This window comes from Schistocerca piceifrons, chromosome X (assembly GCF_021461385.2).
Source record: "Schistocerca piceifrons isolate TAMUIC-IGC-003096 chromosome X, iqSchPice1.1, whole genome shotgun sequence".
Classification (NCBI taxonomy): domain Eukaryota; kingdom Metazoa; phylum Arthropoda; class Insecta; order Orthoptera; family Acrididae; genus Schistocerca; species Schistocerca piceifrons.
This window is the reverse complement of record NC_060149.1, coordinates 808,454,631-808,598,809: the sequence shown is the minus strand read 5'-3', so window position 1 is coordinate 808,598,809 and position 144,179 is coordinate 808,454,631.

Here is a 144,179-nt window from a genome sequence, read left to right as displayed (position 1 = left end):
GTACCGTGATTCGTCACTCCACACAATGTTTTTCCACTGTCCAGTCGTCCAATGTTTACGCTCCTTAAACCAAGCGGGCCGTCGTTTGGCATTTACTGGCGTGATGTGTGGCTTATGAGCAGCCGCTCGACCATGAAATCCAAGTTGTCTCACCTCCCGCCTAACTGTTATAGTACCTGCAGTGGATTGTGATGCAGTTTGGAATTCCTGTGTGATGGTCTGGACAGATGTCTGCCTATTACACATTAAGACCCTCTTCAACTGTCAGCGGTCTCTGTCAGACAACAGACGAGGTCAGCATGTAGGCTTTTGTACTGTACGTGTCCCTTCAAATTTCCACTTCACTATCACATAGGAAACAGTGGACCTAGGCATGTTTAGGAGTGTGGAAATCTTACGTACAGACGTATGACACAAAAAATGGTTCAAATGGCTCTGAGCACTATGGGACTTAACATCTGAGGTCATCGGTCCCCTAGAACTTAGAACTACTTAAACCTAACTAACCTAAGGACATCACACACATCCATGCCCTAAGCAGGATTCTAAGCTGCGACCGTAGCGGTCGCGCGGTTCCAGACTATAGCGCCTAGGGCCGCTCGGCCACCACAGCCGGCTACATATGACACAAGTGACACCCAATCACCTGACCACCTTCGAAGTCCGTGAGTTTCGCATTCTGCTCTCTCACGATGTCTAATGACTACTGAGGTCGCTGATATGGAGTACCTGCCAGTAGGAGGCAGCACGATGCATCTAATATGAAAAACGTATGTTTTTGGGGGTGTCCGGATGCTTTTGATCTCATAGTGTATCTGTATGGTTTGAAAAGTGGCAATTGACTCTACATATCGGAAGTGTGAAGCCATCCACGTAAGCAATCCGCTAAAATTCTGTTACACGATAAATCACAATACTCTAAAGGCTGTATATTCAACTAAATATAGTAGTTAAGGATTGCAATTACGAATGACTTACACCGGAACGATCACATATATCATGTTGTGGAAAAAGCGAAGCAAACACTGCGACTTACTGGCAGAACACACTACGCCTGTCCAATCTCCTCTGGAGTGCTGCTGTGCAGTATGGGAATCGCACCAGATAGAATTGACGTTCAGCATATGGACAATGTTCAATGAAGGTCAATTCGTTTTGTATTATCGTGAAATAAGGGAGAAAGTTTAGTGAATATGATACGTCAGCTGGGGTGAAAATCACTAAAACAAACGCGTTTTTCGTTGCGGGAGATATTTTCACAAAGTTAGTTAGGTGTGGTTTTTTCCCGCACGCTGTTCGATAATGGACAGGTAGAGGAATAGCTTGCAGGTGGTTCGGTGAATCCCATGCCAGGAACTTAACTGTGAATTGCAGAGTAGTCATGTAGACGTAGATGAAAAACTTTATTTATGTAAAAATTAAACGGTAAAAGAGATAAAATTCCATAAATGTGGAAATTAAATGTCGCAGTGTATATTATGTATGTTATGTTGCAAGAAGTGCAAAAATGTGCAAAGTTTTTATTTCAGGTTCTGAAGTTCGCATAGTTAGATATTAACAATACACAGCACCACGGAAAATAAAATATAGTTGTACCACGAGGAAACCTTAGGGAGAAAATCAAACTAACACCATCAAAAACTAGAACTGTTTTTTTTTTTTTTTAAGAAAAAAAGAGAAACTAAATGACATTAAAAATAATACACAGCAGACCAGCAGTACCCCATGTGGAAATTATGAGGAGAAATATAGGGCAAATATAAATGCCATTACTTCCATGTGAAGAAAGTCTAGGAGAGAAAGGAACAACTTTCTCTACATTATATTACTAGAAGGCCACGAAATATTAGTGACTGCAGTATGCCCGCACATATAATAAGATGTAACGTAGCGGATTATTCGTCTAAGTTCGAGTCCTCATCTACGACCAGAAGCATAATACAAACAAGTGTGTGTGTGTGTGTGTTTGTGTGTGAGAGAGATTATCATTTCTCTCCTTGCTCTACGAACATCTACTTCGCAACTTATGATGACTGGTTTTGAAACATGCGGTGCTAATATAGTTCAAATACTGTGCAGATTAAGATATTGACATAGTGTGAAGATGTCGCTAACATAAAGACGAGACCGCCGTAGCAGTGAGGCTGTGTGACCAATCTAGCACATCCACTTCAAATATATTATGGATACTCTAACTTCTAAAGCTGACAGAATTACCTCCATTATCATTGTTTTTGTTTTATTTTTCAGTAGCGATACCATCGCCAAAGATATCTTTCGTTTACAACTAGCTGACTGCGCCAAGTTTTCAGCGTTTCACGATCAAACCGACAATTAAAGATCTCGTATCGAAAGGAACGGTGCAGCGCCAGTAAGCGAGCTGACGTTCCACTGCGGACCCTCCAATCACACAGCAGAGTTAACATCTCTGAGATGCGATGGCCAACACTATCACAGGCGGCTACCAATTGTTTCAACAAGTCGGCATATCTCACTGCGTTACCAGACGAATAAGGAAGAGGGCCTGTCATGGAAGATTATACTGTAATAGAAGCAGCTCTAGCTCTTCTTCGCTTCATTGTGAAAATGTGGCTACTATTAAAAATTCTACAGAATGTATACCACTTTCTTATGGACCCTGGGCCGAGAAGAAACTGAAAGTGAAAGGTACGTAAAGAAAATTGCATGTGCTGACGCACTGCTGCCATCGAAGCACAGTTGCATAATTAGAAAATACTGAAGGCTGTAGGAAATTTGGCTCATTAAAAATGATGATCGATATGAGAGTTCGTTCCATTATGCTACAGCCTGGGTTTTCCTCGTCACTTACAGATCTGACAATGAAAAATTTGCTGATAATTCAGTCGAAATAATTATCTGAAATGTCTATTGCATCTTTATATTCATTCGACTTTTACGGTCAGCCACTCCCAGTACTGATGAATATTTGCATCTAGCGCCATGTCCCAAATGTACAGTTCAAGTTCCTGGTAATTATTACGAAATTGCGTAAATGTGATGAAAACTGAATGTAAGGGAAGTTTTAGCCCATTGCTTTCGCCCACTGCAGTCTCCTATTTAGCGATGTGTAGACATGTTATAAGTGGAATGACCGGGTGTTATATATACCAATTTAATTTTTCGGGTTTTATATATAGGAATACCCCCCGCATAACGTTCAAGTGTTTAGGTTACAGTGTGAAATCATTATTACAGCGTATTTATCGCATTTAATATACTTATAAATCATATGGAAATTAGAAATTTTGAAAAAAAACACATCTCTTTGGAGGTTTTCCAGTCTTCCTTTTAAATCTGTATTTGTCGTGTGTTAGTTGTTTTTGACACAGAAATAAGGATGAATTTCACCAAATTATTGTTTACTCTTGTAATTTCGGTGTGGTAGTGTTTTTATTTTGTTGCGACTCGTCACACTCCATCCGTCAAGGCGAAATGATTTTGGGATTTTACAACAAATGATTGTGGTTACACTTGCTGTTAGTAAGCAACCATTATATACATTTCTTCCAACTGACACTGTATTGATACGTCCGCCTGTGTGTCCAGGTAGGGTTTGATCCCGTTTTGTGAAGATACCGAAATTCTTTTCCTTGGTGGAGAAGAGTGTTCAGCTGCCATTCTTGCCCTCACCCCACTCTGCTCGATACGCCAATGCTCTCCTCCCCAGCGAAAACAGTTGCATCATTTATAGGACAGTAAATTTCCACAGCTTATTTTATTTCCTCTTTTTGTCTGTCCATGTGTGCAATAAGTGGCCATCTTTAGCACACAAAATTATCTTGGTAAGCTTGCTCGCTGCTGTACTGTATTACCTTGACAGATGTCACCTCTTAAGATAAAGGTTATGTTTTAGACAGACACTGCAGCCTTACTAATGTACAGCAGATGTAGTTATGTGCTGGCTTGTGTCAGTGATTCTCCATTAGTGGAACTTTTAACAACAATAATTTGCAATCATTCATTTGTGAAGAAGATGCAACAATCCCACGCCTTGTTAGAAAGCAGAGTTTAGCACTGCTGATATCTACTAGAAGAATGGCAGTACCGTACTGAAGATGAATCAATGTTAATACTTCAAGAAATCACAGAGACAATAAAGCAGTTTTCAGTACCCATTTGACCAGAGGAAGCAGGAAAATTTAGGTAGACCTTAAAATCCCAGATTGCAGATGATGTTCAAGAGCCTCTAATTGGGCAAGATTTGGAAGGGAAATTGTCACTGTACAATACAAAGGAATCATCTTAGTATATGTCTTAGGTGATGTAGGGAATCCTCTGAAAATTTAAATCACTTTGACTGGAGAGGGATTTTACCTCAACTCTTCTCAAATGCCGGTTGTATATGTTACTAACTCTGTAACTGTGCTTGTGTATGCCTTATGAGATCATAGCTATAAGTATTGTTTGGATACCAGTATTTGTTCAGAAGAATTTTTGATAGTCCTTTGTATTATCTTTCTCCTAGTTTATTTCTAAAGTCTTCCCTTTTCCTCATGTAACTTGAAAAGTAGAGAAATGTTTATCATAATATTACCCATAGATCACTGTCATCTTAATGTTTTAACTCTAGTTCCAACGTTCTGCAATATTTACACGTCATTTACCACTTTATTCAGAAGTTTGCTCAGCAGTATATGACTATCCAGACAAATCACACACCATGAGTCAGGAAATGGTCTGTTTCCAGCGAAACAAGTATCCATGCAGGCAGTCTGATGTCATCCTCTCATCACAGACAGTCAAAATGGCAAGCATTGTTGCAGCTTTCCTCAGTGTCATAACAAAGAGAAGTGCATGCAATGACAACACTGTACATAAGAGTGTAACCACATGGCTCTGCATACAACATTATGATAGATGTTTCTGTGTGTGAAGACTCTGAGGAGACATTCCCAGACTGCATTCATCATCATCACATGGACTCTGAAACTTGTGTGGTGGTAGTGGTTGCCATTGGGCACAAACATGATCACCTCTAGTTCCTGTAGCTGGTAATTTTGACAGCAGTCATTAAATTTTTGACTTGTTAAGACTTGTCAATGTGCTCTATTTTTGATGCTTCAATGGCATTATTTTTCAACTGAGTAAAACAAAACTGCATGTTGCCCATTCTACCTCAATATGTAAGGTGGTTGACTGTTGCCATGGCCAGGATATGCTCTTAGATTTCTCACCCATTAAAATCATCTGGTTACCAGTTGCCAAGAGCTTGGCATGACACCACTTACCAGCCACTACAGTTAATGAATTGTGATACAGACCTGAAGCTGCATGGATCAGCATACCCTTACCTGTCATCCAGGATCAGTTCAACCTGATGCCCTGCTACATTAGAAACACTGTAGCTGCGAGATGTAACAGCTCTGTATAATAAATTGTGACCCTGTATTCCTCCAAAATACCAAGAAATTTAATCAAGTGTTCTTTGTTCTATCTTTACTGCAAACACACAGTAAGCATCCTGACCACCAGCATAATTTAAGCTCTTAACAGCTCTGTATTAGCAACTGCTACAGTATTTACACAGAGTTAAAGCTGCATGGAACAAGATACTCACATTTGTCATGCAGCATTATTTCAAATTGATATCCAGCCACATTAGAGAAGGTGTAGCTGTGAGGTAAATATTCAACATTCCCTTTTGTGTGTAAAATTTTATTTGGTGATGTTTTCATTTGGGGTACCTCCTGAGGCAAAAATAATTTTATCCTACTGATACATGTGTCATTACAGCTATAAGGAGAGGAATAAACTATTTCAATAATTTGTTCATTTTTTTCAATTTAGTTTGTAGTATTACATTTACAATACAAGCATGAATACCTGTATGACTATTAGTGTCCGACAACTGTGGGAACTGTTTCACTAGGAAGTCCAAAAGATTAGAAGAATTTTTAACTCTACCAGGTATAAATGTCATTGGGAGCGAATCTCACTGAAAGATGAAAATTACTTGATGAATTTGTGAAAATATAAAGTAGAATGATAACAGAGACTCAACTGTAGTTAAAGCAGGTGGGAAATTTTAGTTTTTTGGTGGGTACTGGTAAAATACTATCAATATGTAATGTAGATTACTTACACTTATGCATCATAGCCTAGAATATTGTTGAAGTGTGTGTGAGATAACAAATAGGACTAAGAAGGAATTATGCATACAAAGAAAAACAACACCAATTGTCACTGGTTTGTTTGACTCAAGGGAGAGTATCACAGAAATTTTGAAAAACCTGGAAGACTCTTGATGTCAACTATCTCTGTAAAACCTAGTTTCAAATTGTACAAAAACTGTGATAAACATAGGAACATACCTCATCCCACTACATATCTCTCTGATAGGGACTGGAAACATAAGATTACAATAATGACAATGCAGACAGGGTATTTAGGCAGTCATTCTTGCTGTGCTCCGTACATAAATTTATTGTGGCTCTAATATTTTTACATGTGTTTCATAACAGTTTGTACAGTGCGAAAGTGGACATTAACATAGATGCAGAACTCACTTTTTTGAAAACCTAAGAACTATATATTAGTTCATCAGATGCAGTTATCCTTGCGGCACCATGTATTAATTGTCTGTCAGATAAGGAATTCCATTGTGCGATACTGGATCTGCTTCTTGCTTAGGCCAGCTTCTGCCATCGGATAATGTTGGGACTTTGAACCAGTTGTTGCTCATGCTTTAATCATGGTACTATTCAATATGAAGAATGCAGATATGCTAATGTCTGTACTGCCATAAGAAAATATTACTCTCACTTTTCCTAAGTGAGATGGATGAAATGACTGTAGCAGATTTTCAGATCTTTCACATAAGACTTACATGTGCAAAATTTGAAACCTAGTAAAATCGATTTGTTTGTGATCTGCTTTGAGTAATGATATATGTTCTTAAGCTATGTTTTGTTACACAGAATTATACTGCGATGATATGTGATGTAGCATTTAATTATATCTGTATTCTTTACGTACATTTCACATGGCAATGAAAATTTTACAGAGCTTTTTAAGGCACAGCAGTGGCTTTCATCATGCTCACACATCACTGCACAAGTTACTGAAGTTTCTTCTTTATTAATTGTCACAACTGGCCTATTAATTGTTAGACAATTTGTATGCATTACTCTCACATTTTACTTCATGCCATTTTTCACTACATGTATATGGAATGAAGAACAGTTTTTATAAAGGAAAGTAGGAAAGCATATCTAAAAATAATGAATTTCACAATAAAAACAAATATCAGAGGTGTGCAGCGTCAACAATAGAATACCTTTTGACAGGAAAAATAAAAATCAAGTGGCTTTTTATTGTATTGTTGTATGATTTAGATATCTACTTTCTTCCAATAAGTGCTTTATATTTTAATATTTAAATATACCAATTTGTATTCCTAGTCCACCATAGTTCTAGTCTTTATTTTATGATACGCTGAATGTTGTCTTCTTCAATAACTCTGTAAAACTGTATACTGAGTTTGTCAGTAGTATTTTAAAAGAAAATGATAACTCATTACAGTTGACATTTATAATTTATATATCCAGTTACCAAGAAATGAACAACATTAATCATACATCAGTTTTGTTGTTCTTGTGGTCTTCAGTCCTGAGACTGGTTTGTTGCAGCTCTCCATGCTACTCTATCCTGTACAAGCTTCTTCATCTCCCAGTACGTACTGCAGCCTACATCATTCTGAATCTGCTTAGTGTATTCATCTCTAGGTACTCTCCCTCTATGATTTTTACCCTCCATGCTGCCCTCCAATAGTAAATTGGTGATCCCTTGATGCCTCAGAACACGTCCTACCAACCGATCCTTACTTCTAATCAAGTTGTGCCACAAACTCCTCTTCTCCCCAATTCTATTCAATACCTCCGCTTTTGTTATATGATCTACCCATCTAATCTTCAGCATTCTTCTGTAGCACCACATTTCAAAAGCTTCTATTCTCTTCTTGTCCAAACTAGTTACTGTCCATGTTTCACTTCCATACATGGCTACACTCCATAAAAATACTTTCAGGAATGATTTCCTGACACTTAAATCTATACTCGATGTTAACGAATTTCTCTTCTTCATAAACGCTTTCCTTGCCATTGCCAGTCTATATTTTAAATCCTCTCTACTTCAACCATCATGTTATTTTGCTCCCCAAATAGCAAAACTCCTTTACTACTTTAAGTGTCTCATTTCCTAATCTAATTCCCTCAGCATCACCCGATTTAATTCGACTACATTCCATTATCCTCGTTTAGCTTTTGTTGATGTTAATCTTATACCCTCCTTTCAAGACACTGTCCATTCCGTTCAACTTCTCTTCCAAGTCCTTTGCTGTCTCTGACAGAATTACAATGTCATCGGCAAACCTCAAAGTTTTTATTTCTTCTCCATGGATTTTGGTACCTACTCCTAATTTTTCTTTTGTTTCCTTTACTACTTGCTCAATAAACAGATTGAATAACATTGGGGAGAGGCTACAAGCCTGTCTCACTCCCTTCCCTACCACTGCTTCCCTTTCATGCCCCTCAACTCTTATCACTGCCATCTGGTTTCTGTAGAAATTGTAAACAGCCTTTCGCTCCCTGTATTTTACCCCTGCCACCTTCAGAATTTGAAAGAGAGTATTCCAGTCAACATTGTCAAAAGCTTTCTCTAAGTCTACAAATGTTAGAAATTTAGGTTTGCCTTTTCTTAATCTAGCTTCTAAGATAAGTCGTAGGGTCAGTATTGCCTCACATGTTCCAACATTTCTACGGAATCCAAACTGATCTTCCCCGAGGTCGGCTTCTACCAGTTTTTCCATTCATCTGTAAAGAATTCGCGTTAGTATTTTGCAGCTGTGACTTATTAAACTGATAGTTCGGTAATTTTCACATCTGTCAACACCTGCTTTCTTTGGGATTGGAATTATTATATTCTTCTTGAAGTCTGAGGGCATTTCGCCTGTCTCATACATTTTGCTCACCAGATGGTAGAGTTTTGTCAGGACTGGCTCTCCCAAGGCTGTCAGTAGCTGTAATGGAATGTTGTCTACTCCCGGGGCCTTGTTTCGACTTGGGTCCTTCAGTGCTCTGTCAAACTCTTCACGCAGTATCATATCTCCCATTTCATCTGCATCTACATCCTCTTCCATTTCCATAATATTGTCCTCAAGAACATCGCCCTTGTATAGACCCTCTATATACTCCTTCCACCTTTCTGCTTTCCCTTCTTTGCTTAGAACTGGGTTTCTATCTGAGCTCTTGATATTCATGCAAGTGATTCTCTTTTCTCCAAAGGTCTCTTTAATTTTCCTGTAGGCAGTATATATCTTACCCCTAGTGAGATAAGCCTCTACATCCTCACATTTGTCCTCTAGCCATGCCTGCTTAGCCATTTTGCACTTCCTGTCAATCTTATTTTTGAGATGTTTGTATTCCTTTTTGCCTGCTTCATTTACTGCATTTTTATATTTTCTTCTTTCATCAATTAAATTCAATACTTCTATTAGCATTTGTCTTTTTACCTACTTGATCCTCTGCTGCCTTCACTACTTCATCCCTCAAAGCTACCCATTCTTCTTCTACTGTATTTCTTTCCACCATTCTTGTCGATTGTTCCCTTATGTTCTCACTGAAACTCTCTACAACCTCTGCTTTAGTCAGTTTATCCAGGTCCCATCTCCTTAAATTCCCACCTTCTTGCAGTTTCTTCAGTTTTAATCTATAGTAACCAATAGATTGTGGTCAGAGTCGACATCTGCCCCTGGAAATGTCATACAGCTTAAAACCTGGTTCCTAAATCTCTGTCTTACCATTATATAGTATATCTGATACCTGTCAGTGTCTCCAGGCTTCTTCCATTTATACAATCTTCTTTTATGATTCTTGAACCAAATGTTAGTTATGATTAAGTTATGCTCTGTGCAAAATTCTACCAGGCGGCTTCCTCTTTCATTTCTTCCCCCAATCCATATTTACCTACTACATTTCCTTCTCTTCCTTTTCCTGCTATCGAATTCCAGTCACCCATGACTATTAAATTTTTGTCTCCATTCACTATCTGAATAATCTCTTTTCTCTCATCAACATTTCTTCAATTTCTTCGTCATCTGCAGAGCTAGTTGGCATATAAACTTGTACTACTGTAGTAGGTATGGGCTTTGTGTCTATCTTGGCCACAATAATGCGTTCACTATGCTGTTTGTAGTAGCTTACCCGCACTCCTATTTTTTTATTCATTATTAAACCTACTCCTGCATTACCCCTGTTTGTTTTAGTATTTATTCACCTGACCAAATGTCTTGTTCCTCCTGCCACCGTACTTTGCTAATTCTCACTATATCTAACTTTAACATATCCATTTCCCTTTTTAAATTTTTTAACCTACCTGCTTGATTAAGGGACCTGACATTCCATGCTCCGATCCGTAGAACACCAGTTTTCTTTCTCCTGAAAACGACGTCCTCTTGAGTAGTCCCCACCCAGAGATCCGAATAGGGGACTATTTTACCTCCAGAATATTGTACCCAAGAGGATGCCATCATCATTTAACCATACAGTAAAGCTGCAAGCCCTCATGAAAAATTATGACTGTAGTTTCCCCTTGCTTTCAGCCATTCACAGTACCAGCACAGCAAGGCCGTTTTACTTATTGTTACAAGGCCAGATCATTCAATCATCCAGCCTGTTTCCCCTACAATTACTGAAAAGGCTGCTGCCCCTCTTCAGGAACCACATGTTTTTCTGGTCGGTTTTGATGAGAACAAGCCTGCCACTGAGCTGTTCACAGTAGTTCACTGTCCTACCTTCCACTTCATAATTTATCCTCTTCACATTTTATACCCACTTGACGTGGCTGGAAGCCTGAGAAACCTTTACTAGCTACTGCCCATGCATTTAATTTCACCGATGGCTGTTTTGACTTTTCCGTACGCTGAATTAATCCTCCCGATGGTCATTTCTTTTTCGATTTTTTCACATGTTTCCTACAGCCATTCTCCTTGTCTTCCATGCACTTCCTATTTATTTAATTCCTTCTGTCTTTCACCGAACATTTCTTACTTCTTCCTTTTGTCAATCAACTAAAGTGTTTCTTTTTTTACTCTAGGTTTCTACCCACTTACCTCCCTTGTACAAATGTTTGCTCTTTTTAGACATACCCACTCATGTTTAACTGAATTACCTACTCTGGTAATTCTTAATGCAGAATCTACATCTATATTGAACTTCAAATGCGTCTCATCATGTCTCACCACTTCAGTATCCCATTTCCGCCCAGAATGAGTCGTGATTAATCTCTTAACTTCTACCTACTCTCCATCAGTTTTATAGTTCATGAAAGCTATTTCTTATAATCATAAGTATATAATATTAAGACAGTATAAAAATTATTGTGTGCCATGACACAAGAGGGTTATTTATTTATTTTCTAGGATTTGTTCACTGCTTGATAGTGGGCTTGCACACACAAATATGGAATAGATAGTTTACAAAGACATGGCTAATTACAAAGTTTGAGTGTCATACAGCAATATAAACATAGATTTGGAGTCAGTTTGAAATTATGTTGCACTAGGTTTCATTTGGAAATAAATACAGAATTTGAATGTAAACACACTATATGATCACAAAAAAATTATGTTCCTCTGGATACCAATGTTAAAAAAACATGACCAGACACATCTGTTGACTGTGTTCCTTAAAAGTATGTGATCTTAAATGGTAAGTTTTGGATGTTCTTTCAGTCAAAGCTTTATATGAGACTGTGTACATATGTTTACAGCTTTGTGAAATGATCCTGCCCCCTCCACTTAGAAGTTAGTTTTAAATTTCTCATGTTCATTGATTCACTTGGCTTGTGGAGTTAGGCTAATATGCATTTTCTTATCATTTATAAATGAGAATGGGTTGCTCTCAGATTTCTGTTCACTATTGTAGTCATAGGTCTACAGTTACTTTAACAATTATCAGTACTGTTTATTTATGAATGTGGGCATTAGATAATTCTGCAAGTGTCATAAGATTCATTTCTACAGTTTTGCTTTGCTGATACAGTTGGGAATGAGTAGTATACACAACATAGTATATTCTACCTAGTTTACTGCCACTGCAGTAGAGAATGAGCCACTAATGTGCAGTGTAAAATTGTTTGTGTATGCAGTAATATTTCGTCCTTATTGATGACATTAATCATGACTCCTGGTTTGGACATGTAGGATATAAATGGTTTCAATATCCTATTTATGTATTCAATGTGAACAGTAACCAAAAGTCAGTTTGAAACCACACAACTTCATGTATCATGTTATGGTTTTTTAAGTTCTAGGTCATTGCCTTGTTCTGACTTGATAAGCAGCTCAAATGTGAGAACTAAGAGTTTATTGTGAAAACAAGAGAAAATTATTACTGTATCATTTCACTTACACAGATCTTCCAAAAGGGTGAAAATGATCTTAATAAGCAGAAAATATTATCAATGCTTTGTATACCTCATATGATACATTACAACTATTCTCATACAGGTTTCATACCTTTTACACATGTTTTCATTGTCTCCAGACTGTACAAACTCAATAAATTTCAGACATCAGAAAACTTGTAGTGTATTTCATATCCTGAGCTGCATAAATACCTTATACGTTTCTTGTGATATTATGAAATAAGGGGTGATCAGGAAGTTTCTGTTCTAATGCTATGCAGTCTGGAATTGATATGCCATTCAGGCAAAACCACCCTGAGGACTGAGGCAATCATCCTACCAGTGCACCATGCTGAATATACCTGTTTGGTAAAACACCATGTCATGCTGTGTGGATAAGTCTGTAACTGCCTGCTACACGTCCTCATCTGGCAGGAACCACTGAACCCTTCTAGGCCTTTATTAAGGGGCCACGGGTATTATAATCACATGGGGAGAGGACAGAACTATAGGGCAAGTGCACGTGTTCCACACTTAAGTAGGAGCAACTTCTGCATTATCACATTTGAAATATAGGGATGTGTGTTTAAATGAAGCAGCATCATGTAATTTGGTGCAGCATTCCACAATAGTGGTTTTCCACAGACATGCTGCCCCATACACATTCGTTATCCTCTGATGGATGTCTTCTGGTGTTTGTCCTTTGGCAGCTAAGAAAAGAATAACAACTAATTGGAAATACTTGGACACATTTGGTAATAATGTAACCGCAGTTCATATTTCTGCATTTACTGCATGCACATCAGAAAGAAACACTAATCCCTTGCCTACATTTTGTACTCATATATCTACATCATAGTCTTGCTATGTTGCATATACCCTAGAGCAATGCCCTCAAATGGAAACTTTTTGATTACCCCTTATATCTTTCAATAATTGTTTTAGATTCAAGAAACCAACAAATAACCACTAGTCAAAAGTGAAATACCTGCAAGGATTTTTTCAGTATACCACACAAGTGTGACAAATAGAGCTACGGTGGTTTTGTTAATAGATAAAACAGTCCACAAAGTAAGAAATGTGTATTTCTTTTTGCCCAATTCTAGTGAGCATGTCTTACCATCTTGTAAACATAGCCCTGTGCTCAAATGGACTGCATGTTGGTTTGTCAGTTAAGAATGAAGTGGGTAAACAGAATAATTTTATTTGATTATCACAGATTAATACTAGTTCTATAGTCTCACAAATGGTTGTAGTAGTAGAGATATTTCAGAGAACATCTTATTTATATAGATACTGAAAATATAAAGAAACAGCGTATGAATGACAACCATGGAGACCAATATAATTGTGATAATCAAGATACACCGTGGGTTCAGTAACAAGAACATATTATCAGGTGAAACATTGTGGAAATACAGACTATCCAATACATCAATAATAGTCCCACCAATTTAACTCTAACACCTATCTACTGCACTCTGAGAGATGTGGGCTACTCAACCAGACACCAATTCTGTCATACAGCAGTGCTGCACTTTTACAGAAAAGGCAATGGGAACTTGAGGTATGGAGTGGCCTGGGGTCAGAACACTGCTCTCTCCACTGTTGTCAGCTTTCCACACCTTGAATTGTTCCACAGCAATACCCATAATTGAACCTGAGTCCTTCACATCACACACACACACACACACACACACACACACACACACACACACACACACACACACACACACACACACACATGCTCACACTGCCCCATCAGTTGCAGATGCAGACTTATAACTCCACTATCACAATGGATTATTGCTACATGAAATGTGAAAGGAGAACTGGGTAAGGTTCTTTTGTTTTTTAATAACTTAGTGGTCTGATCCAGGCCTTTTTCATATTCTTAATACAACCATTATCTCTGACAGTATTCTTTGTCATATTCAAAGTGGCATGATGTACAGCGGTGTAGATTCCATTTCAAAAGTTGCATCTGAGCAAACTGGACAAACTGATTTACAGGTCAGAAATGTCAGAGACATTTTGCATCCAGTAGATCCCTCATCTAAAGAATGATTGTTCATTTCAAACCAAACTTCTGATTAAAAGTTGCATACCAATGCTGTATGTTGCACTGGCCAACGCCAATGGGAGGGGTTAGCAACTGACCCCACAACCATCACACATTCTCTATCTAGTATAAATCACATTACTTATGTATTTCCACAATTTTGGCAGATTGGAAGATTAAAATGTTGATTATTATTACTGGGAAAGAGTTTCTGGTACATTTTTAGTAAAAATTAAATAGCTTTTTTACATTTATTTGTACTAATTTCACACTTACAAGGATTACTCAGATTCACATCCAGAACACTTTACAATATGAACTACTTCTTCTTTCTTGGTGTATGCAGGGCAGATATACTTCCTGCAAGAAGTGCAAGCCTTCATGTACTTACTGTCTTTGCTTCTGGAGCATAAGTAACAGCGTCCTTTCTTTGACAGATTATTCACAGCTACACGTGTTACTTTCTGTCGCAGATCTGTAACGTTGTTTCCTCTGCTCACAGCACCTTGATTTTGATTACACTCATACCCAAAACTTGATAACGCTGTAGTGTATTTTGAGTGTATGCCTACAGCATTTCAAGTGTGTCTTTTCATGTTGATGTCACAAAGTTCACGAGCAAGATCTTTCAGGTACTTCTTTCATCCAGAACTCTTTGCCGGGTAATTCTTTGTCCATTCCTTGTGTGTATCTTGAAATACACACATGAATTGTATGCTGTAATGTCAATCAAGTTGAAAAACACCACCATTCACCATCGACGCAGCTGTACATTCTTACACGCTTATCGAATGTATCCACTCCTGACTTTGTACAATTGTAGAATAGGATGATGTCTGGCTTCTCTTCCGTAACATTCATATCATGATGTTGGGTTGACAAGACTGTAACAACCTTTCCTTTCTTAGGCACGTATCTGACTAAAGTGTCATCATCACTAAAGGCAAATCAGATTGTTCCCGGTGTAGCTTTTTTAGAGAAACAGGACGGAGTTTGTCACTTTGAATAGTACAAACTGTAGTTGTTTTCTCTTTCAAAAGATCAGATGCAAGTGGAACAGTAGTGAACTTTCTGTCCATGGTAACATTTCTTCCAGATTGATTCAAGTTAGACATTTCAGTCAATCTTCTAGCTATTTCAGGGCCACTGTTATGGTTCTTTTCATTAGCATGCTTCCCAGCATAGGGATATGCAGCAAAGCAGTATTTCATATTTGAATCACATAACAGGTTCACCTCTATTCCACATTTTCCTGGTTTTGTTGGAATATATATCCTTGTGGTTATTCCTGATATGCGGAGCGGCAGCAATCATTAAATAACACACCAACATACATTAATACAACTTTATTATGCGAGAATATTTACATCTTATACAGTCGGCAGCACAAAACAGAATGGAAAGCAATATGGCAGCGCACAAGAAGTCCGCATGGGTCAGAGAGCCTGCTATGGCAGAGATATATCACTCGTAGAGTCGATAGTCGCCACAGAGACCCCCCCTTGCAGTGCGGAGGACAGTGGTGCGTCAAGTCCTGTGCCAGCCCGGTGGGGGTGGGACACTTGATGGTCACAAAAGCACTTGTCCATGGTGAAATGACACACACAACACTTGGGAGTAGGTGTAGCAAGCTCGATTCAAGCTAGGACATAATCACTCTGCCAACGGGGTGGAACCACGGGTCGTCCGGCCTGTGATGTAGGCTGCAAGGGGGTATGAAGGGGGGGAGGGGTGGTGGGCCTGTCCAAATCATGATGGGATTCCTGGGAAGGAGGGCAGGTGTCATGTACATCGGGGTCACTTGCAGAGTGCTCCTGCTAGGTCCACGCAGGTTTCACCCTGTGGAGTGAAACAGTTACTGGTTTGACGTTGTTAAGTATTGACAATGTGGAAGGGCCTAGGGACAGGACTTTAACCGGACCAGTGTATGGAGGCTGGAGGGTTGTCCGTACTGTGTCGTCACATAACATGATAAATTCACATGTGGCCAGTTCCTTATGCATGAACACAGGAGGCCTACAGTGGGCAGAGGGCAAAGGAGGTTTGATGAGTGCTATGGGCCCTCGGACACACTCGATGAGTGCTGGGAGCTCGGAAGAGCGTCTCCTCAACGAATTCGGCTGGTAAAACCAGAGGCACCCCGTAAAGGATCTCGGCGAGGGAGGCTTACAAGTCCTCTTTGTATGCGGTGCGGAGGCCTGGCAAAACCCAGGGGAGAGCGTCAGACCACTGGCCACCGTGGCCCATAGGTGCGGCTTTAAGGGTGCGGTGCCAGCGCTCTACAAGTCCATTGGCCTGGGGGTGATAAGCGATTGTGTGAAACTTTGCGACGCCACAGTATGAACAGAGGGAGGCGAACAGCTGCGATTCAAACTGCCTACCTTGGTCGGTGATCAGTGAGGTAGGGCTTCCGAATCGTGAAATCCAAGTGGCAACGAAGGCCCGAGCCACAGACTCAGCCGAAATATCTTCCAAAGGAACTGCCTCGACCCATCTAGTGACCCTATGAATAACGGACAGGATATATTGAAAGCCCTTGGAGGGAGGGAGGGGACCTACAATATCAATATGGGCATGTCGTAGACGTCCTTTAGGTATGTCGAAAGTGCCTGTCGGAGGAAGTGCATGGCAGCCCACTTTAGCTCTCTGACACGGTATGCAGGTGCGAGCCCACATCCTACAATCATGTTTAACAAGGGACCAGACGTACCTTTCCGTGACCAATCTGGTGGAGGCTTTGATGCCTGGGTGAGCTATGTTGTGGAGTGCATCAAAAACAGAGCGGCGGAGAGCTGCGGGTACAAGAGGGTGGGGGCTAACAGTGGAAACATCGCACCAGACCGGTTCTGTGGTGCCGGGGAATGCACGTTGGTCCAGTTTTAGGGAAGAGGTTGTGTCTTGTTGCAAGGCACGAATATCGGGGTCTTCGGTTTGCCGGCGGGCCAGGTCAGTAAGGTCAAGTGGGGTAGTGATGATGTTGACACAAGACAGGTAGTCAGCGACTATATTGTCAGTGCCTCGGATATATTGTGCATCAGTGGAATATTGGGATATGAAATCCATATGGGGGGAGATCGCTTGAGAGGTTACGAATTGCATCTGCCAAGGGCCTGTGATCTGTATAAATCGTGAACAGGTGACACTCGACATCGGCTCTGAAATATTTGACCACCGCATACAGGGCGAGGAGTGCATGGTCGAAAGCGGACCATTTGGACTGGGATTTGGTTAATTTCTTGGAGAAGAAACGGAGGGGTTGGGGGGTATCCAATACATGTTGCCGAAGGACCGCACCAATTGCAGTGTCACTCGCATCAGCTGTAATAGAAATGGGTGCGTCAGGAGCAGGGTGAGCGAGTGTGACAGCTTTAGAGAGGGCGGTTTTGAGATTTTTGAATGAATCGGCCATCTCCAGTGTCCAAACGAGTTTGCGTTTGCCTTTAGTATCCTTACCCACCAGAGCGTCAGTGAGAGGGATCTTGATAGATGCAGCATGGGGCAGGTGGCGCCTGTTGTAGTTCACCATGCCTAGAAAACGGCGAAGTTCAGCGAAGTCCTCTGCTGAAGGGAGGCTAAGTATGAGTTCAATTCGAGAGGAGGTAGGGCGGACGCCCTCGGCTGTGACTGTGTGACCTAAGAAGGCGACCTCACGACTGCTAAGCTGAGACTTCTCGTGGTCGATCTCCACTGCATTAGCAGCGAGCAGTGCAAGGACTCTGGAAAGATGGAGAGTGTGTTCCTCGGTTGAGGGAGAGAAAATCAGTATATTGTCTAAGTAGGCATAGGCGAAAGGGAGGTCAAACAACAGTGCGTCGATGAAGTGTTGCCATGTCTGTGCGGCGTTTTTGAGACCATATGGCATGGAACAGTACTCAAAGAGGCCAAATGGAGTGATTATGGCTGTCTTGGGGATGTCATCAGGGAACATGGGAATCTGATGACATGCTTTGCTACAATCGAGAATGGAGAAGATTTGGGAACCATGCAACATCTGGGTGAAACCTTGAATGTGGGGGATAGGGTTGTTATCGATGGTAGTGCATGCATTAAGAGCACGGTAGTCACCACAGAGGCGGAAAGTACCGTCGTCCTTCTTTGGCACGAGATGGATTGGTGACGACCAGTTACTATCAGATTGACGGAGAATGTTGGAATCCAAAACATCTTTAACAATGTCTTTAGCACGGCGAAGTTTCTACGTGTTTAGGCGGCGCGCCTTATGCCACACAGGGGTCCTTCAGTTCTGTTTATTCTGTGGCACGTGCCATTGGCAATTGCACGCAAAAATGTGAGAGAAGCAGAGGGGGTAGGGGCAGGGGGTGTAGTGGCAGGAGGGGTAGGGTCGGGGGGGGTTGGGGATGGGGGCGTAGTGGCAGGGTGGGTAGGGGCAAGAGGGGTAGGGGCAGAGGCTGGCCGAACCGGTTATGGGATCACAGATGCAGAACAGTGACCAGGCTGAGGAGGCCTGTCCACGATTGCAAGAGTGGGTATGCAGAGTTGTAGAAGCTGCTGTTGTGTCTGCAACAGTTGTGATAGACTTCGTCAATGCGAACACGCAGGTCTACATTCTGAACGCGCAACGCATCGACTTCTGAACACTCGCGCAAGAAAGCTGAGAGAGCAGAAGAAAGGTTTGCAGCAAGTGACATACACTCTGAAAGGGCAGAGTGTGAACAGTCAGTAGAAACTTCGAGCTGAGGGGGGGAATGTTGTGACGCACCAGGAACACTCAAACCGGAGATGTGAGTCAGACAGCCAACTTGCAGATTAGTGGAGAGGGCATAGTGATGAAGAAAATCGAGGCCCACTACAGGTGCATCAACTTCCGCGACGTAAAATGTCCAGGGGAAAACCTGATCTGGGGCAAATTTAAGCAGGAGATGTGAGGAACCTAGCACCGGAATCGGGGAATTGTTAGCAGCTATCAGTGGTGGTGCAGATAAGGGATCTATGTTAGGGGAAAGGAAGGGCGAGGTAACACTAATGTCGACTCCAGTGTCCACTAGAAAACGAAGTTCAGTGTAGGTGTCATTGACGAAGAGGTGCAAAGCAGATGACAGTGCAGCAGGTGTCGGACGAGATGCCAGTAGGCGCCGTGAGGCAGTGCGGCGGGACGTGGCGCCTAGACGTGCCCGCCATAAGTGTTTGGGAAAGCGCACGGGGTTTGCAGTTGTGAGCCACTTCGCCAAAGTTAGCGTGGAACCAGCAATAAGAAGAGCCAGCTTGTGGTGCAGAAGCGGTGGGGTGGGCAACTGCGTGGCCGGAGTGTACTCAGGTGCTGGCTTGGCCGTCTCCGGTGACCTTTGGGGCGGCAACGTAAAAGTAGGTAGTGCAGTCGGGAGACCACGGGGAGGCTGGGCCGTTGCTTGCGCTGACAGCGAGGTGCGTGTCTTGCCGCGGCCGAATGTAGGCTTGGCTTCTCTTACCGCATAATCCATGGGGACGGCAGATGCCGGACTCAAATGCTGGAGGTACCGGTGTTGAATGATGCTATAGGCACGGTCGGCGATGCGCAGGCATGCTTCAAGGGGCTCAGAGACGTGGGACAATAGCTGCAGGTGTAGCTCAGAAGTAAGTTTAAGCAACCAAATTGTCCAACGTGCGACGTCTGGTAGAAAGTCTGTGTCCACAAGGGCACGTAAGTGGCGCCGCAGCTGTGATGGCGTACAGTCATCGATGTGTTCCTCATGGATAATGCGTTGGATCGACTCAACAGGAGGACGGGATAAGCATTCAACGATACAAGCTTTAGCAAATTCGTACTTATTCTACACGGGAGGCGAAAGCAGCAGGTCACTAATAAGACTAATAAGACTAAGAAGGCACACAAATCAGGCTCCATCGTCTAGGACGCCGTGAATGTCCCACATTTTATCCACTAATGCAAACCATGTCTTAGGGTTCTTCGTTTGTAGGTCTGGCAGTTTTGGGAATCAGCTAGGCGTGAGGTACTGAGGAATGGTCGGTGCAGCGAACACACTACTTGGAGGTGCAGACGGTGTAGCAGTGTAGAGTGGTGCCAAATCGGGATTGTAGGCACCAGGAGACTGGCACACAGTATCTGTACTGATCTGGTTATTAGCAACAAAACCACACTATTTACATGCAGCAGGAGTGCAAGAAGAGAATTCAGTCTTGACATGTGAGTTCAGTTGCATAGTGTAGGCAGGTACAGTTGCTGGGGCCCCGGCTGGTGGGGCATGGTTGGGTGCGGAAGACTCTCCAGTACCGTGGAAACAGGTGCAGTTCGGACTGGTGAGCACGCGACCGGTGTTTGCCAACGAAAGAACCCGGCGCGTAAGTCGATGAAACGTTGTGGACCGGCGCGGGTGGGGCGGCTGGTGCCGCCGCGGGCGCGGGCGGTAGGCATGCGGGAGCTGTTAACTACGGGTTCGGGAGTGTAGCGGGCGCCGTTGAAACTGACACGGCAGAGACGTACGAAACCGTCGGGAAAACGTGCGGAAGACAAACAGGAGCCGGGATGGCGCGCGGGAGACGCGGGTGCATCATACATCTACATCTACATCTACATGTACATTTATACTCCTCAAGCCACCCAACGGTGTGTGGCGAAGGGCACTTTACGTGTCACTGTCATTACCTCCCTTTTCTGTTCCAGTCGCGTATGGTTCGCGGGAAGAACGACTGTCTGAAAGCCTCCATGCGCGCTCGAATCTCTCTAATTTTACATTCGTGATCTCCTCGGGAGGTATAAGTAGGGGGAAGCAATATATTCGATACCTCATCCAGAAACGCACCCTCTCGAAACCTGGCGAGCAAGCTACAAGGCGATGCAGAGCGCCTCTCTTGCAGAGTCTGCTACTTGAGTTTGCTAAACATCTCCGTAACGCTATCACGCTTACCAAATAACCCTGTGACGAAACGCGCCGCTCTTCTTTGGATCTTCTCTATCTTCTCTTGCAACCCGATCTGGTACGGATCCCACACTGATGAGCAATACTGAAGTATAGGTCGAACGAGTGTTTTGTAAGCCACCTCCTTTGTTGATGGACTACATTTTCTAAGGACTCTCCCAATGAATCTCAACCTGGTACCGGCCTTACCAACAATTAATTTTATGTGATCATTCCTTTATTTTATGTGATCATTCCACTTCAAATCGTTCCGCACACATACTCCCAGATATTTTACAGAAGTAACTGCTACCAGTGTTTGTTCCACTATCATATAATCATACAATAAAGGATCCTTCTTTCTATGTATTCGCAATACATTATATTTATCTATGTTAATGGTCAGTTGCCACTCCCTGCACCAAGTGGCTATCCGCTGCAGATCTTCCTGCGTTTCGCTACAATTTTCTAATGCTCCAACTTCTCTCTATACTACAGCATCATCCGCGAAAAGCCGCATGGAACTTCCAAGACTGTCTGCTGGGTCATTTATATATATTGTGAAAAGCAATGGTCCCATAACACTCCCCTGTGGCACGCCAGAGGTTACCTTAACGTCTGTAGACGTCTCTCCATTGATAACAACATGCTATGTTCTGTTTGCTAAAAACTCTACAATCCAGCCACACAGCTGGTCTGATATTCCGTAGGCTCTTACTTTGTTTATCAGGCGACAGTGCGGAACTGTATCGAATGCCTTCCGGAAGTCAAGGAAAATAGCATCCAAATGGGAGCCTGTATCTAATATTTTCTGGGTCTCATGAACAAATAAAGTGAGTTGGGTCTCACACGATCACTGTTTCCGGAATCCATGTTCTTTCCTACAGAGTAGATTCTGGGTTTCCAAAAACGAAACGATACACAAGCAAAAAACATGTTCTAAAATTCTACAACAGATCGACGTCAGATATATAGGTCTATATAGTTTTGCGCATCTGCTCGACGACCCTTCTTGATGACTGGAACTACCTGTGCTCTTTTCCAATCATTTTGAACCTTCCATTCCTCTAGAGACTTGCGGTACACGGCTGTTAGAAGGGGGGCAAGTTCTTTCGCATGCTCTGTGTAGAATCGAATTGGTATCCCGTCAGGTCCAGTGGACTTTCCTCTGTTGAGTGATTCCAGTTGCTTTCCTATTCCTCGGACACTTATTTTGATGTCAGCCATTTTTTCGTTTGTGCGAGGATTTAGAGAAGGAACTGAGCAGTTGTAAGATGTCCGTGGAGAGTTGCGTAGTCTGCGGCTGTAGAGCAGGCATCATGTATTGGTGCAGCAGATGAGCGGGAACGGCAGGCGCTGGCAGTGCTGGGGTGTCGATAAGCAGAATGCAGTCCGACGGTCGTGAGGCAGCCGTAGGCGCGGGAACATGCTGCAGCGGCCAACCGGGAACCGTTGAGTTCATCTTGGGGCCACGTAGGTTAAAATCCGGTTGACAGCAGAGTTCGCTTTGGCACTGAAACTGCGGCGTGATTTCCGGAATGGATTCGTTTTCCACTTTGAAAAACTGCGTCTGAGAAGTCGCATCACAGGGACTGAACGGTTGTTGAAACATTGTTCGTAGCACAAGACAAATCACTGTTAATAGCACACGCGAATTGAACTAAAACAGATTGGGGTCACCAATGTGGTTATTCCTGATATGCGGAGCGGCGGCGATCATTAAATAAGACACCAACTTACATTAATACAACTTTATTATGTGAAAATGTTTACAACATCTTATACATTCAGCATCACACAATAGAATGGAAAGCAATATGGCGGCGCACAATAAGTCCGCATGGGTCAGAGAGCCTGCTGTGGCAGAGATATATCACTCGTAGAGTCGATAGTTGCCACAGCCTGAATGGGCATCCCCCATGGAAGGTCAAAAGTTCTTCATCCACTGTGACTAACTATTGTGTTACATACATCCCTGATAGGAGAAAATTTTACAGTCTGTTTTCTAGCTGCTCAAGGTAGAATATCATCAAAACGCAAGCACTTCAGTAAGCGCCTCAGTCTATACTCCAAAAATGAAGCTCGGTACATCGGAAAGTTTTCTTTACTAAATATATCACATAACTGTCCTTGTTCTGTCAATGGACTCCACAGTTCAATAGAATTCCAATTGCTCACACAGTTTCTTCCCTTTCAAATGCTTTCGAATTTTTTATGAAAATATCTTCAGATTATTCCCTAAGATTTCGAAGCTTTTGATTGGTACACATCAAAATGTTATCAAGGATGTTATCATCGAAGTACATGAGAAAAGTTTTACTGGTGTATCACGTTTTATCCCTGGCTTAGTTCCTTTTGGGGTTCTCATTACATTAGCAACAGACCTCCTCCTTTGATTTATGTAAGGGCTTCTCTTCCATATCATATTTGACGGGACCACCATGTCTTTTTCAAGTTGATCAATTTGTGCTTTTGGCCTGGGTTGTCTTCTTGTTGGTTGAATATCTATAAAAATATGAAAACATAACCGAACACTAGCAAACTAAACACTCTACCGAGACACACATCCTCCAAAATATCTGCAAAAAGTAATAAAAATCAATATTTACGCTGTTCACTTTCATCCGATTCGCTGCTGTGAGAAACTACTTGATCTGGAATTTCCATGACTACATCTTCGGTTTCGCTGCTTGAGCTTTCGGATAGTTCACCACTTAACTCATTGTCTGACCTCTCAAGCAAATTTCTAATTTTGTCATCTGTCAATTTCATCTTCTTGTACATTCTGTCAAATGCCACAAAGATATTACCTTCCACTCACCACACTGTTACCGGTTGACAATGAGTGGTGATTGTTGACCTGCTACACCTTCAGTTATAACAATTATAATTACGATAAATGTCATGTATTTATTAAATAAACTACTAAACACCACAGGGAGTTTTAGCCTAAAAACTTCGTTGGCGTCAGTTACAGACATTCCCCCCCCCCCCCCCCCCCCCACCCCAAATTGGTATGCAACTGTTAATGATCGCTTATTTAGTGATTCTATGGTGTGCAGGATATATCCAGGTTTTGATTATATTACTACATTCTAACACAGTTGCATCTAAAATTATACTTGTCATTTCCTAGTACACGTGTCTAACTAAAAGAAATTTACAAGGATTTTTTATATTTTGCCAAATGCTCTTGCTTTACAATTAGAGTTGCAATCTACCAAAACTACAGTTTTGTAGTTTTGGTACAGTACATAAATGATGTAATAAAGGGTAGGATTACTGACAGTATTGGTAGCATTGGCAGGGAAAGAAACATAAATGAATGTGTGGAAGAGAAACTGGGAGTTGATGACTTCTCTTTATTTTGCACATAATCAGAACTGCATATCATTCAGTGTTAGTCCACTGAGTATTTTATATCCGCAGAAAACATAAATTTTGTTTTATAGGTAATAAAAATTAGTTGATCATGTAACTTCTTTGCTTTTATGTAACCAAAGCAATCACTTTTGATGTAAGTACAGTTTACATGTATAAACATAAAGGAATGATATAATTATTGTAGTTATATTGTACTCAGTAGAATGTTCTTCACCATGATCAAAGGCAAGAGTTTTCTGTTATTACTGAGAAGTGTGAATGTTGTTGATGAATATCAACTTGATCAAGTGTTGGAAAAATGTTTAATATGGTTCTCTTTTGTGTTTCTTTTTCTAAGTTTATATTTTTTCAGAAATTGCATTTCCTATCATTATATGATAAATCTGTATTTTTTCAAATTTTTACAATCACATCTCTCTGTTTCTCACTACATATCAACAATTTTTGGATAAAACCAGAATTAAACATTGACAATTTCAGTTTTGCTTTAAATACAGTTTGTTTGTAAGTAGACAGGAGGATAACTATGGAGAACAAAAATGTTGCATAGGTTATGTGGCCCTTTGTGTGTCCTCACTCAGTTTCTAGAGGTTCACTGCTTTCAGTTCCTAGGGAAACTAGCAATGGATTGATCACATATGCAAACAAAGTGATCAAAATCAAATGATGCCCAATGCATATACAACATATCTAACATGCAGTGTAAATGTTTATTACATTAAGTGACCAAAGCTACTAGGAAAACTACCATAGTCTATATTTACTTATGATAGTCCACGGTAGCTTATGACTGTTTTATAACTCTATTTACCATATTTTTACTTTACAAGAGGATGTTATAGTTTAAAATAATTTTATAGTTTAATCATCACTGACAAAAACAAAAATGGATCAAGTCAATATCAGTTTGAAGAAGCTCGGAATGTGTACTGTGTACTGACTAGTAACAAGTTTAACCCAAGCCATTTTTAATAATATCTGAAAGCTGTTATGCCATTAATTATATGTACAACGTACGTTTCTCCACCCCAGGACTCAGGTCCTGGGTATGCCCTTTGGCAAAACCTACCTCCCATTAACCTGGAATTGATTGTGTCCATCCCACCCATCAAATAAACAAGTTTATCATAACAAATTTTTATGCCCATTCCATCTGCTTGTATTGTGAAATGTTCACCCCTTTGAATGCACACATTTTCCAACTAATTATACTCTATTCCTGTAACAAATTTCATATTAATACTCCCACCTTGTATTACAAAAGCAAGTTAAATTTCCTTTCTTCACTTGAAGGTGCTCTTGTCTAATCTCATTATCAATCAACTCTGCACTGCAGACCTATTCCTCTGCAAAAGACTGGTGACTAACCTAGGGGGTAAAGGTTCCTTAACTAAAGAATCCAAATGAGATAATACACCAGAAATATTGTCTGCCAATTACCTGTATGTTTATTATTACTTACTCTGCAACTCTTTTGTCTGATGTTTGGAAGATGTGCTGTGTATATGATTTTTTTGTTAAGAGAATTCTCAAATCTAGTACAATTTTTCAGAGGAATACTGAACGTGATTTGACAAAAGAAGAAAATATGCAGACAGTACATTGAAGAATCAAGACTCCTGATTAATTAATAAATAGAGCCTATACTCAAGATGGTGAACAGAAGAACCTGCGTAGAAGTTAAAGAAAATATAATGTGAATTTCCTTAAATCTATAAAATATTAGAAACAAAATGTTCATTGTGAAATAGTTTAAAGAGGTATTTCCTTTCACATCAGAATACTTAGTGTTTCGTGATATGTAAAATATCTTAAAAATATTATCCACGTTTTTTGAATAACATATGAGGAAATGGGTTGACAAACCATTCAAACAAACACTTTCATATTGTAGCATACTCCCATGCATATTTTATATGCATGTTTTTTTTTTTTTTTTTTTTTGGGGGGGGGGGGGGGGGACCGTACTGAAGTATATATGGGATGAGGGATACGATCTTACATATGTATGACTCAATACATGCGATCACACAAAAAGAATCTTTTCAATCAATACATTTTACAACACATAAAAGTACTTCTTTACAGTTTATTTCTAGTGTAGTGAATATACTTAAAGTGTAGGCTACCAGTAAAAGGTTTGTCATCTCATCATTATTTTATTTTTGAACAAAGATGGTACATTGAAGTAAAAGAAAGAAATACTTATTTATTGCACACTGCAGCTTTCTGTTACACAATCTATGAAATATGTAAGGAAAGATACAAAAATTTCCAAAATGGTGAAGATTTTATTTACATTCTTTTATTTAAATTTAGTATTTAGTATTTAGTTCTTAATATCCTGAATGCAGCAGTGTACTTAGTTTCATTGAAAATATGTTATTTAAAGAGAGATCATGAAATTGTGATCTAGACAAAGTAGACATTATGTCAGATTTCTGGATGTACAAAAGTTACTTTGATTAATTTTTACATACCTCAGTTTATCATTCTGTTATCAACTTGCAAAAGAAAAAAATATATTGACTAAAAAGCTATGAAGGAAAGAAAGTTTCAAATTCTAGTGCCTTTGATAATAAATTTGAAAATAATTTAAATAAGAATTTCTTCTTTGATTTTTTAAAAATTACTTATACTGGATGGCTCTGCTTGGTGAAAGAGGAACATTATTTCTCCTTCCAGTCACAACCCAATACCTACCACCCATGCAGTGTGAAACCGAAGCACAATGAAGACTGAGATAAAATTTGAGTACAATATTTATTGCAGACTCACATGCTAACACACAGTATGCTGTACTTTATTTATGAATAATATTTTATAAAATTAATTTATCTGTAGCATACAGTTTAATTTCCTTGTGCAGAATACTGTAATAAATGATGTTTTGAATTACATGACTGTATTACAAGAACATATAATAGCATAAGGGAGTAAGTGCTTCACTGTAAATCGAAAGTCTGGTGCTCTATATCCAGTCAGTCCTATAATTTTTTGTCACTTATAATTTGTTTCACCTAGGCAATGATTTGATAAAAGCAACTTGCATAATGGTTTCAAGACTATTTTAAATTGTAGGGCCCCTTATAGAAGAGTAGTAAACTTATTTCAACAGTCATGACTAGTGAAACAGTGCAATCTTATAGCTGAGCTAGCTTTAAAATTTTAATGGCATTGTATCTCCACTCACTCTCACATAATATAGTTTACCCAATAACAACAAAGAATTGGCAAATGAAGAACATGATGACATATACAGAAAAATCCAGAATGCTATTACACATCATACATAAATTTAACAACATAGCTTCATATGGCTTTCCTTTAAGCCATACCAAAACACTCTATTGACAATGGCTCTTAAACCTTAAGATATCTATAACTGTATAACTGTGAACTGTAAAAGAATACAGCCCAGACAGTGACATATATCACATCCAGTCTCTGATTATATTATTTCATTCTAACATAATTACTCAGAGGAATAACAAAACTAACTGCCAGTGGGCATTGAAATAAAGCAGTGTGCAAAGTTGAAAATTTTTGCCAGATTGGGATTCAAACCTGAATTTTTCAGTTTCTTGCAAACAGTCCCCTTGAAACCCTCTGCCATCCAGACAATGTCACTGACAGATCCAAATTTCCGATTTAGCCACTGATGTAGTGTCCCTGCCTATTTGCCTCACTGCTCACAGTGATCACTGATTTCCATAGCAATTCAGGCTTGTTTGTGCAACTGCTCTGAAAAGATCATTGGGCCATCTCATCCTAGATGTGTATCCGGTGTTTGTTCTTTCAGACATGTGTAAAAGAACTGATACCACATATCTTTATCCAGGGCAATACAGCCCAATGATCCTTTCAGTGTGGGTACACAAACAAAATTGGATTTTTGATGTGTCCAAAAGAGAAGACACCTCATATTCAGGGTGTTTAAAAAGTGATAGTCAATATTCAGAGATATGACAGGAATGATCATTCGAAACAAAAAAAGTCAAGTAAAAATGGGCCCAAACGCATACCTTAAGAGCTATCTATGAGCAATTCTTGATCTTCGACACTGTGAAACAAATCTCTTCTACTGCAAGCTCTTTGCTTTCTGTGGTAGTATGGATCAAAACAAGAAAAAAAGTCCAGTAAATATGTGCCCTAAAATGCTTACCTTAAGAGCTATGAGCATTTATTCATTTTCGCTCTTTGCAACACAACTCTTCTAATGAACAAGAACTCATGACTTTTAAGGTACGCATTTTAGAGCACATATGCATTTTTTTCTTGTTTTGGTCCATACTACCACTTCCCAATACAAGGAAAGCAAAGAGCTAGCGGTAATAGATTTGTTTCGCAGTGTCGAAGATGAAGAATTGCTCGTAGCTCTTAAGGTATGCATTTTAGACACTATGTTTTGCTGACTTTTTTGTTTCTAATGATCATTCCTGTCATATTCCTGAATATTGACCAGCAGTTTTGAAACACCCTGTATACAACTAGCATAAGACAGACCGATGATACTTTCAGTGCACATGCACAGGCAACTCTGAACAACTATGGGAATCAGTGATCACTGTGAGTAGTGAAGGTAATGGGCAGGGGCACTACATCAGCAGTGTGTGGCTAAGTTGGAAATCTGGGTCAGTTAGGGATTGTGTCCAGAGAAATCTGGGCTCAAGTCCCAGTCCTGCTCAAATTTTCAATTTTCTCCATTGATTTATATCAATGCCTACTAACAGTTAATGTTGTTACTCCTTTTATTGATTGTCATATAAGGCTTCTGCATGAAATATGGCATCTGTTCTTTCACACATGTCCAAAAGAGCAGACACGACATATATAAATTCTAACAAAGTTGCATCTAAAATTATGCTTGTCATTTACTGGTACAGCTGTCTAACTTAAAGAAATTTATCAGGTATTTCTTGAATTTTGACATGTGATATTGCTTTACAATATGTTTCCTTCATTCCCTTTACAAGAAATCATTGTGGTTTTGAATAATTTTACAGTCTAATCAGCGCCAGACGCACAAATGTATTAACACAATATTAGTTTGAAGAAGTCCAGAATGTGTAAAGTGTACTGCCTTGTAACAAATGTAACCCAAGCCATTTTAATGATATATGAAAACTAGTGGGTCGTTCATCATATGTACAACATGTGTTTCCCCACCCGAGAGTTCAGAAGATCTTGGGTATGCTCTGTAACTCCCACTACTCTGGAATTGACCATGATAGTCCCACCCATCAATAAACCAATTTAAAAGTGGCTTGAGTTACAATTGTTACTAGTCAGTACACATTACACCTTCTGGCATTATTCAAACTGATACTTAGTTGATACATTTGTATGTTTGGCATGCAAGATGTGAATTCATTTTGTGAAGGCCTTTTTTCTGGGAGAGGGCAAAGGCTGCTGCCCTTCTATGTTCCTCACTGAATAAACCCTTAGTTTTCCCTAAAACTTGTGGAAGTAATTGGGTGCGGGTCATTTGTGTGTGTTAATGAAGTGTTGAAGACTGTAATTTGGGACATTTTAAAGCGTTTTTTTTTTTCTTACTTGCTGTAAGGAAAGGGGGAATGGTTCCTTGAATTTTTGGCTTAAATTTTCATTATATACAAGGCTCTATAAGGTACAGTAGATTTGTACTCGGATTTAGAAAGGCTGAACTTTGTACCAGTATCTGGAATGAGAAATCATGATGTCATTGGTGATATGATGATAACTGGGTGATGAAGATACTAAGAAAATGTGGACAACAAATGTGGTACATGGTTCTTAGGGTTGCATACAGCTTTTGCTGTATATGTGTCAGGGGTGGATTCTAGGTCCTCTTTAGGTTCATCTGCTGTGATATCTGCATCAACCTGCTTAATTTATGTGGTGAGGATTAGTAGGATTTGATGTTTGTGCTTGTTAGGGATGTGGAGAATTAAGAGACAGAACGAAATGTTTTTGCACATAATTTATGATAGGAGAAAGTAGAAATAAGGACTTAAGGAAGTTCTGGATTATAGAATCTTTTAGGAGCATAGGGTTGGATGTGTTTAGGTTGGGGGCATATTTTCTTATTTCAGAATATGGGAGTTTGGGGTTTAGGAATATAGTATCAGGTCAGAATCATATAAAAGGGTGGTTTGTGATGTACTACAACGAAATTTCATGTATTTATATACATGCATTTTACACAGCAGCTTAGAGCAATGTCATTCTTGGGGTTATATTTGGGATAAGGTTGTGTGTGGTTGTTGACTGGGCTGTTGTGCGGGTTTTGCTGCAGTGGGATGTCTCATGTGAAGTGTGGTCAGTGTCATAAGATGATGATGATGATGTTAGTTCAGTTAAGTTTGATACTGATAAGACTAGTACTACCGCATGTGACTTTTTATGCTGTGCCCTGGTGCAGTTTTATTGTTGCAGGAGTCCAGTTAATACAAACAAAATGTTTGGGTGTTACAACTGAAGAAGTCACTGTAAGAAGGAAGTCAGAAGAAAAACTGTGAAAAAAAGACAGGTATAATGTGTATGGGGTGAGGGATATATGGAGTGCAACATGGGAACATATAGATGACTATTGCTGTTGTGATAGTCACTTAGTAGAAACACTGCTGATAGTGATAATGAAAATGATGCAGCTGAAATTGACCATTTAAGTGTCTGAGTGAGTTTGTTAAGGCTGAAGCCATGCCATTTAGGATAGCAGATTTTATGCAATTGACTGTACTAGAGCATGCTAAAATTAATGCCTTCAGATTTTTTATGTGAAAACTCCTAAAGATTTTTAAATAAAACAAATGTTATTAACATTGTACATCATTATTCTACATGGCTACATATTTGCAGCCCTCTGCCAGTAGTAGGCTCTGAATTGTAGCATGTAACATCATGGTGTGTAACGTAACTATGTCAGTACATGGTAACAGCATGCTGTAATTGAGTTTAGAATTTGAAGACTTTTTCCACACTTGGAGCACCCTGTCCTTCAGCAGGACAACACCACACTATACATGAGCACTGCAATATCTCCAACAGCCTGACATCTTGGGTTCACTGTTATCAATCATTCTCTATAGAGTTCTGACTTGGCCCCATCCAATTTTCATGTTGTTGTTGTTGTGGTCCTCAGTCAAAAGACTGGTTTGATGCAGCTGTCCATGCTACTCCAACCTGTGCAAGCCTCATCATCTTCAATGTCTCCAATGTCTCTAAATCTGATTACTGTAGTCATGCTTCCAGAACTGAAAAGAACACTTTCAAGGACTTCACTTTGATAGTAACAAACTGGTACAAGCAGAGGACATGTTGTGGCTCTGTCAACAGAGTGAAACATTCTACAGTGATGGTATCAACAAACTGGTCTCTTGTTGGGAGAAATGTGTTCATTTCCAGGGTAACTATGTTTGGAAAGAAGTACCTATACAGATGTTATGAATAATGGTGTAGAATGTTAACAACATTTGTTTTATTTAAACAAACTTTAAGAGTTTTTAGATAATAAATTCAGGGCAATACATTTCAGCACACCCTTGAAATAAAAACAATGGCATTGAAGGTAATTGAGATAACTGTGGTAACACTGGTGATATCACAATAGAAAGCTCAGATCTTTATTTGTGTTAAAAAAAAAAAGAAACAGTTATGTATGTGGAACCTAACTGAATCGTGAACAGAAATTTAGAGTAGCTCAAAATTTAGTATTGCATTATTAGATGACAGGGCTCTACTGAGAGTATTTAGTGTGGAGCAGAAGGCAAGGGTTGTCACAGTCCCACCATCATACCACGAATTGAGGCCAGATCACGATTCTGAATAGGAAAGAAGAGGAATGATGGGGAGACCTGATGCAAGGAAAGTTAGAAAAGACAAGGAATGACATATTTCAGGGTGGAGTTCATTGTCTGGGAAAGGAAGACTGTTGAATATGTCTTGGGAGAGAATACAGAGAGTCTTTAGTTGTAGAGTTGAAGGGAAGTGATGCTGTAGACTCAGCATGAATGGTTATTAGAGGTGAAATGATGGTATTACCATTCATGATAAGTATGCTGAGGTTCAAATCATGGGCATACAGAAGGGGGCAGGATGGGTTTAGTGTTCAGACTACCTCTGAAATATTCTAAGCATATGGCACAGGCATCTACACATTCATCTACATTTATACTCCACAAGCCACCCAACGATGTGTGGCGGAGAGCTCCTTACATGCCAGTCATTACTTCCCTTTCCTGTTCCAGTTGCGTATGGGAAGAACGACTGCCAGAAAGCCACAGTGCATGCTCGAATCTCTCCAATTTTACATTCGTGATCTCTTCTCGATGTATAAGTAGGGGGAAGAAACATATTCGATAACTCATCCAAAAAAGCACCCTCACAAAACCTAAACAGGAAGCTACACCGCAATGCAGAGCGCTCCTCTTGCAGAGTCTGCCACATGAGTTTGCTAAACATATCCGTAACACTATCACTCTTTCCAAATAACCCTGTGATGAAACACGCCACTATTCTTTGAATATTCTCTATCTACTCTGTCAACACGACCTGGTACTGATCCCACAATGATGAGCAATACTCAAGTATAGGTCGAACGACTGTTTTGTAAGCCACCTCCTTTGTTGATGGACTACATTTTCTAAGGACTATCCCAATGAATATCAACCTGGCACCCACCTTACCAACAATTAATTTTATATGATCATTCCACTTCAAATCGTTCCATACGCATACTCCCAGATATTTTACAGAAGTGACTGCTACCAGCGTTTGTTGCGATATCATATAATCATACAATAAAGGATCCTTCTTTCTATGTATTCACAATACATTACATTTGTCTATGTTAAGGGTCAGTGGCCACTCCCTGCACCAAGTGCCTATCCACTGCAGATTATATGCATTTTGCTGCAATTTTCTAACTTCTCTGTATACTACAGCATCATCCACAAAAAGCCACATGGAACTTCTGATGCTATCTTCTAGGTCATTTATATATATTGTGAAAAGCAATAGTCCCATAGCACTCCCCTGCGGCACGCCAAAGGGTACTTTGACATCTGTAGATGTCTCTCCATTGAGAACAACATGCTGTGTTCTATTTGCTAAAAACTCTTCAATCCAGCCACACAGCTGGTCTGATATTCCGTACTTTGTTTACCAGGTGACAGTGTGGAACTATATCGAACACCTTCCAGAAGTCAAGGAAAATGACATCTACCTGGGAGCCTGTATCTAATATTTTCTGCGTCTCCTGAACAAATTAAGCCAGTTGGGTCTCACACGATCGCTGTTTTCGGAATCCATGTTCATTTCTACAGAGTAGATTCTGGGTTTCCAGAAATGACATGATACGTGAGCAGAAATCATATTCTAAAATTCTACAACAGATCTATATCAGAGATATAGGCCTATAGTTTTCGCGTCTGCTTGACGACCCTTCTTGAAAACTGGAACTACCTGTGCTCTTTTCCAATCACCTACATTGGCCTATGTGCAGATTGGCATATTGAATCCCTGGTTCCCTTGTGTTCCCATACTTATTGTATTTTGCACAGCTTCTAATACATTCCTTACACAGTTAGTTCCTTACAGCCATGATATTCCCTGAACTGACGCATAGGGTGGCTCATTCTGGAGAAGCTGTTTAAAGGAAAAGTACCATAAATTTTTCTGTAACATTGATTAAAAAAGGGTTCATTCTGTCAGGTCTGAGTGAAGCTATTAAATAAAAGAAGTTCTTGGTTAAAATGCTTCTGATGTAGTGTTACTTTAGTAATATGCATTCTACTACGAAGTCTGCCCTAACACATAGTTCCTGATGTGAAAGTGTATACTTGCTCATATTTTTTACTATTCTGTTCATTCTCTCTCTAGTGTAGAACTGGTGACCTGCTGTCCAAAGTATCATAAATATTATGAGTTAGTAAACAGTAAGAAACTTCACATTATGCCCATCAGTTTACTATTCTCACACAATAATGAACAGTTAACAAATACTCAGTAATCTGAAGTTCCTGAAATGTGACTACATATCACGCATGCCATGTGGAATTCTGAGGCCCATCGGAAGAATGTCACAGTTTTTGCAAAAATCCAGAAACTTCAGAAACATAATTTACAACAGACCTTATCAGTTTCCAAACCACTAATTATCTGAGCAAGAGCAAATTACAACAGTTTTACAAAATTAATTGTGCACAGAACTACAGGTCATCACAATACTAAACCTCAGTCATGACTCTTTGAGATGAGTGAACGCAAATTTCTCCTGCTTCCAAAGAAGACTGGTTTCCTCTCTGAAAGGTTGTAATAAATTAGGGGCAGTCAAATGAAAGCAAGACAAATGGTAAACAGTAAGTAAACTGTTTATTGTCATATTTCAAATGTAATTGCAATAACCGTTAATACAGTTACCCCAGTGGGAGGCGAGATTGTCAACGCCTTCCTGGTAAAATATTTTTCGAAGTCTATAGAACTGTGATAGTACCCGGGTGTGCACCGCTTCAAACAAATGGCTCCGAGCACTATGGGACTTAACTTCTGAGGTCATCAGTCCCCTAGAACTTAGAACTACATAAACCTAACTAAACTAATGACATCACACACATCCATGCCCAAGGCAGGATTCGAACCCGCGACCATAGCGGTTCCAGACTGAAGCGCCTAGAACCGCTCGGCCACTCCGGTTGGCGCGCTTATTCATCTGAAGCAAATTGACAGGCATGAATGTCTTTCTTCAGTGCTTCAAAAATACAGAAATCGCATGGGGAGAGATTGGAACTGAATGGAGGATGGGCAGGCCACAAGTTACCAAAGTTGTTTTGACTACACTACAGGAGTTTCATTGGGATGCTCTTACACATTCTCCATTCAGTCTCTATCTCTCCCCGTGTGGTTTGCATATTTTTGGAGGCCTGAAGAAACACATTTCTGCCCTTCAATTTTCTTTGGATGAAGACGTGTGCAGACGGTTACTGTCATGGTTCTGTCGGCAACCAAAAACATTTCTCCATAAGAGCACTTACCATCTTGTCTCATGGTGAGATAAATGTATTAACAGCTACTTCTGAAATAACAAACAGTTTCCTTATTTTTATTCCATCTGTTCCGTTTTCATTTGATTGCTTTTCTAGATAGCACAATTATTTTTTTGCTTAACGAATTTGCAACTCTGAATTTCATCTACTGGTATGTATCTCCCCAACTTTATGTTTTTCAAAAAGGAAATAAACTGGAAACAACCCCAGCTTTACCTGTCTTGAGGATAGAAGTAAATATGTTGTTCCCAGACTTCTTAAAATGGTTATTTTCCAGTAAGTATTTCATCTATGTAGTCTATATGACACATTGTAAGATTACACTACTGGTATGTTTTTCACATGCTCATCCATCTATTTTTGACAAGAGTCATACTGTCACATAAGAGATGTGTGAGAAAAGTAATGAGACTGATTATACGGTGAGCGATCTGGCAATGCTGTGTTGTTCTGCTTCTGTAGATCGGTGTATATGTCCCTTCCACATACTCAGTCCCGGTTTCAGCTCCATACAGCCTTCATGTGATTTTTGAGAGTGCTATCAGTGAAACTGCGTTTTTATTTTGTGTTACAAAACTGGAACAGCGGACTTTAGAGCAACATTATACGATGAAGTTTTGTGTTAAACTTGGGAAATCCTTGAGTGTGAGCTTTGGAAAGTTGAAACAGCCCTATGGAGAACATTCCTTATAAAGAGCACATGTTTTTCGCTGGCACAAATCATTCTGGAAGGCTGAGAACGCATTGAAAATGAACTTCGCTCAGGGAGATCTTCAACTCCAAAAACCGACAAAAACATCCATCTTGTGTGTGCTCTTATGAGATCAGACCGACTTTTAACAATAAGGATGATAGGTGACCTGTTAAATTCAAGTACTTTCACCATACTTAAATTTTTGACCAAAGTTTGACACGTGAGACAGATTTGTGCCAAAATGGTCCCGAAAAACCTCACAACTGAGCAGAAGGACTGTCGAAGAAATGTGTTCGTTGATCTTCTTGAGAGGACTGCCAATGACAACGAATGCTACAGTCTTGTCATACACAATTACACTCTGATGCACCACTGCAGGCTTACTGTAGCCCTTGGACCTTCACACTGATGATGAAATACAGAAATTGAAACGGGATTGAGTATACAAATATTACAATGCCAGCTTATGTCTACGGGGTGTAATGCTTCAAACAGTCTCTGCTTGAACCTTACCTGGGAGTCCAGTAGTTGTTTCTGGTGCACCACTGCAGGTTTACTGTAACCCTTGGACCTTCACATTGACGATGAAACACAGAAATATCACCAGGATTGAGTACAAAAAGGCACAATGCTGACTTCTGTCCAGGGGGAGTAACGCTTCAAACAGAGTGTCCTTTGAATCTTTCCTGGGAGTCCAGTATTAGATTCTGATGCATCACTGCTGCTTTACTGTAAACCTTCTACCTTCATACTGACGATGAAACACAGAAATTCCATCGGAACTGAATACAAAATATCACACTGCCGACTTCTGTCCAGGGGGAGTAATGCTTCGAACAGAATGTGCTTTTTCCTGGGAGTACAATAGTAGATTTCGATGTACCACTGCATGATTACTGTTACCCTAGGACCTTCACATTGATGATGAAACACAGAAATTGCATTGGGATTGAATACAAAAAGAACAATCCTGAATTCCATCCAGAGTGAGTAACGCTTCAAACAGTATGTGCTTTGGATCTTTCCTGGGAGTCCAGTATTAGATTACGATGCACCATTGCTCCACTAATGTAACCCTTGTCCCTTCACATTGACGATGAATCATAGATATTGCATCAGGATTGAATATAAAATGCACAATGCTGACTTCCGTCCAGAGTGAGTAATGCTTTAAATAGTCTGTGCTTTGAACCTTTCCTGGGAGTCCAGTAGTACAAAATGGTTCAAATGGCTCTGAGCACTATGCGACTTAACTTCTGAGGTCATCAGTCGCCTAGAACTTAGAACTAATTAAACCTAACTACCCTAAGGACATCACACACATCCATGCCCGAGGCAGGATTCAAACCTGCGACTGTAGTGGTCGCTCGGCTCCAGACTGTAGCGCCTAGAACTGCACTGCCACTCCGGCTGGCTCCAGTAGTACATTCCAATGCACCACTGCAGGCTTACTGTAAACCTTGGACCTTCACATTGACGATGAAATACAGAAATTGCATTGGGAATGAATACAAAAGGCACATTGAAAACTTTATTCCAGGAGGAGTCACATTTCAAACAGTCCATGATTTGAACTATTCCTGGGAGCCCAGTAGTAGATTCCGACGCACCACTGTAGGCTTACTGTAACCCTTGGACCTTAACAATGACGATGAAACACGGAAATTGTATCTAGATTGAATTCAAAAGGCACAGTGCCGACTTCCGTCCAGAGTGAGTAACGCTACAAACAGTATGTGCTTGAACCTTTCCTGGTAGTCCAGTAATAGATTCCGATGCACCATTGCAACATTACTGTAACTCTTGGACCTTCACATTGACGATGAAACACAGAAATTGTATCGTGATTGAATACAAAATGCACAATACACACTTGTGTCCAGAGAGGGGGGGGGGGGGGGGGGGGGAGTGGGGAGGGGGGAATTCTAAATTCAACACATTAATCTGTCAAAGTAGTAAATTAATTAATATTAATCAATATAATAAAAAATATTTCAACCATATGGTCCTTTCGTATTAATATGGATTAATAATCTTAGGATAGAAACTGACCTGGCTCACGCCGGGGTAATGCTTCAAACAGTCTGTGTGAAAAACTATCCTGGAAGACCAGTATTAGATTGTGATTCACCACGACATGTTTATTGTAACCCTTAAACCTTCACATTGACAATGAAACACAGAAATGGCATCGGGATTGAGTATAAAATGCACAATGACTACTTCTGTCCAGGGGAAATAACGATTCATACAGTCTGTGATATGAAACTTTCCTGGGGGCCAGCATTACATTCTGATGCACCACAGCAGGCTTACTGTATCCCTTGGACGCTCACACTGACGATGTAACACAGAAATTGCATCCGGATTGAATGCAAAAGGCTCAATGCCGACTTCTGTCCAGGGGGAGTAACGTTTCAAACAGACTGTGCTTTTTCCTGGGGGTACAATACTAGATTTCTGTGCGCCACTGCAGGTTAATGCTTGCCCTTTGACCTTCACATTGATGGTGAAACACACAAATTGCATCGCGATTGAATACAAAAGGCACAATGCCGGCTTCTGTAAATGGGGAGTAACGCTCCAAGCAGTCTGTGCTTTGAACCTTTCCTGGGAGTCCAGTAGTAGATTCTGATGCACCACTGCAGGTTTACTATAACCCACGGACCTTCTTACTGATGATAAATCACAGAGATAGCATTGTGAATGTATAGAAAAAGCACAACGCCGACTTCTGTCCAGGGGGATAGATGCTTCAAATAGTAGGTGCTTTGAACCTTTCCTGTGAGTCCTGTGAGTGTATTAGAATCTGATGCACCTCTGCAGCTTTACTGTAACCCTTGGAATTTCACATTGACGATGAAACACAAAAATTGCATTAGGGTTGAATACAAAAGGCACAATACACACTTGTGTCCAGGGGGAGTAACTCTTCAAACAGTCTGTGTTAAAAACTTTCCTGGTAGACCAGTATTAGATTATGATTAACCACGACATGTTTACTGTAACCCTTGGGCCTTCATATTGACTTTGAAACACGGAAATTGCATCGGGATTGAATACAAAATGCACAATGACGACTTCTCTCCAGGTGGAGTAACGCTTCATACAGTCTGTGATATGAAAATTTCCTGGTAGACCAGTATTAGATTCCGATGCACCACAGCAGGTTTACTGTGTCCCTTGGACTTTCATACTGATGATGTAACACATAAATTTCATCGAAATTGAATGCAAAAGGCACAATGCCGACTTCTGTCCAGGGGGAGTAACGCTCCAAAAAGTCTGTGCTTTTTCCTGGGAGTACAATAGTGGATTCCTGGGCACCACCGCAGGTTTACTGTAACCCTTGGACGTTCACACTGACGATGAAACAAAGATATTGGATCTGGATTGAATACAAAAGGCACAACGCACACATGTGTCCAGGGGGGTATAGTTTCTAACAGACTTTGCCTTTTCCTCGGAGTACTATAGTAGATTTCGATGCACCACTGCAGCTTTACTGTTACCCTTGGACACTCACATTGATGATGAAAGACACAAACTGCATCTGGATTTAATACAAAAGGCACAATGACAACTTTTGTCCAGGGGGAGTAACGCTTCAAACAGTCTGTGCTTTGAGCCATACCTGGGAGTCCAGTAGTAGATTCCAATGCACCACTGCAGGCTTACTGTAACCGTTGGACCTTCACATTGACGATGAAACAGAGAAATTGCATCGGGATTGCATAGTAAAGGCACAATGGTACCTTCTGTCCAGGGGGAGTAACGCCTCAAACAGTCTGTGTTTTGAACCTTACCAGGGAGTCTAGTAGTAGATTCTGATGCACCACTTCAGGTTTACCATAACTCTTGGACCTTCGTATTGATGATTAAAGACGTTTTATTGTTCAATCACAATGAACTGTAAGAGAAATTAAGTTTTTATGGGATAGCTTGTTCAGCACATGCCAGGTTTAGTTCCTACTTATGAATCAGGATGAAGAATGTTACACTAGGCCATGTGAGTGATACAAAGAGGGACACAGGTTTCCAGCATGCTGGGTTGTCGAAGGGCCAGCAACTTGTGATACCATTTCAATATGACAAACAGCTAAAGTTGCACAATGCTCTTTTTGTTACTCGATGGTGACCAGTTTCAGGTTTTTATTGATAACCCATTCTTAGATCATCCATCCAAGCACAACAAATATTATTCCTCACAGCAAGAAATCATGACAGTTATTAGCAAAGTTGAGTACAGTGCAAATGATCATGAAACGTATCCAGTTTTGTGATCACTTTCATTGTACTACTGTGCATACTGATTGTAATGGATTTTTGGTGTGTGGAGTAACATTTATTCTGATTGGATGGATGATTTGAGGATGAGATATGAATAAAAACTCAAAACTAGACATGATCAAGTAATAGAAAGAGATATTTTCCAACTTTTGTTACTTGTCATTTTGAAATTGCAAAGAGGGACACCATATCACCTTCATGGGGAGAAATTACACTGATTAATCCAAAGAGTTATATTATGGGCCCATTGCTGTTTATGTCTAATGTTAGTGATCGATCAGTTTCTCCTAGGATAACTCTCCACTTAGGGAAAAAGTATTCACTACACAAAACGAAGTAATTAGAATTAATTATGGCGTCAACACATATAAATCTTCCAGGAATCTGTTAAGCAATATGGAATATTAAACACATCCTTGCAGCACATTTATTCACTCATTAAATTCATTTTCAACACATTGTAGTTTGAAAGTAACAGAGATATTCGCCAATACAACACTAGAATAAAAAGTGATCTGCACTTAACTTTGGTGAATCTAACTGTGCCACAGAAAGGAATGCAATTATCAGCTATAAAACTCTTTGATATTCTATCCAAAGATATAAAATATCTGACAGATAGCATAAGTGTTCTCAGATATACAGGGTGGTCCAATGATAGTGACCGGGCCAAATATCGCACGAAATAAGCATCAAATGAAAAAACTACAAAGAACTAAACTCATCTACCTTGAAGAGGGAAACCAGATGGAGCTATGGTTGGCCCGCTAGATGGTGCCACCATAGGTCAAATGGATGTCAACTGCATTTTTTTAAAATAGGAACCCTCATTTTTATTACATATGCATGTAGTACGTAAAGAAATATGAATGTTTTAGTGGTATTCATTTCTAGAATAGAAGTAGAGGAAACAATTTCAGTTTATATTGACACTTGATATACCTGTTGTTATGACGTAAGTGGTGAAATAGTTTTATGACAGCATATTTCAAACATTTCTGAGCTGTTGTAAGCTTTAGCTGTCAGTAATAAAGTTGTACTCTTTCTTTTGGTGATGCAGATCTGAGTGTTAATATTCATTTCAAACAGTGATGGATTACTTAAGACAGATGTCATTAGTGAATATATGTTAGGAGAGATACCAAGTAAATGGCAGTTTGTGATGATGGCATATTATATTCACCATTTGCATTTGTGTAATAAACACTTTTATTCTTAAAATATAGCTCTGTGTGTCATGAGTGCAAAAAATCAAAGGTTGTTTATTAAAATACATGGCCAATGCACTTTGTTAATTTGGAAACAGTATACACTTCCTGACAAAATGTGTAAACCACCCAGAATGCTAGAAAAAAACAAAATGAAACTTCATGGATTGATACAGTATGTATTTTAGCTATTACAATATCAATTCAAATTGGTATGGAACTTGGCAGTATGAGCCCACTAATCAGTATGACGTCATATCTCTTCTGGCCTGCATGCATGCATTGACTATCTTTGGAATAATGCCATAAAAATTGTTATATCATCTCCCGAGGCAAGCTGGACAACAGTCGTAACTAGCCTTTGGTATCTTTGATACTGGAACTGGGTTGGAACTGATGTCCACGCTGTTCCCACACTTGTTCTGTTGGGGGAGATCTGGAATCTTGCTGGCCAAAAGAGCAGCCTACCTCAGCATCATGGAGGCAGTTCATAGAGGCATGTACCATGTCTGAGTGATGAGTGTTCTGTTGAAAATTGGCACCACAATAGTGTTGCCTAATAAGTAACATATGAAGAGGCACTAAGTTCTTGATGAAATATTGTGACATCAGAATTCCTTCACTGACTACCAGCTGTAATCAAAAGTCATACCTAATGGCTCCCCAGACAGTGATGCCAGGAATTACACTGCTGTGGCTCTATAAAACATTGAGAGAATGTGACCTCTCTCCAGGTTGCCACCATATTCACTAACAGTGATCATGTAGGTTAGTGGAGAACCACAATTCATTGTTGAACACAATGCAATGCCATTCATCAGTGCTCCAGTCTTCCTGCACACAGCATCATTCCCAATGCAAATGTTTGTGTTGCGATGATTACTGACGGCCTAAAAATGGGACAGTAATTGCCTAGTCCAGCTGCTACTAGTCTCTGATCAATGGTGCAGGATAACACAGGATGGTGCAGGTAGGCCCTTGCTTGTTCTCAAATGGCAGGTGCAAATGTGACAGGGTTATAATGTTATTCACGTACAATATGGCGATACACCCTTGTGGTGGTTAAATGTGGTTGACAGGAACCTTGATGACGAGTATGCACTCCCTTACAATCCTATGCAGTCCAACAATGGCCCATTGCCACAGCCAAATGCCCCAAAAATCTGGATAATGTTCAGCTTACTGTGCTGGCTGTAAGAGAACCCACAATGAGATCACATTCTAACTCCGTCAGGTGCTAATAATTCTGTCTTATGTAAGTGGCATCTCCATGTCCTTCACAGTAATAACTAAACATCTGATGCTGTTCACTCCACATATATATCCTAGCAGCCGAGGTAACAACACTGAATCTGACAAAACTAATGCACTCTGTTGGCCTTTCTGCCTGTTACAGAGAACTACAACTCTAATCACTTACATAACTGCCAATGGTGTTTGCGCACATGAAATTACATTTATATTTGACCATATCCTCTGGGTGCTTCACTTTTGTTTGATCAGACTGGGTATTTGGTCAACTGCCACTTTATTTATTTCAAGCTGAATTGAGATCTGTGTTACTGTGGTCACATCACTGGATTCATATTTAGTAGAGGTGCAGTTCATATGCCAGCCATTCTAAGCTAGTTTAGGTTTATCTAACTTACTTTCAGGGTGTGTCAAGATATTCCTTTCAGTGAGGCAAATGCTCATTCCTCCTTTCTTTTTGTCCTGCCTAGCATGCATGTCCAATGACTTTTATGTTGTTAGACATTAACCTATAGTGATCTTTTTTATTTGTTGCTGTTTTTTGTTGTATTATTAGAACTTGCAAAATAAATCATCTTGCTTGGAACTTCAATGTTACCATTCACAGCCCAGTTTATAAATTTAATTTGTGGAAACAATGTTACTGTGGTCTTACAATAAAATATTCTTAATGTAATTCAGTAGCAATTCTCTGGCAAATTATTTCTACATAGTTTGTCAGGGAAGAAGCGACAGTAAACTAAACATCATTCAGGTAGTTGTCTGACTGGAAATAGTCACTATGATTCACAGTAAAATCAAGAAGAAAGATGATTTAAAAGTGTATTGAGCCTCAAATGTTGTCTACCATAATTATTACACTGCTTATCAGCCTCCTGTTCTGTGAAATAGAGCTTAAAAACTTAATGCCTATTTCTATAACTTATCCTCCTTTGGCCCCCCCCCCCCCCCATGAACCATGGTCCTTGCCGTTGGAGGGGAGGCTTGCGTGCCTCAGCGATACAGATAGCCGTACTGTAGGTGCAACCACAACGGAGGGGTATCTGTTGAGAGGCCAGACAAACGTGTGGTTCCTGAAGAGGGGCAGCAGCCTTTTCAGTAGTTGCAAGGTCAACAGTGTGGATGATTGACTGACCTGCCCTTGTAACAATAACCAAAACGGCCTTGCTGTGCTGGTACTGCGAACGGCTGAAAGCAAGGGGAAACTACAGCCGTAATTTTTCCCGAGGGCATGCAGCTTTACTGTATGATTAAATGATGATGGCGTTCTCTTGGGTAAAATATTCCGGAGGTAAAATAGTCCCCCATTCGGATCTCCGGGCGGGGACTACTCAAGAGGATGTCGTTATCAGGAGAAAGAAAACTGGCGTTCTACGGATCGGAGCGTGGAATGTCAGATCCCTTAATCGGGCAGGTAGGTTAGAAAATTTAAAAAGGGAAATGGATAGGTTGAAGTTAGATATAGTGGGAATTAGTGAAGTTCGGTGGCAGAAGGAACAAGACTTCTGGTCAGGTGACTACAGGGTTATAAACACAAAATCAAATAGGGGTAATGCAGGAGTAGGTTTAATAATGAATAGGAAAATAGGAATGCTGGTAAGCAACTACAAACAGCATAGTGAATGCATTATTGTGGCCAAGATAGATATGAAGCCCACACCTACTACAGTAGTACAAGTTTATATGCCAACTAGCTCTGCAGATGATGAAGAAATTGAAGAAATGTATGATGAAATAAAAGAAATTATTCAGATTGTGAAGGGAGACGAAAATTTAAAAGTCATGGGTGACTGGAATTCGAGTGTAGGAAAAGGGAGAGAAGGAAACATAGTAGGTGAATATGGATTGGGGCTAAGAAATGAAAGAGGAAGCCGCCTGATAGAATTTTGCACAGAGCACAACATAATCATAGCGAACACTTGGTTTAAGAATCATGAAAGAAGGTTGTATACATGGAAGAACCCTGGAGATACTAAAAGGTATCAGATAGATTATATAATGGTAAGACAGAGATTTAGGAACCAGGTTTTAAATTGTAAGACATTTCCAGGGGCAGATGTCGACTCTGACCACAATCTATTGGTTATAACCTGTAGATTAAAACTGAAGAAACTGCAAAATGGTGGGAATTTAAGGAGATGGGACCTGGATAAGCTGAAAGAACCAGAGGTTGTACAGAGTTTCAGGGAGAGCATAAGGGAACAATTGACGGGAATGGGGGCAAGAAATACAGTAGAAGAAGAATGGGTAGCTTTGAGGGATGAAGTAGCGAAGGCAGCAGAGGATCAAGTAGGTAAAAAGACTAGGGCTAGTAGAAATCCTTGGGTAACAGAAGAAATATTGAATTTAATTGATGAAAGGAGAAAATATAAAAATGCAATAAATGAAGCAGGCAAAAAGGAATACAAACGTCTCAAAAATGAGATCGACAGGAAGTGCAAAAAAGCCAAGCAGGGATGGCTAGAGGACAGATGTAAGGATGTAGAGGCCTATCTCACTAGGGGTAAGATAGATACTGCATACAGGAAAATTAAAGAGACCTTTGGAGATAAGAGAACGACTTGTATGAATATCAAGAGCTCAGATGGAAACCCAGTTCTAAGCAAAGAAGGGAAAGCAGAAAGGTGGAAGGAGTATATAGAGGGTCTATACAAGGGCGATGTACTTGAGGACAATATTATGGAAATGGAAGAGGATGTAGATGAAGATGAAATGGGAGTTACGATACTGCGTGAAGAGTTTGACAGAGCACTGAAAGACCTGAGTCGAAACAAGGCCCCCGGAGTAGACCACATTCCATTGGAACTACTGATGGCCCTGGGAGAGCCAGTCCTCACAAAACTCTACCATCTGGTGGGCAAGATGTATGAAATGGGCGAAATACCCTCAGACTTCAAGAAGAATATAATAATTCCAATCCCAAAGAAAGCAGGTGTTGACAGATGTGAAAATTACCGAACTATCAGTTTAATAAGTCACAGCTGTAAAATACTAACATGAATTCTTTACAGATGAATGGAAAAACTAGTAGAAGCCGACCTTGGGGAAGATCAGTTCGGATTCCGTAGAAACACTGGAACACGTGCGGCAATACCGACCTTACGACTTATCTTAGAAGAAAGATTAAGGAAAGGCAAACCTACATTTCTAACATTTGTAGACTTAGAGAAAGCTTTTGACAATGTTGACTGGAATACTCTCTTTCAAATTCTAAAGGTGGCAGGGGTAAAATACAGGGAGCGAAAGGCTATTTACAATTTGTACAGAAACCAGATGGCAGTTATAAGAGTCGAGGGACATGAAAGGGAAGCAGTGGTTGGGAAGGGAGTAAGACAGGGTTTTAGCCTCGCCCCGATGTTGTTCAATCTGTATATTGAGCAAGCAGTAAAGGAAACAAAAGAAAAATTCGGAGTAGGTATTAAAATCCATGGAGAAGAAATAAAAACATTGAGGTTCGCCGATGACATTGTAATTCTGTCAGAGACAGCAAAGGACTTGGAAGAGCAGTTGAATGGAATGGACAGTGTCTTGAAAGGAGGATATAAGATGAACATCAACAAAAGCAAAACAAGGATAATGGAATGTAGTCTAATTAAGTCGGGTGATGCTGAGGGAATTAGATTAGGAAATGAGGCACTTAAAGTAGTAAAGGAGTTTTGCTATTTGGGGAGCAAAATAACTGATGATGGTCGAAGTAGAGAGGGAGCGAAAGGCTATTTACAATTTGTACAGAAACCAGATGGCAGTTATAAGAGTCAAGGGACATGAAAGGGAAGCAGTGGTTGGGAAGGGAGTAAGACAGGGTTTTAGCCTCGCCCCGATGTTGTTCAATCTGTATATTGAGCAAGCAGTAAAGGAAACAAAAGAAAAATTCGGAGTAGGAATTAGATTAGGAAATGAGGCACTTAAAGTAGTAAAGGAGTTTTGCTATTTGGGGAGCAAAATAACTGATGATGGTCGAAGTAGAGAGGATATAAAATGTAGGCTGGCAATGGCAAGGAATGCGTTTCTGAAGAAGAGAAATTTGTTAACATCCAGTATTGATTTAAGTGTCAGGAAGTCATTTCTGAAAGTATTCGTATGGAGTGTAGCCATGTATGGAAGTGAAACATGGACGATAAATAGTTTGGACAAGAAGAGAATAGAAGCTTTTGAAATGTGGTGCTACAGAAGAATGTTGAAGATTAGATGGGTAGATCACGTAACTAATGAGGAAGTATTGAATAGGATTGGGGAGAAGAGAAGTTTGTGGCACAACTTGACCAGAAGAAGGGATCGGTTGGTAGGACATGTTCTAAGGCATCAAGGGATCACCAATTTAGTATTGGAGGGCAGCGTGGAGGGTAGAAATCATAGAGGGAGTCCAAGAGATGAATACACTAAGCAGATTCAGAAGGATGTAGGTTGCAGTAGATACTGGGAGATGAAAAAGCTTGCACAGGATAGAGTAGCATGGAGAGCTGCATCAAACTAGTCTCAGGACTGAAGACCACAACAACAACAACATCCTCCTTTAGCTTGCCTTAGCCAAATTCCTTCTTAAGCTATGCTAGTTTGAATAAACTAGGAAACCTTAATAACCAAAAATTTTTCAACATTAGGTTCTAAATATTGTGAACACCCATTCCTACTTTTGCTCACCAGGGAATAGGAGCACTTGTTTGAAAATGGAAGAGCACATATTCAGTTAGCTTTTGTAAGTGGATTTAAATAAAAAATAAGACAAAACCTTAGAATTTATTGGAAAAATAATACACGGTTCCATAATCACATGAGCTTATTTATGTCAGAATTACGTAAAACAGATTTAAGAGATAGTTGTTCACACAGAAATAACACGTGTACCATCTTCATTCACTATTCACTGCACCACAAAATTTGTGATTCCAGTTGAAACACAAATAACACATAAGCCATTGTTCTCCACTGAAATTGACAGAAAACTTCTTATGGCAAAGTGCACAGATAGCATCCACAGAATCGTCATCAAGGTCCAGATTGATATCATCTTTGGTGTCTACTTGTGAAGGTTCGCTAGCCACATCATTGTCAGATCTAGAGATTTTATACTTTCTTTTAAATTTCCTCTTAGTGTTGGTGGTCTGGTACTGAGTGCCATGGGTTTATTATCCACACCAGATGGCATTTAACTCAATGACCACTAGAGGTCTCTGCAGCAGTCGCACCGTAAGCCGTATCTGTGCGTGTTCCTGGCCCGACTCTAATGTGAGTGCACCACTGTCGAGCCCGTGGTCCCAGCGGCCAATATCAACATAACCTGTTGTGTATTTAGGTGGCTTCCTTTCTCTTAGTGAGGCAGCCTGGTATATGCCTTGAGTCGGTTGATATCTCGCTTACAGACATCATGTTAATGTTGCGTGTGCTTACGTCCCATTTACGAGTGGGCATTGCTTTGATTTTGTGAGTTTATCTCTTGTGACCCCATTGCTTACTACTTTGTTCTTGATCTTGGTGTCTTGCTTGGTTGTCTGTCATTGTGTTTGTCCTTCCATTCCCATTCGTACATCTTCTTTGTTCCTGGGCCATTCCCGTTCTGTCCTGCTGCGTTTTTGTTAGCAGCAACCCCGCAACCGTTCCTGTCACAGTACAACAGGTGCATTACTCTTTCATGTTGATCCATATCTTGAAGCATCATTTGAACTGTTTGTGCCTTTAGAAGCATAAAAGAATTCCAACTTTTTCTTATAAGAAAAACTAGTCAACACCGTACTCTCAGGATCTTTTATTTTTGAGACACTGGTTGAAATTTTGGTACAGCTTTTACATCTTTGGGAAAGTTTATAGGATATAGCGATGGCATCAAATGTGGAATGTGACATGATTTGAGGCTGATCTTCACAAATAGACTGAAACTGGCTCTCAGTGCAATGTGATACAGGCCTAAGTCCTAGATCAACTGTGACGGTATTTGCAAGTAGTTAAGGCCCACATTGATCTTCAGAAATAGGCTTTGGTTGGTTATCATTCAGTTCATGAATACAGTCAGCTTCAGTAAATACTGAGTCATTATAAGGACAGATACCAGTGACATGAAAACCACTCAGTGCATTAATCACGATTGCTGCTCTAACGCATGCTTTGCCCATGAGTTCAGCTACTTCACACTTTGTCACGATTCTACCCTAATTACAGTAAATCCACCTCTCAATTTGTTGAATATAAAGTTTTAAATGGTTTCATGAAAGCAATATCTAGAGGCTGCATCCTATCCATACCATGAGGTGTATTGCAGACGTGGGCAAAATCTTGGAATGAAAACCATATTGGAATGACATACTAGCGGGCGCCTGACATACCAGTGTTCAGATATCCCCTCTCTGCCAATGACTGTTTGTAAATTGCCAATATTCTTTTCACACAAATAAATTTCACATTTTTGCTTTGGGCAGTTGTGATTCCAGTTTTGTGCACGTTACATGTTCTGGTAGTGTTGAACTTGATTTTAGCAGCTCAGCTTTTAGACTACAGAAAAATGGCTTCACATTGTATTGAGTAAAGCCCAAGTTTCTAGCTCTTGTCAATGATTGTGGTGTTCCTGCTTTTAATTGGGAACAACTTCTCCTAAAAAATAAGTTCATCCACCTTTAATCTGGCATATTTGCTGGTTTAGAAGAGAGGTGAGGCAGATTGTTCTTTCAGGCAAGCTCAAACACCATCTGCTTTAAGTCCTTACGTGTCAAACCAAAATCATCCTTTTCTGCTTTTGTATAGTACTGGATCAGATCTTTCTCTGCCTCACATGTCAGCACAGGTTTACTTCAAAGTGTCTGCCCCCATTAGCTGAGTGGTCAACGCAGCGAAATGCCATTAAAAAGGGGCCTTGGTTTGATTCCCAGCTGGGGCAGGAGATTTTTCTCTGCTCAGGGACTGGGTGTTATGTTGTCCTCATCATCATTTCATCCCCATCCCCAACGCACAAGTCGCCCAATGTGGCACTGAATGAAATAAATACTTGCCCTCAGCGGCCAAACTTCCCTGAATGGTAGACTCCTCTCCCACAATGCTATATACTCATTTCCATTTTTCCTTCCAGGTTTCCATGTCAAAACTGTAGTTTCCTTTTCAGTTTGTCCTTTTGCACATCTTTCAACGTACTCTCATATTGTTGATTTGGGTATTTCATACATCTTCGATGCTCTCAAGATTCCCATTTCTTTTTTTCTGGACAGCCAGACAGAAGTAACTATGAGATTGATTGGTCAAAAAATTAAAACAAGTCCTTCTCATATTGCCTAGTGGTAGTATCAGTAGCCATTTGATGGGTGATTTTGGGAACACAGTTCATTCAACACAAATATACTCATGAGATCTCTTCAAAACACCTTTCCTGATTTTTAATAATATGACTGGAATCCTTATGTAATATACTTTCCAGTGGTTTAAACAAAATGTAAACACTTACCTAGTAGTTTCCTTGATTTATTGCAGTCAGTAAAAGTGTTGGACACAGCCTCAAATATTATAGATGCCATACTGTTTCCTCCATCACTCTTAGGAAGCTTGAAACTAGCACTGGCTATTGCAAGATTGCAGAAACTCAAAGTTATCACAGAAACCCACAGTTGACATGAGTAGGAGCTTCAAAATACAAGTAGGTGATAGTGGTGTAGGGGCAATATCATTTAACACCAGACTGTTACAGGTATCTTATTCATACTGTAAATGAAACACAACTGTCAGTATTTCATGAAATTATATAAATTGTATGAGATAATTATTTATCCATTATATGTGTGTGTGTTGCAGCCTAACTAAGTACTCCTAAACAGTGAAAGGCCACACATTGTACAGTAATTCATCCTATACTTGAAACTCAATACTCATCCTTAACACATAACATAACTTCTCTTTTGACAGATATAGAAATAAAACTGCAAGAAATGGCCTCCATTGACGTAAATGTAAATTTTCAAAATGGCTACAGTATATTCACATATCACTGTTACTTGTAGAGCTATTTATCATTTACTGTTAAATAAAAATTTGTGAAAAGTGCATTGTCATAATGGATGGAAGGGACTGAAATGAACATTATGCTATAGATTATGTAAACCACCATAAATCAGCAGTTATGGCTACATGATTATACATCCTGCTTCACTTATAGCATTCATATACTGTGAAGCCTTCACATATTGCAATCAAGACCTTTAAATATTGTAGTACAAATGAAAGACAACTTTGATATCGTCCTACTGAAGAGAATCTCCCTCCACAGTTTGGTACATAACTGTATTCAAAACAATGTTCAATCAAAATAATAACAGATGTTTCACTTTTTTTACATAGCTCAATAATTCTATGCCTAATATAGTTTATTAGTATTACCAAAAAGATTTCCCACAACCCAGGTGGTGTGCTAATTTTTATTTTCTTACAAAATATATGTGGAACTGTTGATGCAAATAATTGTTGTTCTTTAAACAGTGGAGTATCCATGATGGAATGTAATAATACTCTGAAAAAGATAGTCAGTACTCACCTTACAGTGGAGATGCTTAGCCGCAGATAGGCACAGCAAAAAGACTCTCAGAAAGTGAGCATTCGGCCGATTAGGCCTTCAATGGAATTGGACAACATGCACACACAAACTCATGCACCACATTAAGATGACCCATGAAGTTTCAAACAGGCACAACAGAAAACCTGTTACACATTACAGTTGTTGGCCAAAGCATTCTTCAGCAATGTAATCACATACAACCACACTCACACAAGCAAGCACACCACATACACACATGGCCACTACCACCATAGCTCAGACCAAATTCACATCTATGGTGTACATATACATACTGAAATGACAAATGAAAATTTGTACTAAGGTCGGGATTCGAACCTGGGTCTCCTCCTCACTATGCAGATGTACTTACCGCTATGCCACACTGGTACAGTGCCTTCGCACAGCTGCTCACCCAACCCTGGCCCCTGGCGTGCCTTCCTCCTCAGTCTCAGTTCCGTATCATGCCTCAGCCCATTTAATATTCCCCCTAAAATAGGAACACCAAGCTGGTTGTGGAGTGAATTAGGATTGAGGAGGGAGGCTTGCAGGTTTGCCCAAGCAGTTGGGTAAACTCACTGTGCCGAGGTGGTGAAGTGGTAGTAGTCTGCCTAGTGAGCAGGTGACCTGGGTTTGAATCCCAGCCTTGGTACAAGTGAATTACAATATTTGTAAAGTAGGAAAGAAAATTATAGTTAGGTGCCTGATTTTTCAAATGAACCAGTATGTGCAGTGTGGCTCTTAATTGTCATTTTATTCTGTCCAGCCTGCTTAGCCTGATACAGAAAATTTCTGGCGGGATGTGTTGAGGAGGGGGTGGGGGGGGGGGGGGGTGGGAGGGGGGGGGGGGGTGTGGGGGGGAAGGAAAGAGAAGGAGAGATAAGAAATGCAAAAGCATAGTATCCTATAAAAACACAATCAATGAGTCACAACTGAAATCACTCACGTATATAAGGGAATGCTGATTGTTTACAGAGAAGGACGGCATTAATTGTGCCAGGTAGTTTTGACTTACAAGAGAGAATCACAAAAAACTTCTTAAAATTAAACTTAAAACAGTTTTGGTCAGAATAGAACATTTATTAAAAGACTACAACTGATTACAGTTAAAAGTGACTGAAAGAAAGACAGTCTGACGACCATATACACTGATATGTAAGTACAAGTCAGATATAGAAGGAAATATACCTTGTACCTATTTTATTGTATCTGAAGGTGATTGCTATTTGTCTGAAACTGGTTGAAATTTGTTAGAAAATGTTCGGTTATGATCAAAACTGTCTTAACGTGCTCCATGAAGATCACTGTTCTATTCTCCATTAAAATGTTTTCTAAAATTACATAATGGAAATGCTGTAAAACCTGACTTGACAGATGCCTGAAGATAGACATCAACTACCCTATAAAAGCCTACTTATCATGTTTCAGGCAAAAGTATTAAGTGAAAAATGTAGAGAGATAGTTCTGGGCCTGTGTATTGTTCCTGTGGGGCTCTATAGCCAAAATGAGACTTATTACAGAGCAGACAGACACATATGTGAAAGGAATGGTATCAGATCCTAATACAGGGCATACTTGGAGTACCCTCTGGTATGTACTTCACAGTATTTTGCGGAGTGAGATAACAGATGTATACATAGATCTCTTTATTTTAAAAACAGTTGTGCACATTTAGTCTCATGCTTTCAGCTGCATTGTGTTTCAAAAAGATATTCCTGAGCCCATACTGTGAGAAGCTAACTACACTGAGGTGACAAAAGTCACAGGATACCTCCGAATATTGTGTTGGACCTCCTTCTGCCCTGCATAGTGCAGCAACTCAACATGACATAGAACTCAACAACTCATAGGAAGTCCCCTGCAGAAATATTGAGCCATACTGCCTCTATAGCCATCCATAATTGTGACAATGTAGCCTGTGCAGGACTTTATACGTAGTCTGACCTCTCAATGATGTCCCATAAATCTTTGATGGCATTAATGTTGAGGCATTGGAGTGGCCAAACCATTTGCTCAAATTGTCCAGAATGTTCTTGAAACCATTTGTGAACAATTGTTGCCCAATGACATGGTGCATTGTTACCCACAAAAATTTGACCACAAATGGAAAAATAGACCTCCAAGTAGCCAAACATAACCATTTCCAGTGAATGATCAGTTCAGTTGTACCAGAGGATCCAATCCATTCCATGTAAACACAGCCCACAGAATTATCGAGTCACCTCCAGCTTGCACAGTGCCTTATTGACAACTTGGATCCATGGTTTCCGTGGGATCTATGCCACACTCAAACACTACCCTCAGCCCTTACCAACTGAAACTGGGACTCATCTGATCAGATCGTAGTTCTCCAATAATCTGATGTGGTCACGAGCCGAGGAGAGGCACTGCAGGTGATGTCATGCTGTTAACAAAGGCACTCGAGTTGGTCATCTGTCACCTTAACCCATGAATGCCAAATTTTGCTGCACTGTCCTAACAGATAAGTTTGTTGTACAACCCACAAACATTTCTGCAGTTATTTCACACATTGTTGCCTGTCTGCTACCACTGACAGCTATAAGTAAACAATGCTGTTCTCAATCGTTAGGTAAAGGCCTTGTCACCTTAAAGATGGGCTTGCAGTTGCTGAATTTTGTATGGTTTCACGTGTAAACATCAATGCAACACATGCCAGATGGACATTGGGGGCATGTTGAGCTGTTGAGGTACAAGGCGAACTGATTTCTATGAACTCCTTGTGAAACTATCGTGGATGTGTTCATATCTGTCTCAGACACTTGGTGATGTCCAGTGATTTACCGTTACTCAAACAGTTTGTTCCTTGGAATTGTTCATGCCATCATCTAATGCTCTGTACTGTAGGAGGATCCCCACCATACCTAATATGAAAGTCCCGCTAAACCATTATTATTGACCAGCACTGCACAAATCATAGAACAGAAAACCCTTTCTGTTGTCCTGACACCATTTTTACAAGAACTGGAGGGGGGGGGGGGGGGGGGTGCATGAACTATGAAAGACTCGAGAATTTGCTCCTTTCAATGGTCTGTTGTTCATGTTTACATCTCAAATAACATAACAGTCACGTTTTTTTTTTTAATCGGATTATTCTTTTTGACTCACCCTGTGTAATTTAAAACATATGAAAGCCAAAGTTTGCTTGCAGATCTGAAAATGAAACTTGTGTTACTTTGGTTCCTGGAGAAGATATATGTCTTTCACACGACGGAAACAAAGCAATGTGAATCATAGTATGAAATGCATATTATACTACATTTAACATCAACAGGGTACTGATAGTCAAGTGTTTTATGTCAGAGGATGGTGCTATAATTATTGAAACTAGTCATATGTTAATAAAAATGCTTTGTATTTGAGGTAGTACCTTTTTAATTAATATCAATATTGCTGTCACTACATGCCAGTGATGATACAATTTCAAAATCTTACAACTTTGACAGTGTGGTATTTTATGTAATATGGAACTATAGCCTGCACCCACCATTAACATTATTTCACTTAGCACCTTGACTTTGAACAAAACTCTGGAGACTATAGCTATACAGGCATGTAAATAATTCAAATGCTGCTTCTTTCATTTGTTCCAATATGTTCTCTCTCTCTCTCTCTCTCTATCTCTCTCTCTCTTTCTCTCTCTCTCTCTCTCTCTCTCTCTCTCTCTCTCTCTCTCTCTCTCTCTCCCCTGTCCCCACCACCCCCCTCCCCCTCATCTATCACTCAGAGGAGCACCTTTCCCGTTCTGCTTTGCCTTCCTTACTATCCTGCAGTTCGCTGGCTCTACTTGTGTGCTAATGAACCATGTCGGGTTTGGTGTTGGCACCAGTTAAAGTCAGTTTGTGAATGGGCCTGTTCATCCAGCTGGAATGTTCTCTGCTTCTGGTCAAATTCCCATCCCATCTCTATAGGCTAGCAACAAAAGAGAAGCCTCTGTTAAATGCAGCCTGTCATTCCCTAGGCTTATTTGTCATTTTCAAGGTGCTTGGTTGTCATTCTAATTTATTCTCTGAAAGTTTCCTGAGAAATTTAGAAATTAGTATATGTAAAAATATAAATGTTTTTACCAAACTATTTTTTGTTCGGGTGTGTGGGGGTTTATGACCTTATGATATTGTCTCACTTGGATCTGCAGCAACTAGACAATAGGAGAACGTTTGCCAAAGGTTTGCTACACAAACTGAAAATCCATTGTTTGTATAGTCCAACTTGATTACAGAGAAGGAAAATTTCTAAAGATATAAAGCAGCTAATTCTCAAAATTCATTATTGTGGATAGATTAAAATCCGCATGGTACAGTGACACTAGATACCAACAGTAGTTTAAATTTAATGTGTGGATTGGAAATTTTCCAAATTTCTAACTGGCAGTATTACAGGTACTGTGTACAGTATTGCAGAAACTTCAAGAAAGAACTAAAAGCCACAACATAAGGCATACACATGACATAGTTGCTATAACAAGACACATGTATTTTATTTTATGACACCAACAAAAGGCATAGATATAGTGCATAGCAGAGAGAGTAATACAAACCTTTCACTTGAACATGTAGTGCATGTGAACATCAATATGCTTTGACCTCTTGTGAAATTCAGAATTTTTGGTCAGTTTAATAGCTCTTGCATTATCAGCAAGAAGAACTGGAACACCCTCCAGTGGTGAAATTTCTTCATAGAGCTTAGATACCCATATTCCCCCTCTTCCCCTTTCTTTGGTAGCCACATACTTTGGCTATGTTGTTGATAGTGATATGCAGCCACTCCACTAACTGCGTGTCGGGTTGCTGTATCACTGGCATAATCAGCATCAGTATATATCTCCAGCCTTCTGTTTGCATGGTTAGCATCATATTTTACACCCAATGAACTTGAACTTTTTATATACTTTAGGATTCTTTTTACCACAGCCGAGTGATTTTGTCAAGGATTCTCTAAAAATTTTGACACATAGCTCACTGCAAATGCTATATCGGGCCTTGTACCAACAGATAAATACATAAGACAGCCAACTGTTTCTTGATATGGAGCATTAGTTGGTTTATCACTGGTTAACTCATTTGGCTGCAGATACTGCTAAATTGGAGTTGTCACAGGATTTCCCTCTGTCATGTTAAACCATCGAAGAATATCTTTAGCATAACTTTCTTGATTAATCTCTATTGATCCATTATCATGACATACAACATTAATATTTCTGAAATACCCTACTGGCTCAACAGTAATTTTAAACTCATGTTGAATTTCTCTTAGGAAAACTTCCATATCCTTCTTCTTACTTGCAGATATTAATCCATCATCAACATAAAGAACTACCATCAACTTGTCATTGCAGTTTTCTCAATAGAACAAACACAGGTCTGCCTTACTTTCCACAAGCCCAAGATTTATTAGGATGTCCTTGAATTGTTGGTTCCTGCACCTTGTAGATTGTTTTAGTCCATATAAACTTTTATGAAGTTTGGATACCCTATATGGTCCATCACTTAATCCCTCAGGCTGCTCCATATATATTTCTTCTTTCAAGAAGTCATTCAAAAAAGCAGATTTTACATTGGATTGTGCCAACTGAAGTTGCTCACTACCAGAAACACTCAAAATTGCTCTAATTGTATTGTATCTAGCAACAGGACTGAATGTTTCATTATAGTCAATTTTACCATCAGCCCTATGCTTAATGCTATAAACCAAATGGTTTGTAATGGGATTATGATCTGGTGGCAGAGGTTCCGAAGTCCATGTAGCATTTTCTTTCAATTAAGTCATTTCTTCCTCCATAGCTTTTCTCCAGTGCTCATGGTCATCAGAATTAATAGCCTCTGTATAATTCCTTCTCTCATTTATTTCAGCCAGCATAATATCAATAAGGCGCTGCAGTTTCTTCAGTTGTTGCTTATTTCTCAATTCTCATTCACTAGAACTTTCTTTTGTAGGTTTCTTAAACACGCTTGCCTCTTCATGATTCTTCAATCCTTCATTGCCTGCTTCACTTGGGAGTAACACCATTGTCCTACCAGTTTTCTCAGGTTCAGAAACAACATCCTTACTCCAAAAATGGTTCAAATGGCTCTGACCACTACGGGACTTAACATCTGAGGTCATCAGTCCCCTAGAACTTAGAACTACCTAAACCTAACTAACCTAAGGACATCACACATATCCATGCCCAAGGCAGGATTCGAACCTGGGGCCGTAGCGGTCATGTGGATCCAGACTGAAACGACTAGGACCACACGGCCACAACGGCCGACATCCTTACACCGAATAATCCATCTTTCTGAGTGAATCCGCACTCAAAAGCCATCAATGCCATCAGAATAACCAACAAAGTTTCCTGGTTTTCCCTTTGGATCCCATTTCTTTAGCTTTTCCTTCGGAATATTAACAAAACACTTCATTCCACAAATATGAAGTTTATTTAGGTGTATCATCTTTCCATTGAATACACCATAAGGTGTTTTGCCATCCACATGACTTGTACGAGTTTTGTTTAATACATAAACAGTTGTTTTTACTGCTTCTGTCCACAAAAACTAAGACAGGCCCTGAGCTTGCAACACGGTTCAAGGAAGTTCCACAACTGTTCTGTTACTGCGCTCAGCACCTCTATTCTGCTCTGGAGTATAAGTATTTGTGATGATGGGTTGTATGCCATTTAATTTCATCAAATCTTTAACCTCAGTATTATCAAATTCTTGTCCACCATCACATTGAAATGCTTTTGGGAGTTGCCCACAAAAATTCTTCACAATACTCACCATTTCTGCAATCTTCTCTGCAGTCCCAGATTTCTGCTTGAGAAAACATATCACATGTAATCTTGAAAAGTCACAAGTGAAGCAAAGAAAATATTCTGCTCCTACCAGCAATTTACACTCCATAGGTCCACACAGATCAGCATGAATCACTTCTCCAGGTTGTGTGGCATGCTGCTGTCGTAACTGAAAATTGCTGCAAATGTTTTAGTGTTTGTTGATCTTCAGATCTTGCCCTCCACAACTGTCACAGACTTTCATAACTGTCAGGCAGTGTGTCAAGTAGTCGAACCATTAATGATGATTCATCAGGTTTTGCATTGAAAGTTTTCAAAACGAGTGACATGTGTCACCACGTCACCACCTGAACTCACGTAAAAATTGAGGAATTCTGACTGAACAGAATATGCAGCTTGCTTTGTCTTCTGTTCAAACATGGCATGTAGCTTGTCCCGTGCACTCTCACATGCAATCAACAATGCCATGAGAATTGCTTCCACAGTTCTAACAGTAATCTGATTCAGTGCACGAGCAGCTTTGTCCCATGTTTTTAGCACAGCATTAAACGCATCTATTTGTGCCAATGTTGCATCCACTGGCAAAGACAATACACACATCGCATGCACCGTCTGACGCATGTAACAAATTTCGTACTGCGAACTTCCAAATAGTCCAATTTTCAGCCGCACATAGCTTCTCTATACCATGAAAATCCATTGCAGTCCTGTAAGACAGTCCAGATTTACAACCACAAAAATTCCACAAGAGAAACATGCAACAATTTTTCACGTATATACAATACTAGCCATGCGTAGCACACAACAAATGCTAACACGTTTCTCACATCACGAAATGTAAAATTATAATACCTAATTCCTTTCTTGAATTGTGTACTGGGCCCATAACTTATTGCAGAAATTTCAGGAAAGAACTAAAGGACATTACAAAAAGCATACACACGACGTAGTTGCTATAAAAAGACACATGTATTGTATTTTATGACACCTACCAAAGACATATATATAGTACACAGCTGAGAGATTAATATAATCAATTCACTTCAACAAAAGAAAGTTCTAGTGAAAGAGAATTGAGAAATAGGCAACAACTTAAGAAGCCAGAGCACCTAACTGAAATTATGCTGGCTGAAGTAAATGAGCCAAAAAAATTATACAAAGTCTATTAATTCTGTAGACCATGAACACTGGAGAAGAGCAATGAAGTCATTTCTTCCTCCACTGCTCTTCTCCAGCGTTCATGGTCTACAAAATTAATAGCCTGTGTATAATTCTTTGACTCATTTATTTCAGCCAGCATAACTTCAATAAGGCACTCTGGTTTATCAGTTGTTGCCTATTTCTCAATTCTTGTGTTTTTAAAAATAAAATATAGAACAAGTGCTTTGTGTATGAGAAAGCTCCAATATTGTTTCATGTTTCAGGTACACAGGAAGGTATCTTCACTTACTGGTGGATTAGTAGGGGTCAATCAGTTCAACGGCAAACTGATTCCCCTTGATGTCATTTCTTTGTAATGTCTGTTGAAATGTGGTTTAATGTTATGTAAAGAAACTGTATTAATTAACTAAATGAGTTTGTCATAAGGACAATGTCATTTCATTGAATGATGATTATTATATCACTGTGTGGAGTATCAGTAGTTTGCTATAATCAGAACATTCAACATTTCAAATTGTAACTCTTAAATATAATTATGTGATATATAGTTGTTCATCCAATGCTTATGAAATTTTTCTATGGCTTCTTTGTCAGGAAGCTGATTGAGGTTTACATTGAAATCAGAATAACATTCCTTCAGCTATTCCTATCTTCATCACTTGTTGTTACCCCTCATTGCCTTGTAAAATTTAAAAGAGAACTGTGTATAATATACATTTTCTTCACAGGGTAAGAAATGGTAAAAGAAAGTTGAGTTCCTGATACTGTTAAGATAGCTAATTCTTTTCTATGGGAGGATATCACAATAAATTACAAACAGACCCCCACCCACCCTCTTACACACACTCACACACACACACACACATACACACACACACACACACACACACACACACATACATACATGCATACATACAAAAATACATACATACATAATCTGTAATGTATAAGAAATGCTACACAGAATTTTTTACCAATATTAGTGAACCCTTGTAAAGATACAAGGAACAACTGCTAATTCTGTGTCTGTGTATAGTTATACATATGAGTGCCAGAAGAGAATTATAATGATACTGTGTACCATATCCCACATTCGTACTGTACCTTACAGAGTGCTGAGTAGAAAACCATGTTACCATGAACTGTGAAGACTGGTCTTAGATTTTGATCCCTGTACTGAATATGAGTTAGGTATTGTGTTATACTCAATGAATAATATGTCAGTTGTTTTCAAATGACCATTTTTCAGAGATGATTGCAGCTCTGATTACTAGAAATTCTGATGCTGTGAGACTTTCGTCATCATCCTTTGCTGTGCATAGCTGAGGGCACCACAAGGTCCACTTTAGTTTATAGTCTTTCAGACATAAGTAATCCTGCAAAGTGATTAAAAAAATAATACAGAGTGATTGTGAGCATTTTTCTTAGTAATTGTAAATCTGATCATTATGCAAGTAATTGGTTACATTATATCCATGTGTTTGTGTCACTATGCACTTTCCCAGTCTAAGAGAAGCAACAGTTTGTATGTGAACTATAATGTTTTGTATATATCTGTGGAGTAAAAGGAACTGTTTACAGTTCCATACTACTCAATTAGTCACAGCATTATCATCAGTAATGTAACCAGCTCTGTTGTACATCTCACTGCAGAATTGGTACAATTCACTATCTGCATGGCACTGTGATTCAGTGTTATGTGTGCAATGAATGAGATGAAAAGAACTCATTCTGCATTTAGTGAAGATACTTGTTGTTATGACATAAATCCAGTGCCAGCATGCCTGTCTGAAATGACAGAGAAGAGAAGGCTCTGAGAATAGGTCAGCCAATCGCAGGCTGACTGACCTCCGTCCCGGACGACAATGCGACAGCAGACAGGCATGCAATCAGCAATACTGCTCCCCCTGCCAGTTTGCTGACTTTCCAGACTGTTGTAACTGACAACTCGAAAGTTTTTACAACACCACTTTTGTTTACGTGAGTCTACATGAAAATGACTGAATAACATTGAAAAGTGACATTCACAAAGCCAGTAAGAATTTCCTACTAGAGGCAACAAAAGATAACTTCGAAGTTTCCCACAAGAGTCTGCGGTAACAAACATACAGTTAATTCCAAGTCCTATTCTGATGGCAAAGACATAGTCTTCCGTGGAGACATGCTTGAGGCTGGTATTCAGCACTAACTGTTGTCCGGTGCTGGTTCTAGCCTTTAAATAGTATTGACCAGCCAATCAGATGTTGGTGTAGTAATACTTGCTGCAGGTCATCTGGAACTCCCTCTGCAGGATGTAGTTTGTGGAATGTCTGTTTCCAAAACAGCCAATGTTTACCATTGCTTACGCCTTGGGAATAGACAACTTCAGTCCTGTGTGGTGTTAGGTATGTTGCCGAGCCGCATGGGCTACCTTGGTGACAGCGTAGGTCCCTCCCACATTCGAAGATCTGGAGCGGCATGGGCGACTGTGGGGGAGAGAGCACCAATGTAGCCTGGTGCCATAGGCTGATTGGCAGCTAAGTCATCCTGAAGAAGGCGGTGAAAACCGACTGCTGCTGAGTAGGGCGCCGCCTTCCACATGATGCGAAGGGAACGTCGAAGCGGTGGCAGTTGCAAGGCGACGGTGGGCTGGCCAAGTGGCATGGGAACGTCCGTGTTGTCCAATCAGGGCGGTGCCAAAGAGGGGCCGAGAAGTGAATCCCGGGGATGGTCCCGAGGTTGCCCCAGGTCCAGAGGAGGCAGATGCAGTGTGGGGCTAGCAGCTGGCTGTTGGCCATTTCCTCAAAGATCCCCCACTAACTGAGGAGAGGGCAGCAACGTAGACCTCACGGAAGAGGCCGGCAATGGGAGAGAGAGAGAAGCCGGCAACTGTGGTTGCAGCTGGTCGGGGAAACGAGGACGGAATTAATAGTGGTGACACAAAACCAACCTGTCGTCCAGACAGACATCGAATAGTTGTCGATTACGGGGCCAGAGAATGACCCCTGGCAGCCAGTGGGGCCGGGGCCCCAAACCACGCGCCCGCACCTTGGAGCCGGATGAATATCTGGAAGTGCCGGGTCGGGTGCGACGCAGGAGGAGGGTCCGTATTTGGTGACTATGAAGCAGTTTGGCTGGACTCTTGTCACTCACCGGCGTGGTCCTGTAGGAACTGAGAAATAATGTAAGAGCATCTTCTGGAGAACGGTTCTCCGTGTACTTCTGCATCTGAGTTTTAAAGGTGCAAAAAATGGGCTCTGCCCTGCCATTGAGACTCTGGGACCGCAGGGGTGTTGGTACGAGGACTCGTGGATTGGTGTCATGTTCCACATGGAGGAGCACCGCGTTGATGGCTACCAGTTGATGGTGGATGGAGAAAAAGAATCGGAGGTCAGTCTGGGCACGAGGCGGAGAAAGCATCGGGCAGCCGCAAAGAATATAGTGGTGCACCATTTGCAGGAGCGAATCTGCATCCGGCGCGGCAGCCACCTGCGCAGCTGTGACAAGGAATGCCGCCAACACCACCTGTATGTCTTCATTGACCTGAAAAATTTGGATGTCCAATTAATCGAATACCGAATCCTGGCTGGAGGGGAGCCGAGACAAGGCATAGATGATGGCATGCTGGGCAGTGGGCGGATATGGATGGTGTACCTAAAAAGTGAAAGGAATAGGGCCCATCGCTGCAGATAGTGGGAACTCTTCGTGGGAAACTGGGCTGCTGGTGAAAATAAGGCCACGAGGGACTTATTGTCAGTGATTAAATGAAAAGACGTACCATAAAGTTACAGGAGGAATTTGGTACAGGCAAACAGGATGGCGATGGCCCCCCCCCCCCTCAATCTGGGAATATTTGCTTTGGAACTCGGTAAGGGATTTAGGTATGTACGCCACTGGGCGTTGCGATACATCCAGTAGATGGTGCAAAAAGACAGCCCCAATACCTTAGTCTGCGGTGTCCATAGCTAAGAGAAGAGAAAGAGAGGGTGCATACAGCATGAGACACTCCGCCAAGTGCAATCCCTGCTTTAAGGTTCGGAAAACTGATACAACCTGGGGACCAATGAAAAGGCATGGTCTTTCGGCATAGGCGATAGAGGGGGGCCGCAATGTGGGCAGTGGAGGGAATGAACTTTCGATAGTACACAATTTTACCCAGGATAGACCGCAATTGGTGGACATCGCTAGCACAAGGAAGGGCCTCTATAGTGGCAATGTGGGAGGAGGTAGGAGATGTGCCATTTCAGGAAATGATGTGAGCCAGGTAGGAGATAGCAGGTTGAAAAAAGGAGCATTTAACAAAGTTGCATTTTAGGCCCGCAGTCCACAGCCGGAGGAACAATTGTCACAGATGACTGTGATATTCATCCGCAGTACAGCTGGTGAAGATGATGTCATTGAGGTAGTTGATACATCTCGGCGCATCCTGCAAGAGCTGTTCCAAGTAAAGCTGAAAGATGGCCGAAGCACTAGTGATGCCGTACATGAGGCAGTTCAACCAGAACAGCCCAAACGGTGTGTTGACAATGGCCAAGTGAGTAGAGGACTCACCAAAAGGTATTTGGAGGTAGGCCTTGGCAAGATTGATCTTCGAAAAAAATTGCAACCTAGCGTGCTTGGAGAACAGGTCCTTGGGACGGGGAAGGGGATAATCTTCAACCTGTAGCTGAGGGTTTAGCATAGCCTTGAAGTCACCACAAACCCAAAGACGGCCATCTGGTCTCTTGAGGACGACCAAGGGTGTCGCCCAGGAACTGTAACGGACCGGAGTGACGACTTCCTCCTTGGTGAGACAGTACAGTACCTGTTTAAGAGGATACTGGAGCGCAAGGGAAACATGCTGAGTCCGGAAGTACTTTGGGCGGGTCGACGGTTTCAACTGGAGCAACACCTGAAAATCTTGAGCACAGCCGACTCCCGGCAAGAAGAGGTCCTGGGATTCCATGCACTAGGTATCGACTGCCAGGAACGGAACCTCGGAAGACACCAGATGAACACTGTCGTCGATGAGAAAGCCAAAGGCACGAAAGGCATTCAACCCAAAGAGGTCCACTGTGGCTGCATTGTTGACCACAAGGAAGGTAACTTCCCGGTGAACCGATTTATACAGGACGGAAACCGTGAACAGACTCAAGAGAGCGATCACTTGCTTATTATAAGTAAGGAGGCACTGAGGTGTGGGCACCAGAGGGGGGTGCCCAGTCTTCGCATAAGAGGAATAGTTGATCAGTGAGACCACTACTCCGGTATCCACCTGCATCTGCAGCGGCCGACCGTTGACCTGAACGTTGATCATCAGCATGGAAGATCCCGAAGACTGCACCTGGTTGACGTCCATGGGTAGCGGTCCCCAACAGTCATTGGCCGGAGGAGGAGGAGGATGCTGCCGAGAGTGGCAGACCGTACCGACATGTCTGTTACGGGTACACATTGTACAATATGCTCACCTGTCAGGGCAGTCTTCCCGTGCATGGTCCTTAAAGTATCCTGGGCGGACGGAAGCTGGAGGGGCCTTTGGTGCTGGGGCCTCTGTGCGTGGGGGCCTCTGTGTACCAACGGTCCGCACCGGACCCGGGGAGCCAGCCGAGGGTGCGAAGTCCTGGACAGGCCGCTGCCCTGCCAATGCTGTGCTGAACCTGGAGGCCAGCGCCAGTCATCAGAACGGATGGCAGCAACGTCTTCGACCTCCTCCAATGGTGCAACGGATTCCGAGACGTCGTGGTCTCAGAGGGATGCCACTTCCGCTCGGGATTCTAAACACTTTTCGGCTGCTGTAGAGACTTCGTACTTGAATGCCAAGTCAATGATCTAGTCCAGAGTAGGATCGTCGAGTCTGAGGGCGTCGTGTTGGAAAGTCTCGTCAGGGGCGGCCTGTATGTGGTGGTCGCGTACCATCTCGTCTGCGTAGGACTCTTTGGAGACCTGTGTGGTGAATTGACAATTCCGGCTGAGACCTTGTAGTTCCGCTGCCCACTGGCGATAAGATTGTCCTGCCTTCTTGCGACACTGGTAGAATTCGGCCTGGGCAGCCAACATGTCGAACCCTCACCGGTAGTAAGCCGCAAGAACCTCACAAATCTGTGAGAAAGTCAAAGAATCCTGGGGTCGAGATTTTAGTTTCGTCAAGAGGACATACACTTTTGACTCGTCCCAGGACAAAAAGTAGGAACGACGAGCAGCCTCTTGGAGAAACTGGTGGATGTGAAAATGCTGCAGGAGCCGCTTCTCGTATGTTTCCCAGTCTTCAGTATCCTCGTTGAAAGTGGGAAACGGAGGGGGATGCGGAACCGGTTGGTTTTTCCAGAGATCCTTAAAGAAACGTTCCTGTGTATCCTGCGATTTCTGGCAAAACTGTTGAAAACCTTGCAGTAAGCCGTGCACACTTTGGATCAGCTGCTGAAGCACTATTTTCGCCATTATGAACACACACACAGGCACAAACTCGTCGCCACTTGTGTTGTAACTGACAATTCGAAAGTTCTTACAACACAACTTTTATTTGCGTGAGTCTACATGGAAATGACTGAATAACATCCAAAAGTCACAATCACAAAGCCAGTAAGAATTTCCTACTAGAGGCAACAAAAGATAACTTCGAAGTTTCCCACAAGAGTCCACGGTAACAAACTTACAGTTAATTCCAAGTCCTATTTCGATGTGCGAAGACGTAGTCTTTCGTGGAGACGTCCTTGAGGTCGGTATTCGGCTTTAACTGACGTCCGGTGCTGGTTCTAGCCTTTAAATAATGTTGGCCAACCACTCAGATGTTGATGTAGTACCACTTCCTGCAGGCCATCTAGAACTCCCTCTGCAGTATGTAGGACGTGGAATGTCTGTTTCCAAAACAGCTGAGGTTTACCATTGCTCACGCCTTGGGCATAAACAACCTCGGTCCTGTGTGGTGTTAGATGTGTTGCCGGCCCGCAGAGGATGGATATAAAGTTTATTAGAAAGAGGATGGATATAAAATTAATTACTTATGTAAATAAAGTGTGAAAAACTTTTAACAAAACCGAATTTCACAGGAAGAACAATATTTTGTTGTGTCCTGAGAGGGCGTAAGACCGACATTCACTGCGTGACACCGAGGAACTTACCCCACCCCACTTCACCAACATGCATAAGCAATTCATTAATACTTTATATATATATACACACACACACACACACACACACACACACACACACACACATATATATATATATATATATATATATATATATATATATATATATATATATATATATATATACACTCCTGGAAATGGAAAAAAGAACACATTGACACCGGTGTGTCAGACCCACCATACTTGCTCCGGACACTGCGAGAGGGCTGTACAAGCAATGATCACACGCACGGCACAGCGGACACACCAGGAACCGCGGTGTTGGCCGTCGAATGGCGCTAGCTGCGCAGCATTTGTGCACCGCCACCGTCAGTGTCAGCCAGTTTGCCGTGGCATACGGAGCTCCATCGCAGTCTTTAACACTGGTAGCATGCCGCGACAGCGTGGACGTGAACCGTATGTGCAGTTGACGGACTTTGAGCGAGGGCGTACAGTGGGCATGCGGGAGGCCGGGTGCACGTACCGCCGAATTGCTCAACACGTGGGGCGTGAGGTCTCCACAGTACATCGATGTTGTCGCCAGTGGTCGGCGGAAGGTGCACGTGCCCGTCGACCTGGGACCGGACCGCAGCGACGCACGGATGCATGCCAAGACCGTAGGATCCTACGCAGTGCCGTAGGGGACCGCACCGCCACTTACCAGCAAATTAGGGACACTGTTGCTCCTGGGGTATCGGCGAGGACCATTCGCAACCGTCTCCATGAAGCTGGGCTACGGTCCCGCACACCGTTAGGCCGTCTTCTGCTCACGCCCCAACATCGTGCAGCCCGCCTCCAGTGGTGTCGCGACAGGCGTGAATGAAGGGACGAATGGAGACGTGTCGTCTTCAGCGATGAGAGTCGCTTCTGCCTTGGTGCCAATGATGGTCGTATGCGTGTTTGGCGCCGTGCAGGTGAGCGCCACAATCAGGACTGCATACGACCGAGGCACACAGGGCCAACACCCGGCATCATGGTGTGGGGAGCGATCTCCTACACTGGCCGTACACCACTGGTGATCGTCGAGGGGACACTGAATAGTGCACGGTACATCCAAACCGTCATCGAACCCATCGTTCTACCATTCCTAGACCGGCAAGGGAACTTGCTGTTCCAACAGGACAATGCACGTCCGCATGTATCCCGTGCCACCCAACGTGCTCTAGAAGGTGTAAGTCAACTACCCTGGCCAGCAAGATCTCCGGATCTGTCCCCCATTGAGCATGTTTGGGACTGGATGAAGCGTCGTCTCACGCGGTCTGCACGTCCAGCACGAACGCTGGTCCAACTGAGGCGCCAGGTGGAAATGGCATGGCAAGCCGTTCCACAGGACTACATCCAGCATCTCTACGATCGTCTCCATGGGAGAATAGCAGCCTGCATTGCTGCGAAAGGTGGATATACACTGTACTAGTGCCGACATTGTGCATGCTCTGTTGCCTGTGTCCGTGTGCCTGTGGTTCTGTCAGTGTGACCATGTGATGTATCTGACCCCAGTAATGTGTCAATAAAGTTTCCCCTTCCTGGGACAATGAATTCACGGTGTTCTTATTTCAATTTCCAGGAGTGTGTATATATATTTGAATTACAAAATACTAATAATAAAAAAAAAATTGCATGGCGCAAGATTCGATCGGGCGATTTTCGGATTACGAACCCGAGCGCTTACCGCTGCGCCACGAAGCTGCAGAAAATTACTAATCGTCGAGAGTATTTCACTGCAACGGTTTCTTTTAACTGTCGATTTTCTCGACAACGGCTGAGAAGTGCATCTTGGTGCTTTGCCACATTACACCTCTGGCCATGAGCTTTTATTATGCGCAGTATGAATCGAATCTGAATTTCACAATTGGCGGCCTCCCCTTGTTAGTCTCCCTCCACGATTTTTAACCTCCACGCTGCCCTCCAATGCTAAATTTGCGATCCCTTGATGCCTCAGAACATGTCCTACCAACCGGTCCCTTCTTCTTGTCAAGTTGTGCCACAAACTCCTCTTCTCCCCAATTCTCTTCAATACCTCCTCATTAGTTATGTTATCTACCCATCTAATCTTCGGCATCCTTCTGTAGCCCCACATTTCGAAAGCTTCTATTCTCTTCTTGTCCAAACTATTTATTGTCCATGTTTCACTTCCATACATGGCTACACTCCATACAAATACTTTCAGTCAGAAACGACTTCCTGACACTTAAATCTATACTCGATGTTAACAAATTTCACTTCTTCAGAAACACTTTCCTTGCCATTGCCAGTCTACATCTTATATCCTCTATACTTCGACCATCATCAGTTATTTTGCTCCCCAAATAGCAAAACTCCTTTACTACTTTAAGTGTCTCATTCCTAATCTAATTCCCTCACAATCACCCGATTTAATTCTACTACATTCCATTACCCTCGTTTTGCTTTTTTTGTTGTTCATCTTATATCCTCCTTTCAAGACACTGTCCATTCCGTTCAGCTGCTCTTCCAAGTCCTTTGCTGTCTCTGACAGAATTACAATGTCATCGGCGAACCTCAAATGTTTTTATTTCTTCTCCATGGATTTTAATACCTACTCCGAATTTTTCTTTTGTTTCCTTTACTGCTTGCTCAATATACAGATTGAATAACATCGGGGAGAGGCTACAACCCTGTCTCACCCCCCTCCCAACCACTGCTTCCCTTTCATGTCCCTCCACTCTTATTACTGCCATCTGGTTTCTGTTCAAATTGTAAATAGCCTTTCGCTCCCTGTATTTTAACCCTGTCACCCTTAAAATTTGAAAGAGAGTATTCCAGTCAACATTGTCAAAAGCTTTCTCTAAGTCTACTAATGCTAGAAACGTAGGTTTGCCTTTCCTTAGTCTTTCTTCTAAGATAAGTCGTAAGGTCAGTATTGCCTCACGTGTTCTAAGATTTCTACGGAATCCAAACTGATCTTCCCCGAGGTCGGCTTCTACCAGTTTCCCATTCGTCTGTAAAGAATTCGTGTTAGTACTTTGCAGCTGTGACTTATTAAACTGATAGCTCGATAATTTTCACATCTGTCAACACCTGCTTTCTTTGGGATTGGAATTATTATATTCTTCTTGAAGACTGAAGGTATTTCACCTGTCTCATACATCTTGATATTCATACAAGTGGTTCTCTTTATTCCAAAGGTCTCTTTAATTTTCCTGTAGGCAGTGTCTATCTTATTCCTAGTGAGGTTAGCCTCTACATCCTTACATTTGTCCTCTAGCCATCCCTGCTTAGCCATTTTGCACTTCCTGTCGATCTCATTTTTGAGACGTTTGTATTCCGTTTGCCTGCTTCATTTACTGCATTTTTATATTTTCTCCTTTCATCAATTAAATTCAATATTTCTTCTGTTACCCAAGGATTTCTACTAGCCCTCGTCTCTTTACCTACTTGATCCTCTGCTGCCTTGACTACTTCATCCCTCAAAGCTACCCATTCTTCTTCTACTGTATTTCTTTCCCCCATTCCTGTCAATTGTTCCCTTATGCTCTCCCTGAAACTCTGTACAACCTCTGGTTCTTTCAGTTTATCCAGGTCCCATCTCCTTAAATTCCCACCTTTTTGCAGTTTCTTCAGTTTTATTTTACAGTTCATAACCAATAGATTGTGGTCAGAATCCACATCTGCCCCTGGAAATGTCTTACAATTTAAAACCTGGTTCCTAAATCTCTGTCTTACCATTATATAATCTATCTGATACCTTTTAGTATCTCCAGGATTCTTCCATGTGTACAACCTTCTTCTATGATTCTTGAACCAAACTACTTTCATTCTCTGATGAATCTTCTTTGGGGTGATTGCACGTTGCTTAAATAGCATTGACCGACCGTCTGCGCAGGGTTCCGTACCTTACACTGTAACAGTACTACCGTTCAATGCTAAGGCTTCTAGCCATCTGGAGCGGTAGAGAAGAGGCTACGGAACAAGCCGGTACCTGCCGCATACCAATGCTGCCAACTGCTGAACAGTTAAGAAGGTGGAGGCATTACTTTTCAGTCAACTCTCTTCTTCTGCTATGGATTGACAAGTCCTGCTCCTGACCCCGACTGACACAGAGATAGCGTCCCTGACGTCTACCCATCTGTGCTCCCCCTCCAGTCGACGGGTCGCCTTGCAATCGATACCACCCTTCCGGAACGTTCCATGAAGGCTCATTCATTCGTGACCATCATTAGGCTAACGCATCACTTCTTGCTGCTAGCACGTAATATTGCTCAATGTCTCCTGTAAGTTTTCCCCTTGTGCTGGTGCCTGTGCCGTCCTAGTGTCAGGCACCTGTTTTTGCTACAAACCTCGTGATGCTCCAGGGTCCGGTCCTTGCCAGAGAACAAGCTTTGCATAGCGGCTTCCTGCGTGTCAGACAAATATTTCACTGGCCTCTCGCTCAGCAACGGTTTCTAAACTTTCATTCTGGCTAAATCTATATACTTCCCTCTTAGTTATTTTACTATTCTTAAGACTCTGTTGCTACTCTAATACAGTTATTTTTGCCTTGAAAATGCCGCATCATCTTCGTCTATGTGCCAAATAGTATCTTTCTGGTCTCCCCAATAAAGTATAATATAACCCATTTAGTTCTGGGTGTCTCATGCCGGGCTAACTGCTCAAATAAACCCCCTGTCTCTGTAATTTTTCCAACATGCCATGGTGTTGTCTTTTGAACGTTCTCACACTCCTCAACGTTCACCTTTGCCTGGTGCAACCAATGGAGGCAATGCGCTACTTCTCTATCAGCCAATGCTTGCGTCTACCCGAAATTTTCGTGTAGTTCCTCCAATTGAAAATAACTTTCAATTCTTGCCACTGACTGTCCAGCTTCTTATTGCGTCCTCTTTGCACGCTTTCATCATACAACAACATCCAGTCATGCCTTCTAAATTCTTTTGGGTTCTGCGTCCGGTCATAATTAACCTTATTCTTCTCCTTGCTTTCCTGGGTCGCCTCGTGGGCAGTTTGATGCAGCAGGTGCATCCGTTGTCGCACCTCAGTGACGTAATCCTCGTAGGTATGAACTATGTTTGCTGCTTTTCTCAGTAACCACCCCAAAAAAATTCGAAAAGTGTGTACCCAGTTGTACGGAGCGGAGTTGTGTGGCACACAAATGCCACAAAAGAAATTCAGTGGTCCCAATCGTCCTGATCTCGGCTAATGCAGTGCCGTAACATTTCAGTTAGCGTACGATGCGAACGCTCCAGTGAACCATTTGTCTGCAGATGGTAAGCTTTCGTCTGTATTTTATCTATTCTCAATAGTTTACATAAACGCTTCATAGTATAGCTTATAAAATCACTCCCCAAGTCACTAAGTAAAGCTGCAAACCTCAGAATTATGTTATCAGCCAACTTATGCGCGATCGCGCGATCGTGTCAGCGGCTTGGCAGTCAATTGGCCCGGCTATAACAAATTTTGTGATTACCGCTCTGGGTTAGTCGTGAAGGAACTACAATGTTAATATCGCATCTTTCAAAAATAAACTCTGGGGTTGGTGTTAATTCCATTGGCTACTTCGTCTTTATCTGCGTTATTTTGTTTTTGTGGCTAATCTTGCACTTCTTTATGAAATTCTCTATATCTGCCTTCATCCCAGGCCAAGTACAGTATTGTTTTACTGCTCATATGTCCTCCTCATCCCCTCTTTTCCGCCGATAGTGAATATGTGCATTTGCCTTAGCACTGCCAGCTTTTCTTCGGTACTCGCTTGATTCCAGTGTTTCTTCTCCTACGTCACTGGCATGGAGGTAAGAATAAGGGGAGATGGCGCTACGTATTCCAGCCGTACTACGTATTGAAGCCATGGGGGCGTGGCTCGCTGCCATGACACTCTGAGCAAAACATTGCCAGTGTGCTATAGCGCTGCGTGTATTTCAGTCGCTAATTGCACCATATACGCATGTAACGTCATCAGATTGGTTGTTTCAAAGTTTTTGTTTAAAATAAAATCTCGTAAAGGCGAAATTCCGCGTTTCTTCTGATTAAAAATAGTTTTTAATGTAATATTACGAATAGCTAGCCTTAAATGTAAACGATACAATTTTGTTAATTCAGTAATAAACGTGTATCACAAACTAAATAATAGAAACTGAAAACTAAGTTAGCTATACCCTCCCTCCAAAGCCCCATAAATACATCTTGTTTGTAATACGTACTGGGACATTTCAGTTACGTTACGCTACTGGGAAACACTGTTCATTACCACCAATATTTACTGAAATACGGTACATAGAATAGCAAATCTACACAGTGTCCTGTTTAGGCCTATACTTTACGCCAGTTAATGTAGTGTTAGCTTTTAATTTGGTACATGATGAAGACAAAGCGAGTTACTCAACACTTGGATTATCGACGATACGTATGTATTATACTGAAACGTGAACTTGAAAACTAAGAATTTAATTCCTTGAATTAACATACCTTTTGCAAATGTTTTGGGTGTGTAGGGAAAACTGATGGTACAGCATTTTCTCGGAGGCTTACTGTCTATGTCCTCTTCTCGGAAATGCTGAGAACATGTAGTGCTCCATTTAGACGCACGCCAATTCTTCCTCCTCACGGCATTCTCCCACAGAGCTTTCCGACTTTCATTTTTAGGAAATCTAAAATCATACAGGAGAAAAACACGCTATAGTACAAGTACCGATGTAGCACACGTTCATTCACAATGCAGTTGTAAAATCACACTTAACGAGACAACTTACACATGAAATGTTATTCCCTTCGATTTCGCATCACAATCAGAACGATTCGTACATCCGAACACCACACAAATCACCATAATAGCGCAAAATCCTTCCAAAAGCGAGCGACAAGCCTATGCACACAAGCTTACAGCAGCAATGTTTTGGTCGGATTGAGATGGCTACCCTCGGCTTCACATAGCTTCACAGCTGTGACGTCACGGCGTCTCCCTCTATTCTTACCTCCATGGTCACTGGCTTGTTCTTCAGTGCTCTGTGTCGGAGCCGTTATCTCTGCTCCAGCTGACTCGGCTTGCGTCTCCACGGACGTGGCCTCGGCCGGCTTATCTTTACACTTGTCATTGTTCCTGGCTGGCTCCACAGTACTCTGTTTCTGTTGTGCGTCCCCACCTAACACGCTACGGATACAGGAAAGCGCATTGGCTACTCGATTCTGTTTACCTTCTTTGTACAGTACCTGGTAGTCATACTACTCTAGCGTTAGTCGGAGTTTTAACAATCTAAACGACGGATCAGATATACTACCCAACCACCCCAGTGGTTTATGCTCCATGATTATCTTAAATCAACGTCCGAATAAGTATGCCCGAAAATATTTGACAGCCCATACTATTGTCAGAAACTCACACTCTACTGTACTGTACTGAACTGTATTGTAATAATCGAGAGGTCGGTTCGTGCACAAGATCCTGCACAGGTATCACTTCCGTGTTTATGTACGGCTAAAAAGGCAATGTAGATCAATATTTCTGCAGGGGGCTTCCAACGACTTGCTGAGTCTACGCCATGATGAGTGGATCCACTACGCTTTTCGAAAGGAGGTCTCACACAATATTCGGAAATATCCCACGACCTTCGTCACTCAGTGTAGCCAGTGAGGCTAGAAAATAAACACCAATCTGCAGGGGATAGGCAAAATAATGTGAACACCTGTACTTACTTGGGAATGGTTTATTAACAAGGGATTGGACCACATTTGCCCGTAGTACAGCTATGATCCTTCTTGTAATACTGGGATATAATGATTAATCTCCAGCGGAATGTTATGCCACTCTTTGATCAGAACCTCTTCTAACTCTCTGCGCTCAAATGCCGCCCACAAGTGTTCGATAATGTTCAAGTTCGGGAACTGTGCTGGCTTGGGAAGACTCTGCAGTTCAGTTGCATGCTCCTCACACCACGATTGTACTGCCCTGGCTGTGTGAATGGGTGCATTATAGTCCTGAAAAATAGCATCATTGTTGGGGAACAACATCTGAATCATGGGATGCACCTAATCACCTAAAATGTTCATATAATCGTTGGCTGTAACAGGGCCTTTCAGAATAATGATAGGACCAGTAGAACACCATGATATGGCTGCTCACACCATCACACTTCCACCACCATGCTTAAACGTTGGAATCGAGCAACCAGGATTGTAGGCTTCTTTAGGCGTTCTGTAGACATAAACCCATTCCGATGTTGGAAACAACGAAAATGCTGACTCGTCAGACCATACGATGTGTTTCTACTGATCAGCCATTCAGTATTTGTGCTCCTGACGCCCTACTTTACGCTTCTTTGCGTTGGTTGTCGTCACTAATGGTTTCGGTATAGCAGCTCATCAATGAATATTCACTTAATGAAGTTCTCGGCAGAAAGCGTTCATAGTATGGGGTCTCGAGGAAGGCTATTGAGCTCTACAGTCACTTTAGTCGCCATAGTTTTGTGTTGTGACACAATTCTTGTTAGAGAACAATGACCTCTGTCGTTTAGTTTGATTTGCGCCCACTATTACGTTTACACGATGATGTCTTTCCATGTTTTGTGTAGGCTGTCATGCCGTTTGACACAGTTGCCTTTGAAACATTCAATAATTTCGTTGTCTTGGGTGCTGCTGCCCCAGCTGCTCAGACCCCCACAATCTACCCTCTTCCGTGATTTCCCTAAATCGCTCCAGGCAAATGCCGGGATGGTTCCTCTGAAAGGGCACGGCCGACTTCCTTCCCAATCCTTCCCTAATCCGATGAGACCGATGACCACGCTGTCTGGTCTCCTTCCCCAAACCAACCAACCAATCTACCCTCTTTGGAACTCTGTTAGGTCTTTCATTGCACGTCGATCTCGGCCTCTGAATGCAAATACGAAGTATGCACTATTCGTAAACAACCTGCACTGATGTCTAGGCCGTACCGAACGCGCACAGTCCAGTGTGCCACGTGCCTTACCTGTGTTGTTGACCGTCAAACAAAACCATCTAATTACTACCACTGTTCACAATATTTTGCCCATACCCTGTAGACCCAAGTCTACTGTGCCCACTCGCACACTTTCACCGGCAAAGACGACTACCAGTATTGTGATTAGCTAGCAGCTACGAGGAAAACTGTCCATAGTCGGGAACTTCTTTCTCATCGCCAGCGGAGCCCCTTAAAGTGCGTCACCTGATTATGGCTCTCCGGGGGCTGGCCAGGCTAGTCGAAGAAATCTCTGAGCAAAGATAGGTGAGCGTCATAATTATTGATATGCACACTCGCATGGATCATTATTCGTCGTCTTATAATGTTGCTAATATTAAATACTGATAGTATCAATATCGCATTAGAGTAAATGAGCAAGAAAAATTTCGCTTTAAAAATCATTTTATCTGCAATGGGAAATAAACCGACGCTATCCGTCGTCGCTTGGCATCACATGGAAGATGTGATAAGCAGAATTTTTTGTGCTGATTCCAGCTACACATTGCCAAAATGAAATAGCAGATATCACCCAAAGCACTGTAGAAAATGTGTCTGACAACTGCTGTCTGCTATTGACATTATTATGTCGTATTAACGAACTCAACTATTTCCCAAAACAGGGAAACATAGCACCACAGAGAAATGTAACTTGACAACACCAACACTTTCACATAAATAGCCCTACTCTAAATACGACCTAATCCTTACTATGTAATTAGCTTCTTCAGCAAATATTGAGGTACCCAAAAACTTCACAATTTCATTGATATGTGATAGATATCATGTAAATTGATGGTGGATGGGGAAGAACGGAAAGAAAGGGTGAGGAGCCACTGACGTCACCTGTATCAGGACTTCATGCGGAATCAGTAGCAACGAATGAAGACATGTGCCAGATCAGGATTTGAACCTGCGCTCTCTTGGTTATGAGGTTGTTGCATTAACCACTGCACCAACCAGACACACTGTTTACCACAATTGCATGGACTGTCTCGCCATGCCTCCCATCTGACCAAAACACCCGCCCATGTCTGAAAGAACTGACACCATGCGGAATATGCCGCTATGATACATACTATGTAAACTGAAGGTAGAGGGAGAGGAAAGGAAAGGAAAGGGAAGGAACTATTGATGTCAGGTGCATCGGGAGTTCATGCAGAATCAGCAGCGACAAGTGAAAATGTGTGTCACACCGAGATTCGATCAGGGATCTACTGTTTACTAGGAAGTTGCATTAACCACTGCACCACCTGTACACAGTGTTTCTGGGAACTGGGCGAACTATCTTGCCCCCCTCCCCCTCCACGCGGCTGACCCACACTGCCACCAGAACAAGCCTGTCAGGAGTCACTGTTCGTGTCCTCCACACTCTCTATCTCTACTTTGAGATTTCTGCATGACAAATGTAATTGTGCATCCACACTGAAGATGTGGATTCATTCTCCGTTGTGGTAAATAAGTTAAACGAATGTATGGTGTCTATTCTTTTGGCATCTGTATAATTGATTCACCTTGATGGGCAACCAATTCACCACATTCAGAGCAGATGCACAATTATGTTCAAGCTTCTGCAGGAATCTCAAGGTAATGAGCATGGAGGATATGATGGGGACTGTCGATAAGTGGCACTAGATGTGTGTGTGGGTTAGCTATGAGATATTGTGAGATAATCATGCAGCTGCAATAAACACTGTGATAAACACTTTTTCCAGGTGTTCAGCGACAACCAATAGTAGACGTCTCCTCCAAATGATCAGGGCTACCTTCGTGGACCACTGGCTTAGATCCCTCGACATTGTACAGCATGGGCTGTACGTAAATGTTTACCACGCCTCACGCATCCCCCATGTGGCACAAGTGTTCCTGGTCCCGATTACCCTCACACGTCATAAGTTGATGGCGATGGGATCCTTTGTCTGTATCAAGATGTTATTTAAAGTTCAGTATTCCTCCTTGCCCTACCACAGGAGCATGGTGGAGTGGGCTTATTCCATGTGTCAGACAGAGTTATGGCACTTTTTGTTAACTCCCGACTGAAAGTCTGGCATCGCTGCCTGACGAGCCTGACGTTACTACTTTTGCATGTATGCACACTGGTCTCCATGTCAGCCCCAGTCATGTTATCAAACATTCCACCCCCTTTTCTCACTTTCGGCACTTCATTCTTGAATTAAGTTACACCCTACACTCCTTACCCCTTTTACATATACTCCGGACAAAGACTGTAGACGACACATTACAAATTTGTCGATCCCCCAACTTCATTGAACACGTTTCCCCAGATCACATGGTGTCGTGTGTGGTAAGCGCAACATGCTGGTTATATTGATATCAGCGTCCAGTCCACCTGGTATATCACCGTCAATGGCAAACAGGTCAACCAGTTTGGCCGGCCGAAGTGGCCGAGCGGTTAAAGCCGCTACAGTCTGGAACCGCACGACCGCTACGGTCGCAGGTTCGAATCCTGCCTCAGGCATGGATGTGTGTGATGTCCTTAGATTAGTTAGGTTTAAGTAGTTCTAAGTTCTAGGGGACTTATGACCACAGCAGTTGAGTCCCATAGTGCTCAGAGCCATTTGAACCATTTTTGTCAACCAGTTTCATTTGCACCACATCCGCCTCACTGCACACCCACCTGCGTTTACTGTGGTGTGGAGGACACAGACGCTCCTCAGTTCTCATGTGGTCCATTGTCTGACGTCTGGAGGCTCGTGCAGCATATCATAGCTTTCCTTACCCAACAGACACCTGCTCAGATCATTTTCCTGATGGTTTTATTCCTGGATGTGATTCACTACTCTGCACCATCTCCAAAAACTATTGCTGTGAATTGGATACACAGCCATTCGGTCCACTACCTTTTTGGCCCCGACGAGAAATCAGAACTAGGTTACTGGACGTACCTTAACGATCGACACTGTACACTTGTTTACAACCCCAGATACAAGCAGTTCTTTTCCAGTTTTCTAGAGAGCGCTTTTCATGACCCGCCTTCCAGCTGAAGCGTCCAAGCCGTGAGATGTTGATACCTTTTTCCCGACATGATGTTCTGAAGCCACTACAAACAGAATCTCCATTAAATTTTCGAGAAGACACATGTGGAAGTTCCGCCAATCAGAAGGCGTTAGTGACACCTGGAATGCTGCTACATAGACTAATGTAAGATAAAAAATTTAAAAATAAAAAAATAGTAAATAAGTAAAAGAAAATAAAAATATATATACAGGGTTTTCCATTAATCGTGATCGGTCCAAATATCTCCTGAAATAAGTGTCAAACGAAACAACTACACAGACGAAACTTGTCTAACTTGAAGGGGGAAACCAGATGCACTATCGTTGGCATACTGGATGGCGCTGCCATAGGTCAAACGGATATCAACTGCGTTTGTTTAAATAGGAACCCCCATTGTTTTATTACATATTCGTGTAGTATGTAAAGAAATATGAATGTTTTAGTTGGACGACTTTTTTCGCTTTGTGATAGATGGTGCTGTAACAGTCACAAACATATGGCTGACAATTTTAGACGAACAGTTGAGAACAGGTAGGTTTTTTAAATTAAAATACATAACGTAGGTACGTTAGAACATTTTAGTTCGGTTGTTCCAATGTGATACATGTACCTTTGTGAACTTATCATTTCTGAGAATGCATGCTGTTACAGCGTAATTACATATAAATACCACATTAATGCAATAAGTCTTCAAAATGATGTCCATCAACCTCAATCCATTTGGAAATACGTGTAACGACATTCCTCTCAACAGCGAGTAGTTCGCCTTCCGTAATTTTCTCACATGCATTGACAATGCGCTGACCCATGTTGTCAGGCGTTAACAGTGGATCACGATAGCAAATACCCTTCAACTTTCCCCACAGAAAGAAATCCGGGGACGTCATATCTGGTGAACGTGCGGGCCATGGTATGGTGCTTCGACGACCAATTGACCTGTCATGAAATATGTTAATCAATACCACTTCAACCGCACGCGAGCTATGTGCCGGACATCCATCATGTTGGAAGTACATCGTCATTCTGTCATGTAGTGAAACATCTTGTAGTAACATCGGTAGAACATTATATAGGAAATCAGCATACATTGCACCATTTTGATTGCCATCGATAAAATAGGGGCCAATTATCCTTCCTCCCATAATGCCACACCATACATTAACCCGCCAAGGTCACTAATGTTCCACTTGTCACAGCCATCGTGGATTTTCCGTTGCCCAGTAGTGAGTATTATGCCGATTTACATTACCGCTGTTGGTGAATGACGCTTCGTCGCTAAATAGAACGCGTGCAAAAAATCTGTCATCGTCCCCTAATTTCTCTTGTGCCCAGTTGCAGAACTGTACACGACGCTCAAAGTCGTTACCATGCAATTCCTGGTGCATAGAAATATGGTACGGGTGCAATCGATGTTGATGTAGCGTTCTCAACACCGACGTTTTTGAGAGTCCCGATTCTCGCGCAGTTTGTCTGCTACTCATGTGCGGATTAGCAAAATGGCTCTGAGCACTATGGGACTTAACTTCTGAGGTCATCAGTTCCCTAGAACGTAGAACTACTTAAACCTAACTAACCTAAGGACACCACACACATCCATGCCTGAAGCAGGATTCGAACCTGCGACAGTAGCGGTTGCGCGGTTCCAGACTGTAGCGCCTAGAACCGCTCGGCCACCTCGGCCGTCGCGGATTAGCCACAACAGCAGCCAAAACACCTAATTTGGGCATCATAATTTATTGCAGGTCGTGATTGGCGTTTCACATGTGGCTGAACACTTCCTGTTTCAAAAAATGGTTCAAATGGCTCTGAGCATTATGGGACTTAACTTCTGGGGTCATCAGTCCCCTAGAACGTAGAACTACTTAAACCTAACTAACCTAAGGACATCACACCCATCCATGCCCGGGGCGGGATTCGAACCTGCGACCGTAGCGGTCGCGCGGTTCCAGACTGAAGCGCCTAGAACCGCTCGGCACTTCCTGTTTCCTTAAATAACGTAACTACCCGGCGAACGGTCCGGACACTTGGATGAAGTCGTCCAGGATACTGAGCAGTATACATGGCACACGCCCGTTGGGCATTTTGTTCACAATAGCCATACATCAACACGATATCGACCTCTTCTGCAATTGGTAAACGGTCCATTTCAACGCAGGTAATGTATCACGAAGCAAATACCGTCCACACTGGCAGAATGTACTTATACGTTTGTGACTATTACAATGCCATCTATCACAAAGGGAAAAAAGTGGTCCAACTAAAACATTCATAATTCTTTATGTACTACACGAATATGTAATTAAAATGGGGGTTCCTATTTTAATAAAAAAACGCAGTTCATATCCGTTCGACCTAGGGCAGCGCCATCTAGCGGGCCAACCATAGCGCCATCTGGCTTTCCCCTTCAAGCTAGACGAGTTTCGTTCTTTGTAGTTTTTTTGTTTGACGCTTATTTCGTGAGATATTTGGCCCAGTCACTATCAATGGACCACCCTGTATATAAACGCAAAGAAAACAAAAAAATAACATAAAAATGCAATAAAATAAACTAAGCGAAAACAAGCCCATACACAACTACTTTCATTTTCATCGCTACTCTCTATGTTCATCCCCCTTACTTTCTTCTTTTCCTACACCCTTCTAGTAATAGGTTAGTTGTTTTGGGATAGGCCTAGATAGGCGTCAACGCCTGAAGAGGTGCTTTTTTTTTTTGTTAGGACACAAGTGGCGATGGCAAGTAGATTTTTTTGTAGTTTTCCCTTTCTTGTCTAGGGGCGAAAAAGAAAGCAAAAAAGAAGGTGTCCCAGTTGTTACCACAACAGCCTAGTATGCAGGAAATCCCTTGTCGAATCCCAGTCTGGCACACATTTTCGCTCATTGCCGCTGATTCCACATAAAGTCCCAATTCAGCTGACATCAATAGTGCCTTTCCTTTTCTTTCTTTCTACTCCCTCCACCTTCAGTTTACATAATATTTGTCACAGCTGCGGATTCCACTTAGGGCCTGTCATCTTTGTCATTTCTGAATGAACAGACACCATGTGTTCATATAACTGATTCGTATCCATCACCTTCAGTGCAGATACACAATTATGCTCAACCTTCTGCAGGAATCTCAAAATAGCGAGCATGGAGGACATGGACGGGGACTGTATATAGGTGGCACTGGGTGGGAGTGTGGTTTGGCCAGAAGGTGTGCCGAGATAGTCTGTGCAGCTGTGATAAACACTGTGTGTGGGGGGTGCAGTTGTTAATGCACCTGCCTAATAAGCAGGACATTCCATGTTGAATTTTTCAGCACACATTTTCGCTCATCGCCTCTGATTCCACATAAATTCCCAATGCAGCTGACATCAATAGTTCCTCATTTTCCTTTTTGTTCTCCTCCCTTTACCTTCAATTTACATACTGTGTTTTACAGCTGCAGATCCCGCTTGGTGTCTGTCCTTTTCAATGTGATCGAAAGAATGGACACTATGCATTCATCATTCATATAACTGACTCACTTGATGCGTAATGAATCTTCTACCTTCAGTGTGGATGCACAATTACATTCAGCCTTCTGCGGAAATCTAAGAGTAGTGAGCATGGATGACATGGAGGAGGACTGCAGTTAGGCGGCACTCCATGGCAGTGTGGGTCAGCCGGTATGTGTGCTGAGACAGCCACGCAATCGCGCTGAACAATGTGTCTGGGTGGCGCAATTTCTAAAGCAAGTGCCTAGTAAGCAATAGATCCTGCGTTTGAGTCTTGGTTTGGCACACATTTTCTTTCATCACTGCTGATTCCGCATAAAGCCCTAATGCACCTGACACCAATAGTTCCTTTCCTTTCTCTTCTACATAATGTGTATCACAGCTATGTGGTGTCTGTTCTTTCAGACATGTCCAAAGGAACAGACACCACTCATTTATATAAACGTCATACATATCCGTAACGAAAAACGTGACGCTAAATGACAGATTACGTACCGATAATTCTAATTTTCGGTTGCGGGATAAAATTTGCGCCGTATCATTACTGGATGGTGAATTGTGTCTTGTTTCATGAATTACGGCTACAGTGCTATATGAGACACTTGATTCATATTCTTGTGGGACAATTGTGCATGAACTCAGGCTGAATGGCCATGGAAGCAAGCTGTGTAGACAAAACAGCTGCTTCAGGAAGATGGCTACAATTACTATGTTACCGGTACATCAAAAGAGAGATGGGTCTGCACTAATAAAACAATTAATTGCTCCATGTTCGGAAGATGTGCTGAAGCCGCAACCCTCTTCCTTTTTTAATGAAATCGCTCAGGTTGGCATTGAGAACTTTATTGCATCCACTACCGGTTTCGTATTTTGCATCGGCCCGTTCTTAAGTTCTTCGGAAAAATTTTGTGCAGTGCGGCAACGTGGACGCAATAGTTTCCAACAGCAACTGGAGTGGTTTTCATTAAGTGAATAAGAAAACTGTATTTTCTTTCGAGTCCAACGATCGCGCAAAATGTTTTTACTTTTCTGACCCTTTACTATCGCAGACTGCTGTCAACTGTTTCAAAATTCCAACCGACATTCACCACTCCAGTGGTAGGCCTTAGGTACTCGTGCTGGGACAGGTGCTGCTTACGTAACGTAGAATGATGTTTATGGAAATAACTATGTACGCAATGGCTTTGTTTGTCACTGCTTGGGGAGTTTTCTTTTCGTGCAGAAGATTTAAAATCGTTCTCCAATATTTCTTGGGTCAGCCAAGGGACCAAAAGCCTCAATAAGACACACATCCAAATGAAGAAGAAAAAAGGGAATGAGTTTGTCTTTTACTACTATGCTATGCAAGGTACGTAGGTCTATAAAAAACCGCACAATTCACACAGTCCTGTCAGTAAAGCATTCTCTGCTGTACGTCTCACCAACATTCAAGTGCTCTTCCTGTTTGAAATAGGGCCAGGTAAGTTCACCTAGTTGCAGAAGCGTCAATGATATGTATTTATGGGATTTCTGTTTACTGCATATGTTTATGTGTAGTCTCATCATGTATTCATCATGATCTTGGAAGCAGTTTATGACTCTAACATTCATGAGTCAAAGTTGGAATCCGTGAATTCATACAAATACTTGGGTGTAACTCTTTGTAGGTACATGAAATTAAACGATCACATAAGCTTAGTCATGGGTGAAGCAGGTGGCAGACTTTTGGTTATTGGTAGAATATTAGGGAAATGCAGTAAGTCTACACAGGAAACTCTAATAGCTTATAAAGTACTCGTGCAACCCATCATAGAATATTACTCATGTGTATGGAACCTGTGTACCAAACAGGACTAACAGGCGGTAATGAACGTATAGAGATGATGGCAGCAGGAATGGTCACAGATTTGCTTTATCTCTGGACGAATGTCACAGAGATGTTGAAAGAACTGAACTGGCAGATCCTTGAGGATTGACATCAAGTAGCCCACAGAAGTCTGCTCACAAAGTTTTGAGAAGAGGCTTTAAATGATGGCATGAAGAATATACCACAATCCCTTGCTTATCACTTCTGTAGTGATCGTGAGGACAAACTTATTGATTAAGTACGGCAGACACAGTTGCATTTCAAGAGTCATTTTTCCCACACTACATGTGTGAGTGGAACAGTCAAAAGCCCTAGTAACTGGTGTTGGTATGATGGGACATACCCTCTGCCATGCAGTTAGCAGTGGCTTCCAGAGTATAAAATTAGATTTTAGTACCTTACAATTCCGCTGCCCATACATAGGTGCAAATTTTAATCTAACTACAGATATTTAATGCTATACCTCACCAGGCTCACAGCCAGTTAGATGCAGTGCATCAAAAGCAGAAGAGAACATCATGCAGATGTTTTTACACTTATTTGTTTAATTGTTCAGTAATATAAAAAAATTTATTTTCATTACTGTCTCTGACATGGAACTTAATACTATTTGACCGTGCCAATGGCCACTTCTTGTCATAACAGTACTGATTCCAACACACCAGGATCCTGCTGCCATTATTATTTAAAGTTATGATTTACTTTAACTGCCTTGAAAAGTTTTAATTTATTATTGGCATCCAATATCTGTTACGATATTTCGTCCCTTATTTACTCTCCAAGCAGTGTGTGAGCTTTACAGAGGTAGCCAATGGAGTTAGAGCAAATATGGATCATCCAGATCAATATATGAGGTATTTTTAGATCATGAGAGACTACCTTCAGTGAGGGGATAAATGGCATATAAAGTTTTCTCTCACCACATACTACCACCACTCATCCTGTCCCAACTGGCCACTGCGGCCGAGCAGTTCTAAGCGCTTCAGTCCGGAACCGTGCTGCTGCTAAGGTCACAGGTCCGAATCCTGCCTCGGGCATGGATATGTGTGATGTCCTTAGGTTAGTTAGGTTTAGGTAGTTCTAAGTTTAGGGAACTGATGGCCTCATATGTTAAATCCTATAGTGCTCAGAACCATTTGAACTATTTTTGAACCATCCAGTCCCAAACACTTACAAACAAACACACATATTCATTTCTGTTTAAGAAATATGCTTTTACGTGATAACTCCCTGGCAGACACCATCTCTAATATGCAGCACCATACCATGCAGAATTCTAACTCTCCATTTTAGGAATCTGATATGTGTCATTTACTTCAAAACATTGCTAAAATCATCTTCAACAGCGTTTCAGCTAACACTGAGAAGCTAATTTAGCATCCCACTGTCATTGAGTTAATTAGAAAAGGAGTCATAGCTTATTTGTAGAAGCGTGGAGAAAGGGAACAACTATAGCTTAGATGAAGGATTTCTCAGTGTGAGATACTGACATAGATGTTTCCCCTAAGTTTAGCAACAGTTACGTGTTCTGTCATGTTTTAACCACTGGTTGTGGGGAAATGAATGCTAGAAATGCGATCTTATGCCACTCAAAGCTGATAGAAAACCAGATTCTGTCTAATTTGTGTCTTCATAATTGATTTTATAGGCCTAATGGTAATGATAAAGGGTACTTTCAACAATAATGGTAGTGGGAATGAGAGAATTCTAACCAATTTTAGCTATAAGTAGCCTGTAATAAAACCCCATTCTTATCTACTATTGAACAAGTGCACTTCTGACCTAGTGTAGGTGCTGCTCAAGCAAGTAATGCAATGTGTTGATGACACTGCCCAAGGAAATGTTCAGAATCTCTGTCAGTTTATTTACTGATCAACAGTTTTAACTTATTTATTTTTGAGGAGACAGATTAATTAAACCCTGTGAATGGAGTTTTCACTGCAGTTGTGTTACATTCATGCTGCTACACACTCCTTAAGTAGTCCTTCCTGAATAAACTATTGCTGTGACACAGTTATGTGCCTTTTACGTTTGGGTATGACATTGTCCTTTAATAGGTGTAGATTTCAACACTTCACTGTACGAATTATGACGTCTGAATATCTTCCTAACGATAAATGTCCCTCTTTATCCAGCCAAGGGCAGATTATGAAAGAAACGAATGAATATATGCATCAGTTCAAAATTTAATTGAAATAATTTTATGTTCACGTCCCCCACTGATGTGTAATGTGAGGAGCTTTAGGATGTTATAGGCATATTCAGCAAAAATTAGTAGTAGAATTTACTGAAACTGATTTTTTTATAGATTGATTATTGGTCACATTTTCATGCATCTAGTACTGGAGATGATTTTTTTTCTGCAGGGAAACAAAAGTATCACCATTAAAACAACCTTTTTTCCCATTTCATCTATCCATTGTCAGCCTCATCTGGATACATTGTACACTCTCCATTAACCTGGTAGAAGCTTCATTATAATTTTCTTAGCAACTTTTCTAATGAAGGATGTTAAAGTAAGTAAAAACTGCTTTACATCTTTTAATATGAACATGACTAATTTGAGAGTGTAGAAATTGCTGCAGATTCTTAAAAACTTTCACAAGTACATAGGTTTTCATCATTTCTTTTAACTGTGACTGACCTAAGAAAACCAACTTTATGTGTCAACTTAAAGTAAGTTATTTTGTTTTTATTAGTACTCCAAATTGAGAGTCATTTTTATGAAGTGTTCAGTTGAAGTGCGTCCTATGATGGAAGTTACTTTTACAGTAATGGATTTTGTTAGGCACCCATTTTGTAAGTAAATTGACATTACTGACATGTACTGGTCAGTCAGAACATTATGACCACCTACCTAAAAGCCGGTATGTCCACCTTTGGCACTGATAACAACAATGATGCATTGTGGTACAGAATCAACGAGGCCTTGCTAGATCGTTGGAGGGAGCTGACACCATGTCTGCACATGCAAGTCACCTAATTCCCATAAATTACTGGGAGGGGTTGGGGCGATGTCCTCCGATGCCACGTTCAATCATATCCTGGATGTGTTTGTTCGGGCTCAGATCTGGCAAGTTGGGGTGCCAGCATGCTAACTGGAAATCGCTATGTGTTCCTCAGACAACTCTGTCACACTCCTAGCATTGTGACATGACACATTATCTTGCTGGAAGATGCCACTGCTGTCAGGAAAGATGATCCTCATCAAGCAGTGTGCATGGTCCGCAACCAGTGTATGTTAATCCTTGGCCATCATGGACCCATGGATGCCCACGTGAATGTTCCCCGGAGCATAATGGAGCTGTCACCGCCCTGTCTTGATCCTGCAATACAGCTGTCAAGAAGCTGTTACCCTGGAAGATGACTGATTTGCACCCTCCCTTTGGCATGATGAAGAAGGTATCAGGATTCATCAGCATCAGAACTTGTGGCACCCCACCATCCAGTACCAACGATCCCTTATCTATTTCAGTTTCAGTTGTCGATATCATGATGTTAACATTGGCACATCTATGTGTCGTTGGCTGCCAACTCCCATCATTAGGAGTGTCCGGTCCACTGTGTGTTCAGACACACTTGTATTCTGCCCAGTATTAAAGTCTGATGTTAGTTCCTCCACAGTCCACCATGTGCCCTATTTTACCAGTATGCCCAGCCTATGACATCTGACACCTGTAATGAGGGGTGGTCGCACAACTGCACAGTGTCTGGACGTGGTTTTACCTTAGTTTTGCCACGTGTTGAAGACACATACCACAGCACCCCTCAAACACCTGGCAAGTCATGCAGTTTCTGAAATGCTCATGCTGAGCTTCCAGGCTATCACAATCTGCCCTTAGTCAAACTCAGACACATGGTGTGCCTTACTCATTCTGAACATGGTCAGCACACTCACTGATACTACATGCACTGTGTGTATGTGTGACTAGTAGTCTTTCCTTGCACATCACTCTGCTGTCACCTGGAAGGGTTTATATAGATAGTGGGTTATTGGTCATAATGTTCTGGCTAATCAGTGTTAAGGAATTATGTAAACATTACTCTAGTGCACCATTTGCACTCAATACTTGATTTAAAAAAAAAAAAGGTTTTTAACTGCAGCAGTATAATGAAAGTATTTTATGACTAGCGTTTCCCCTGTGGCCTTGACCATATACGCATTTTACACATATATTGCATACATTTCTTCCACCTCTCTTCCCATCCCTAACTCTTCCTCCTCCTGTCCTTGTGTCCACCTCATTCTCGCTTCCTGCTCACTCTGTCCTTACCTATTCTCTCCTGCTATCTCTCTCTGTCCATCTCCTTCTCTATTCATTTCAACATTCCCCCATGTGTGCCCATCCGCATGTATGGCTCCTGTACAACAGGTCAAAAAAGCAGGTCGATACTACTCCCACAACACACCTCTCACGTGTGAGTGAGACAGCCTACATATCTGGGGCTTGGGAAACCTTTTCTTGCCTTGACTGATAGGCTATCATGAAAATTATGTTGATAACACAGGCCAAAATTACCCCTACACAACATGCATGTCTTGCAGGGTAGCCTGTAAGGCACAGTCTAAAAAATAGTAGATTAGACTGAAAAACATTCCTGGAGAATCGCTGTTATTCATCTTCTGGTCTGGTTGGACCAGATCTGTAGCATTATCAGTCTCTTGAGTGAGCTGACAAGAATAGTCCAAGGTGTTACATAAGGAGCAAGCATGAGGGAGAATCACAGCAGAAGGATCACCTATCTCCTAGCTCATATGGAATTCTTCAAATTTACCCTTATTTTCATGGAATTGGAAATCAAATTATTTGATGGTAATAATAGTAGCTCATGTACCACTCCCTTTTCTCCACTACACACACACACATATATATATATATATATATATATATATATATATATATATATATATATAAAAGATGTAAACATTTTCTTTTCCTACAGCGTTGTATTACATTCTTGAGTAACACTTAATTTAACAACATCTGAGAACTCTATGTTCTGTTAGATTATAAATGTTGTCAGGCCAAATTTCCAAAACATACCCACCGTACATTATGGCATAGACCTACACACAAAACCCGTGATTTCCAGTGCCTATCAGGCTACTCTGGACACTGTAATATTTCTCATGATGGCACACCTGGAGCTCTGTTGTTGTTCTGGGATGAACCTTAGATACCCCTCAAGCAACTAGATCAAGAACTGAGAGAAAAATTTAGGAATTCCATTAATGTACAAAAGCTTTTATGTGAAATTTTCATGTTGTATGAATACTGTAAATCGAATTCAAAACTGGAAAGGGAAGTAGTATATTCATGAGCAAGAAAATTGAACGGATATTTGTAAGAGATATTACTTTCTGCTGCTAGAATTTAACACAAAGAAAAAGTGAGACTAACTTTTAATTAATGCTCCAGGGTGGAAATCTTTCTACTACTCACGCTGAAAAATTCTGCAGCTGCAAATTCACAGAATCATACTTATTTCATCTTTTTAACTGACAGGGAGTTTCTCTTCAACATTGCTGTAATAACAATAAAATTAATGAAATATGAGCAGTAAGCACATCATGTAAAAAATATGTAGCTGTACATTCATATCACAACTTCTGAGCATATCGTGGGTAGTAGATAAGAGTATGTGTTAGATCAGTGAATATTGTGTTGTAGATTTAGGTGACTAAAGTCATGGGATAGTGATATGGAAATGTAAAGATGGCAGTAAAATCGTGTAGACATGGTATGAAAGGGCAGTATATTGGTGGAGCTGTCATATGTACTCAGGCAATTCATATGAAAGGGTTTCCAACATGATTATGGCTGAATGACTGGATTTAAGAGACTGAACATAGAGCAGTAGTTGGAGCTGGACTCATAGGATATTCCATTTCACAAATCATTATGGACTTCAATATTCCAAGATCCACAGTGTCAAGCGTTTGCTGGCTATACCAAAATATCAGGCATCACCTTTCACAACAGACAATGCAATTTTCAATGGCCTTCACTTAATGACTGAGAGCAGTGGCATTTGGGTAGAGTGTCAGTGCTAACCAGACAAGCAACACTGCATTTAAAAATAATAAAAAACAAAAAAACAAAAAAAAAAACGCAGAAATCAATGTGGAATATATGACGAGCGTATCTGTTAGGACAGTGTGGTGAAATTTGCTATTATTGGGCTGTGGGAGAGATGACAAATGCGAATACCTTTGCTGAGATTACTAAATCACCTACAGTGCCTCTTCTAAGCTCTTAATCATATCGTTTGGACACTAGGTGGCTGGAAAACCAAGGCTTGGTCAGATGAGTCCCAATTTCACTTTTTAAGAGCTGATGGTAGGGATTGAGTGTGTCACAGACTCCACACAGCCATGGACCAAAGTTGTCAACAAGGCACTGTGCAAGCTGTTGGCGGTTCCATAATGGTGTGGGCTGGGTGTGCATGGAACAGACTGGGTCCTCTGATACAACTAAACCAGTTATTGAATGTAAATGGTTTTGTTTGGCTATTTGGAGATCATTTGCAGCCATTTATGGACTTCATGTTCCCAAACAATGATAAAACTTTTATGGATGAAAATGCACCATGTCACTGGGCCCCAGTTGTTTGTGATTCATTTGAAGAACATTCTGGATATTTGACCAAATGATTTATCCACCCAGACTGCCTGACATGAATCCTGTAAAACATTTATGGGACATAATTGAGAGGTCAGTTGATGTACAAAAATCCTGCATCAGCAACTCTTTCACAATTAAGAATGGGTATAGAGGCAGGATGGCTCAGTATTTCTGCATGCAACTTCCAATGACTTGTTGAATACCTATCGTCAGTGCTGGCAATTTTCTGGAGGGAAGATTGTGTTCTTGTCATGAAACACCTACTGAAAAAAAAATTAGAGACTAAGCCCCTGTGACAGACCACAGAACAACTTTACTGCCACAGTAAAGATCATGATGAGAAGAAAAAAGAAATTAGTGCTCATATTTAAGCAAACACACAGTCATATCTCCCTTGTTCGATTTGTGAGTGGGATAGGAAAGGGAATTATTGTTTGTGGTACAAGGTACCTTCCACCGTAGTGGATTGTGAAATAAAAGTAGATGTAGAAGGTTAGAAAGTAAACGCAGGTCACTATGACCTGATGATGAAGATCTCCTACAGATGAATTAATCTGATGTTGGGGCCTGGGTGAACTGCCTTCCTTTTTTGCCTTCAGCACCCAAATCTGTCTCTCTTCCTGGAGTTTGCTATAACATATGGTTTTATTTTGGTTTTGAATGCCAGAAGACAAAATAATGTATTTCTGACAACTTATACACTCGAGTAAAATGTTAGAGAAGAAAGAGACAAAATATATTAGGGAATTGTGTTTGTGTTTAATTTCATGATTCAGAAAACTGTTTTATTTCAGAAACTGATTTCTTTATTAACTCTATATTTTGCTGAAGATAAATGCACAAACACCTAAATGTTGGATGTTAATGTGTCTTTTAACTCACTTAAATGTATCAAAGGAAACAACCTCATCAACCTTAGGATCCAACAAATATGATCAAAGTGCAAGTAAATACTTATTCTGTCTAATATTATGGGATACCCAAAAAGAAAAACTGGAATTATTTTTTAGAAACTATATATTTTCAAATTGTGTACAAAATAACCTGATCCCCTTCAAAATACTTTCCATTATAACTAATACTTTTCTCCCACTGCCACTTCCAATGTTCGAAACATTTTTTGTAGTCATCTTTAGAAATGGCTGACAGCTCCTACCTCCTTTTTTTGACTTCTTTAATGTTGTCAGATTGGTGTCCTTTCATGCACCTTTATATGCTTGGAAATAAGAAAAAGTCGAAGAGAGCCAAGTCAGGCAAGTAAAGTGCATGCCATTTTTACCCAAAAACTGTCTAACAGAGATGGCTGTGTGTGCAGGTGCATTGTTGTGCTCGAAGAACCTGTCTTCCACAAATCAAGTCTTTTTTGACAAACACTGTTGTGTTTAAAACTTCGAAGTAAAGCTTTAATTGATGGTCTGACCTGATGGTATAAACTATCATTGATTTGGGCAGTTGATTGATGTTCAGAAAAAGGTTTAACATCAATTGACATGTCGCCGGTTTTAAATTGAGCAAGCTACTTGCACGCTTGAGTTTTTCCCATAGCTTCATCTTGGTAAGCTGTTTTCAACATTAAAACACTTTCAGCAACATATTTACCAAGTAGAAAATAAAATTTCATAGCTACATGTTGTTCACTTAAACTTGTCGTCATAATTGTGAAACAAGAACAAAACGGTACCAGCAAAAACAATCACTGCAGATGAACAGAACAAGCCAAATGACAACACAGGTAGTACTGAACTGACAATAAGTTCCACTATACATGACTAGTGGCAGAAATACATACTACACAAGGTCCACCCACAGAAATGTTATTCTGATATTTAAGGGATCCCCTCGTATACCCATGAGTGTGAGCACTCATTTGCATGACATGGTGTGAAACTCCCACTGTGCAAGAATGATAGCAGTAGTACTGTAATACAGAATTTTCTCTAGTTAAATGTTCACTACCAAATCCTAATTCTTGTCAAAATTTATAAAGGAAAGCTACTTGATTACTTTTTCTCCTTGAACTCTCTTAAAATTTCACAAATTATTAGAAATATAGGTTTTTTGTTGTGTAGCCCTTACTGTCTGATACCAGAAATGCCCATATCCTTTCCTAGAATGTGGTTAATCTGTTACTGAACACATGAACAAATCTAATTTACAGTTGCCATCCATACCATCAGTGTGGCTGTTTCATTTGGTGAGTGTTTTCTCACTGTATTAATCATATTTTTCTGATCCATTGTGTATTGTATACATAATTCAGGTTTGTGGCTGCAGTTATTTGATTAGCTCAGAGTGAACTTTCTCAGACAGGTTAATGTACATCATTGTTGGGCATATTTTATAAGAAATGTTCTGGTTAGGAATGGCTCCAGTGACATAACATGAGTGTTCACTCAGAGTATCTTTTAGATGGGTATTGAAGAAGTATTTTGTAGTTATTTGCATGTTGTGGGAGTATATTGGTGACCATTTCCAATTATGTAGAAAGAGAAGTAGGTTTGTATAGTCGAAATATTGCTATATGCTCATCATTTACGTAAGTCAATCTTTACTTGAGTCTCAGTTATATGTGGTATAGGAGAAGATTCAAGGTGAAAAATGAGTTTAATGTCTATTTCAGTCTTTCATTAGCTGCCGGCACATTTAATTCACAAAGGACTCTCTCAGATAATTTTAGGGCTGTGCATTTCCCTCCTTCTGTCCTAGAGTAGGCAAATTTGCTTATAATAAGTGCTGCCGGTACTTTTGATCCTACATTTATATTTAAGAATGCTGCCAATTTTTTTCCCAAAAGTGTTTACTGGTTCCTCATACCAAACTTCATATGAGAGAGTAAATGTGTTGAGAGGCTGCTGTTAGTCTGCCCTATCTTCTTAAATGGTTTTATATACGAGGTAAAGTATGGAAACTGGCTAAAAATCATAGCTAGAATAGCCCATAAACCCCATTATTAATCTATGAGGTGGATTCGACATTTAGCTGATGTGCCTTCCTGTGTCCTGGAAGTGAGTGCTTTAACATGCTCATTTATCTGGACAGGTTACAGTGCTTGAAGTTATGAAAACACTTTCTTATTTCGCACAACATAGTTTACTACTATCACTATCTGAAATCAAATTAGTAACAAAATTTTAAGATTTCATTTAATTTGTAGAATACTGACAATATTTTAGACATTGTCCATTAATTCAGGATCCTTAACTATTTACAATAATGCAGTAGTTTGCCAAATTTGTTGAAGTAATAATTGCCACTTTAAGATTAATATCATAATAATATGTTAAAATAGAAGAAAACTGTTTTTTTCTGGTTCTTCTGATACAGAATAATAAACTGCATGTGGCAAGTGTATTGTATCGTCTTCATGATAAAATTCTACAGCAATTTGACACTATTGTTTGCAATGTTTTCAGATGCAGTTTTCTTCTCTCTTGTGTAAAGTTTCTTCTGTTTACTGATTAATGGACAGTCTAAGTATAAACCACTATGCAACAGAGCCCAGGCAAAACAAATTATTAAATGTAATGAGAAGAAAATTTTTAGTTGAGTTCAGTTGCATAGTGTATAAATTGTCACAACTTGCTATGTGAACATTATATATTTTTCCAACTGTAAGGGCTTCACATTGCCCACATGTTCCCACTGAACAAATCACTACTCTACTCTTTAAGTGCTGAGACTGAGGATCCATTAGTGCTTTACGTGGAGTGATACGTAAAACATCAGAGTCTCTTCTTGTTAGCACTACAGCACCACGAACTATACAGCTGCTAGATCTGTTGAGCAAGGAAGCCATTGGGAAAGGAAACATTGATAAGGAAAAGTATGTACATAAAGGAGTCACTAAGTGACACACAAGCACAATGGGAAAACTGCTGAAATATTAAGCTTTCAGACTGAGTCCATCTTCTGAAATAAAAGCCAGGAACACTACCACAGGATTAGGGGAAGGCACAGACTGGGGAGGAGGAGGGATTGCAAGGAAAGGTTGGGGAAAGACACTTTGCTACCTGTAGGAGAGTGCAGGGATGTGGTGGGGACAGGATAGGGCTGCTAGCGTTTTGTGGCTGTGCTTTGTCAGGGGTGGGGGAGAGTGAGAGGGAAGAGTACGGAGAGAAATAGGGAAGGGGAAAAGACTGGAAGCTGCATTGGTGGATTAGGAAGCATGTGCAGTATTGGAGTGGAAGCGGAGAAGCTAATTGCTAGGTTTAGGACAGGAACTACTGGAGACTGAGGCCAGGGAGTTTACGTGGAAAAGGGAAATGTTTTAGGGAGAGGTTATGCTGCACAGTTCCAAAAAGCTGGAGTAGGTGGAAATAATTCAGATGGTGCCAGCTGTGAAGTAGTCATTAAAGTAAAGAACATCATAGTGAGCAGAATACTGAGCAACTAATTGATACAGCTGCACCTTAGCCACGGATTGGCAGTGGCCATTCATGCAGACAACTTGGTAATTTCACGCCCATGCATATAGCCGCAGAGTGATTGCAGCATAGTTTGTAGATGACATGGGTGCTTTTACAAGTAGTCCTTACTTTTATGATGCAGAAGATGCCTGTGACAGGACTGGAGTAGGTTGTAGTGGGAGGATTTATGGGATAGGTTTTGCATTTAGGTCTATTGCAGGGATATGATGCTTGATGCAAGGGTTTGGGACAAGGGACGGAGTAGGGATGGGCAGAGATATTGCGTAGGGTTGGCAGGCAGCAGGATACCACTGTGGAAGGTGTGGTGAGTATAGCAGGTAGGATATTTCTCCTTTCCAGTCATGGCTAGAGGTATTCAGAACACTGGTGGAGAATGTGATTGACTTGCTCCAGCCTCTAGTGGTATTCAGCTTCGAGGCTAGCTCTCCATTATGGTCAGACAGTGGATATTTTTTTTCTTCATAATTACAGTCTATTACCTGAAAAACTAAAATAGGGCACACAAATCACATAGCAATATATTTATTAACTATGTATTTCTAGTACTTAATTCTTTTAGTTCCACAACTATGTCTGCTAATAAAAAAACTACAAAAAAATCTTTTAATGAGTTACCCAGTAACTAATACTTCTTTAAACCCTACTGAATCTGTTGTCTGTCAGTTAATTTATTTTGATGTGCTTAAGTTCTAGATGGTTATTTCCACTATGGGATCCATCCTCTTATACAGTAGATATGTGTGAGATGTTATGTAAGTGGAGAGCCGACGTATGGGAGATCTGTTTCTGGGCGAGGTTGAGAGATTAATTTCAGTCTGTGAAGACCTCAGTGAGATTCTTGGCATATTTGGAGAGGGACTGTATGACACTAAAAATGTGATGACCATTGGTACTGAAGCTGTATGGAAGGGACTTCTTGGTATGAAATGGATGTCAGCTGTCAGAATGGAGGTATTGTTTATCTGATGGAGACAGAAGTACTGATGTATCCTTGAGGTGAAGGTCAACATCAAGGAAGTTGGCATGTTGCATTGAGGAGGACCAGGTGAATGGACTGGAGAAGTGGTGTTGAGATTCTGGAAGCATGTGAACAGAGTTTTTTCACCCTTGGTCCAGATCACAAAAATGTCATCAGTTAATCTGAACCAGGTGATTGTTTATAGATTCTGGGTGGTTAGGAAGCACTCCTCTTGATAGCCTGTGACTAGGTTGGCATAGGATGCTTACTGGTGGTTCCCCATTGCTGTACAATAGGTTCATTTATAGTTGATCCCTTCAAAGGAGTAATAATTGTGGATGAGAATAAAATTGATCACAGTGACCGGAAAGGAGATTGTAGGTTTGGAGTTGGTTTGGCATTGGCAAAGTCAATGTTCAGTGGTAGCAGGACCATTGTCATTGGGGATGTTAGTGTAGAGGGAGGTGGCATTGATGGAGATGAGCAGGGCTCTGAGTGGTAAAGGAAAAGGAACTGTGCAGAGTCGGCAGTGGATGTGGTTGGTTTCTTTTATATTAGAGGGTAGGTTACAGGTTATAGGCTGCATGTAGTGCTGCACAAGAGGAGAGGTGCACTCTGTGTGGCAGTAGGGCATCCTGAGTGGTTGGGTTTATCGGCTTCAGAAAGCATGTAGAAGATAGCAGTGTGGGGAGTGGTGGTGTTGAGGAGAAAGACAGACTCAAGGGAGAGCCTCTGGGATGGACTTAAGGACATGAGGAGGGACTAGTGATCATGTTGTATTTCTGGAATAGACTCTTTGTGGCAGGGTTTTTAGGTGGGTATAGCAGACAGCTGGTGGAACCCCTTTGCTGGGTACTCCCTGCAGTTCGTAACCAGAGTGGTGGAGCTTTTGTTGGCTGGCAGGAACATAAGCTTGGGATCAGATTTAAAGTGATGAAGTGACGTTGTTGCTGTGGATATAATGTTGGTTTCCTTGATGAGGGATATGGCTAATGTTGCCTCACCATACTCTTACTAATAAAGTCTTGATGTACTAGATATTTCAGTCTCATAGTGAGTGTGGGCCCTATATGTTCCTTGGATGCTTGTCATGCCAAAGTTACCATAAAAATAGTAAGGTACAGCAAGATATGCAGTCAAGTTTGTCATTTCTAGAAGGATTTCAGCAGTGTAGTTTGACATTTTCTTCTGTTTTATAATTTAAAAAATGTAATAAGATTATTCTTGGTGTGCAGTCACAAACAATGAATGACTGAGAAAGCACTGGAGCAGCAGAGGCTACAGTGTTCAATAGTTCTTCAGTTGCACCTGTTTACTTGGAGCCTCAGATATAATTTACACATCATCATGGCAAATGATAACTGGAGACTATTATCCTCATAAAAATGCTAAGTGTTAATGAGGTAAACTGCTGTGCACAAGGAAAAAAGGTAATTGTGGAAAGCAAAATAACTGACAAAAGATTAAAACAAGCCTGTTGCAAAAAAATGTGGTTTACCATACTTAACATTTCATTCAGGATAGTGTATCATGAGAAATGCACAGAGTAAGGGCACTGTGAGATATACTTCACAAGGAACTCCTGTTAGTAAAGGTTAAGGTACATTTACTTCTGTTTATGTTTTAACAACCCAACAGGACCATTATACAAGTGTAGTATCCACATTTGAGGATATGTCAAAGGGCTGTCATCTGAACTATAGAACTATTCAAATATAATGTGATTAGAAGGATGTAGCACTACACCCTAAATGACGTCATCATGTTACAAAATATGAAAAGAATCTGAGATGGTGTTTTGGTATGTCTGGTAAAAAAATGAGAAAAAAATGTTTGTTTCACACACAACGCACCTTACTTCTGGAGTTAGTCTCCTTTGACAGATATATGTTTGGTCCAATGATCTTCCAGCATTTTCATTCCATAATAAAAATATGTTTTGTCAAAATCTACAAATTACTCGTTGACGGCAACTATCACTTCTTCAGCTGATGACAATTCCTTCCTAGCAGGCCAAAGTGGCAAATCAGGGAATAGGAAGAAGTCACTTGTGGTCAAGTCTGGTGAACAGGGGGGATGAGAAACCAATTCAAAGCCCAATTCATGCACTTGCACCATTGTTACCACTGATGTGTTGGATGGTGCATTATCCTGGTTAAACACCACTAACGTGCATGCCACCTTGTTTTTTTTCAGCCTCTACAAGACGCAAATGGTCCAACAATGAATCATAATAGGTTCTAGTTATGGTAACACTTTTTTCCAATTAATCTATAAGAATTATTCCTTGGGGATCCCATAAAACACAGGCGATCATCATACAAGCAGTCAAAATTGTCTCTGCCTTTTTTGACACACTTTCACCAGCCTTCATTCATTGTTTTGACTCTGGTGTGTCATGTGGGATGCAGGATACATAAACAGTCACAAATTAACACAAAAAGTCTTGCAGACATCACCAGACATTGTGTTGAGATGTTATGCCAAATGCAATTTTGCTCAACTGTGAACAATTGCGGAGTCCACTTCGCACACAGCATCTTCATAGCCGATTCTCTGTACAGAATATTATGCACTTGCTCGGTTGAGATGCCTAAAAGCTCAGAAAGCTTACGAATTTTTAGTTGTTGGTCTTGCATTACCATATCATGTATTATATCAATGTCTTTCTTTGTTGCGACCTCCATTAGACAGCAGGAGTGTACTTCATATTCAGTGCTTATTCGGCCGCATTTAAGATCATTAATGCAAAATTAAATTGTCTCCTATGATGGTGCAGAGACTACATGACTTCATCAAATCCCATTTTGATTTGTGTGGCAGTCCATCTCATCAAATGGAAGTGTTTAATAGCAGCACAAAACTCAGTGTTCTTCATTTTTCATTATAGTCAGCACACTGACCAATTTAGGCAGATGTCAACAATGTACTGTACACTATATATTGTTGAATTTCTTTATACAATCCTTGGAATAATCAGGCTTATTAGTCATGAAAACTCAACAAAAATGTTCCATTCTTTCATGGAGATTTACCTGTCTTATCGAAAGACCCTCGTACTTAGTAGTTATCCGTCATATATATGACCAGAATGAAAAGGAACAATTTACAGTGTTACTGAATCTGGTTTACATAATACCCACTGTGATGGTGTTAGGGATGGTGACTTTCATGTAGTAAGCTTTTTTCTGAAATTAGTTATTTAATTTAAATTGCTAGTTACTTTTCAGATCTATGTTTGATGTCTCCTCAGGCAATGACAGGCTGTTAATTTTTTTATTTATTTCAATCACAAATGCTCCTTCAGTTTTTAGTCTCTTGTATAAGGCAAGACTCTGAGAAATGAGAAACATGTTCTTAACTCTTGTACCTCCTACTTTCTCCTCTACTGCATGTTATGATTAATTTTAATGCTATGAAGAAGGAAATTTCATAAAGTGCTTCAAGTGTGCATTTCAGTAAGCTGTACAATCATTTGATCCAATACTCAGCTGAGTTGATAATGTCAGAAATTTCCAGAAGACTTAAGATAATCTTAGGCCAGTTTCAAAATCTGAAACTTATAACCAAGCCTTATTCAGCAATATTTGGTTCATTGTATCTCCATTTCAGCCTTGTCATTTAGTAAAAATTTATATGTCTTTATGGCATGTTTAAGTGAAAAACAGCAAGGTATTGCAACACCAAATTCATGTTTCTCTTCTCTTTTAAGGTGGTTCTAGTTTGTAAATAGGTATTCATTTCTAGAATAGAAGGAGAAGAAACAATTTAAGTTTATATTGACACTTGATATACCTGTTGTTATGGAGTAATTGGTGAAATAGTTTTATGGCAGCATATTTCAAATGTTTCTGAGCTGTTGAAAGCTTTAACTGTCAGTAATAAAGTTATACAGTTTCTTGCAGTGATAAAGATGTCAGTTTTAATATTCATTTCAAACAGTGATGGATTACTTAAGACAGATGCCATTAGTGAATATATGTTAGAAGAGATACGAACAAAATGACAGTTTGTGATCATGTCATATTATATTCAACATTTGCATTAGAGTAATAAACACTTTTATTCTTAAGATATCACTCTGTGTGACATGAGTGCAAAAAATTAAAGATTGTTTATTAAAACACATGGCCCATGTGCTTTGTTAATTTGGAAACAGTATACAATACCTGACAAAAAGTGTAAAGCGCCCAGAATGGGAGAAAGAAACAAAATGAAACTTCATGGATTGATACAGTATGTGACGTTATTTCAGATATTACAATATGAGTTCAAATTGATATAGAACTTGGCAGTATCAGCTCACTAATCAGTATGATGTTATATCTCTTCTGGCCTGCATGTATGACTATGTTTAGAATAGTGCATAAAACCTGTTATATCCTCTCCTGGGGAGGACTGGAAAACAGTTGTACCTAGCCTTTGGTATCGTTGACACTGGAATTGGTATGGGACTGATGTCCAAGCTGATCCCACACTTGTTTGTTGGGAGAGATCTGGAATCTTGCTGGCCAAAAGAGTAGCATACCTCAACATCATGCAGACAGTTCATAGAGACATGTTCCATGTGTGAGTGATGAGTGTCCTGTGGAAAATTGGCACCACAATAGTGTTGCCTGAGAACTAACATATGAAGAGGCACTAAGTCCTTGATGAAATATTGTGACATCAGAAGTCCCTCACTGACTACCATCTGTAACCAGAAGTCATACCTAGTGGCACTAAGTCCTTGATGAAATATTGTGACATCAGAAGTCCCTCACTGACTACCATCTGTAACCAGAAGTCATACCTAGTGGCTCTCCAGACTGTGATGCCAGGAATAACACTGCTGTGGCTCTATAAAACATCAAAAGAATGTGACCTCTCTCCAGGTTGCCACCATAATCAGTAACAGTGATCATCTAGGTTAGTGCAGAACCACAATTCATTGTTGAACACAATGCAATGCCATTCATCAGTACTCCAGTCTTCCTGTGCACAGCATCATTCAAAATGCAGCTGTTTGTGTTGTGATGTTTACTGACAGCCTAAAAAAGGACAGCAATTGCCTAATCCAACTGCTACTAGTCTCTGATAAATGGTGCAGGATAACACAGGATGTTGTAGGTAGGCCCTTGTTTGTTCTCAAATAGCAGGTGCAGATGTGACAGGGTTATGAAGTGCTTCATGTACAATATGGTGATACTCCTTTGTGGTGGTTACATGTGGTTGACAGGAACCCTCATGCTGAGTATGCTTTCCCTTACACTCCCATGCAGTGCAACAATGGCCTATTGCCACATCCAAATGCCCCACAGATCTGGATACTGCTCAGCTCACTGAGCTGGCTGGATGAGAACCCACAATGAGATTGCTTTCTAACTCTATCAGATGCTGACAATTCTGTCTCATGTAAGTGGCATCTCCATGTCCTTCACTGGAATAACTAAACATCTGATACAGTTCACTCCCCTTATATACCCTACCAGTCAAAGTAACAACACTAAACGTGACAAAAGGTAATGCACTCTAATGGCCTTTCTGCCTGTTACAGAAAACTGCAACTCTAATCACTTACGTACTTTCCAAAGGTGCCTGCACATATGAAATTACATTTACATTTGACCATACCCTCTGAGTGCTTCACTCTTGTTTTGTCAGATTGAGTATTTGGTCCACTGCCGCTTTATTTATTTCAAGCTGAATTGAGATATGTGTCACTGTGGTCACATCACTGGATTCATATTTAGTAGAAGTGCAGTTCATATGCCAGTCATTCTAACCTAGTTTAGGTTTATCTAATTAACTTAAAGGGATTGGAAAGACATTCCTTTCAGTGAGGCAATTGCTGATTCCTCCTTTCTTTTTGTCCTGCCTACCATGCATATCCAGTGACTTTTATGTTGTTATACATTAACCTATAGTGATCTTTTTTTAGTTGTTGCTGTTTATTGTTGTATTATCAGAAGCTGCAAAATAAATCATCTTGCTTGGAACTGCAATGTTACCATTCAAAACCCAGTTTATAAATTTAATTTCTGGAAACACGGTTATTGTGGTCTTACAATAAAATATCCATAATGCAATTCAAAAGCAATTCTCCGGCAAATTATTTCTACATAGTTTGTCAGGGAAGAAGTGACAGTAAACTAAACATCAGTCAAATAGTTGTCTGGCTGGAAATATTTACTATGATTCACAGTAAAATTAAGAAGAAAGATGATTTAAAAACGTATTGGGCCTCAAATATTGTCTATCATAATTATTTCTCTGTTTATCAGCCTCCTGGTTTGTGAAATAGACCTCAAAACCTAATGCATATTTCTATAAACTATGCTCCTTTGGCTTGCATTTGCCAAATTGCTTCTTAAGCTAAGCTAGTTTGAGTAAACTAGGAAACCTTAATAAGTAAAAATTTTTCAAGAGTAGGTTCAAAATATTGTGAATCCCCATTCCTACTTTTGCTCACCAGGCAATAGGACCAACTGTTTGAAATTGGAAGAGCACATATTGGATTAGCTTTTGTAAGTGGATTTAAATGAAAGGGAAGATAAAAGTTTAGAATTTATTGGAAAATTGTTACACATTTCCATAATTAGATGAGCTTATTTGTCAGAATTATGTAAAACAAATTTAAGAGCTAGTTATTCAGACAGAAAGAACTTCTTATGGCAAAATGTACAGATAGCATCCACAGAATAGTATACAAGATCCAGACTGATATCACCTTTGGTGTCTACTTGTCAAGGTTTGTGAGCAAAATCATTGTTAGAACTTGAGCTTTTATACTTACTTTTAACTTTCCTCTTAGTGTTGGCTGAATTACTCTTTCATATTGCTCCACATCTTGAAGCCTCATTTGAAGTGTTTGTGCCTTTAGAAGCATAAAAGGTTTCCAGCTTTTTCTTACAAGAAGAACTAGTCAACACCATTTTCTCGGGACTCTTCAGTTTTGAGACACTGGTTGAAATTTTGGCACATCTTTTACATCCATGGGCAAGTTTATAGGATATAGTGATGGCATCAGATGTGGAATGTGACATGATTTGAGGTTGATCTTCACCAATAGACTGAACCTGGCTGTCAGTGCAATGTGATACAGGCCTAAGTGCTAGATCAACTGTGACTATATTTGCAAGTAGTTAAGGTCCACAATGATCTTCAGAAATAAGCTTTGGTTGGTTATCATTCAGTTCATGAATACAGTCAACTTCAGTAAATTCTGAGTCATTACAATGACAGATACCAGTGCCATGAGAACCATTCAGTGCATTTCTCATGATTGCTGCTCTAATGTATGCTTTGTCCATGAGTTCAGCTACTTCACACTGTGTCACAACTCTACCCTAGTTACTGTAGATCCACGTCTCAATTTCTTGAATATAAAGTTTTAAATGGCTTCATGAAAGCAATATCTAGAGGCTGCATCCTATGCATGCTATGAGGTGTAATACAGACATGGACAAAATCTTGGAATAGCTCCAGGAGGAACTCCCGTCATTAGCTTCAAGTCCTGCTTTTTTCTGGGGAAAGCTATATTGGAGTGACATACTAGCTGGCACCTGACATGGTATTCAGATATCCCCTCTCTGCCAATGACACTGTAAATTGCCAATTTTCCTTTCACACAAATAAGTTTCACATTTTTGCTTTGGACAGTTGTGATTCCAGTTTTGTGTATGTTAAATGTTCTGGTAGGGTTGAACTTGATTTTAGCTGATCTGCTTTTAGAATACAGAAAAATGACTTCCCATTGTCTTGAATAAAGCCTAAGTTTCCAGCTCTTGTCAATGATTGTGGTGTTCCTGTTGTTAACTGGGAACAATTTCTTTTCAAAAATAAGTTAATCCACTTTTAATCTGCCATATTTTCTGGTTTAGAAGAGAGGTGAGGCAGATTGTTCTTTAAGGCAAGCTCAAACACCATCTGCTTTAACTCCTTATGCGTCAAACCAGAAATAATCTTTTCCCCTTCTGTATAGTACTAGATCAGTTCTTTCTCTACTTCACATGTCATCACATGTTTCCTTCCAAGTGTCCACCCCCGTTAGCTGAGTGGTCATTGCGGTGGAATGCCATGCCAAGGGGCCCGGGTTTGATTCCCAGCTGGGGCAGGAGATTTTTCTCTGCTCAGGGTCTGGGTGTTGTGTTGTCTTCATCATCATTTCATTCCCATCTCTGACGCACAAGTTGCCCAATGTGGCATCAAATGCAATAAGTACTTACCCTCTGCTGCCAAACTTCCCCAAGTGAGGGACTCCTGGCCCACAATGCTGTATGCTCATTTCCATTTTTCCTACCAAGTTTCTGTCTTACAACTGAGTTTCCTTTTCAGTTTTTCCTTTTGCACATCTTTCAATGTACTCTCAAATTGTTGATCTGGGTACTTCATACATCTTCAATGCTCTCATCATTCCCATTTCTTTTTTTCTGGACAGCCAGACAGAAGTAACTACGTCATTTATTGGTTAACAAATTAAAACAATTGATCCTAATATCGCCTGGTGGTAATATCAGTATCCATTTGATGGTTGATATTGGGAATGCAATTCATTCAACTCCAATATACACATGACAGCTTTTCAAACACCTTTCCTGATTTTTAATAATATGACTGGAATCCTTATTTACTATAATTTCCAATGGTTTAAATGAAATGTAAACATATACCTAGTAGTTTCCTTGATTTATTGCAGTCAGTAAAAGTGCTGGACACAGCCTCAAACACTATAGATGCCATACTGTTTCCTCCATCACTCTTAGGAAGCTTGCAACTAACACTGGCCATTGCAAAATTGCAGAAATTCAAGGTTACCACAGAAACTCACAGATGACATGAGTAGCAGTTTCAAAATACAAGTAGGTGATAGTGGTGTAGGGGCAATATCATTTATCACCAGACTGTTACTGGTATCTTAATTAAACACTATTGTCAGTATTTCATGAAATGATAATATAAATTGTATGAGATAATTATTTATCCATGATATGTGTGTGTTGCAGACTGACTAAGTACTTCTAAACAGTTACAGGCTACACATTGTACAGTACTTCATCCTATACTTGAAACTCCATACTCACCCATAACACATAACATAACTTCTCATTTGACAAACATAGAAATAAAACTGCAAGAAATTTTCAAAATGGCTGCAGTATATTCACATATAATTGTTCCTTATAGCACTATGTATCATTGACTGTTACATAAAAATTTGTGAAAATTACATCATCATAAAGGATGGACGGGCTGAAATAGACATTATGCTATAGATTATGTAAACCACCATAAATCAGCAGTTCTGGCTACATGATTATACATTCTGTTTCACTTATAGAATTCATACGCTGTGAAGCCTTCACTTATTGCAGTCAAGACCTTTAAATATTGTAGTACAAACGAAAGAGGACTTTGAAATAGTCCTACTGCAGAGAATCTCTCTCCAGAGTTTGGCACATAATTGTATTCAAAACAATTTCCATTCAAAGATAATAGCAGATGTTTCACTTTCTTTACATAGCTTAATAATTGTATGAGTAACATAGCTTATTGATATTATGAAAAACATTCCCCACAACACAGCTGGTGTGCAAATTTTTATTTTCTTTTAAAATATATGTGGAACTGTTGATACAAATAATTATTGATCTTCAAACAGTGGAATATCCAGGATGGAATGCAACAATATTAAGAAAAGGATAGTCAGTACTCACCTTATAGTTGAGATGCTGAGTCACAGATAGACACAGCAAAGAGACTGTCTGAAAGTGAGCTTTCAGCCGATTAGGCCTTCAATGGAATCAGAGAACATGCACACACAGACCCTAACCTCTGCCAGCGTCTGGCTTCAGTAGCCAGAGACTGTGGTCATGTGTGTGTGAGTTGCAATTGCACAAGTGTGTGTGTGTGTGTATATTTCCCATTTCCAACAAAGGGCTAGTTGGCCGAAAGCTCACTTCCTGACAGTCTTCTTCTTGTGCCCATCTGCGACTCGGCATCTCAGCTGAATGGGGTGCAACAAATAACCTTTTCAGTTACTAATCTATCTTACACAGTCAGTAAAAATGAAGAGTTTACAGAAATGCATTGCCTTGATTAGGGGCAGTTATTATGTGTAGTAAGAGATGTAACAGTTTTGATCTAATGAAACTATGTGGTTCCAGAGACCATTTCAATTCTCAAACATCTATCAAACAATGAAACTCCAGGTTGGAATATCAACAATTGTAGGAAAATTACTGATTGCTACTTGCTGTTGAGATGACCCATTGAGTTTCAGACAGGCACAATAACACATTACAGCTTTTGGCCACAGCCTTCTTCATCAAAGTAAACACACACAACCACACTCACGCAAGCAAGCACACCATATACACACATGACCACTACCACCACCAGCACCTCACACCAGAATCACATCTATGATATTCATATACATACTGAAGTGACAAATGAAAACTTCTCCTGAGGAAAGTGTTCGAACCTGGCTCTCCTCCTCACTATGCAGATGTACTAAACACTATGCCACACTTGTACAGTGGCTTTGCACAACTACTCACCCAACCCTGGCAGGCCTCCCTCCTCAATCCCAATTCTCTTTCATGCCTCAGCCCACTTAGTATTCCCCCTAAACTAGGAATGCCAAGTTAGCTGAGGAGTGAACAGGAATTTGGATTGAGGAGGGAGGCTTGCAGGTTTGTCCACGCAGTTGGTTAATCTCACTGTGCCAAGATGGTGAAGTGGTAGCATGTCTGCCTAGTGAGCAGTTGATCTGGGTTCGAATCTGCGCCTTGGTACAAATGAATTAATATATTTTTAGAGTAAGAAAGAAAATTATAATTAGGTGACTTATTTTTCAGATGAACTAGTATGTGCAGTGTGGCCCTTAATTGTCACTTTCTTCCGCGCAGCCTGCTTACCTTGAGACAGCAGATTTCTAGAAGGAGAGGGGGTGGGGGGAGGAAAGAGAAAGAAAGATAAGAAATGCAAAATCATAGTATCCTACAACAATAAATTCAATGAGTAACAACTGAAATCACTCACATATATGAGGGAATGCAGACTGTATACAGAGAAGGACAGCATGAATTGGGGCAGGTATTTTTGACTTACAAGAGGGAATCATAAAAAGTTCTTAAAATTAAAGTTAAAACAGTTTTGATCCCAATAGAACATTGATTAAAAGACTGCAACTGATTTCAGCCAAAAAATGACCATCTTCAGACCATATACACTGATAGGTAAGTACAATTCCAATATAGAAGGAAATATACCTTGTACTTATCTTATTGTATCTGAAGGTGATTGCTATTTGTCTGAAACTGGTTGAAATTTGTTAGAAAATGTTCGGTTATGATCAAAACTGTTTCAATTTTAATTTTAAAGTGCTCCATGAAGATTACTGTTCTATTCTCCTTAAAATGCTTTCTAAAATTACATAATGGAAATGCTGTAAAACCTGACCTGACAGATGCCTGAAGGTACACATCAACTATCCTATAAAAGCCTACTTACCATGTTTCAGGCAACAGTATTAAATGAAAAATGTAGACATATTGTTCAGGGATTGTGTATTGTTCCTGTGGGGCTCTATTGCCCAAATGAGACTTATTACAGAGCAGACAGACACATATGTGAAAGGAATGGTAGGAGAACCTAATATGGGGCATAATGGGAGTACCCTCTAGTATGTACTTCACACTATTTTGGGGAGTGAGATTATAAATGTAGACATAGATCTCTTTATTTTAAAACAATTGTTCGCCTTTAGTCTCATGCTTTCAGCTGCATTGTGTTTCAAAAAGATATTCCTGAGCCCATACCGTGAGAAGCTAACTACACTAGGGTGACAAAAGTCATGGGATACCCCCTAATATTGTGTTGGACCTCCATTTTCCCTGTTTAGTGCAGCAACTCAACACAACATTGAACTCAACAACTCGTAGGAAGTCCCCTGCAGAAATATTGAGCCATACTGCCTCTATAGCCATCCATTTTATGATAACGTTGCCAGTGGAGGACCTTATGCATGGTCTGCCCTCTCGATGATGTCCCATAAATATTTGATGGGATTAATGTTGAGGCATTGGAGTGGCCAAACCATTTGCTCAAATTGTCCAGAATGTTCTTCCAACCAGTTGTGAGCAACTGTGGCCCAATTACATGGTGCATTATTACCCATAAAAATTCGGCCACAAATGGCAGAAATGACCTCCAAATAGCCAAACATAACCATTTACAGTGAATGATCAGTTCAGCTGTCCCAGAGGACACTGTCCATTCCATGTAAACACAACACACATAATTGTGGAGTCGCCTCCAGCTTGCACAGTGCTTCATTGACAACTTGGATCCATGGCTTCCATGGGATCTGTGCCACACTCAAACACTACCATCAGCTCTTACCAACTTAAACCAGGACTCATCTGACCAGGTCATAGTTTTTCAATAATCTGCTGTGGTCACGAGCCAAGGAGAGGCACTGCAAGGGATGTCATGCTGTTAGCAAAGGCACTCGCTTTGGTCGTCTGTTGCCATAACCCATTAATGCCAAAATTCACTGCTCTGTCCTAACAGATAAGTTTGTTGTACATGCCACAAACATTTTTGCAGTTATTTCACACAGTGTTGCCTGTATGTTAGCCCTGACAACTGTAAGCAGACACTGCTGTTCTTGATTATTAAGTAAAGGCCTTGTTACCTTCAAGAAGAGCTTTCAGTTGCTGAATTTTGTATGGTTTCATGTGTAAACATCAACACAACATACGCCAGATGGACATTGGGGGCTGAAACTACGGGGGATGTGTTCGACACCTGTCTCAAACAATTGTGGATGGCCCAGCGATTTACCTTCACACAAACATGCCATCATCTAATGCCTCCTCCCATGAACCATGGACCTTGCCGTTGGTGGGGAGGCTTGCGTGCCTCAGCGATACAGATGGCCGTACTGTAGGTGCAACCACAACGGAGGGGTATCTGTTGAGAGGCCAGACAAACATGTGGTTCCTGAAGAGGGGCAGCAGCCTTTTCAGTAGTTGCAGGGGCAACAGTCTGGATGATTGACTGATCTGGCCTTGTAACAATAACCAAAACGGCCTTGCTGTGCTGGCACTGCGAACGGCTGAAAGCAAGGGGAAACTACAGCCGTATTTTTTCCCGAGGACATGCAGCTTTACTGTATGATTGAATGATGATGGCGTCCTCTTGGGTAAAATATTCCGGAGGTAAAATAGTCCCCCATTCAGATCTCCGGGCGGGGACTACTCAAGAGGACGTCGTTATCAGGAGAAAGAAAACTGGCGTTCTACGGATCGGAGCGTGGAATGTCAGATCCCTTAATCGGGCAGGTAGGTTAGAAAATTTAAAAAGGGAAATGGATAGGTTAAAGTTAGATATAGTGGGAGTTAGTGAAGTTCGGTGGCAGGAGGAACAAGACTTTTGGTCAGGTGATTACAGGGTTATAAATACAAAATCAAGTAGGGTTAATGCAGGAGTAGGTTTAATAATGAATAAAAAAATAGGAGTGCGGGTTAGCTACTACAAACAGCATAGTGAACGCATTATTGTGGCCAAGATAGACACAAAGCCCATGCCTACTACAGTAGTACAAGTTTATATGCCAACTAGCTCTGCAGATGATGGAGAAATAGATGAAATGAACGACGAAATAAAAGAAATTATTCAGGTAGTGAAGGGAGACGAAAATTTAATAGTCATGGGTGACTGGAATTCGTCAGTAGGAAAAGGGAGAGAAGGAAACATAGTAGGTGAATATGGATTGGGGGGAAGAAATGAAAGAGGAAGCCGCCTGGTAGAATTTTGCACAGAGCATAACTTCATCATAGCTAACACTTGGTTCAAGAATCATAAAAGAAGGTTAAATACCTGGAAGAATCCTGGAGATACTGAAAGGTATCAGATAGATTATATAATGGTAAGACAGAGATTTAGGAACCAGGTTTTAAATTGTAAGACATTTCCAGGGGCAGATGTGGATCCTGACCACAATCTATTGGTTATGAACTGTAGATTGAAACTGAAGAAACTGCAAAAAGGTGGGAATTTAAGGAGATGGGACCTGGATAAACGGAAAGAACCAGAGGTTGTACAGAGTTTCAGGGAGAGCATAAGGGAACAATTGACAGGAATGGGGGAAAGAAATACAGTAGAAGAAGAATGGGTAGCTCTGAGGGATGAAGTAGTGAAGGCAGCAGACGATCAAGTAGGTAAAAAGACGAGGGCTCATAGAAATCCTTGGGTAACAGAAGACTAGTACAGACAAATCAGTTCCATGGAAAAGAGATTCCCCTTGACATCATTTCTTTTCAATATGTGTTGAAAGCCAGTTTAAACTTATGTAACAAAAATGTATTAATTAAATAAATGAGTTTTTCATAAGGACAATGTCAATTCATTGAATAATGATTATTGAATCACTGGGTGGAGTATTGGTGTTTGCTATAATCAGAACACTCAACATTTCAAATTGTAACTCTTAAATATAATTATGTGATATATAGTTGTTCAACATGTGCTTCTGAAATTTCTCTATGGCTTCTTTGTCAGGAAGCTGATTAAGGTTTACATTGCAATCAAAATAACATTCCTTCAGCTACTCATATCTTCTTCACTTGTTGTTACCCTTGTAAAATTTAAAAGAGAACTGTGTATAATACACATTTTCTTCACAGCATCTCATAAGCAATGGTAAAAGAAAGGTGAGTTCATCATACTGTTAAGATTGCTAATTCTTTTCTATGAGAGGATATCATAATATACAATGAACAGCCCACCTTCCCCTGACACACACACACCAGGGTGCGATGTGCTTTTACCAGTGGGGTGGGCGGGGGGGGGGGGGGGGGGGGGGGAGGGAAGGGGGGGATGTCTTAGGGGGTTAGTAGAATTATATATGTTACTAGCTTGGACTGTGGCATTACGCATGGTTCAACAGCAATTTATAAACAGATGTTAATGCCAAAACTCACTATTCACACGTATGCACTATCAGAAAAGCCATCCCTTGTTATATCTTTAAAAGTACATTATAGATAAAGCTTATTTACAAAATCATCTACACACAGGTATACAAGGGGAATTCAAAAAGTAGAGGCACATTTGTGAAAAGCTGTACTTATTCTGTTGATAGAAAACTGAAACATATTAATAGTATTAATAGTAAGACTTATTAAAAACTTTCAGTGTTCGGCTCCACAAATTTAAATTATATGTAAAGTTTTACTACAGTGCGTGGGAAATAAACATCCCAGGTTGGGATGCATAAACTAAAACCAGAGGAGGGGATGGTCTGATGCAGAGGGGGAGAAATCCCCCCCAACCCCTCTCCCCTGCAAATCGCACACTGACACACACACACACACACACACACACACACACACACACACACACACACACACACACATACAATCAGTAATGTGCAAGAAATGCTACACAGAATTTACCAACATTAGTGAATCCTTGCAAAGCTACGAGGAACAACTGGTAACTCTGTGTATAATTAACACACATAATTTTCAGAAGAGAATTGTAATGATACTGTGTACCATATCCCACATTTGATACTATACCCTGCAGAGTGCTGAGTGGAAAACCATGTTACCATGAACTGTGAAGGCTGGTCTTAGATTTTGTCCCCTCTGCTGAATATGAGTTCAGTATTGTGTTATACTCAATGAATAATATGTTAGCTATTTTCAAATGACCATTTTTTTTCAGAGATAGTGATGAATGCAGCGTTGATTACTAGAAATTCTGATGCTGTGAGACTTTCCTCATCATGCTTTGCTGTGGGTAGCTGAGGGCCCCGCAAAGTCACTATAGTTTATAGTCTTTCAGACATTAGTAATCCTGCAAAGTGATTAATAAGATAATACAGAGCAATTTTGAGCATCTCTCTTAGTGATTGTTAATTTGATCATAATGCAAGTAATCAGTTATATTATGTCACTGTGTCTGTGTCACTATACGCTTTCCCAGTCAAAGAGAAGCAACAGTTTGTATGTGTGCTATAATGTCTTGTATATTTCTGTGGAGTAAGAGGAACTGTTTACAATTCCATACTACTCAATTAGTCACAGCATTGTCACCAGTAACGTATCCAGCTCTGTTGTGCATCTCACTGCATAATTGGAACAATTCATTATCTGCATGGCACTGTGATTCACTGTTATAACTGAGATTCACTGTTATATGTGCACTAGATGAGATGAAAGTAAGTCATTCTACATTTAGAGAAGATGCTCATTGTTGTGGCATAAAGACAGTGATGGCATGCCAGTTAGAAATGACAGAGAAGAGAAGGCTGTGAGAAGAGGTCAGCCAATCGCATGCTGACTGACCTCCATCCAGGACGACAGTGTGACAGCAGCAGCCCCTAGGTGAAGACAACATAAGCGCTGCACCCGACTGATGGCAACTACATTGAGAGCAGCTTCAACATTAGCCACTTTGTTAGCCATCGCATTGTAGCCTCTTCATCAGCAAACTCTGTGTAGCACAGTTAGAAATCAGCAGTCACTACAAGAATTCTGAGATCAAAGTTAAGTATTTGTGCTTGTCTTGTTGTAAATAACACTCATTAATATGAGTTGTTTGATTGTTTGTCTACCGAACCGAGTATGCAGGATTTCTAGACACAACACTCGTAACATGTAACCCTGTCACTGTGCATGCCAGAGTAAGATTTAAATGAAGTACTCTTGCTGTTTGTCTTACAAAAGGAACACCTGGATGAACTATACTTCTGCCCAAACTCTACTTAATCAAATTTTGTTCCCTCTGTATTATTCTCTCTGAACATATGGGCACAGTATGAGAAGAACAGTAGGTTCCTTCGGGTTTCCAACTCAATTTAGTGAATGGAAACTTACAGTATGTTCTGTTGTATGCCTTTGTTGTTACTCTCAGAACATTTAAGAAGACAGTAATGTGATAACTGATACTTTTTTCCAACTATTCAGATTACAGATTAGTCATTTGGAATAGGTATGATTTCATCTAAATGCTTGAAATATTATTTCTTTTTAATGCAGAATTTTATGTAAATAGTTTGATGTGGTTATGTTCTATTGGGCATTTCTTGGAATTCTTCTAATGAATAGAGTGGGGTTCCTGACGAGAAACTGTGCAGCATTTTCTTTAACAGTTGTATTGTCATTCTTTGTATTAAGAAAATGCATTTTATGCACTATTTCAGTTGTCATATGAACCGTGCTGTTGTTAGTTCTTGCTAATATTTTCTGTGGTGAGAGTAGAGATGTACATGATCTGCCACTGTACTCTTGTATTTGAATTACTACAATTATGTTAGGTAATTCAGGACATATGTAGTTAACACTGCCAAAATGTATAGATTGATTTCATATTAATGAACAAAATCATTCACTTTATAATATTATCAGCCCCTGTTGTTACTCTGACTCTCTTAATCCGAATTACTAAACTATCAAATACTTTTTTGCTGGATGCCAAGAGCATGATAAAAAACAGCTCATCATCCAAGTCCTGGGAGCCAATGGAAATTGACCAGCTTCTGTAACAGCCTCTGTAATGCAGTGTCATGTGGATGCAGTACAGACAATCATGCATTCAGCAGAACTGCTCTCCCTGCTGGTTTTATGACTTTCCAGACCTTATAGTCCTAAATTCCCATTGAGGGTATTGGCATCACAAGGCAGAGTATACCCCATACCAGTTCCCCTACTGAGGAGAAATTCTTGCTAGTACAAGGAATTGAACCCGCGTCACCAACATGGCAGCTATTTATGCACATTGATGTGGCTACTTTCCTTCATACTTGTCGAGCAGTGCTGGAAAAGGAGCTTCCTGAAATCATAACTGCCAAGGTGTATCCTGCCACCAGGTGCACAGCAGTTCTGTGCTGTGAGATGACACCCTTGTCCCATCCTCCCCCCCCCCCCCCCCCTCCAATCCCCTCCGTGCCACAAAGAAGACAGTATTAGTACAGAGAAAAGGATTAATGAAATCTGGGGGGAACGATGCTGTAGTAGAAAGCTATGTTTATAAGAAAAATGACTTCCAAAACTATATATGACGGTAGTATCTGTTCCCGAAAGAACAGTTACCATGGATGACCATGCAGCTTTGATAGAAATGAAATGATGATTAAATGTCCCCAATGAAGTGTATCAACGCCTGCTTGCAGCTAGGGTATCTATTTAATTATCATTTGACTTCCAAAACATTTAGTAAACATTTGTGAAAGTTTATCAGAACATACGTTTTGGGTTTCTGGTCTATTTTGGCTCTTTCATCACAAATTTTGAAAACCTCACCAAATTTCAGGTAAATTTCATGAAAAAGATCTAAAAATTCATCAAAAAACACGAATTTGACAAATTTCATATTTTGGTAACAAAAAATGTGAAATCGGCATGAACGAATAACAATCGCCATTGTTTTAGTTCATTTTAACCATTTTTCTGAATATATTTACTCTTTTATAGTGCATTTTCATCTCTTTTTCAAGTATTTATTGTTTGTGTATGAGAAAAAAACATTTCTACATATATTTATAAGAATAATTTAAAACGAAATTCAAGTGATGAACATTCGAAGATATATTTGAAAATATTACTGTTGTTGAAATACAGTGACAATGATGAAAACAAACTGGATGTAAAATGTATTAATTGTAAAATAATTAAAAATTGAAGTTGTTTTTATCAAAATGTTATCCGAGGATAAAAATTGAGGCAAATGTAAAAAATGTACAGAATAATTTGTCGGAAACAAAAATTCTGTCGGTAAAAAAATCTTCTTAAACCCAACTAAAAATCTGTCTTTATCTTGAACTCAGTTCATTTTCTTAACTTTAAATAAACTGCAACTATCTTGAACACAGTTACATTTATCTTCAATTTGAACTCTCTAAATTTATCATATATTCATTTAAGTTTTAATAATTTCTTAATTCTTTTTATTTAGTATTTTTAAATGTTTCTAACTTTGCCCTAATTTATACATTTTAACTTAATTTTCTGTCGTAATTAATTTTCATGTACTTTATTAAACTTATTTTTCTTATAAATGGAGACAAAATTGTGACAGATGAATATCATTAATGTTCATGATTATTGTAAAATTGTTAATTTAATAGGTACAGTAATTTCAACAAAAAAATTTTAATTGCGTTTATTATTAAACATCTTAATATGAAGTTAATTATGTCAAAACATTTGCCTGATTTTGAACTTGAAATGAGCATAATTTGTTAAGAATGTTGAAAATAAACATTTGAAAGAAATATTTCCATTTTCTGCTAGTTTATTAGAGAAACACAAAATAAAGAAACAGTTAATTAACATCTAGTTAATAAAGCATTTGGAAACAGGTTATATATTACAAATTTAGAGAACAAGCGAAACTTGCTTGGTCCAAATTTTTTTAATGTATCAAAATGAGAAATTATGGAAACAGTGATGGCAAATTTAAAATTACATAATGGTTCGAAAGTCAGTTTTGTAATTTTTGTGATTATATGATGAAATAATCAGATTCTGAAGAGACAATGGATATTAAATTGCTACACATAATTATAGAACAATGAATGAAAGAGATTTGATTAAATGTTACGAAACTGGAAAAAAGAATTTACATGATGAATGTCTGAATTTCAAACTCAAGGATCTGGTTGGAGTCTGGATCATGTTATTGGATTATAGTTAGCGATTAATAAATATATTGAATTAAGAGGTTCATCTTACATGGAATTACCAGAAAAATATAAAAAGGCTTCTGTTAATGTTCAAAATTATGATCAAAAATATTTTTTGTTGCCAATAAAACCAGTATTATATCCTGTAGATAAAAATGTAGAGGCAGTTACAAAATATAAAAATGTTGAACTCATTATTGATCATATCTCAAAACATAAAGAAATGAAATTTATTTGTGATATGTGTTCATTACATTCTAACAATAAAGAAAATTTAGATAGCCATATTTCAAACTGTTTACTAAATATACCTCTAAAAGTGGAATTACCAGAGAAGAAGTCATATATAAGTTTTAAAAATTATCAATATACAATGAAAGTTTCTGATTTGGGAAGTTTACTTTTTGAAAATGGATAACTGTAAGCCTGATCTAGAAAAGTCATATAGGGTCAAATATCAAAAACGTTAACAAACAGGTTTCTGTTATTACATTAAACATATGAATTGATATAATATGAGTGCATAGAGAGGGCCAAATTGTCATAAAAATTCATCGAATGTAAGTAAAAATAAGTTGAAGAAATTGGAAGTTCATATTCTGAAATTGAAGAAATGAAATCGTTAGCATAAAAAATTAAAAAAATATGTTCATTATGTAGAAGCCACTATTCACAATAAAGCAAAAAGTACATCTTCATCATCATTTAATTGGAAAGTACATAAGGCTGTTATCTAATAATTGTAATTAACAACTGAAACATTCATATTTTGCACCAGCTTCTTTACATAACTTCTTGGGATATGATACTGATTTGTCCATAAAGGAACTCAGTTGTGAGGAAAAAGAAGTAGATTTGATACATAACAATGAAGATAGATACATTACTTTTGATAAAAAAAGAGCAAATTTGAAATTGAGGTTGTTCATATATTTAAATTGAAGGCTTCTTCAACTGATAAATTATCATCAAATTTAAGAAAGGATCGGACGACAAAAGTTAGAAAACCCTTACAAAAGATTTACTAAATTTCATAATTAAAATGATGTTTATACTCATGACTGTATGGATAGTTCAAAAAATTTAAAGAAAGACTTCTTCCATGAAAACAAACATTCCATTATAAGTTAAATGAATGTGTTATTATTGATGAAGATTACGAATTTGCAGAATTAGTTTGGGAAAAATTTAATACAAAAAATCTTGCTGACTATCATGATATATATACTAAAACTATTGTTTTGTTTTTGTCTATAGAGTTTTGAAAATTTTATGGAAGTTTTTTTTATAAAACTTATGATTTAAACCCATCTTGATGTTTTACAGCGTTAGGTTTAGGTTGGAAATTGAGTTTAAAATGACAAAAGTTAATTACAATTGTTAGCTGATTATGACATGATACTAATGGTTTGAAAAAGGTATCAGAGGTGGTATACCTCAATACAGAAAAGAAAAATAAAGCAACAAATGATACTAAAAATGATAACAATTTTTTCGTCTTCATGAATAACTCAGTATCTGGAAAATCATTGAAAATATTAGGAACAGGATGGATATAAAATTAATTACTGATGCAAAAGTGTGAAGAACTTTTAAGAAAACTGAATTTCACAGGGAGAACAATATTTTGTCATGTAATGAGAGGGAGTAAGACCGACACTCACTGCGCAAGACAGAGTAACTTACCTCATTTGGCGATTCCGATTACTTTCAATCAGGTACTGGAAGGTTTCTTGGGGAAAGGCAGCCCATTCTTCATAGAGTGCTGCACTAAGGAGAGGTATTGATGTCAGTCAGTGAGACCTGGAAAGAAATCGGTGCCAAAACATCCAAAAGGTGTTCTATTGGATTCAGGTCAGGCCTCTGTTTAGGCCAGTCCATTACAGGGGTATTATTGTCATGTAACCACTCCACAGGCTGTGCATTATGAACAAATGCTCGATCATCTTGAAAGATGCAATCACCATCCTTGAATTGCTCCTCAACAGTGGGAAGCAAGAAGGTGCTTAAAACATCAGTGTAGGCCTGTGCTGTCATAGTGCCATGCAAAACAACAAAGGGTGCAATCCCCCTTTATGAAAAACATGACCACACCAGAACACCATCACCTCCGAACTTTACTGTTGGAACTAGACACTCTGGCAGATGACGTTTGCCGGGCATTCGCCATACCCACACCCTGCCATTGGATCGCCACTTTGTGTACCATGATTCGTCATTCCACACAACGTTTTCCCACCATTAAATTGTCCAATGTTTTCACTCCTTACACCAAGCTAGGTGTCGTTTGACATCTACCAGCGTGATGTGTGGCTTATGAGCAGCCACTCAACCATGAAATCCAAGTTTTCTCACCTCCGGCCTAACTGTCATAGTACTTGCAGTGGATCCTGATGCAGTTTGGAATTCCTATGTGATGGTCTGGATAGATGTCTGCCTATTATACATTACAATCCTCTTCAACTATCAGCAGTCTCTGTCAGTCAACAGACAAGGTCGGGCTGTACACTTTTGTGTTGTACATGTCCAGTTCGCTATCACATCAGAAACAGTGGATCTAGTGATGTTTAAGAGTGTGGAAATCTCACATACAGATGTATGATATAAGTGACAACTAATCATCTGACCACGTTCGAAGTCCATGAGTTCTGCGGAGCACCCCATTTTGCTGTCTCACGATGTGTAATGACTACTGAGGTCGCTGATATGGAGTACCTGGCAGTAGGTGGCAGCATAATGCATCTAATATGAAAAATGGTTGTTTCTGGGGGTGTCCGGATACTTTTGATCACATAGTGTACCTTGTTTCCTTGTACATCTATCACCACTGTGTTCATCAGTCACTGAAACATAGATGGAGCCGTCTTCAAGCCCATCACCATCATGTTCATAGTGGCCTGATGGTGTACTGAACACAGTCTTCTCCCGGTCTTTATTGTCTATTAGTACTTGATGTATCCTTTGGCAAGGTCTAACATGGAGAAGTACTTCACCTTTCCTATGCTGCTGAGTATCTCATCTATTCTGGGCAATGGATATACCACAAATCTTGATATATCATTTAGTGTCCTGTGACCTGCCACTACCCACAATTCTGTTTGCTGCCCACATGTGGTTTTTTTGGTAAAACGATGAGAGCAAAATTCCAAGCACTGATGCTCGCCGATATTATGTCCTTGGCTAATATCCCCTCTATTATGGTTCCTTCCACTTCTGGGATTAGTGGGATCTTGTGTGTTACCAGTGTGATGTGCATGAGCATGTCTCCTGGTAAGTGGAATACATCGTTATAAGCGGCACGTAACTCTTCTGTTGCCCCTGATTCTTCGCTATTCAAATGCATGGTGCACACATTTTCTTTTAGCAAATTCTGCCATGATTTTACTTCCTCTTTCCGTGCGGGCACGGTGTGTCGGACTTTATAACTGATCAGAGATGGAACCTTCTCTGCAAACACTTCAGGTGTGGGAAACCATACATCCTGTTCTCTGGTGTTCATTACACTTGTGATACACATCCTGTCCTTGACTGTTACTGGTGCTTCCAGTATGTAGACCACTGGTCTAATTTCTTGTCATGGAATTATTACCACGGAGCCTAGATGGTGTGTCACCCGGACTTTAGAATATTTTCTTCCCATGCTTCGATGACTACTAATATTTCGGGTTGATTCCGGTTATTCCAGGGCCATTAGTGCTCGGCTCCTGTTTGGATAATTTCTCATTGCTTCCGGAGCACATAGCCCATTGGCAGCTCAGTGTTCTCAGCTCACACAAGATGGCAAGTGTTAGTAACTTCTGTGTTTGTTCAGTTACGGCACTCACTTGCTTGCCCTTAACTAAGACTTGTGGTGCGGCGTGACCTGTTGCCAGCTGCATTGCTACTGCTTAGGGTTCTGTGTGTCTCCTGTGACTTGCCTTTCCTTTGAAAGACATTGCCATTCTTTCATTACAACTTGTTTTCATTACCGCTGAAGACTTTGGTTGTTTGGCCCCCTGGTTCCTGTTAGTTTGCACTGTAATTTGACCTATATTCACATCTTCCCTGGCTTCCCTTAATGTATCCATGTATCCACATTTTGCAGTGTGCATAATTTAGTATGATCCTGTTCTTTTTCCAGAAATTCTCGCCCCAACAGTCCGTCAAACAGTCAATCGATCTGAGCGCCTACTGCTTGGAATTGAGGGATCCATTTGGCCCCTGTCTTGGTCTGGAGCCATATAGATACTTGCCCTTCTGTTCGGATTTGTTCGTTCGGAACACTTTTTATAGGTACTGCCATTCTGGTGTCCCATTGTACATGCTCTTCCAAGACCTTTGCCTTTATGAGATTCACATGAGCATGGCTATCAATTAATAGCTTTGTTTCTGTTCCATTTACATCCCTACTTTGCAAACACACATAATCACTCTTTCCGGTGCAGTCAGTGGTTCGTACTATCCCTGACGCAGCATAATGACACTGCTGCATTATGCCTGTTTTGCGTTTCTGGCTTGTTCCTTCTACCTATATTTGCCCACTTACCCTCCTCTCATTCCCAGGCAAAATGTCTGAACTGGTGACACATGAAGGATTCCACAGGCTTTGCCTTGAGGCACAGTGCAGAGTGCCCCATTACATTACACTGTGAATGTCATGCCAGTGCAGGACAATGGGATCATGACTCATTTCACTTGAATTCTTAAACATCTATCTCTTTAACTGGCAGCCTACCATGGTCAGGTCTTTGTGGAGCTTCTTTTACTGTATCTGCCTTATGAACAGTATGCTTCTGTCTACAGTCTCACGCTATATGCCCAGTCCTGCCGCAGTTGAGACGTTTAGCAGCTACTTTTCATTCTAGCCAGGGCATGCCTACCACCTGGTGCTTCTTCTTGTCAGACAGAATAGTGCATTCCTCCGATGCCGCTAAATCAGTGGCCTCCAATACAGTCAACGTTTTCCCTTGAGCCTTATTACCATCTTTTTCTTGTCATCATAAAATCCTTGAACAAGGACTGCCTTGCCTAGTTTCCCAATTACATTGTTACGGCCTACCATTCCTCGTCCTTCAATACTCGTTGTGCTGTCTTCCTGAAATGGAATTATATTGTGTCCACGTGAGAACCCTAGTGAACCACGCTTTCCGTTGCCGACTGTTAAACATTTGACGTGCAAAGAAATAGATAGAATGTTTATTCTCATAATTCTCTAATAACACAGCCCTCACTTTGGACCAAGTTTCTGTGTGATCCCTTACTAAGAGTTTACTGCTGGCAGACCCAGTTATCTGTCCAATGATATATTTTGAGAATACTGTCCTACGATTAGGTTCTGTTAAAATATAGGCATTATCGCAGTTGTCTATAAATTCAGATAATTGGTCCCTATCTCCATCAAATTTTCTCAGAACTAATTTAGCTGCTTCACTGTACCTCAGGTACTCCTGACCCCTCTCAGTTGCTGAAGCACTATCAAGATAATTTTCATCTGTCACTTCCCTTCCAGTTGTGCTACCGGGATAAGCAATGTCTTCCACTGTCACTAACCTTGTCGATTGTGGTTGGTGGGATGGACTCGGTCATCACGTTGCTGGCGCGATGTGTGCCCTCTGCTGTGGCTAGCCACCTGCTCACAGTCATGTGATCATGCTGGCGTGAAGCGATACCCCGGTAGCAGTGCAGTTTCGTGCCCTCTCACAGCTGCGCTGGCGTGCTGCGACACCCATGTGGTTCAGGGATGCTCGACGACATCGCTATCGATACTGTGATGGAGTGTTGCGGCACTCCTGTTATACCTATTCCTCCATTCTGAATTGCCTATATTATTGATCAATTGACTAGTCTCCACACATCTGACACCAAAATTTTTGAATCTCATCTTGTCCTGAGAGGGAGTAAGAGCAACACTCGCTGCGAGAGACAGGGGATCTTACGTCAGTTGGTGATTCCGATGAGGCGCTGCTTGTGGGCCGCCATTTTTAGCCTCTACCTCAGCTGAAAAGTAGACTATTGACTAGTGTAGAGTGTGGGACTCTGTAGTAATCTGATCATTTAGCAGATGCAAGTCATTTACTCATAGACAAGTAGCTACTTTTCCTGGAAGTACCCCCTTGGCACATTCCATAACTATATAACATTACTATGTTCCAGTATCATAAGTATGTGACGTTAACATCCTGACTGCTGCGGAGAGGTGAGTGGAGTTTTACTAAGTACTTTCTTCTATGGATTATGACAACTGCTGCTCCTGATACTGACCAACACAGAGGTAGTGTCCCTGACGTGTACCCAAATGCGCTCCTCCTCCAGTTGGTGGGTCACCTGTTTATAAGGGGTGGTTGCACTTGACACCACTCTTCTGGAATGTTCCATGAAGGCTGTTTCATTCATTAGCGTAATGAATCTAACACATCATGTCTTGCTGCTAGCATGCGATATTGCCCAATGTCTTCTGTAAGTGTTCCCCTTGTGCTAGTGCCAGTGGCGTCCAAGGGTCAGGCGGTTGTGCTTTCTACAAATCTCATGGTGCTCCAGGGTAAACTCCTTGTTAGCAGAACAAGCTTTGCATAGCAGCTTCAAGCATATCAGACAAATATTTCACAGGCCTCTCGCTCAGCAGCAGTTTCTAAACTGTCTTTCTGATAAGATCTGAATACTTTCCACTTATCCATTTTGCTATTCTTAGTACTGAATATTTTACTATATACAACAATTTAATGAAAATCATTTTGCAATTAACATGAATAAAACTAAAATCAAGATATTGACTATTAAATTTATAATATACAAATGCAAGATTATTATGAAGATATGAATAAAATGTTTGATAAATTTGAAACAACTGCTTACCCAAAAGATAATATTTACATTCCTCAACTAAATAAAAATGCATTAGGTAAATTGAAAGATGAATGTAATGAAAAAATAATGGAGGAATTTTGCGGCTTTAGAAAAAATGCATGCTTATAATATTGGTGCTACTGTGGAGAAAAAAATCTAGAGGAATTAAGAAACATGTCGTAAAATAAGCAAACGTTTGATGTCAATAATGAAAATGCTCGAAAAATAAAAAAGTGCTTTAACAAATATGACAATGGATGAAACAACAGCGATAATATTCGAAAAAAATGGTTAAATGCTTAAAAAATATCGGGCGTTTTTCGTTTGTGTTGATTTCACTTTTTTGTTATTCTGATAACTTTTCAGTCAGTCACCATTAAATAATACTCGCAAAATGTTAGCGACTATTATTAGATGTTCTTAGTAAATTGAAAATTAGCTGAAGACAACTAACAACAAAATAACAACGACAGCAAAGCTTTTTAAGATTGAAGATATTTTACATAAATCACAGATACATTCATTGAAATTGCACTCTCAACACCGCTCCTCACTTCAATGATTTTACATTTAACGTTAACAAAAATTAAGATAAACTCAACAAGCTTCTCAAAGCGATGAATCTAGGACCTGGTAAGCCTTTGGTAAAGATGTCCTCAATCTGGTCTTTTGAACGTATATGCTTGACAGTGATTATTTTGTGGTGGTGAAGTTGGCACATAAAATTATATTTAATGTTGATGTGCCTCATCCGATGATGTTCCTATTTCTTCATGACTGTATACAGGACTGATTATCTTTGAATGTGTGAACTGCTAGTTGAACTGGAATTTGAATGCCGTCCAGCAAGTATTTCAGTCAGAGTAACTTGGCAGCAGCTGTCACCAGAGCTACATATTCTGCCTATGTAGAAGACAAAGTAACACTAGTCTGTCTCTTTGTTACCCAAGAGACAATATTTCAAAAAACTGTAACAGATAACCGGAGGTAGATCTTTCATCTTCCTTATTGTTCCAATGTACATCAACATAGGCCTGAAGAGCTTTTTAATTCCCTTGTTGATAATGTTGTTCCATATAGATGGCTCCTTTAATATATCTCAAAACTCTTTTCAACCATTCCCAGAGTTCTTTCGATTGATTGTTTTGGTATCTGCTTAAGAAGTTGAATGTAGCACACAAATCAGGCCTCGTTGCTGTCATAGTATACATCAAGCACCCCGTCACCTCTCTGCATGGTGTATCAAGCCTTTTTCCTTCCTTGATTTCCAGTTTAACTTCCATAGGTATCTTGACCAGATTACAATCTTGCATGTTGAATTGTAGCAAACTCTTCAAATATGATGTTTGGCTCAGGTACATTTCTTCTTCGTTCCTTGGCATCTCGATTCACAAGTACGATTGTGGCTCTACTAGTTCCTTTATTGTAAACTTAAATTTCACTCTGTCCATTTCCTCTCTATTGTTTCCTGCCCTCAAAATGTCAACAACACAGGGGATAATGTAAATGACAACTTCCTCTAAAATCATATAGTAAAGACACTTATCTGCTTCTGACTGATTGAATCTTTAAAGAGATAAGAAATGTGTGAATATAATTATTCCATTCTAATGGTGCATGTTTAGGCCATATAAAGACCTCTGTAACCTGTAAACCAAACCATTCCCATCTTTCCATTCTTCAGGGAATAGCCACTTGCTCAGGAATAACCATGTATATTTCCTTCTTGAGAAATCCATGAAGAAAAGCATTGGTAACATCAAATTGTCACAGAACCAATCCTTGTTGGATTGCAATAACTAGCATTATTCTAGCAGTTGTAAGTTAAGCCGTTGGTGTGTATGTTTCCTCGCAGTCAAATCCTTTTGTCTGTGTACATCCTTTAGTCACAAGTCTAACCTTGTTTCTTATGATATTTCTCCCTTGTCCTTCTTCAATTTGCATACCCACTTACTGCAGTACTATCAGTACAGTATTGTGGAACAAAATTCTAAAGTGGAGACAAAATTAGCTGCACTTTTTGGGGTCTCCATTGTAGTTCTTCCATGAGGGAAGTGCATTGAATGAAATCCTAATACTGCAGGATACAGTTATATGAGCTTTATTAATATCACGAGTGCAACAGAAACACATTTGTACAACATGGAAGTCAGCAGCGGACTAACTAACTTCAGAGGGAGCACACCTGCCCTCACATCGTGTGGATGAATAAAGATGTTATGAGCATCAAAGATGGTAGAAGTTTCATCAAAGACTGTAGTTTATGACATATTCCACATCTCCAATGGATGAGCTCTCTACAGGTCTACACAAAAAATTATAATTGTTATGTTACACAGGGTTCATGTGGTAGTGGAAACAGATATTTTTCTGCATGCTGTACATTCAAATGGAGAATGAAGGTGTTGCTCAGCAAAGTATAAGTGGAATCTAGAATGCTATTCCCAAATGACAAAACACTTGTTAGTGGATGATGCAGAAATTCACACATTATTCATAATCCAGAACCACGAAAGCAGATTCACGGAATAATGGGACAGGTTTACTTTAGATCTGGTGTGCCTGAATGCAGATTGTACTGATATGTGGTACTAACAATTCTCAGCTACAGCATTGCGGACACTTGTGCTACACTCTGGTTTTGATGCCACATTGTTCAGTCATCAGATTCATATCTATTATGTCTTTTAACTCTGTTAATATTTCCTTGGGTGTAGGGCCAAATATTGTAGTTATAAATCGAAACTTAATACTGTCTTGTTCTTTAGTCTGAATACATTATAAAATATTAGTAACATGAGTGCCAAATCGTGTTGGGGTCTGTGTAATGAGATTTGATGTAGTTTATCTCTCTATCGAAATAGGTGTTAGTCAAATATAATTATTCCACAAGTTAAAAAATAACTCTGAAATGAACCTGTAGGGTGACTGTTGGTAAAGCTCCATATTACCTCCAGTTTCGAGGATTCTCCTGACATGGCCATGTTGCATGATGTATGTTGGAGAAACTAACATGTTGCAGCTAAAAAGAGGGTGGTTTCCAGCTATGGTCCATACTTAACATGCCTAGCCCTTTCAGCCCTGATGTACAAAATAAAATATGTCACTTAATGCACTGTTATTTCTTCATGCAACACTCATGAGACAGTTTAACATTGGTGTTCTGGACATAGTACCACTTAGCTTTGACAAGCTGTGTGTAACATAATCTGCCATCAAGTGTCTGTCCCAAAAACAACAGCAGAAATCAAGATGGTGAACAGCAACACAGCTCAGCTTGATAATATTGTAATTTTTATTTTATACTGAAGTGTGTTTGCATTTATTGGCAATATTTCTATTCCTAAACAGGGTTGAAACTGTTATGCATAGTTACTACAAAAATTATGCCAAAAAAAACCCTATAAGATTATTTATGTTGATATCAAACTTTATGTATTGAATGCAGCACTGAAGGTTTCAATAGTTACAATCTGTGAATGTGTGTTCTACACAGTGTGAGATAAATCCACATAATATAAAACATTATTTGTGATGAATTTTTCCTGAGATTTAGTCTGTATTAATAATATCATGCATTTATTGAGTAATTTCTCTTTAACTATGGAATGGAATTCAAGGTCATGTCATGTTTCTAAGTAGATACTATCAAAGGTTTTACTGTTGATTCAATTGTCACTTTCAAGTATTGTGGAAACTGACTACATTTTATATTTATGATTATGCCTTTTTTGTGGTTTGTATGTTGTTCAATGCATCCAGGCTGAAGAAGACATGTTGACTAGTATACGCCATTATCAGAGGCTGATCTTAGCAATCTGCTGCATCAATTGCTAAATGGTGATGTATCTGACCCATACTCTAGCTCTAATGGAGAAGAAGATGAGGAAAACCAATATGATACAATAAGATATGTTGAAACTTCCTGCCAGATTAAAACTGCGTGCCGGACCGAGACTCGAATTCGGGACCTTTGACTTTCGCGGGCAAGTGCTCTACCGACTGAGCTACCCAAGCATGACTCATGCCCCGTCCTCACAGCTTTACTTCTGCCAGTACCTTGTCTCCTACCTTCCAAACTTTAAAGAAGCTCTCCTGCGAACCTTGCAGAACTAGCACTCCTGAAAGAAAGGATATTGCGGAGACATGGCTTGCCCATGAAAGGAAAGGTCCTGAGTTCGAGTCTCGGTCCAGCACACAGTTTTAATCTGCCAGGAAGTTTCATATCAGTGCACACTCCACTGCAGAGTGAAAATCTCATTCTGCAAACATCCCCCAGGCTGTGACTAATCCATGTCCCCGCAATACCCTTATTCCCTTTCTTTCAGGAGTGCTAGTTCTGCAAGGTTCGCAGAAGAGCTTCTGTAAAGTTTGGAAGGTAGGAGACGAGGTACTGGCAGAAGTAAAGCTGTGAGGATGGGGCGTGAGTTGTGCTTGGGTAGCTCAGTTGGTAGAGCACTTGCCCGCGAAAGGCAAAGGTCCCGAGTTCGAGTCTCGGTCCGGCACACAGTTTTAATCTGCCAGGAAGTTTCATATCAGCACACACTCCGCTGCAAAGTGAAAATCTCATTCTGGAATAAGATATTTTGTTTGTTCAATTTTTCAAAAAATGGTTCAAATGGCTCTGAGCACTATGGGACTTAACATCTGTGGTCATCAGTCCCCTAGAACTTAGAACTACTTAAACCTAACTAACCTAAGGACAGCACACAACACCCAGCCATCACAAGGCAGAGCAAATTCCTGACCCCGCCGGGAATCGAACCCGGGAACCCAGGCGTGGGAAGCGAGAATGCCACCGCACGGCCACGAGATGCGTGCTGTTCAATTTTTTGTGCTGTTGATATCACAGTTACTGGAACTGCACAGAGATGGAAGAAAGTGCTCTAAGTGATAGTTCTAATGAGGAACTGCATGGGTGCATGTGTGTGTGTGTGTGTGTGTGTGTGTGTGTGTGTGTGTGTGTGTGTGTGTGTACTGGAAAGTAAAATACTTTGGAAACCCTCACAACAATGTCTGGCTTGGAACATCATATCAACACAATAGAGAAGTTATTTACACACCACATGAATATTTTAGGTCTGTTCAAGACTTTATTGGTGAAACTACTGAATTTCACACAAACAACTACTGTGTTAGAAACATGGGCAGTGGTATTTTAGTTGATCCCATAGAAATTTGGATGCTCATTGAAATGCACATTGCGATGGGTGTTCTAAACTTCCCTAGGCTGAGACTGTTTTGGAATCCACTTCATTGTTTCATTTCATTGTTTGCTGACCAGACGTCATCTAAATGACTTGGAAATTTGCACAGTAATCTACATTTAGCAATTGACAAACCAGACAGTACTAATGATAGACTATGGCAGGTTAGACCTGTCACTGGTTGTGTTAAGTCAAGATACCATTATCTTCATCTTGAACTGAATTTCTTAGAGGATCTTTGAGCACAAAGCAATACATAAAAGGTAAGTCACTTCCACTGAGGGTAAAGTGATACCTTCTGGGAGACGAGAGTAGACTGATTTACAATTTCACTGTCTACTAAGGGAAAGCAATATCTTTCAAACCTGAAATGAATGATTGTTTTGGGAGCATCTGTGTCAATTATGTTGAAAGATACCAAATAGGGAAAATTATAAAGTGTATGCTGATAATTTATTCACTTCTATCCAAATTATCAGGTAGACCTATCTTCTGGAGGAAGGTATCTTTTACTCTGGAACAGTTAGAAGAAAAAAAAATGAAAAAAATACCACATTGTTTCAAAGAAAAGTGAAAAATGAGGTAACATTCTTGATACTCTTAGTGCAGACGACAAAATAATTTTTAGACTACTCAGTGGAATAACAAGACAGTGATGATGGTATCAAGGTTATTGGGGAAAGAACAACCAGATTGTGTTCAACAATGGAATAATACTGCAAAGGTGTTCATAAAAGTGATCAGACCTGAAGTTGTGAAAATATTCGTGGTAATCAGATGGTTTGGTAATTACTTACAATGTTTTGTCTCCTTTTGTTGTGAAGTAGTTTGTCAACAGCATATTTAAGTGGCTCTGGGAATGTACTACTGTAAAAAGGTTCATCCATAGGTCACTCAATATATTACTAAGTTCATGTGAACAAACATTTCATTATTTTGCTACAGATTTCCTCAAAACCACTTGAACATTTATTGTTAAGAGAGTTGATAACACTGTAAGCTTCTTTTATACATTAGAATAAAGCTGGATTTGATCAAACTTGTTTTGTAAGTCTTTTCAGTGGAATACGAGGCTGTCTGCTAAGAAAGCATTGAATCTTAAATTATTTGCTACTGACAGAATAAAGTTATTAAATGTTTCTGTAAATTTGAGGACTGTCTTAAAGGTAATGTCTTGAGGCTTTCATAGGCCATTTGTCGACTAATTGCCTGTTGCTTTCTGTCTCGAGTTCTCTGGTTGGTGTGTGTTACATGATTTTCCTGATATTTCACTAGCTCAAGTCCTCGTTGTCATTGGATTCAAGGTGAGTTCATGGCCATACATTATATTTACCTGTCATGCCAGTATCTCAGGGCTTTTCCCTGGTCATTAGCATTGCGGGTCTCCCCCTGATGCCACAACTGTTGTTCACTATAGCATGGGAATCCAGGATACACTAGCTACAGGCTCTATGTATTCTAGTTGAAGCTGTTATCACGTATGTGGACTTATATGGCCTCCTTGAACATGTGGGCATGACAGTTTTTCTCCACGGCGTGAACTCCTGTGTCAGCAGATTTATTATGTGGTCAGTCTCTCACAGTGCATGCTCCACAAAAGTTGTTTTCTCCACCTTTTCCAACTTACAATGACATTTATGTTTGGTGATACTGGTGTTTATGGACCATCCTGTCATTACCACACCGACTTTTCTGTGTGTTCATCTGTTCATATCTATCTTAAAGGAAACTTATTGGTTTTCTTGATTTACTTTCTCTGTCTAATTTTTTACTATCTCCTCAATAGTTCTGTACAGTGGGGGCCGTTACTGAATGGGTTTACTAGTACAAAAATTTGATTTTTATTTTTCAGTTGATGTTCGTCAGTGCCTTCTGCCTGGCGGTAAGTTGCAGCGTCTCACTCACGTTGCCCAAAACTGATAGAACCACCCTGAAACTCACATGTTGAACCATCAGTAGCTAAACTCATGTGTTGCTGATGAGGTAACGCTACTGAACTGCGTGTCTTACGATCTGACTGAACAATAGGGAGGTTTGGAGGTAGTCAAGTGGGGGTGGAACCCCACCCAGCTGCCGGGAGCAGACACGCCGTTCACACTTTTCTGCTGGCAGCTTCCAAACCAACTAGACACCCTCCTCTCCCGTCCTCTTGGATGGTAGCCCATTCAGACCCGGAAGCTTCTCTAGGCCTGCCTGTTTATGGCATTAAACTTTCATGCATATAAAAATATGTTTTCTTTACGGGTGCCTACAGCTTTCCTCTTCTGGTCAATCCTGATGCATTAACAACTGCTGTCAGGAGCAGGATGGCTCACCGTTAGGCCCATCCCATTTGAAGTTTAACCAGCCATACCTACTGAAGCTGCCAGCAGTACTTTGCGCTTGATGCGCCAGATGCACCATGCGATAATAAGCACACATATTCGTGGCATCGCCACGCAGTGTTCCACCGTTCGGCAGTTTTTTTCCAAGCAGCTGCAGCATGGAACGCCAGGCTGCATGGCCGGGTGCCTCGCTGCACATCACCACCAGGTGCCCCAGGCAGTCCGGGGCCATGCTACGCTGCAGGAAGCTACCTTCTGCACCACGCTGTGGTATGGATGCATGTTCCAGCCAGTTAGCTGACACACAGCACCCAACCATCGACAGCACTGCCCTCACCTCCACCGCCATTTCCAGCTGCTGTCACCCAACGCACCACTGCCGCAACTTCTGAAGTTCGTCGCTTCATTTTTCTACGCCGCTGCCTCCATGCTGTCAGCTACACTGTCATGCCATCCAATATAGGTCCTTTCTTTCTTTCCAGCGAGCACTAGGTGCCCTAACATTGTAACCATGCCTCAAACCCGTAGTACCGCCACTGGCAGAGACAACTTCCCACCTAAGGGAAAACCAGACCCAGTTGCTGCCTTCCAAGCAGAAATCAACAAATTACTATTACAGAGGACAGAATTAATGGAAGAATGCCAAAAATTGGCTCAAACCCAGTCTGTCAGTTTAAGTGTGTCAGAAACACACCCTGCTATGCTGCAAATGATGGCTGCAAGCACCTCCAGTTGCATAGTACCTCAGCTGCACATTGCCACCTTGGCTAACAGTTCCCCTGCAGTCAACTTTATCCCAACATCTTCTGGGAAACCCAATGGACAGATAAAGTCCTTTTTGCAAACCATCCGAGATGTAGGCTGCACTTGTGCTTGGCTAGACGTTTCTTGGTGAATGTACTCTGCCTTAAATCATCAGGTGACACCCATACCTATATTCAATCAGTGCACACCTTTAAGGACACCACCTGTTTTGTCACGTTAAAAGCTGGGTTGAAAGAAAGGTTTTAGGACCGATGTGACACCCTCTGTTACAGGGATAAGTTATCAACCCTCTACCAGAAGCAAGGGGAGGACATAGAAGCATTTGCTGACCGAATCCATCCTGTGGCTTGCTGCACTTACACGCTGGGTTCGGATCCTGCACACAATGAAGTGTTGATCAAGCAAGTGGAAACTCATTCGAAAGACATATTTATACAATGACAAGCAGTAAAAATTCTTGCCGTGTGCAGGATATTATCTTGCTGAAATCTAAGCCCAGAATGGCTTGCCACGAATGGCAATAAAATGTCGCGTTGAATAACTTCGACCCATATGTGGGAGGGGAGGTCAAAATAGCATGATCATCCTGGTTGCATGATGCCACCTGACTTGCAATGATGCAGGAGGAGGTAGCACATTTTGTGGCCAGTTCGGTGCACCTGGATGAACAGGCATGTCGAGTTTTCAAATGTGAGCAGGCATGCCAACACTGCTGAAAGGCAGGCCTTGCTGCCACGCAGTGCCATGCACCTTATTGCTTTCAGTGTGGAATCATAGGGCACATGAGTAAAAACTGCCCACATAACTCAGGAAATGGGGGCCCCTTGTACAACCAGCAGAGGGAGCAATTCACCAACAATCCACCCCAACCCCAAAGACAGCCGGGAAATCGTCGAGGGCAAGTCACGTTGCCAGACCACGCCCTATGTAAAATTTATGCATCCACTCTGCCACGGTGTAGTAAATGTTGTGGCGAGTATCCTCAAAAATGCTCAAATGTGTGTGAAATCTTGTGGGACTTAACTGCTAAGGTCATCAGTCCCTAAGTTTACACACTACTTAACCTAAATTATCCTAAGGACAAACACACACACCCGTGCCTGAGGGAGGACTCGAACCTCTGTCGGAAGCAGCCGCACAGTCCATGGCTGCAGTGCCTTAGACCGCGCGGCGAGTATCCTCCTCAAGGGTAAAATTAGAGGAAAGAAGGTAAGAATACTTATTGACACAGGAGCACACACTAGCATGTCATTCATAGGGCATGGGGATAGACGAGTGTTAAAACCACCCCGTCACCACATTAATGGTCTGAGTGACAAGATAATCGCACCCGCTGGGTATCGTCAAGTTAAGTTGAAAATCAGAGCCAGCTACTACACTTTTGCGTTGGGCATAATTCGGAAATGAAGGCGAGATTTCAATGTGATCCTGGGGAGTGATTTCCTTCAACACTACCAAACTTTAGTCAATTACAGAATGCAAACTGTCCATCTTGGCGAGGAAACCCATCATTTTGGCAGCTCCCATGTCATTCTGTCGCAAGGAATTTGTGAAACATGGCCACTTCCACAGGTTCCTTCCGTGCAAATGTGGGCGTTACGTACAACTACCTCTGTTAGAATCAGCGGTGGCATGAGACGCCTTCTCTGGCTTGAGGTCAAATCCTGGGAACTGCTGAGAACAGCTGTATTGGTGGATCGTTTCCATCAAAACGATGTCCTCGACAGATTACAGGTCCATGTTAAGCACGGTTTAACAACAGCAGAAGTGCAGAAGAAGTAATTTTACATTCCCATCTGTTTGGACTATTTTGGAACGAAGGAGGTAGAGATTCCTAGTGGCACCATTATAGCTAGCAGCCACAAGATTGAAGATATCCACCCTGTACAAGAGAAGCCAAAATCTAACCAAAAACACCGGCTCCCGGAATATAACATATGTCATATCGCTCCTGTGCTCAAAGACAAATTTAAGGATAAGTTAGCTCATCTGCCTGTGGCTGACCAAAACAAATTGTACTCCCTCTTGGAAGAGCACTCCTGATTATTCGAGGAAAGGCATTATTTGCTAGCTACTCAGCTTGTTTACCATGAAATTCCCACCAGAGACACAAGACCCATTGCACAGAAACCATATAGAATACCGTACCACCTCCAGCCCATTGTGGAGGAAAGTATCCAGCAGCAACTAGAGGCAGGGATAATATAACCCTCCGACAGTCCCTGGTCATCCCCAGTCATTGGGGGCCCCAAAAAGTTAATCGATGGAGAGAAGACCTACTGTCTTTACATCAATATGAGAGCAGTAAATAAGGTAACCACTCCTGATACTTACCCTCTCCCTCGTATCGATAAACACTGGACATGTTAGGAAATTGTAAATACTTCATTGCCCTTGACATGAAGAGTGGGTAGCACCATATACCAATTGCCCCACAGGACAGGCCAAAACAGTGTTAGTAGTTCCCTCTGGTATATATGAATCTCTGAGAATGCCATTCGGGTTGTGCAATGCACCAGCCACTTCCAAAGTTTTGCCAACCTATTACTTACAGGATTGAAACCCACAATGTGCCTAGTCTATCTAGATGACATCATTGTTTTTTCCAGAACCATAAATGAGCATGTTACCCAGTTAATAAATGTTTTGTTTAGACTAAGAAGTGCTAATTTAAGCTTAAAAACAGAAAAATGTGCTTTGCTGAGAGTCAAGTACAGTATTTTGGGCACATTATTATTGCTGATGGAGTAAAGACAGACCCCCATCTAACTGAAGTAGTTAGAACTTTCCCTTCCCCTAAGAATGTAAGTGAATTGCAAAGCTTTCTGTGACTCAGCAGTTATTATAGGTATTTTGTAAAGGACTATGCCACAATAGCTAAATCGCTTACCCACCCATTGAAAAAAAATGTATCCTATTAATGGACCACCAAGTGCATAGCTGCTGTGCAGCATCTCAGACATGTTCTAACTAGTTCCCCCTTGTTGATCCATCCCAATTTTGAAAAACCATTCATTCTCCAATGTTATGCATCTGACTTTGCCATAGCAGCTGTTCTGAGTCTAATTATTGATGGTGAGGAAAAACCAATTGGTTACACATGACGTCAGCAGAACCAGGTGGAAATTAACTACAATATGACAGAGAAAGAATTACTGGCACTAATGTTCAGAGTTATCTATTTTAGATGCTACCTTTATGAGAGAAAATCTACAGTAGTAACACATCATGCAGCACTTCAGTGGCTATTAAATTTAAAAGACCCTAGCAGCTCTCTCTCACGTGCTGGGTCTTAAAATTGAGTGAGTATGGTTACCAAGTGCAACACAAAGCTGGATGATTGCACCAGAATGCTAACACCCTTAGCAGAAAGGTGAGAGTAGCTCAAACAGGTGAAGTACTAATTGACGAACTAAAAGACTACCAGGAAAATTATGCAAAATGTTGCCAGTATCACTCGCATCCAGATTTTGTTACAGAGGATGGAATTATATATCGTAAGACCCTCCTGGCTAAATGTATAGTAATACCAAAAGACTTGCAATCAAGAATTATTGCCCAGTGCCACAACAGCATCCAAGCTTGCCATAGTGTATGAAGAGCCACAAACACCTGCATTTCCGTGTAGTATTGGTGGGACAAGAAATGGCGAGATGTTGCCAAGTATATAAAAAAATTGCCTACCCTGTGCCCAAAGAGCACCACCCCCATGAATCAAAATTCCCTTACAGTCTCTTCCTGAGGCATCGAAACCCTTTGAGTTCATCGCTTTATACGTGGTCGGGCCACTTCCAGTAAGTACACAAGGAAGTAAATATATTCTATTACTGATCACTTTTCCCAATACCTTATTTTGGTACCCATCACTGACATGCCAGCTGAAACCAAAGCATGCACTTTTGTAGACCATCTTGTCCTTCATTTCAGAAGCCCTGAAGCCATTATAATCGACCAAGGAACCAACTTTGTGTCTGCCTTATTTATCCAAGTTTTCAAATTGCTGAGAATTAAAAAATGGAGAACCATCCCTTTTCACCCACAGGCAAATGGTTGCATTGAACATGTTCATCACACTGTAAAATGAATGCTTTCCTATTATGTTAACTCAACCCACAACAACTGGCAAAGATACATTCCATATGTGGCAAGTGCGTACAACAGCCATTTCCACGAAGCCACTGAACATACCCCTTATGAGATAGTGTTTCGCCTCCCTATGGAATCTCCCCTTGAGATTGATAAATTACCTCCAGAAATCGATCACACAGCCCTTAAGGCCATTTGGAAGAAGGTACAGGGGAACAACCACAAGGCAACCAGGAGGCAGATAGAAAGAAGCAATAAAAATGTCATCCCCCCCCCCCCTATAAAACTGGTGATTTGGTTTTACTGAAAAAATCTAGCATAAAGAAAGGAAGAGTAAAGAAACTTACCCCCCTGTATGACAGACCGTATTCAATTATTTGGCCTGCTTCTCCTGTCGATGTAGAATTACAACTGCCTGACCGCTAAGTGATCGTCCATTTTGATAGGCTAATACCCTATTCAGGAACTATGCCTCTCCCCCCACCTTCTGAGACAAATGCCGGACCTTCAGCAGGTCCTCATCCCCCTGTGAAGTGGAGTAAATGGGAAGTTACATCGCCCCCAACTTGCCCTATATACGCCCTCAGATCCAAACACTGATATGCTCTTTTGTCTAGAGATTAGAAACTAAGGTGCTATTTTGTGCTTAAGAGATTCCCATTTTGATCAATCAAAAGAAAAAGTAACAAGATTCTGGCAACCACTTTATTATTTTTTATCTTTCTCTTTGCAAGTGAACATTTTACCCCTACTATAATAACTAAAATGTCCCCAAGCAGCCCCCTGTGAAAAAGACTGTCAGAGTTTTACCCGCCCACCCTGTTCTGCAATGCTGGCCTCGCTTAATTAATTCTTAGTTCTAACCAGTGTTTTATTGATTTTACTTTGATTATGTTATTTATGTGTTATGACATGCCTAGTGGTTGGACAGCAGCTCTACTCTCAGTACTAGTACAGTTAATTCCAAATAAGGGCATTACTTTATTGAGTAACTCTCTCGTTTGAACATTGCTACTGCAAAATTGTGAACTAGTGCACTCTGCCTGTCAAAATCTGCTGGTGCTGTCAACCAGGGAGCTGCACAGGTGGCGGACATTGTGTAGAAGGGCGGAGACACATATCTGACACTGCAGTATCTCCCCGCACCTCCAACGACGCACGGCGTCTCACTAGCCACGCACAGCTGTCACCGCCCGAGTCCCCCCCTTCCCCCTCCTGACCCTCTATCTGTTCGCCATCTGCTGATCTTTCTTCTGCCGTTAGATTACGATACACACACTAGAACCATCTTCGCTATCAATGCATAGCACAGAAAGGCACCACCTTTTTTTAAGCAATACCTATTTTAAACATAACTTCTTCTGTCCTTCCACCTCACTGACTGAGTAACTTCAACCCATAAATTTATTTGCATTCCTAAGCCTCTAACATATCTCCTAATCAGGCTATACCTCCAAGGTAAGTTTAGAAGCAAACGACCTCCAGCTGATGGATCGTGAAGTGGAAACACATCACAATAATGAAGCACGCCGTTAAAGTGGTGCCTTCCAGTACATCAACATCTGGTTTGGTGACGCTTTGTGGTTACAAACCTCTCCTGAAGAATAATATCACCCTCCCACCCTCCATTTAGTCTCACATACCTTCATAACCGACTACCTACTCTTTTTCCAAATTCATAGATGTCTTCGCTATTATGTGCTCATCACAGACTATTCAACCCTTCTTTATCATTTCATTGGTCAATACTATTCCCAGCAATCACTAAATCTGCTATAATCTTACTATTTTTTATGGACTACATTTTGCAACTGGTTAGTTACAATGCAACACTCCTGGCTAGGTCAGTGTTACACGTACTTCGCAGCTGTTCCTCTATCTAAACACCACACGTGCACAATGCTGCAGTCTCAGCACTAACTTGAAACCTGCTTCTGTTGCCTCTGTCTGTTTCTGCCTCCAGCCAGTTTCATAACGCTACCTGTTTTCCCCAGTACAGAGTCTGATAAATTGCTTCACCACTCTGTATTCTATGCCTTTTGTATGCTTAACAGTGTTGAGCGAAGTCCGACACACTACACAAACTCAGTTGATAGCTAGTTAATGAATGGTACCAATAACTTGTATTTTTCTTTTATTTTTATTCCCTTATGGTTTCATGTTAGGTTTAAACATAACATCATCATTTTACTGCACAGGAACGGCCTTGATATCCCATATGTTTTTACTTGCATGTATTTTTATAGTTTATGTGTTGTATAATATGTACTTGTACCTTACACCGCCAACCCCAGTATGTAAAGACCCACCACAGCCTGGATTTTATATATATTGCACTACAACAATACTCCCATAATGTGAAACTGCCCCTAAAGTCGTGATACATGACTTTTTTGAGTTACGGGTTCTGAAATCCTATTATGTGCCATGTTTGTGACCAGAGTCTGACTGGTATGTTTAGAAGTGAGTAAAGCACCTGAGTTATATCAAATACCCAATAGAGATGAGTTGAATGTTCCCTTGAAGTTGAAAAGAAGTACACAACCCTCTCACTGTAGTGCGGTAAGCAAGATAGAATTTGTGGTAGGAGAGATGTGAATAAGTTTCACCCAAGTAAATGAAGAATATCAGTTAGCATCCCACATGTGTGTTGCACATTTAAGAGTTCACCCAGATAAATTTAGGTTTCGTTATTATTCACCCTACTTCTTACGAAGTAATTGATTGAGGAAGTGAAGTTGTCACAAGTGAGCACGAAAATCGACACTACTACCTTTTGGGTACAGTGCCCCACCGTACACTTAGGAAGTGAGAGACACCCGTTTGTTTATTCAAACACGCCCATGATGTTCCAAGATGGAAGCTCCCGTTGAAATAAGCACTTGTTTGTTAATGATTAGTGCCAGTGACATGATGTCATCGCCCAAGAGTGGTAACATGCTATCTAGTTGAAAATATATTGTACACTACAGTAGATTATTGACCACGCAGTAGTTCACACCCCTCTTTTCATAACTCACCCTGTTACTTCAGGGAACTCATGTATTTTGTAGTAATTAACCACCCCCCCCTCCCGAGATGTAATCGCCCTATGTCTTCCTTGCCCATGCTTTGCACCGCGTTCCTACCTTTGCTTTGAGTTGCTCTTTCCCACCTAAACCATTACTTTCTACCTCCCTCCTCCAGGGCCGTGTGCCTTACACATTGCAGTTAGTGCCCACAGAGTGCCCAACTGATCGGTTTATTCTTTCAGTTTTCAGTTTTGCAAACCGATCGTCTACCTATCTCTTTCATCTGTTAGTCATTGTCTCCCCCCAGAGGAAGGAGAAAGGAAGCCATTTACATTCCAATACAAGTACTACAGTTAGAATTTCTCTGTTGTTTCCACGTTCAGCCTCCTGCTCCTCTAGCAGCATTTGTCCTGCACCCTACCCACTTTTAGGCTATTCACATATTGTAATCAGAGGTCTAATCAGTATCATGCTTTTAGACTATCCACCCATTGCAATTCCTTGTATGGAAACCTGGCTGTACCATCTAGTTACCGACTTCCTCAGTGATGGTACACCCAGTAGACGGGTGTATCCAATCCCATATCTCCATATCCTTCAACTAGTAGGTATCACCACTGAATCAATTTTATTCTGAAACCCATTACCTGAGCCTGTTCCCGATTATATTCCATTCCTTACTCTTTAATGTGAACACCTTCCCGGTTTGCCGTGGGTTGGCCTCTCGGCCTAACTGGCAGTATGTCGGGTGACCTGGCATTGCAATCGCTGACGGCTGTACACAAATATACCCAGAACAAACTCCGCATTAAATGCAACACACTTTTTCCCATTGGTCAAATCTCTTTTTTTCCCAAACATCCAGTACTAAAGCTTCTGATTCAGCGAATCATTTATGAAACCACTACATACAGTGAATTCCACCTACAGATTTATTACAGCCATTTATTAATGCAACCCCTCGTTGTTGCACCCTTTCCGAACTAGATGACTAGTAAGCATGACCATACCCCCCTCAGCCCCTTACTACCCCATTGCTACTAATGTCTATCCCTGTAGTTCTTTGGAATCTTCCCCAACTATTTATTCTTTTTCTGTCCACGCCTTCTGTTTTTTGTAAGTGGTAGTTCCTTGATTGGTTAACTCAATGCATGACACTACCAGATGACTTCTGGCTGTTGACCCCCAGAGGGCAGTGAAGTTTTGTTGGTGATGGAAAAGAATTGATTTGTTTTACTCCTGTAAATTGATTTGTGTACAGGCAAGAGTTCCTGTGTGTGTTGTTGTAGGTGATGTTAAATGGTCTGTTTTATGCTGCCACCCTGAGGTCAGAGAAAAACCATTAGCCATGATTCACTTTACCATGCAGCAGGTTTCCAGTTGATACAAAGCTTTGGAGCCATTTAAATTGCATGTTATGCTACCAGTGAACGCTTACTCTAAGCAGAGCATGATGCAAACATGCAGACTGGCACAGCTGTCAACTTGCGTTAAGCCAGTCACGTCCCCGAATGCTACCACTTCCTCCTTATTCTTCGTCTTGTCTGCTGTAATTAATTCTAACTTTCATATGATTTATTCCTCATTCATTATATAAGTTTTGAGTGACAATGTACGGAGAGTGTTATATAGAGTACAACTCTGTTATGAATACTTTTGAGCAACCCAGCCCTACTGTGTGGTACTTAATGGTAGCAGTTCACTATTTAATAGCTCTCTCTGTAATATCACTACCCCTCCTGAGGAGGTGTTTGCACACTTGTCCTAGTTCTGTATATACCCCTTTATAAATTATCTTTATTGGTTTATCACTATGAGTATCGTTTAGAAAAGGACTTTTTGCGTAACTTCAGTCACCCCCTTCTGTTGTCCCTGAACAGCAATCTCCTGGGGAATACCATGTTAAGCTGTGAAATGGGAGCAAGAGTTTTCCTCGCTGCCCTCATACCGTAGTAGTCAGTAAAAGGTAGTGGTGAGTAGAAATGAATAGTAAATAAGTAAAATCTACCCAAAAGAAAAGGCATGGCCCTCCTTTACATGTGAGCAATGAAACATGTGTGTGAAGTGCTCCACCAGTGTTAACCACTTCCACCCTCCCCCTCTTGATCTGTGTATCGACCCTTCTGCAACCCGCAGCTTATACGCTCCGGTGGAGGTTGCGTGCTGCTACCGGCCGCAGTCAGTGGCCTCCACCACTGCCACTGCCAACAGCCGATCGCTGCAAACAGCGCACTACTCGCAGCTTCTCACACCACTGCTGCACAGTCCGCCGTCATCCAAATTTTGTCAAGCAAGCATTCATCACCTAATTATTGTCATTTTTTTAATACAAATCTAACACAAAAACACAAATAATCATGATGTATTGTTAAAATTATGTAAGGCCTTCCTTCGCAGGAGCCCCTTAGTAACTGTCAATTTACCATCCCCCCATGCTTCTCTCCTGTGGAGGGGAAAAGGGTGTACAGTGGGGGTCGTTACTGAATGTGTTTACTAGTATAAAAATTTTATTTTTATTTTTCACTTGATGTTCGTCTGTGCCTTCTCCCCGGTGGTAAGTTGCAGTGTCTCATTTACGTTGCCCAAAACTGGATAGTAACACCCTCAAACTCACGTGTTGAACCATCAGCAGCTAAACTCACATGTTGCTGGTGAGGTAACACTACAGAACAAGTGGGGGTGGAACCACGGCCAGCTGCCGGGAGTGGACACACCATTCACTCTCTTCTGCTGGCAGCTTCCAAACCAACCAGACGCCCTCCTCTCCTGCCCTGCAGTCTCGGTTGTTTCTCAAGGCCTGCCTGTTTACAGCATTAAACTTTCACGCATATAAAAATATTTTTTCTTTATGGGTGCCTACAGATTTCCTGTCCTGGCCAATCCTGACGCATTAACAGTTCTTATTTTATTACTGAAGGAAGTTATTTTTTTGTTGATGATAAATTCATTGTGATGCACTGATGACTTTACATAAAATTTTACTGCACAAGTTTAATGTTATTAAACCCTGTCAACATTTGTGTCACCACTGGTTAATTTCTTAGAAAAGAAGTTTTTAAAGTAGCCTATGACTATGTTACAGAACACATCATATTTTTCATGAATGCCAAGCAGCACATATTTCCAGTCTACATTACACAACTTTTCCTTAAATTCCTCAATTCCTTTTACATGTATTATGGCTGACAGATAAGTGAATCACCCAGAAGGGGATGAGAAAAAGGAACAAAACTTCATGGGCTGAGAGAGTTCATGATTTTATTACAGTGATTCCAAGAAAAAATTTTTTTAGTCATCAGTCTCCTGACTGGTCTGACATGGTGCACCATGAATTCCTCTCCTGTACCAGCCTTTTCATCTCAGAGTAGTAACTGCAACCTATGTCCTCAATTATTTTTTGGGTGTATTCCAATCTCTGTCTTCCTCTACCGTTTCTACCCTGTACAATCCCTGTAGTGATGTGGAAGTTATTCCATGATGAATGAGATTTTCACTCTGCAGCGGAGTGTGCGCTGATATGAAACTTCCCGGCAGATTAAAAGTGTGTGCCAGACCGAGACTTGAACTCGGGACCATTGCCTTTCGTGGGCAAGTGCTCTACCTACTGAGCTACCCAAGCATGACTCACGCCCTGTCCTCACAGCTTTACTTCTGCCAGTACCTAGTCTCCTACCTTCCAAACTTTACAGAAGCTCTCCTGCGAACCTTGCAGAACAAATCTGCCAGGAAGTTTCATACCAGCGGACACTCTGCTGCAGAGTGAAAATCTCATTCTGCAAACATCCCCCAGGCTGTGGCTAAGCCATGTCTCCGCAATGTCCTTTCTTTCAGGAGTGCTAGTTCTGCAAGGTTCGCAGGAGAGCTTCTGTTTGGAAGGTAGGAGACGAGGTACTGGCAGAAGTAAAGCTGTGAGGGCAGGGGGTGAGTCGTGCTTGGGTAGCTCAGTTGGTAGAGCACTCGCCCGCGAGAGGCAATGGTCCTGAGTTCGAGTCTCGGTCTGGCACACAGTTTTAATCTGCCACGAGGTTTTATCCCATGATGTCTTAACAGATGTTCCATCATCTTGTCCATTCTTCTTGTCAGTGTTTTCCATATATTCCTTTCCTCACTAATTTTTTGGATAACCTCCTCATTCCTTATCTTATCAGTCCACCTAGTTTATAATACTCTTCTGTAACAAAACATTTCAACTGCTTTGATGCTTTTCTGCTCCAGTTTTCCCACAGTCCATGTATCACTACCATACAATACTGTGCTCCAAAAATACAGTCTCAGAAATTTAGCCATCAAATTAAGACCTATGTTTGATACTAGTAGATTTCTCTTAGCCAGGAATGTCCTTTATATCAGTGCCAGACTGCTTTTTATGTTCTCACTGCTCCACCCATCATGGGTTATTAAATATGTTTCTGTTCTTATATAACTTACACTGTTCTTCTGCAGATAACATTGGTTCTTGTCACACTCTGAGTGTAAAAGCACCTGAATCTGACACTTTGTCTACTACGATGGTCACTCCAAAAGAAAACTGCCTGTACAACAAATGCCCAGAGGAGTAAGATTCAAAGAGCTAATGGTAGCATAAATAATTGTGGCCATATTTCACTAATGATATGTAGGGAGAAAATCTGCAGTGAGTGTAGTTTCTGATATCTAATGTGAGTTATCACAAAGAAATTAAACCTACAGTGGCACAAGAGATATTAAAACAAACTATTGTAACTGACCAGGAATTATAACTATTATTAACTGCTGTGTGATTCTTCACTTTTCATGGAAAGCAACTTGTATTTATACATTATGGTTTGCATTGGGCTTAGTCGTTGTATTAAAGACTTTAAAAGGTTGATTATGAAATAGGTTCTGTTGGCTGGCACTTAATCAAACTCCATCAATTACACAATTACTCTTAGAGTCTAAATTATGAACAAGAATTATGTGAACATTTCAAGTAAGAAAGTCGATCCTACAATATACTGTTCCTGTCTAACAAATTTGTCTTTCACGCAGATAACATTATCTTAATGTGCTGCTCCAACTCTGTTTATAAGCAGACATTATGGAGTAACTATGCTCAGCTTTGAAGGACAGACAGATTACTGATTATTTACTCAATCAATGGTGGTGGAGTTAAATGTTCCACTGCATGATAAGCATTACACATAAGTAAGTCATGAGATGTATAGATCCATTCTAACAAAAGTCATTACTGTACAACATAGCAAAAGTGGTATTGGTACACTGGTATATGATCACTATTAATTAATAAGCACATTAATACCTGAGGGATGAAAAATATATGTTTGCTAGAGTAAAATTTTTATCTTATTATGGTACTGAGAGAAATCCTTAGCATAGGACCAAGCTGTTTAGAAAATTATAGAAGTTCATTGACTGGACACTAATTTATGACATTCAGTCCTCCAGAATTAACTTCCCAACTTATTTATGTAAATAGCATTTAACTATTTAAGTATAGTTTTGCAGTTTTGAGTGATGAATCTTAGAATAGGGTGCAAATTCTGTGTAGGTACTATATCTTCATTTTCCCCTGCCATTCTGTATGTCATGTTTTCTTTAGAAGTAATGGTTTTAATTAGCTACAAGCGACCATATTAGTGAAAGGTATTCTGATATGAATAATCACAATCTCCCAGATGTCTCACCAGACTGTGCATGAATATTTGCAAGTGATTTCACACAACTACTACTTACCACATATTACATTTTAATAATTAATACTGCATTATAAGGTAAAGTTACCCTGTTTATCTTGGAAACCTAACAGAAACTGTAATTCATTAGCAACAATTCAATTATAAGTCAATCTTTACTACAGCTACAGTTATCTAATAAGGATAGTGCATATATGTCTAATTCATTCCAGCCACCTTCCTTGGCTACAGAATTGTGTAATTCTTGATGGGCTTCAACCTTGTTTTGCAGTACTTTTTTATGCTGCATTTAAATCTCAGATCAAAGCTGTATTACAAATCTATGTTGACATAGCTGGTCCATTGTAAAGTTTTTCTTTAAATGTGGAAGGAGAAGCTGGACTGTTGAATGGTTACAATAGAGCACCAGTTATACAACTAAAATCCCCTAAAGTATTTTAACAAAAATTTCACTTTGGTATCTTAGAACAACCTGCTGTTCTTCACATACTACTTCCATGGCATTAAAGAGAATAAATTAGAGAGGGTCGAATTTGTTTAAGTAAAATTTCAAAGTTTGTGTTAAGACCTTATGGGATCAAAATGCTGAGGTC